Source organism: Anoplophora glabripennis, unplaced genomic scaffold (assembly GCF_000390285.2).
Source record: "Anoplophora glabripennis isolate ALB-LARVAE unplaced genomic scaffold, Agla_2.0 scaffold215, whole genome shotgun sequence".
Classification (NCBI taxonomy): Eukaryota; Metazoa; Arthropoda; class Insecta; order Coleoptera; family Cerambycidae; genus Anoplophora; species Anoplophora glabripennis.
Window position 1 is genome coordinate 201,394 of NW_019416309.1, and position 120,026 is coordinate 321,419.

At 33.2% G+C, this 120,026-nt stretch overlaps 1 protein-coding gene across 1 annotated transcript; it reads left to right on the plus strand.

The window, feature by feature from the left end:
• The first annotated feature begins 13,722 nt into the window (after positions 1–13,722).
• LOC108913740 (glutamate receptor ionotropic, kainate 2) lies at positions 13,723–103,860 on the plus strand. Its single transcript, XM_023454015.1, has 17 exons — positions 13,723–13,744; positions 13,825–13,986; positions 19,300–19,461; positions 46,461–46,712; positions 52,743–52,763; positions 61,442–61,617; positions 67,806–67,859; positions 71,125–71,289; positions 71,912–72,067; positions 74,987–75,190; positions 82,946–83,149; positions 84,229–84,333; positions 88,271–88,528; positions 96,374–96,571; positions 99,524–99,914; positions 102,340–102,593; positions 103,795–103,860. The coding sequence occupies exons 1-17, from the start codon at positions 13,723–13,725 to the stop codon at positions 103,858–103,860; spliced, it is 2,850 nt and encodes a 949-aa protein (XP_023309783.1).
• Positions 103,861–120,026: the final 16,166 nt, after the last annotated feature.

Here is a 120,026-nt window from a genome sequence, read left to right on the forward strand (position 1 = left end):
TACCGGCTAGAATTTGTTGAATCAATTGGTGCGATTATTTTTTCCACCGAAACCTGGAAAGAATAAAATAGCTGTTAAGGCATTTTTCTTGCTTGTTATCTTTGCTGTCTCTGCAACAACACACACAAAACAGACAAGAAGAACAGTTAAAAGTTATAATCCAGAAAAATAAATGATTTGTCTTAAACATGTGTTTGTTAACAATTTTGCTTAAAAACTACCAAAAACGGTACAAAAGCAGTCAGCGTGCTATTTGCGGCCAGAACTATTCACCTCTCTTTCGATTCCAGAGGTCCTTAATGTGTTTTCACATTTTTTTATTTTTTAGTTCCGACGGTTTTGAATAATGAAAATGCTTATTATGGATACATATTTACCATTAGAAATACCTGTATTCATTTTACAATGAGACTAACTAGTGTTAGTTTTAATAGTTCCACAATTTTCTATTCGTCATTTGTTGTTGCTCGTAACTCTTCGTGTTCATTAGTATTTGTATAGTTACAAAAATACGGTGATCCTCCTGCACTGGGATTTCATGATTTATGGAGATAGTTAGTCTAACTGTCGCGTATTTTGTTGATTAATTATATCATTTATAAAAATAGATAAAGCTTCGTTAAAAATGAACCATAAAAAATGAATGATGATAGCTGTACGTAGTAGCTCATTTTCCCGGGAAATATGTACATCGTGATTTCCCAAATGTCCCTTATAAAATGAGGTTGTTACGACAAAAAAATGTAATCTTTAACATTTGAATTGCTTTGACGTGAGAAATGTTTATTTTTCTTTGGAGAATTCAGAAGACGGTAACAATAAGAGAGCGAAAAGTAATAAGTTTTTGCTTTCTCGTCGTGTTCTTTTCAAATGTAGGCAAAATACACCAAAGCCTAATTGTATTGATATATTTATTCGTATTCTTCTCAGGATTCTTAAAGAATATAAAATACACAAACAAATAAAAGAAAATTTTATTTTAAAAAATATATTACTCAAAGCAAGACTATAAACAGTATACAGTACTACATATGACTTTACCCATGTTTTGTATTATATATTCCACAGTATCAATATACTTACAATTACGTTCTTAACGGTCAATGATTTAATGATTTTGTTACGTTCAGTCCAATGCAAAAGACATAGTTCTAACTGTAATTCACCAATTATGCCAATTTACTCAAAATAGTGATCATAACTGACGAAGCAATGACTGCTGAATCGCTGACAGAACAACGAATGATTAAAATATTGCCGTTAAAGTAATCTCCAAAACGGTACATAAATTTTTACTCCATCCTAACGTTTTCCTTTAAGATCAGCTATCACGTAGTAGACAGGAGACTGTAAGCCGCCAAAATCAATAAAATCTTGTCATAGTAAATTGTCCTCGAGGGACATAAAAAGGGTAGATAAATGAACAGCGTCTTAAATATACCCACTCGTTTGTCACGAATTTGTTACAAGGGATTTAATGGAAATTGTGATTATAAAACGACCGTACCAAGTATAAACGTTGAAATACACATAGAAAAATGTTGCGGATGAGATTTTAAAATAATTTTATTAAATTTACATTTACATGAATTTTATTAAAATTCATGTAAATGTACTATGTTAATGTTAATGTTAACGGGGTAAAATTTCCAGACCAGGGAATATATGTATACGCTTCATACGAATGAAAATACAGAGCAATCATTAAAGGTTTCTAATAATATTGACCGAAATTGACCGGTATTTTCAAAATTGCAAAAATGTTTAAAACATTTAAAAAAATGTCTATTTTATCTGAGTTTTTTACTTGGAATCTATGTATTTTGCAAGAATATTGAAGAGAAAAAAAGTTTTAGGATTGAATTTTGCAATATACTGTAAGTTAAAAATGATTAAATTTATTACCGATGATTCAAGTTTTTTGGATAATTTTTTAAAAATATTTTAATAGCTCTGAGAGCATTCTAATTTCGGTAGAAAAACTTTAGAGTATAATAAAACAACACACCAAATTTCATTAAAATCGGTTCAATAGTTTTCGCAAAATAATTTTTTGAAAAAAATGTTTAAAAATTTTTTTCGGATTTTCAAAATGTTGCACAGCCTCAAATGAAACATCTAGATATTTGAAAATTTTTTCACATAGAAAAGACCGCTCAATATTTCAAATGGTTTTTGAAAAATTGAAATCGGTTAATTAGGACTGTCACAGTTTTTTAATTAACTTTTATTTAAACAAATTATTATTTTTTTTATTTGGAAATTAATTTTTTTTTAAATACAGATATAATTAAGAAAAAGTAGTACTTTAAAATTATAATTTTTGAAATAACCTAAATTACAAATTGATCAATGTAATCTGATTGTTTAAAAATAAAGAAAATAGTGTTAACTTTAAAAATTTACTGTGGACGTCCTAATCAACCGATCTCAATTTTTCAAAAACCATTTGAAAGGTTGAGCCGTCTTTTCTATGTGAAAAAATTTTCAAGTATCTAGATGCTTTACTTGAGGCTGTGCAACATTTTGAAAATTCAAATTTTTTTTTTTCAAAAAATTATCTTGCGAAACTATCGAACCGATTTTAATGAAATTTGGTATGTTGTTTTATTATACTCTATTTTTACCAAAATTAGAATGTCCTCGGAGCAATTAAAATATTTTAAAAAAATTATCCAAAAGACTTGATTTTGCCTTTTTTTTTCATCAATTATTGCTATTTTGCAACATCGGTAATAAATTTAAACATTTTTAACTTACAGTATGTTGTGCAACATTCAATTCTAAAATTTTTTTCCTCTTCAATATTCTTCCAAGATATAAGTAAAAAACTCAGATAAAATAGGAATTTTTGCAATTTTGAAAATTTTCCGGACATCGTCCGGATCTAGAGATCGACACTTTTATTATGTGAGTTGTACTGAAGATATTCCAGCAAAAATTAGCGTGCCCCCTGTTACTTTCAAGAAGTGGGATATTTCGCCCTGGTCTAGTATATTATTCATTGTTTTCAGCAATGGAATGGAATAACCAGTATTCAACATTCTATTATTCCATTCTATAAATATCCAGAAAGAGTAGTTTCACCATAAAACTATATGTGATAACTCAGAAGGACTTCCAAACCAGTACATTATTTTAGGAAAATACGTTTAGAAAATGACAATTCCGTTTTTTATTACCCTTTCGTCCTTTTGACGAAATGCAAAAGTTTTTTTTTATGTAACTAATTGAGGGATTTTATTTCATCTTCCTTGACCTTGAGCAGCCGAGTCCTTCATTCAGCCTTTGTTGTCTATTTTTGTGGAAATACTTGGGCAAGCATAATAAAATAATAAAAATTTTATTTCTTGTTTGCCATATAGGAACTACTTCCTTTTATAGTCCGAATGAATCAAATATCTGGAGAATCCTTAATTTTCCTCATGAGCTTAATATCAGCTAGCTTGTTTTGTCGTGGGGAATTTTCTCTGGTATTCGCAACTGTAAATACTTTTATAGGATCTACTAAAAAAATGCTTACTCGGTAAATAAAAGCTAACAGTAGGTTCACCCGATTTTTGAACTTATTATGTCAGCACGTATGTATTTACGCATATCTTTTATTTCCAAGCAAAATGAAATGAAACTAATTGCAATACTTATACAATACAATACTGCACTTATACAATATTGCACTATTTAAGATTTGATAAGGTTTTTCCGACACTTGAAACCAGCTTGACAAAAACATTTACATGAAACTGATTTTGTAATATTCAGGATGATGCAGCTGAAAACTGAAGGATCAACTAGAAAACATGTCATACATGGTTTATCCTGAAAATACATTTTATCCTTACGTAGCGCAGGATTTAAAATGGAATTTTCACGGTAAACTATTAATCTTATCAACCGCACAAACTTAAAATGTCAGTTTAAAAGTTTCAATCCAAAGTTTTTCAGTGTGGGAATAGAAGCTCGCAACTCAAAACTACTTACAAAGTTTGAGGCGTTAAACCATAGGTAAGTTTAGATAAAAACGATTTAATTTTGTTTTTCATTTTATTCACTGCACTTTTTCAGGTGCTTGAAAAAACAGATCTAGGAAGTTTACTTTCAATAAAATAAATTTCTAACCAATGAACTTAACAACACCAAATTCTAATCTATGTAGCCAAGATTTTAGGAAAATAATTGCCTTCGCGTTTTCAGCTCTTGTAAACAAATACAGAAGACCATCCCAGTCATATTTCAAGTGACGCATGCAATAAAATCCTCCGAAATTGCCACAGAACAAGCATTTTACTCCGTTTAATTAAAATTAAATACCCCGGTTAAAACTATTCCAGAGTCACTATATCCTTAGTGGGATTACAAAAGGAGTAACTTTGAAACGTAACGACTTAGTGTAAAGTAAATGTTGATTTATTTTCGCGCGCTCTCCCTGTTACATGTAAATTGTATTTTCAAAGGCGTCGAGCAGTGGCAATGCTCTTTTAAAGATTGCCCGATTAGCTGACTGTTCGGAATCACAACGGAATAATTGCTTCCTCGTTCAAACTTAAATGACACCGGTATTACATTAACCTCTGCAAGAAAAGTTCAGCTGTATAACGGTCCTGTGCAAATGAGAAAAGGAATAAAATTAAAAAAGAAAATGTGAATGACCTTTTTCATACAACAACGAAATAAAGTAAAGGCATATAAAGGATGTCTCAAAAGTAACGGCGGATTGGAATTGAGCGCCATTTTCATTCCGAAGAGTTGGCAGCGTTGTGCTGGGTCACATGTTGTAGTAAACACACTGCGGTTAGACAAAATGGATCACTATAGGACGAAAGACCCGACCAATAATTTGCACAGTCTCAACTACACACTCTCATCGTATTTTGCCACCATGGAAACATAAGAATAAGTGAAATATATTCTTAGCAGAACGAGATAATCTATAAATTATGATAATAGGTGCTTTTGTAATTACAACTGAAGATTAAAAAAAAAAGACTTTATTGTAGCAGTCCAGTAGATATTTATATATAAAAATAAGTTATTTTGTTTTTGGCATCGATTTTGTCCTAGATCGCAATGTAAACACAGAAAGTAAACAACCGAGAGCATCTTTCATATATACTTTATTTCATTAAAAAGTTAATGTTTGTTTTATGTGATGGCATCGAAATATCGAAGGTATTGTCAGTAGATCAGTACCGTCAGTTTACTGGAGCAAAAAATTAAATGTATTTTTCGAGTTATTGGTGTTTGTACGGAGAAAACAAAAGATGTAGGTTAGTAGAAATTAATATAAATTGCGTTTCTTGATTAAACTACAGTAATAAAGATAATGGATATAATAAAAGTTCGAGGTTTACTGATTTTTGACATTGGTACTTCAGAACTAATCTGCAACACTATAAACATTTTTAACTCGATATCTTAACGCAAAATTTTAATTTAATTTACAAAGTCGTTTGCGTAGTACCCATACGCCAGCCTACTATTAATGATTGCTTGAAATAAACAGATCTGGAATTATTCTCTATCTATCTACTCTACAACCGATATTAGGTAACTTCTCATAACTCCGCATATATTGAACTTTGAAGCTATCCGTAGACAAAAGCAATATCAAAAACTAATATCGGACTGATCCCTTCTGCTCCCGGGTCTAATTATTTCAATTTACAGATGTTCTCTCGGACCCGTGACAAAACAGCGAATTACGGTGAGTTATACATTCACAAAGGGCATAGCAGATGGTCCCAGCACTCAGAAATTCGCGAGATGCAGGGGACGGCATTTACACTTCCAGCGACCGTAGTTATTGTTACAACAAACGGACGCCGGAAGAAAACCCAGGGAAACAACCCCCAGGAACGAGGATGCTGTAACATGCACCCATAAATAAATCCAGATGGTGGACTTGCTTCGCCCACGGACCCTATTAGATTTCACCGGAGTTGTGTTCCGTAAATCATAAGATAACTGTGTGAATAGGTGCTCTGGCACGAGATAAATGCATAGGGTCAGTGTTTTATATTACATGTACTATTAATCCGACAAAAAATGCAACGCGAATATTATTTTGTAACTCGTAGAGCTCCAGCAAACAAAATTCGTTCAGTTTCATTTTACGCCAATATTACAAACCAAAACTTATTCAGTATTACAAAATACTCTATTTCAATGCATGATTTGGGTTACTATTTGACTTGTCGGGATTATATTTGCTTAAATCGAGGTCCAGTTAACAATAATGGTCCTGCTAGATCCAAAATACCAGTTAGGTATGATTTCACCCAACAGTTTTAATTAAATGTTTCGTCGAGTCAACCAAGTTGAAACGAGTCAATCAATCATTGTTTTATTACCATTTTAAAGTACGTATTAGCCTCAGACTTCATACTATACCGCTCCAAACCAATGTCAGGAATTCATAAATAGCGACAAATATCGGTGGTTCTGGAGGATTAGAAACAAAAGTGGTAAATAAGATGTACACGATGATCACAAACTTAGACATTATTTTCTGGAATAACTCTCTTTTGCTATGTTATAAAACGTAAAGCAAAAAATGTAAAACATGGAACAAATACTAACGTTTCTTTCAACATATTGATGCATCTTAATAGATTTGTCGTAGCAGAACAAAACATTTTATTAAAAAATTGTTCTATTGATACATGTCAAGATCAAGCCTCTGTAAAACTATTACCCTCAATGGCGAAAAAAGGCGAATCACGATATGCATTCGATCACATTTTGCCAGTTTTCTCGAAAACTTTGTTTTTACGGAAAAAGTATCAAGATACAAAAAAAGTTCTAAATTCAGTGGCTTTCTAGCGGACTAATAATTTTTAAGAAATTCAATCAAATTTTTGCGCAAGAAACGAGATACGTGGCTTCGAAATGTATTGAAATATTTCCTCTGTATTTACATATAGCAAAAACAACTCCCTTGCTGCACCTCACTGTACACTACCTAGATTAATTATTATCTATGTTCGCAACTGTGTCCTAGCGGGAAATAGTTTCTTATCTCGTTTACCTGAAAGCCGTATCCTGTTCACAAGTCCGTAAATTTAGCGCCTCTACGTGATGTTATTTCTGTTGGAGATTAATGCGTAATTCATAAGTGACTGTAAGTCGCAAACATAAATTTCACGAGTATTTAGGGTTAGAATACAGAGGAGCAAACAGGAAGACATTGTCAAATGGCTCATAGAAATATTTCCATGACTCCGTGATCTCTCGAAATCTTTACCAACAATGTGCCCAATTTCAAATTACTTCACATACAAGTTTTTAAATTATTTAAAAAAAATTAAAAATATTTTCTGAAGTTTAACACACTGTATCTTTTTAACGAAACGTCCTAGATAAAAACTTTATAGGAAAAACTTTAAAATTCAGTAAAAAATACGAGGTGTCTTTTTTGATCACCATTTGTGAATCAACCTGTACAAAGATTAATGTAGGCATATGAGTAAAGTTGTTTTCAATTAAATAATAATGTTCTTTTCCATAAACCATCCTTCTAACATTAAAAAAATATATTATTAAAAAGACGCTACTAACTAAAACAAGATGCAATATGCTACTTCTAAGTAAATTCCACTGGCACCCAATTTTTTATTTTTTTTTTTTCTAAAAATATCCTCACACAAATATTTCACAATATGCCCAAATACAGGACACCTAATTGAATTCTCTTTTTCTGGGGCATATTGTACGGAAATTGACATCAGCATTATTTCGAAATTAAATTAGGCCTGAAAAACTGAAACACTCATTTCTCTTTCGAACCACTTCAACATCCAATATCGACTGTTTGGAAACATTAAAAATACGACCAGGGGAACGCGGAGAGATATTTTGGAACAAAATTTTAAATTTGTTTTTTTTTGTGTTCGAAGCCGCCTACCAAATTATTTTCCCGTGCTAAACTTTCATTATACCGAAGAAAATACAACACGTGATGGAAAATTTCAAATAAATTATAATACTTTTTAATGGAATAATGATATTTTATTAAATATGTTTCTTCTCTTACTTATATTATTGGTGAAATTGTAGTTTGGTAGATAAAATCATTTACATATCATTGAGATGATTGAGACAAATGCCTATTTATTCTGTATTACTGTGGTGTTCATAGTCCCCCTATTATCGTGATTTATTGTTTACTGAACCGATTTTATAAGTGTTCAAGTGTAAGTTATTAGTATGATTTCGTTAGTAAAAAGAAATAATGTTGCATTTTTTCTGCAAGATGAACCATATAAGATTATTATGGTCACAACATAATAACTACGTACATTTTTTATGTACGTGGAAGTACTCAGGATATCATTAAATAGAATTCCCATGGCCTGTCTTTAATCCGGAGCACTGCGTATTTTCCAACATTCTCAATCTCCTGCATAATTGGATACTCATTAGAATAGTAATATATCAAGGAAAGACGCATAAAAAGAAAACAATTGGATACTTAGGCCGACGAATACATTGAGAATATTAAACAGAAGATAGGGAATCTAGAGGAAATAGGAGCAGCTGGGTAACTTCACGGTTTGAATATTTTTCAGGAAAGGTAGAGAATGCCGAACTCAATAGGGAAGGAGGAAGTTAATTGAATCGATTAAATATTAAAAGTTTTCAGGCCGATCATTTATCAAAGAATGAGTGGTTTTTCTGGAATTCATCTCATGTAATATTTTAATGTGGTTATGAACTACAACAGCACCGAAATGAAAAAAAGTAATTGCCACCCAAAACTGCCCCATTCATTTTTATATAACTTTTTGGACGTCATTTGTTCTAACCAAAATACAAGGTCTGTTCAGAAAATAAACGGACTTTATTTTGTTAAACTTTATTATTACTATGTTTCGCACTGTATTAGCGACGTCTGTCCAAATTTGGTTAGTACAACTCTCTCGGTTTCGAAAATACAATATCTATGTATGTTTTCAGCCATGAAAATTTAATAATTCCAAATATTTCGAATTTTCACCGCCAAGAACGGCGGTGACAACATTTTTAGCATTAAGGCGATGTTTCGCATTGTATTAGCTATGTCATATCCATTCTCGGTTTCGAAATTAGGATACCTATGTCCTAAAATCCAAGATAAAAGATGTAAAATAAATTTAGTTAGGTAATATTAAATTGCGTTTATGAAAATATTTATATTAATATCACGATAGAATGAATTTAGTTACCTGCATTAAAATAAAGTCTCTATTTATTTTTATACAGCACCAACCCTCTGCAATAACACGCAATTAACTCAGGCAAATTAGAATAAATAGAGAGATACCTAATTTATACAGAAATTTTACTTAGGGTAGAAACTCTCTACAGGAATCCAGGGAAGTCCGAAGACCCCATGATTGACATTTGAGTGTTTAATCTGGCTTTGTTAAAGCATTCTCGAAATGAGCAGAAAATTGATGATTACTTACAGAAACACTTTAGGGAACATTTAAGTAAAATAGTGACATCCAATCGTAGTAGTCTGAAAAGTTACAAAAAAACGTTTTTATTTATTAGTATCAATTATATCGTAAATATAAAATTATTCTCACCATTTTATAAAAATTTACATATCTGTAGTACTTATGTATGGAATGATACCTAAACCGACTCCGCTTTCAAAACATTATACCTCACCCTAAGTATCTGATGCTATGTTTACGTAATAAAGTTTGGGATACAACTCACCCCACACTAACATTAACCAGACCTTCACTATGATCGTGGGAATCTATAAATATTCCATGACCGGTGTTGGAAAGACCTTCCAACACAAACACAGAACTAAATTGGTCCCTCGAAATAACCTCGAATAACTAATTCTGGTGAATCAATAAGATATGTCTAATAATAGGCACTACTATACGAGACGCATTTGATTTAATCTTGCACAAAAACCACCGTTGGTATTTTTTTTAAATATTAATATCTATCTATCTAATGGAGTGGATCATATTTCATTATCACCAACCATAGACCTGTCGTGGATTTCTATAATCTTAGAGTTCCTTATCTTCAGTCTTCTAATAGGTTCCACAAATCTGAGATTATCTTCCAAACAGTAGATAGCATTTCCTTGTTACACAAACGTTTTTAGAAGAGAACAAGTCAACGATTTTCTCGTATGTATCAATAGTTTATTTACTATAGTGGGAGCATATAAAATATGTTATTAATCGATAGGAGATCATGATATTGCACTGTACCTTATTTCAATAACAAGAACATAAATATCAAACAATTCAAAATATTGTAGTATTTAGTATTTTTATTAGCTTTTGTAGACGTAGTGTATATGTTTCAACAAATACAATAGAAGCTGTTTCTTCAACAATCGGTAGACGTGGTAAGTGAAGTGGAAAACGCTCTGGAGACCCCGAAAAGTAAAATCTCGGTTATAAATGTCTTTGTCACGAATTACCTACAGGAATAAAAGGGTCAAAGAAAGATGTAGCTAAAGATCTAATTCTATTCTAGGGTTCCTTGAGGGACAGGGTAAGTGCAAACGCTTGCTTAAAGAGACGACCGACATTATTGGGGTGTAGTTGATGAACTGTAGTTATCTTCCCGGTTTTACAGCATTTTTTCTTATAATGTACCGTTTTATATCTTGCCCTGAGGACGGAAATTTTTTTAAGATAGACTGATCCGTAGTTACTATACTCGGTTATTCAGAAATGAAGCGAAATTTTAAACTGTTGTTTCCATATGCTTGCTTGCGCATTGATAAAAGAAGAAAACTTTCTTTAAATTGAAACTAACTTACTTTTAAAGTTGAGTCTCTGGGCTCCTACAAATACGAGGAGGCAATTTCACGGCAGAAAAATATTCGTTTATTATTTAAATGATAAAATAAGTATGGAAATGAGCCTTTTTATATGTCGCTCGGGGAAGCTAATTCAACAGCGTCTCGCGTTAATATCTCGTTGGCGAATTCTTGAAATCTGCAGAACTATGAAAGTTCCAGGAGATTAAAGAGTGGACTAATTAAGGCAGATCCAAGTTATCAGCTCACGGTGTACAGCTGAATAAAAGTAAAGTAAAATAAAATTCTCAGTCGGTTGGTGCAGCGGAGCGCCGACTGCCATTAGCAGATAACATCGTTAGCAACAATTAACACAATTCCTACACCGAAACAATTTTAATTTGCAATTAAAATTCTGTTAACTCTCTTAATAGTGCTAACTGCATGGGAGCTGTTGAAAGAAAACGAAGACGATCAATATAAATTCGACAGGAATCGTGATTAAAATTATCTCCTTTGAACTGGACGTGACTAGGGTCTTTCTGAAGAAGAAGAACCATTAACTTTGTGTAAAAACTCAGCCTTTGACTAAATTTCAGTCATAGGACTTCAAACATTCTACGTTTAAATAGATGAGATGAGTGGCCTATATTGTCGATTTATTACAAATTGAGCGATTTTGGATACTTTTTTTAATAAAAAAACTCGCAATTTGGGCGATTTTTCAATCTACACCATAAAGAATCGAAATTAGGAACAATAAAAAATTGCATGACGCTATTAAAAATATTAAACAGGCTTTAACTTGATGAATGTTTCTTGTGAAATAATAGAAATATAGTGTTTGCAGAGAAAATTTATATTTTGTATAAAAAATTTTATCCGGCAGTGAAATTAAACATTAATGTCAAGTCTAGCTGCTGTGTAATATCATAACGTTTAAACTGCAGATTTAATTTTTGTAAACTAATTACTAATTGTGTATGTTGTACTTACTCAAATTAAAATATAAAGCAAATTCTCCACTTTAATTAACTTAAGATAACGAGAATTAGAATAAAACGGACATTTTTACAGCATTTTAAAACTGTTAAGCAACTTCAAAGATTAACACCAACCGTAAAATATTAATAAATGTATTTCTGTTTATAAGGTTTGCGGTATATACACGCGCCGTCATTTGTTTTCGAGTAATGACGTCATCGGCATTTTTTTAAATAGCAACCCCCTATTTTTTTTCTTGATTCTGAAAGATCATTTCATTGTCGATCCGACAGTATTAAATTGTTGTCATCTTACATGGGAGTTTTCGAGTAAATTACGATTGAATGTTAGAAAACCCAAATCAATTAAAATAAAGCAAAAACGTTATCAAATTTAGTTTTTCGAAATGCCTGAAGTTTTTTATGGATCACGTAGGTGTAGATCTTTACAAAGTGTCACTGTCATACCTACTTTCTAAGTGTTGTAAGCGATATAAAGATTATTGTTGAATTTAAAGTATTACGGCACATTTAACTGTCACACAAAGAATTGAAATTTTAATTCTTATCGGATGCGGGGATAAGACTAGAACGCAGCAGGAAGTTTGCGATTTATTTAATGAAAAACATCCAGATCGCCGTATCAGCCAATCAACCGTCAGTAAAATAGAATCTAAATTTAGAGAAACTGGCAATGTTGTAGATATTCCAAAACCTGGACGTCCAAGCGTTAATGAAAATCACAAACAGAACATTTTGTTAAGTATGGTAGATAATCCACATACTTAATACTCCACGATTGGTTGCATTAAACAGTGCTATCTATCCTGAGGCAGAAAAAATATCATCCCTACAAAATTCAACTTTCCTAAGAAAACATAATTAATTCAACTTAGTTTACCTTGTTCATAAAATATTCCGAATCATGTGCTTCCTTAAACAATTTAAAACATTGTTCATGAGTCAAACTTTTTGGGCAGGTAATTTACAGAATTTTGTTTAAAAAATGCTCGTACTTTATGAAAGGTATCAAAATTAATATTTTCCTTGACATTCGGACCATAGTATACCTGCATTTACAATCTTTGATCTTTCTGATCGACAAGCAAGTAGTACATTTTCTGTAAATTAAATATAAATATTACTTTCAGTCACATTTTTAGGGTCAATATGATTCATTTAAATGCTAGGCGAAAAATTTATATCAGTCCCTCCTGACCCTTTTGGAACAAATTTTTAAACTTTTGTGAACGATATTATTCAACACCATACTTAGTTAATTTTATCCTCGAGGATAAAACATGCCATATCAGGAGACATCCTTCCACGTCTCCCTTGACATATTCAAATGCGCTTTTATATGTCCCTAGGAAGAACTGCTGTGCTTTTGCTAGGAGGGATATTGAGGTGCAAGGTAGTAGAAAAATGTTGTACGATATAAAAGTGCACACGGTCGACGGTTAAAAACGTTTTCATGCGCGACGTCAAAGTGCTCTGGAAATTCCCGCATTTCACTTGCTTAGGACATCCACTTGCGTGCATTACTTTGCGTCAAGCGCATGGCTGCACCCGGAACTTCAAAACGGAAGTCTAAATTAAAAGTCCTTATTTGAAAAGAATATTAAAGAATAACAAAGTGGTTATAGATTTTTTTAGTTTTTGATGATTATTTTCAGAATTTAGTTCAAAAATTCGCTCCAGTTTCCAATGCAGTTCAAAAAGCTCAGTTTCGAAATTAAAATATTTGCAAATATTACGAAATTCGGATCAATCTAAGTAGATTACCAAATCAAAAAAAATTAAAATAAGCTGGTTTTTTCAGATCCTAATAATTTACTGATTACCAAAAACTGGGAACTTTATTTCTATTTATTTGTATATTTATGTATTAAATATAATAAAATACGGTTTTCAAACTTGACTTTATTCATATTTTTCATAAATTTTTATTGTGCTAAGATTTATATGCTTTGTCCTATGTCGGAAATATCTTCTCTTGGTAGAATTTCAAAATAAATCCGCAAACTCAGTTTTTTGTTTCGTTCGGCCGGATAAACTAAAATGTTTGTTTTATTTCAGGCGCTATTTTCACCGAGGACCAAAAGAATAGTAGCGTGGAGTTGGCTTTTAAGTATGCAGTATACAAAATAAACAAAGACAGAGATTTGTTACCTAATACGACGCTCGTCTACGATATCCAATATGTGCCAAGGGATGACAGCTTTAGGACGTCTAAAAAGGGTAAGTAAAATTTATCTTCAGTTTTCCCGTTGTTTGAGGCGGCAACCATAAACAAAGCCAAACTTGCACGCGTTGTGATTTAACAGCTGGACAAGGGAAGAACTGCGACATTTTTTACACGTACAGAATATACCAAATTTTATTTGAAGTGTTCAAATACTCAGAACAATTTCTTAACGAGTAGTAAGTGTATTATATACAGGGCAGTTTTTGTTGCAAGTGACAAAAGTTCTCGTCGGAAAATGTTCGTAACTTCAAGAAATGTGATTGCCTTAAGTATTTATTATGTCAGAATATTCTTGAGGAGTAGACGTTGCCATTGTTACATTTTTACATAAATGGTTTATTTAACATATTCACATTTGCTAGACGGGTTATTAACTGAACTAACTACAAATTAAATGGGATTGTCGAGTACACAGGGTGGTACAAAACTTATCAAAAAAAAAAAAATGGACGTACAGGGGACTCTTACAAATACAATTTTGTAAAGAAAAAAATCGAAAATGATTTAAAAATACACTTCTGCACGGCACTGGAAACTGGTCCATTGTAAAACCTAACCCCGCACAATGCGACCGGCATGGCGGCAAAGTGTGAAAAAAACTTTCGCAAGGAAATCCGAGTTGCTATACACGCAATCCATTTTTGACACTAACTACTAAAAAACTATTGCAAACACCACAGATAACAGGTAAACACTATCGCAACGACGATTGTAAAATCGGATTTCAGTATTCGGAGTCGCTGAGCCACGTGGCTCTCCACGTGTATTGCGAATGACGCTAGAGACTACAGTTGTCCAGCTATATACCTAATGATTGAATGTACTACAACTTCAATAATTTTTTTCTCGGAAACTATAAGGATTTTATAATTTTTATGATATTGACTGCATTTCTCATACCGCATCTATTCCCAAATATTTTTGGATAAGTTGTGAATCACCCTGTACACAATTGACGAGTGATTTTGGTTATCTTTCTTACCAAATTATCAAATAGTGCTTTACGTATCAGGAATTAGGATACAAAAAATAGAATTGATGAGCCAGAACCGTCCTGATCATCTGCCTAGGTATTTTCTTGAACTTGCCTCATTTTTAAAAAACAATTTATCATCTGTTATTTGCCAACAAAATTTAAAGTATTTTTTTTAAGATTCCACGAGATTTCTTTTTGATAAAATTCATATGCTATTTTCGCGAAAATAATTAGATTTTGATGGAAAAATAAAGTAGATAATTCCGAGCAGCTCCTTTATTTATGTTCTCGCGATTCTGATTACTTTTCCCATTAAGATTGTTTGGAAAGTATTTGACGAAATGTTCTGAAATCTTAGCGATAATTCCGAATAACTTTTTCGTTTTAGATAGATATTTTACAGTTACCATAAATTTAGTTGGATACTGAACAGAAGTATTTACATTCGAATTGGTAATCATCACGTAAAAACTTTTTTATGTTCTAAAAGTACACACGAAATTCACTGTGATTACGGTTAGTAAAATTTCACGAAATGGATAAGGCAATGGTTATATTGGAAGTGACAAAAATCAGTTCATACAAAATGGTATGAATTATTAACAAATTATTCGTACGAATAGCTAACGGAAATTAAAAAAAAAGTAAAGCAGTATAAACGCTTTCATGTATTTTTTTAATCTGTCATTTCTGTTCTATGCAGGATGTATACAAAATTTTAAGGAAATCTAGAAGAGCCTCACTGCAATTTCATGGTTAAAATGTACCCCAGAGAAAATAGTTATTAAACATATTTTCATAAGTTCTATTATACTGGTACCTCGAATAAATTACCTGACCTCAGGGAAACATTCTAATGTGTTTGTTCTACCAAAGGTGACCCAAATGAAATTATACTGGAGATAGTTAATAGTCGGGGAAGAGAGAATCCCGCCTCGCTTATTACGTTGCAGCAGTTCAGAACTTCACATGAGTCATGTACACGCCAGGAACTTAAGACTTTCTAATAACTTCTAATGCTAAATCTGCTGTGAGGACGGTATTCAATTAATCTGAAATAAATCAAAATAAGTTGAAAATTCAGCTTTGCAAGTATATTTTAAGTTGTACGACTATATTTTTTTTCAGATTCCTTAATGGAACACCCTGTATATTAAAAATGACACATTTTAAACAATACAGCCAACATAAATTTTAATTTCAATAAAATAGTTCGCTCTGTAAACCCATAGATTTAAACTTGGGACATTTTTAAGTGGTAACATTTTGCTCTCGCGTGGGTTGCCCCACTGTGTCGCTACAGTTGCAGTTCCTCATAAAACGCCCCGTTATTCAGCGAAGCTAAAAGTAAATTTAGTTCTGAGAGGAAGTGGGATTAGAAGCTGAAGTAAAGCTCCTTAGTACTGGCTTGTTCAAAGAACGAACGATTTTATTTTTTATTTTACAGCTCTTATGTACGAGTATAGGTAACAAACGGGTGCAAAGTAAAAAACCACTGAAAGGAGTATATTTCACTTCCCTGCTATAAGTTAGTAATCGGGACATAAAAAAGTTTACCCGCCTCTCGTCCCATAAAATTATTCTTTATCAAATGACTCGTAAACACACGCATCCGGAGATGAAATAAAACGTTCACGAGCTGAGAAACGCATACTTCAGGGGGTAGGGATGTGTGAAATTTAATAGAAACACCGGGATTGCTATAATCCCCGTATATCTGAAACAGACCTGATAACAGGAGGAACAAATTAAGTTCTGTATCCCGGAAAACGAAGGCTATAAACTAATGTCTAGGACATTTATTACGGGGGTGGCTTAGTTTTTTTTGTGGCAGCTGTTGAGAAGATTCAGTGCTAACTAGAAGGCTTTGGTGTTCCTCTTTGCGGATCTTCCACATTTCTCACGCCACCCCGTCGATTTAAATTCAGTTCAAAATGTGACGGGACGATATTTATTATTTCTTACTTAATTTAAAGAAGATCGCCCAACATAGCCATTCATTCTATTTCCACGAACATTCTAGCTTCATCGAAACTCAAAACATTTTACTCGAATTTCCAGTTGTCAAATAAGTATAGGCCCTTTCATGGATCAGTATTTACAGTATACTCCAGTACCGAAATAGTAGGCGGGGACTAAGATTCCATGAGCGTATCATTTTAGAGGGTTCCGAAAATTGTTAAACAGATATTTCTACTTCATTTGAAACTCAAATACATTTAAATATTTTCCTAATCCTATCAAATGAAATGAAACAATGTTATTCTATACAAAATATCTAGATACGCAAAAGATATCTAATCTCACAAACACGATTATTAACTGATGATGTAATGTATGACCTGTTTTTCCATATCATACATTACGGACGCCTAAATTTGACTGAATATCCTAATGGAATAACAAACAGCGTCACACGACACGCTCGGAGCATAAATTAATGAGAAATTTATGAAAAGCGACACTCTAACTAGCAGAGAGGTAAAGCAGAAATAAAAGCGGATGTGCGGGAACCTACTCCAATCCATGTGACCGTTGCATCGTGCTCCGTAGGGCACATAAAGTCATTGCTCCCTTTGGGTTAGTATGCCGTTTCACTAACTAGGCACTCGAAATAGGGTTACGGGTTATTATAAAAGCTGCAGGCACCCTCACCAGCAAAAGTCGCACTGAAAACCCTGATTTTCCAATGATTAAGTCAATAAAATTAATTTCCATTGCAATCAGAAGGGCACAGAAAGACAGTGGATTAGCATTTTCTTTATCTCAAATATGCCTTTGAAACGAAATATCGCAAACAAGGTTAGACCATAATGTTCATTAAAATTCAAAGATGGCTGTAAAAAATTCGTTTTCTTAGTGTTGTCGTCAAAATTATAACTAAAGCAGTGATTTCTTTGGGTCATAATAAACTCCTCATAGTCTGATGAGTTCGGAGATAAACGGCTTCTAACAGAACCGGACTGGAAATTCTGGAAATCCAATTTTCATCAACTTATTTTCACGTTTCCTGTGATATACAGGGTGTATATCACAGGAACACCAAAAAATGTAAGGGGCTATTCTACTAATAGGGATCTATGTTATAATTTTTTTTTAAAAAACTCTTCCTTGAAAAGTTACACCTCCAAAAATTAAAAAAAAAACAAATTTATCTTCCATGTATATCCAACTAAAGAAACCAAACTTGGTGAACATTATCTGTCAAAAAAACTAAACTTTTTGAAATTTTTGTAGTATTTTTATAAGGGTTTGAAATAATCAACATTATTTATAGACCAGAGCGGATCTGTTTTGAGGTGGATGTGAGAACGGGCAAGCAAATTTTTTCTGGATTACCTTCACATATTAAATGTGTAGATCCCTAGATCTGGGCGAGGTCCGGAACATTTTCAAAATTGCAAAAATGTTTAAAAATTTTTAAAAAATACCTATTTTATCTGAGTCTTGATCTGATCTTGGAATCTACGCATTTTGCAAGANATTTTTAAACTTTTGTGAACGATATTATTCAACACCATACTTAGTTAATTTTATCCTCAAGGATAAAACATGCCGTATCAGGAGACATCCTTCCACGTCTCCCTTGACATATTCAAATGCGCTTTTATATGTCCCTAGGAAGAACTGCTGTGCTTTTGCTAGGAGGGATATTGAGGTGCAAGGTAGTAGAAAAATGTTGTACGATATAAAAGTGCACACGGTCGACGGTTAAAAACGTTTTCATGCGCGACGTCAAAGTGCTCTGGAAATTCCCGCATTTCACTTGCTTAGGACATCCACTTGCGTGCATTACTTTGCGTCAAGCGCATGGCTGCACCCGGAACTTCAAAACGGAAGTCTAAATTAAAAGTCCTTATTTGAAAAGAATATTAAAGAATAACAAAGTGGTTATAGATTTTTTTAGTTTTTGATGATTATTTTCAGAATTTAGTTCAAAAATTCGCTCCAGTTTCCAATGCAGTTCAAAAAGCTCAGTTTCGAAATTAAAATATTTGCAAATATTACGAAATTCGGATCAATCTAAGTAGATTACCAAATCAAAAAAAATTAAAATAAGCTGGTTTTTTCAGATCCTAATAATTTACTGATTACCAAAAACTGGGAACTTTATTTCTATTTATTTGTATATTTATGTATTAAATATAATAAAATACGGTTTTCAAACTTGACTTTATTCATATTTTTCATAAATTTTTATTGTGCTAAGATTTATATGCTTTGTCCTATGTCGGAAATATCTTCTCTTGGTAGAATTTCAAAATAAATCCGCAAACTCAGTTTTTTGTTTCGTTCGGCCGGATAAACTAAAATGTTTGTTTTATTTCAGGCGCTATTTTCACCGAGGACCAAAAGAATAGTAGCGTGGAGTTGGCTTTTAAGTATGCAGTATACAAAATAAACAAAGACAGAGATTTGTTACCTAATACGACGCTCGTCTACGATATCCAATATGTGCCAAGGGATGACAGCTTTAGGACGTCTAAAAAGGGTAAGTAAAATTTATCTTCAGTTTTCCCGTTGTTTGAGGCGGCAACCATAAACAAAGCCAAACTTGCACGCGTTGTGATTTAACAGCTGGACAAGGGAAGAACTGCGACATTTTTTACACGTACAGAATATACCAAATTTTATTTGAAGTGTTCAAATACTCAGAACAATTTCTTAACGAGTAGTAAGTGTATTATATACAGGGCAGTTTTTGTTGCAAGTGACAAAAGTTCTCGTCGGAAAATGTTCGTAATTTCAAGAAATGTAATTGCCTTAAGTATTTATTATGTCAGAATATTCTTGAGGAGTAGACGTTGCCATTGTTACATTTTTACATAAATGGTTTATTTAACATATTCACATTTGCTAGACGGGTTATTAACTGAACTAACTACAAATTAAATGGGATTGTCGAGTACACAGGGTGGTACAAAACTTATCAAAAAAAAAAAAATGGACGTACAGGGGACTCTTACAAATACAATTTTGTAAAGAAAAAAATCGAAAATGATTTAAAAATACACTTCTGCACGGCACTGGAAACTGGTCCATTGTAAAACCTAACCCCGCACAATGCGACCGGCATGGCGGCAAAGTGTGAAAAAAACTTTCGCAAGGAAATCCGAGTTGCTATACACGCAATCCATTTTTGACACTAACTACTAAAAAACTATTGCAAACACCACAGATAACAGGTAAACACTATCGCAACGACGATTGTAAAATCGGATTTCAGTATTCGGAGTCGCTGAGCCACGTGGCTCTCCACGTGTATTGCGAATGACGCTAGAGACTACAGTTGTCCAGCTATATACCTAATGATTGAATGTACTACAACTTCAATAATTTTTTTCTCGGAAACTATAAGGATTTTATAATTTTTATGATATTGACTGCATTTCTCATACCGCATCTATTCCCAAATATTTTTGGATAAGTTGTGAATCACCCTGTACACAATTGACGAGTGATTTTGGTTATCTTTCTTACCAAATTATCAAATAGTGCTTTACGTATCAGGAATTAGGATACAAAAAATAGAATTGATGAGCCAGAACCGTCCTGATCATCTGCCTAGGTATTTTCTTGAACTTGCCTCATTTTTAAAAAACAATTTATCATCTGTTATTTGCCAACAAAATTTAAAGTATTTTTTTTAAGATTCCACGAGATTTCTTTTTGATAAAATTCATATGCTATTTTCGCGAAAATAATTAGATTTTGATGGAAAAATAAAGTAGATAATTCCGAGCAGCTCCTTTATTTATGTTCTCGCGATTCTGATTACTTTTCCCATTAAGATTGTTTGGAAAGTATTTGACGAAATGTTCTGAAATCTTAGCGATAATTCCGAATAACTTTTTCGTTTTAGATAGATATTTTACAGTTACCATAAATTTAGTTGGATACTGAACAGAAGTATTTACATTCGAATTGGTAATCATCACGTAAAAACTTTTTTATGTTCTAAAAGTACACACGAAATTCACTGTGATTACGGTTAGTAAAATTTCACGAAATGGATAAGGCAATGGTTATATTGGAAGTGACAAAAATCAGTTCATACAAAATGGTATGAATTATTAACAAATTATTCGTACGAATAGCTAACGGAAATTAAAAAAAAAGTAAAGCAGTATAAACGCTTTCATGTATTTTTTTAATCTGTCATTTCTGTTCTATGCAGGATGTATACAAAATTTTAAGGAAATCTAGAAGAGCCTCACTGCAATTTCATGGTTAAAATGTACCCCAGAGAAAATAGTTATTAAACATATTTTCATAAGTTCTATTATACTGGTACCTCGAATAAATTACCTGACCTCAGGGAAACATTCTAATGTGTTTGTTCTACCAAAGGTGACCCAAATGAAATTATACTGGAGATAGTTAATAGTCGGGGAAGAGAGAATCCCGCCTCGCTTATTACGTTGCAGCAGTTCAGAACTTCACATGAGTCATGTACACGCCAGGAACTTAAGACTTTCTAATAACTTCTAATGCTAAATCTGCTGTGAGGACGGTATTCAATTAATCTGAAATAAATCAAAATAAGTTGAAAATTCAGCTTTGCAAGTATATTTTAAGTTGTACGACTATATTTTTTTTCAGATTCCTTAATGGAACACCCTGTATATTAAAAATGACACATTTTAAACAATACAGCCAACATAAATTTTAATTTCAATAAAATAGTTCGCTCTGTAAACCCATAGATTTAAACTTGGGACATTTTTAAGTGGTAACATTTTGCTCTCGCCTGGGTTGCCCCACTGTACCGCTACAGTTGCAGTTCCTCATAAAACGCCCCGTTATTCAGCGAAGCTAAAAGTAAATTTAGTTCTGAGAGGAAGTGGGATTAGAAGCTGAAGTAAAGCTCCTTAGTACTGGCTTGTTCAAAGAACGAACGATTTTATTTTTTATTTTACAGCTCTTATGTACGAGTATAGGTAACAAACGGGTGCAAAGTAAAAAACCACTGAAAGGAGTATATTTCACTTCCCTGCTATAAGTTAGTAATCGGGACATAAAAAAGTTTACCCGCCTCTCGTCCCATAAAATTATTCTTTATCAAATGACTCGTAAACACACGCATCCGGAGATGAAATAAAACGTTCACGAGCTGAGAAACGCATACTTCAGGGGGTAGGGATGTGTGAAATTTAATAGAAACACCGGGATTGCTATAATCCCCGTATATCTGAAACAGACCTGATAACAGGAGGAACAAATTAAGTTCTGTATCCCGGAAAACGAAGGCTATAAACTAATGTCTAGGACATTTATTACGGGGGTGGCTTAGTTTTTTTTGTGGCAGCTGTTGAGAAGATTCAGTGCTAACTAGAAGGCTTTGGTGTTCCTCTTTGCGGATCTTCCACATTTCTCACGCCACCCCGTCGATTTAAATTCAGTTCAAAATGTGACGGGACGATATTTATTATTTCTTACTTAATTTAAAGAAGATCGCCCAACATAGCCATTCATTCTATTTCCACGAACATTCTAGCTTCATCGAAACTCAAAACATTTTACTCGAATTTCCAGTTGTCAAATAAGTATAGGCCCTTTCATGGATCAGTATTTACAGTATACTCCAGTACCGAAATAGTAGGCGGGGACTAAGATTCCATGAGCGTATCATTTTAGAGGGTTCCGAAAATTGTTAAACAGATATTTCTACTTCATTTGAAACTCAAATACATTTAAATATTTTCCTAATCCTATCAAATGAAATAAAACAATGTTATTCAATAAAAAAAATCTAGATACGTAAAAGATATCCAATCTCACAAACACGATTATTAACTGATGATGTAATGTATGACCTGTTTTTCCAAATCATACATTACGGACGCCTAAATTTGACTGAATATCCTAATGGAATAACAAACAGCGTCACACGACACGCTCGGAGCATAAATTAATGAGAAATTTATGAAAAGCGACACTCTAACTAGCAGAGAGGTAAAGCAGAAATAAAAGCGGATGTGCGGGAACCTACTCCAATCCATGTGACCGTTGCATCGTGCTCCGTAGGGCACATAAAGTCATTGCTCCCTTTGGGTTAGTATGCCGTTTCACTAACTAGGCACTCGAAATAGGATTACGGGTTATTATAAAAGCTGCAGGCACCCTCACCAGCAAAAGTCGCACTGAAAACCCTGATTTTCCAATGATTAAGTCAATAAAATTAATTTCCATTGCAATCAGAAGGGCACAGAAAGACAGTGGATTAGCATTTTCTTTATCTCAAATATGCCTTTGAAACGAAATATCGCAAACAAGGTTAGACCATAATGTTCATTAAAATTCAAAGATGGCTGTAAAAAATTCGTTTTCTTAGTGTTGTCGTCAAAATTATAACTAAAGCAGTGATTTCTTTGGGTCATAATAAACTCCTCATAGTCTGATGAGTTCGGAGATAAACGGCTTCTAACAGAACCGGACTGGAAATTCTGGAAATCCAATTTTCATCAACTTATTTTCACGTTTCCTGTGATATACAGGGTGTATATCACAGGAACACCAAAAAATGTAAGGGGCTATTCTACTAATAGGGATCTATGTTATAATTTTTTTTTAAAAAACTCTTCCTTGAAAAGTTACACCTCCAAAAATTAAAAAAAAAACAAATTTATCTTCCATGTATATCCAACTAAAGAAACCAAACTTGGTGAACATTATCTGTCAAAAAAACTAAACTTTTTGAAATTTTTGTAGTATTTTTATAAGGGTTTGAAATAATCAACATTATTTATAGACCAGAGCGGATCTGTTTTGAGGTGGATGTGAGAACGGGCAAGCAAATTTTTTCTGGATTACCTTCACATATTAAATGTGTAGATCCCTAGATCTGGGCGAGGTCCGGAACATTTTCAAAATTGCAAAAATGTTTAAAAAATTTTAAAAAATACCTATTTTATCTGAGTCTTAATCTGATCTTGGAATCTACGCATTTTGCAAGAATATTGAAGAGGAAAAAAGGTTTTAAAATTGAATTTTGCATGATATACTGTAAGTTAAAAATGCTTAAATTTCTTACCGATGTTGCAAAATAGCAATAATTGATGAAAAAAAGGTAAAATAATCAAGTTTTTTGGATATATTTTTTAATATTTTAATTGCTCCGAGAGCATGCTGATTTTGGTAAAAAAAAACTTTAATAGTATAATAAAACAACACCAAATTTCATTAAAATCGGTTCAATAGTTTGCGCAAAATAAATTTTTGAAAAAAATTTTGAAAACATTTTCGAATTTTCAAAATTTTGCACAGCTTCAAATAAAGCATCTAGATACTTGAACATTTTTTCACATAGAAAAGACCGCTCAACCTTTCAAATGGTTTTTGAAAAATTGAAATCGGTTGATCAGGATGGCTACAATAATATTTTTAAGTTAACAACCTTTTTTTATTTTTAAACAATTAGATTACATTTATCAATTTGCAATTTAGTTTTTTTCAAAAATGTCACAGGAGTCCTTACAAAAATACAACAAAAAAGTGTAGTTTTTTTGACAGATAATGTTCACCAATTTTAGTTTCTTTAGCTTGATATACATGGTAAATAAAAAAGTAAAACTATTTTTTTCTGAAATTTTTGAGATGTAACTTTTCAAAAAAAAAACGTACCTTACATTTTTTCGGTGTTATTTAGATACACCCCGTATATTCCACGCATTTGAGACTTATTTATGTAAATCAAAGATTTGACATAGCCCCATAGCAAAAAGTCCAAGTGGGTGAGATCAAATAATCTTGATGGCCAGGCCAGATATTAGCATTTTCGAAATAACCCGTCTGGGAAACTGTTGTTGCAAGAAATCAATTGCCTAATGAGAGTACCTTTCAGCTGCTGTAGATCCCAGCTAGCTTCAGTTCTTGAACAATTTGGACCCTATAAGTCTTTAGATTAATATCGTGATGCAAAATTGATCTGATTGTGAGAAAGATCAAGTTCTTTAGAACCAAATGTAATAGAGAAGTTCATGTCATTTCTTAGACTCTAGATTACAGCAACGATGTTCTCTGTGGTCGAGAAACCTGAAGATGTACAACTGTTGGTTTACCTGTAACTGAGCCGGTTTGTTGAAAATTTTCAACTAAACTATTTAAGAGACCGTTGCGTTGGATTGATCGATTTTATAAAACAAATATTGAACTGTGCGTATCCTGGTCCCGCAACTCACAAACATTTCAACTTTAATCATGGATATTAATTAACTTACTAGTAAAATTAATGGATATTAAATGAATTGGAATGCCTGGGAAATGCCACGTGTGGTAACACATTGGAGAGAACAATTCGCCATTTTACACAAATGCACATTTAATCAGTAGAAGCATATTGGGAACAAAACAATTTTTGCGGCATAATTACCGTTTTCGCTGTATATGTAGTATTAATTAATTTACGCTGTATTAAAAACAGCCACTGATACCTACCATATGCAAAATAAAGACACCCTTGCGGTACCCGAACACAACAAGACTGGAAATTAATCAAATTATGCATCAAATTTCATTTCCAACTTATACCGACTCTTATGTAAATGTAGGATCGCAGTACTACGACATTAAATTTTAATGTTATCATAGCGTTCATGTGATTTGATTCATGAAATTAGCGAAGCATTCAGTAAATCTACTTTAACCGGGAAACCTTGTTTCGCCCCGCTATATATTGGATAGAGAGGGTAGGAATTAAGCCACGTAAGGCTTTGCATACTTGTACGGTACGCGACAGCGTCGCTAATATTGAAAACTCTAAGCTACTTTGTGTTCTTTAATAAGTAAGGCACACGTGGAGAACAATAGATTCGTCTGCTACGACGAGGGATCTTCAAAGGACCGCGGATGTTCGTGACGTAAGGTAAAAAGATTACGATGACGTAAGGGATAATTCTGGAATTTGAGTGAAGCGGAGATAAAATTAAATCAGGCCCTCACGCAATCTCCAAAGGATCTCCCAGAGATAAAGCTTTTTATTCTTAGTATCGATATGCAAAGAAGCAAATATTTGAGTCTCTTCATTATTAAGTTACGAGGGTGTTTCAAAAAGCAACAGAAAGTCGACAAAATAATCACATGAAGATAAAAGAGAGGCAAGTAGTGCTTTTGGAAATTACGCGACTGTAGCTTCTGATGAGTTTAGGTCATTCGCTGCTTTATAGCCTAAAGGAACTCGTGTGGCATTGAATGGGCGAAAGATGAGACCCAAAAATAATGGCAAGGCAAGGCCAAACAGTTCTTAAGGTCTTCCCAAAGAAATTATGGAGCACATACTGAATAAAAGCCACATATCACCAAGAACTACAGTAGAACTACTAAATGATCATTGAAGACTAAGGAATATTGGCCTAAAAAACCACCTGTGTACATTCTACCGAGTATGAAAACTTTTCCACTGCTGGAAAAAGAAGAACCTGAAGCTAGAAACTATGTGAAAGAATCACTGTCAAACTGTGGAGCGTAATTAGAAGGATGAAAGTTAGATGAAATCTTAGGACCACGATAATTGACCACAATGGAATATGATATTTCGATGGCAGATATATCATATACTGGTGTCACACATTGTGCTCCAATCAAGAAATTTAAGTATACATCTTCCATTGGAGCGACCCTGTTCAGCTTCTCTTTCTCAGGACACTATCAGGAAAAAATAAAGCAAATGAATAGTGCTCCAGAAATAAATGTTTGAAGGGGATGTTAAAGTAATTGGAAGCTTTCCCTTAATGAAAACATACATCATCACATTGCTAAGCAGCACCTGCTTTATTTCCCTGAAATTTCGGACTAGTAGCACTCCTCCTGTCTTTCCAAAAAAATGGTAAATTCATCACTGAAAACACATGCATTTCTTTCTGATGTGATTGTTTATTTTTTTTAGTAATAAAGAAACTAAATATAATCGGAACATTTATTTGAAGACGTTTTTACAGATATAAACATTATAAGCATATCAATTGATAATAAAAGACCTTTCGTGACATAAGTAAATCTAGAAGTAAGCTTTTGTTAGATATCATCAATGTAGACATCTATATGTAACGAAAACTCCTCTCTCTGCATTTCTATATGAAATTCATACATAAGTTTTTCTTTCCCTGCAAATTTTAGGAATGTCGAGGCAATGATATGGTTATAGAGACGAAAGTTTTCCCCTGTCTCCCGGTTTCGGATTTCTGAAATGTTTTATTTTAGATATATGTTTGAAGAAGGAGTGAACAGAATATGAAAATAGGTGACAATATAAAAAAATATTACGCAATAGTCTTTGTCTTTCAGCTTCGATTTTCCAATTAAATATTGATACGTTTGTCTTAACCGCAATTTTGTGTAAAGATATATCAAGCGAATAAAAGAAAATATCCTTCAGACATCTCATAGTTATCCATTTATTGTTTCTAATCATAACTAAATAAGCAAAAAAGAAGGGATTTTGGGGTAAAAATTTGGAATATTCCACAGAAAGAGCTATAGCAAATGAATATAATACCGAGATGTCTGAACACGTCTAATAAGCGAAAATCTTTCTTCCGGAATGGAACACTGGCGGTCATAGAGGGAGGATGACAGGTCTATGATAAATTGCATTTAATCAAGGATATACCATGGCGATAATAACTTTATTTCACAACTGTTATCCTTACTGATTACTTATAGATTAGTAAGTAGGTACTGTAGATTTTTATTAACTGTAGTAACTGGACTGTTTCCTGTAACTAAAAAAGCAGATGCAGAAGCAGTGTGTTAAAAGAAAGAACCCGCTTCCAATTTTTGCACTTTTACCAGGAAAGAAATATTTATACTAGAATCGATTATCTGTATGATGTAATCTCAAACTGATATGTTTATTTTTTCCCCACATAATCGAAAATCGTAGCAAATATTCGTATTATAGGCAAATCTTCTGCAACAAAATTAAGAAAAGCATAACGATCCCATTGTGAAACAAGTTCATCAGTCGCACTTATTAGTACTTGGGCACTATATACGTGGAAAATCTTATCTGGCGCCGCATTTATCTAAATTCAAAGTTGTTATCCGGCTCGGAGTTCTGGATCTCGTACTTTTCGCGGGAAGTCTAGCGTGATAACCTATATTCTCTTTCCGGAATAATTCTGAACTTCCAGCAACTAATAAAACACTATTGGCCGGAAAAATTATAACAGACGAAGCAGAACTGTCGTCGAAACAAGTGTTAAGAAATTTACGGACGGATAACAATTAGCCCAAACAAGGGTGAGTGGAGGTAATCTGTCTATCTACTATACAAGCTAGTAAATGAAATTTTAAATGGATTAAATAAAGATAGAAATCGCATAGGAAATCACAAATCCGAAATATGGCAGAAACAATGGAAATGTACTTCAATAAATATAATTTATTATGAATTTAACAAATGCAGGCCGTTGGATAAAAACGAAATAATATAAATTATTTAAAATAAACATAGGTACTTCATGTTTATTTCATGTTACCAAATATGTAATTTTAGGCCTGCAATTAATCAGAATACTGTTAATATATAAAATATTTTACTTGAAATAAATAATTCTATAGTATGGGTCTACTGTGAGGATACAAAAAATTTAAATAAAATTTGGGACATGTGGTGTTAAATGGGATGATGTAAGCCGTCGCAAGGGGTCTTCAAAGGTATTTAAGGTTTTGCTCTCCCTTCTAAAGAAGCTTATTGATTCATTGCGAAAATGTAAGCCCTTAATCAGAGAATAAAAAGGAATAATTTCATCTTCCATATATTGAGAAATTCTTGCGAGTTTAAAAAAAATAAAACAGCAATTCATACATTGGTATCTGCAATATGTCTTCAAGCATTCATATATATTATCGATATATTTTTTAAAGAATATCTTTAAAACTGTAATATTACTTGGGAGCGCATTTAGAAATAAACTAAATATATCACTAGAGTGGAGCCATAAATATGTAAATCTTGAAATTTTGGTATTTATGTCATAGAATTATGCGAATAACGCGGTCTTATTTTATTACTACAAAATCACTTTCAATAAAATGTATGTTTTTACATAATTTTTACCGACATATTCTCGACATTTAAAGAAAATATCAATTTTTACAACAATATTACTTTATTCATTTCAGTTTTGAGACTGATACCTATACACTTTTGCATGGAATCGGAATTGACTGAAGATATTATTTTGTCTCCTGTAAATATTTCTAACTTGCTTAAAAGATCTTAACGATAAAAAACAGTGCGGGAAGCTACGTGAATAAAATATGGTTACCTTTCCTGACTTAATAACATTTCGATATTAAAATGCACATCTTTCTTAATAACATTACACAGAGAATTAAATTCACTTGTTATTCAAGACGGGTAACACGTTCATATAATCCTCCCTTCTGTTCGCTGTCGGAATTGATTACGCCCTTTTTAATTCTACCTCAAGGAAAATGAAAGCTCAAAGCATCAGTAATTTTTTGAAATCCAAAATTCAGTGAAGTTTTATATTTCATCTGGAGTAAGTTATTTCATTTATGTAAAATCCTATATGTAAACTTAATTAGAACGATGTGTGCAACTTCACAGTGAACTGATCACATAACTCTTCAATAATGAGGCGTCCGCAAACTTAGGTCATAAGGAAGTCGTATGGAAGTTCATTAAATTATTCAGAACCAGAAGTTCTCCCTCCCGAATAGGGAGATTATAACCGTAGACGTCGATATAAGAGGTACCTTATACAAAAAGGAAATAGGAAATTTGACGGTCCATTCTATAGGTATTCCATATCTTTCAAAAGGACGTTTGTTTCTCAGAACAAGCTAAAAATGACGTTGGTATTATCCTGTTAGACCATAGACACAGAGAGTTAGCTCTTAAGAATATCGTAGACTTTAGTTTGCAGGAAAATTTAAATTGTAAATGTAGAAGTATTACTTTTTTTTACTTTTTTTGATGTTAAAAGGTTTGACCGGTTATAACTCAATCAATATTAGTCAAAAAACTTTTGAAAACGCATCATTTTGAAGGGAATCTCATCTAGTTTTTTTGTACAGCAATTTTCTTTGCCTACTTCTACTAAAAAAAAATTACAGTCAAAAAAGTAAAAAAAGAAATTAAAAAATCTTATTTTTTACTTTTTTTAAAGTTGTTTATTAACGATTTTTTGCATATTTTTTTAAATTTTTTAAATAAGCCACTTCGATGGGAAATTAAATTCTCTACAAAATTTTTCCTATGAACTATACCGAAATTTTGCTTAGTTTTCGTGCTATATATAAAAAACTGCAAAAGTGGATTCACCCCTATCTTCAATTTCAACCCTCTAATTTAATAGCACCCGGCGGTTTTTTTTAATGACCCATCGAACAAGTCTTGTGATGAAAATCCTTGAACGAATCCTTTCTTTTTTTGCAAAAAATGAGAATTAAAACGTATAAGGATAAACGCGACGAAAATCCAAAAATTGGTTAAGTTTGAGCGGCCGTATATTACTCAATTCTCATCCAAAAATACTGTACAGCCTCTTTTTTTTAAGGAAATTTTATCTATTTCTTTTAATGAAGCAATGCCTATACCTATCCTTACTCAAAAAAAATCTAGAGGCAAAAAAGTAAAAAAAAAAAGAAAATCGAATTTTTTTACTTTTTTNAATTATGTGGTGGGGCACCATCTTGTTGTAGCCACAAATTTTGCCTTACATTCAGAGGAACATTCTCTAGTAGAATAGGCAAATCATTAATTAAAAAATGGTGATACATTTCTCCATTAAGTGTACCATTAAAGAAGTGGGGTCCAATCACCCTGTCTCCTAGTATCCCACCCCAAACATTTAATGTCCACCTATTTTGAAAGTTCCTTGGACGTGTTAAATGGGGATTACTATCTGCGTAGTGGTGGTTATTTCTTGAATTTGGAGACCCATTATTATGGAATGTAGATTCATCCGTAAAAAGTACGTTATTAAAAAAGTTCCTGTAAATGCCAATTTTATCCAGTGCCCATTGGCAGTACTCTGTTCGTAGAGCAAAATCTTCATTTGTTAGGTTCTGTACTTTTATAAAACGATAAGCGTGATATTTATAACGTTTAAGAACTCTCTGCAACGAAAATCGGCTCACTCCGACTGTCGTGCTTAATTCTCTTTGACCAATTTGAGGGTTTTCAAGTACAGACAACAAAATCTCGGTTTCTTTATTTTCATCCAATACATAATTTACCCTTGTGGGTTTCTTGTAGCAGACTGAAGAATTTTCAACAAACCTTTCCTTTACTCGGCGCAATGATCTAACTGCAGGTTGCCTTCTTTGCGGAAAACGTTGATTGTAAATTCTTGCAGCCAGAAGACAATTTCCATTGCTTTCGCCAATAACATAAGCCATATCCCTTAATTCGTCGTTGGAAAAATGCATCTTTTCAAAAAATACTGAAATACCACAGTACAGTAGAAGATTGACAGTGATGATAATTTAACTTGACATTTAGTTGCTAGGAAACGATATGAAAATACCAGCCACAATTATAAAAATTGAGAAAAAATGTGACTATCTTCAAAACCGTTTGAAATAGACCCTAACATACCTTAACAAAATCGAAAGGAAATTAAATTTTGAATCCACCTGAACAAAATCTGGTACATGGTTCCATTTGAAAAAATCAAGCTATCTGTGATTGAAAATTCAGAAATTTAGGCGCTCGTATTTGGCACATCCTTGGGCGGATATTAATGGAGGCTAATTAGTTCGATAGCTCTGGTCATGCTTAGAACAATGATAAAGATTTCGTTTATCTACGATTTTTAGTTTTCGAGATAAATAATTTTTTCCTAGTCGCTGCAAACGTCAATTTTTTAAGAAATCATCAATTAACATAGAAACGGTGCATAATAGACACCATAATTATTGATTACAGTGACATTAAAATTCATCGAGTAATTCAAAAATGCAAAAATATATAGGGTGTTGTATTTAAAAAAACAAAGTTGATTGGCGCTCAGGGGAACTGGGACATCCCGTATAATTCAAACTAATTTTAAAATGTGGAGAACTTGACTGGGAGCAACTTTTGTCTAAAATATTTTTTTCCTGGTGCTACCATAACCAACCTATTGGACTTTGACGCTGAAAAAAGCCACCCTGTATAAAAAACTGCAAAAGTGCATTCACCCCTATCTTCAATTTCAACCCTCTAATTTAATAGCACCCCGCGGTTTTTTTTAATGACCCTTCGAACAAGTCTTGTGATGAAAATCCTTCAAGGAATCCTTCCTTTTTTTGCAAAAAATGAGAATTAAAACGTATAAGGATAAACGCGACGAAAATCCAAAGATTGGTTAAGTTTGAGCGGCCATAAAAATTTTCATCCAAAAATTCTGTACATCCTTTTTTTTAAGGAAATTTTATCTATTTTTTTTTAATGAAGCAGTGCCTATACCTATCTTTACTTAAAAAAAAAACTAGAGCCAAAAAAGTAAAAAAAATTAAAAAAATCGAATGTTTTGCTTTTTTTTCAAATTGTTTATTAACGATTTTTTGCATCAAATTTCCATTTAAATTTTTTAAATAAGCCATTTCGATGGGAAATTTAATTCTCTAAATAATTTTTGCTATGAACTATAGCGAAATTTTGCTTCGTTTTCGAGCTACAATTACAAAAATAGAAAGGGGTGCATTTTCACCCCTATCTCCAATTTCCACCCTCTAATTTAATAGCACTCCGCAGTTTTTTTTCATCTAAAATGACCCTTTCAACGATTCATGCAATAAAATTGCTTGAACATCATAGGTCCTTTTAACCCTGTTTTTTTTTTGATATAATCAATAAGCTATTAGTAAGGCCATAAAAACAAGCTTCAATAAGAAGCTTACTTACTTTCAAAAGCCTTAGTAATTACCTGAATAAATTTCTCAATGGCAAGAGTTGTTATAAAGAAAACCGTATAGTTTTGGCGTCTAATGCAAAGGGTTTTCAAAATATTTGTATAAAGCAATTTTAAAGACTTTTCATAATTTTACCTAGCGAAGATACNACCATAGACACAGAGAGTTAGCTCTTAAGAATATCGTAGACTTTAGTTTGCAGGAAAATTTAAATTGTAAATGTAGAAGTATTACTTTTTTTTACTTTTTTTGATGTTAAAAGGTTTGACCGGTTATAACTCAATCAATATTAGTCAAAAAACTTTTGAAAACGCATCATTTTGAAGGGAATCTCATCTAGTTTTTTTGTACAGCAATTTTCTTTGCCTACTTCTACTAAAAAAAAATTACAGTCAAAAAAGTAAAAAAAGAAATTAAAAAATCTTATTTTTTACTTTTTTTAAAGTTGTTTATTAACGATTTTTTGCATATTTTTTTAAATTTTTTAAATAAGCCACTTCGATGGGAAATTAAATTCTCTACAAAATTTTTCCTATGAACTATACCGAAATTTTGCTTAGTTTTCGTGCTATATATAAAAAACTGCAAAAGTGGATTCACCCCTATCTTCAATTTCAACCCTCTAATTTAATAGCACCCGGCGGTTTTTTTTAATGACCCATCGAACAAGTCTTGTGATGAAAATCCTTGAACGAATCCTTTCTTTTTTTGCAAAAAATGAGAATTAAAACGTATAAGGATAAACGCGACGAAAATCCAAAAATTGGTTAAGTTTGAGCGGCCGTATATTACTCAATTCTCATCCAAAAATACTGTACAGCCTCTTTTTTTTAAGGAAATTTTATCTATTTCTTTTAATGAAGCAATGCCTATACCTATCCTTACTCAAAAAAAATCTAGAGGCAAAAAAGTAAAAAAAAAATCGAATTTTTTGCTTTTTTTCAAATTGTTTATTAACGATTTTTTGCATCAAATTTTCCATTTAAATTTTTTAAATAAGCCATTTCGATGGGAAATTCAATTCTCTAAACAATTTTTCCTATGAACTATAGCGAAATTACAATTACAAAAATAGAAAGGGGTGCATTTTCACCCCTATCTCCATTTTCCACCCTCTAATTTAATAGCACTCCGCGGTTTTTTTCATCTAAAGTGACCCTTTGAACGATTCATGCAATAAAATTGCTTGAACATCATAATTCCTATAAACCCTGTTTTTTCTTGGATATAATCAATAACCTATTAGTAAGCCCATGAAAACAGGCTTCAATAAAAAGATTACTTTCAAAAGCCTTAGTAATTACCTGAATAAATTTCTCAATGGCAAGAGTTGTTATAAAGAAAACCGTATAGTTTTGGCGTCTAATGCAAAGTATTTTCAAAATATTTGTATAAAGCAATTTTAAAGACTTTTGATAATTTTACCTAGCGAAGATACCAAAGAATTAGGACGCTAGCTTGTAATATCCTCAATTAAATATTTTTTAAGGATCAGTGTTCCCATTGCTGCCATTACAACTTTTGGATGCTTAATCCACGTAGGTATTTATTAATTTAGTTAATGGGTAGATAATTAAGTTTTGCAGAGTTTTGACAATTATTATGTTTTCAGAAATGGATCACTGCTTTTACTGTTCCTTAGTTTCCTCATTTACAAGACAATTACTTGATCTCTCCTCATTGAAAGTAACTTCACGGATGATAAATGTGCAGCACTACAATTGATATTAGCTATTAATAAAATCAATTCGAAAATTATCTGCCAAAAGGACATTATTCTTTGTTGCTGTGAAACATACATCCCTTAATTTTGCACATTAGTTTTTAAAATTTAAAATGTACCTATTTTGAAGGAAAAGTGCCAAAATATTCGATTAACGTAACTACCATACAATGTTTCTAAGATCGCATTAATCATATTTGTACAATTTGCTGAAAATGAATTATTGCGACAATCTACATTAATGCAATTACTTTGGCTTTGCCCACAGTCAAACCTGTCAATATCAATCTAACTGATCACGTAGCCCGTTATAGCATTGAATTAGTGTAAATTTATAGATCGCATTTTGGTATGTGACTTCAAAAAAAAACAAATGTCAGTACAGGTTACGACATGCTGAATATATTTTTAGGAATTAGGCTTCGTTAACTGGTGCATTAGAGCATGATGTAGAACAAATCCAGAAGCAACCATATATTCGTTTTTTTTTGGTTTATATGTGGCAAATACAGTTTAAGTTCGCGATTCCTCATCTTTCCAATGAACTGAAGGCTATTGTGCCGTTATTAATGCCCGTCTACAGGACATAGTCACTATTAACTTATAACTGAGCTGCACGAACAAGCAACTAATATTCTTCATTTTACACCTATTAATATAACAAGACACGTCATTAAGTTCAAGGCGTGAAGTCGAAGGCGTCTTGGAATTGATGTCTTAATGGACTTAACTTCATTGAGCCTGTAATCGGAGAATCTACGTACTAAGGATTTTACTTGTAATCCTAAACGGGTATATAAAGGGTCACAAACTCAGAATAAGTAGACACATCTCACGTGGATTCACTTGTGTTCGCTCTTTAGTCGATGTAACAATTATACACGTTTATGAAGTTTGTAAGGTAGTAATAGTACACTTTAGAGTTATATTACAAGTAGCAGTAAATTATTTTCAGTTACAAAATTAACAAGAGCCACTAAAGTTAAGTAAAAAGTACCTCGTTTTATTTCTCTAGAAAAAGGAGGTTGGAATCTAGTGATTTCAGAAAAACAAATGAAAATTGGTATACACGGAAGTCTACATTCTTTGGTCTTTGTCCTGCCTATTCAATAGATCACAGATTGTATTAATTCTGCTCCTTGGCATGCCTCAGGGCTCTCACTTGCGGTCAGTACTTTTTGTTATCTATTTCAACGACTCATGTTTGTTGTACTGTAATTTTTTAATGTTGCCGATGAAATAAAAATATTTTGACAGATCCATTGAGTATTGTTCAATGAATAAACTTTTTCTTAAGATAGTTCCTTTAATTGAAACACATATTAGGCGGAAGGACGATGTACAACAAAAATGAAACTAATTAAAGACCCATACAATACAAAAATATAAATTTTACATGAGATAAACGCTTATTTAAAATGGTAATTTTAATACGTGTATCGTTAAGTTGTAATGTATGATAACAAGATTAATTCTGCTCATCGAAATTATCAAAAATTCGCCAAAGAATTTAAATTCCATGAAACGATGAAGCGTGTTTCGGCAGTCCCGTGAAAATTAGGAAATATTCAGATTTGCCAGCCGAAAAATAATGTTCCATATCCTTATTTGCATGTTAAACACAAGTTTGGGGTGAAAAATACATAAATGCAAGTGCGAGTGAGGGGTTGGAAAGGGAATCCTGGAAAGGATAACGAGACCTGACTGCCGTAAGCACCTGTGTACCGCCCCGGATGTTAAGGGGTAAGCTGTTGCTACGAGGTTATCTCCGTTAGGCAAGAAAGCATCTTGTACACTTTGCAATTCGTTATTCCCATTCGAAAGAAAACAATTCCAGGACGTTAAATGCACCTCACGACCAAATAAAAGATTATGAAAGTTTTACGTACCTATACAACACATATCCTTTCTTTATTGAAATGACCCAACTACATATATGTATAAAACTACCGGGATCTTACCATATAAAACATAAAAAGTCATAAAAAAACGCACTGTGCTTGCCATCTCTAATTTTCTTCTCGGGTTCCATATATTTTACACAGTTTTTCGTGTAATATTTATAAAATGTCGTTCAGATGCAGATCAATTAACATTTGTAACAAAAGCCGGGACACCTAGTAATTTATTTATTAGTTCTCGGAACGGATGGTCCAAAAAGTAAAAAATTTCAGTCAACACTAATTATCGAAAGTTAAGAACTCTCAAGTAGGTTTGGCGTGGTCCTTCGGAGAAATTTAGCAATATTTTAAGTTCACTTAAACCGTCGGGGCCATGTGACAGTCATCTGTCGCGTCCGGAAGGCGCCAACCCATGCTGGGACAGAACAAAGAAACCCATATTTTTAATAACGCGCGAAACCACGAGAAGAGCGTAGAGGTTCCAAATTAGAATTGAATCAAATTGTTAAATTGATAATAATTGGAAAGGAAAGTAATAGATCAAATAGCTGGTTTTTAGGCGGATTTTTCAAGTTATATTAAATGAGATTGACTAATCCGTCCTGTATTGTTACACGGAGTCACTAGAGGAAGGCTAGGGTTACTTGTAAGTTCAGTTAGTCACAGAATTATTTATATAAATGTAAGTTCAGTCAATTAGGTAATTATTAACATAGTATAGTTATACCAAAGCGTCCCGACATTCAGGTTCCCGCCAATAAGATAAGATTTACGTATATGGTGCCACGTAAATGTCATTGTAAAATATTTTTTATACAGTTTTTTTTAACAAATTTAATTTTCCCGGTGATTTATGTTCCTATAAATGGGTCTTTCTACTACATTTTCTTTTTCTATTTTCTTGATACTTCATATTCTACTTGTAGTTGTTTTTCTATTCTCTGTTCCAAGTTAGTCGCCAGTTTAGGATCTTCAGTTCCACAATTGTTGGATACCTAACTCCACAAAAAGAAGCGGTGAACTTTGCCCGACCTTGCGACAACCTCCGTATTCAGATATTTCTAGAAATGAACCGGTATTGTCCACTTGGGGTAGGAATATTAGGATGTAACGAAGACGAAGAGGATCCAGTAAAAGTCGGCTCGCGTTTAACGAATGAGCGAAAAGAGCCTCCTGGATCCTGGAAGCCTCAAAATTTAATTCTCGGTACATGTACGCAGAAGACAAGGGTTGAACACGGTTAAGGCAAACTGTTTTGCTAAGTGAATTAATTAAAAATGATGAAATTACGAATATATTACGTGCTTGTTTGTACCTTGCCGAGATGTGGGCATATTCTTAAAACTTCCCACGTATACGCTCTGTCAAAGAGAAATTTAATACCCCTAATATTCACGTAATTATGAAACATCGCCCTTGGTGAGTAATTAAGTCAATTAAATAGTAATAAAGAGGACAGACGAACAAAATTGTTTAATTTTGTCAAGCATAAATCATTTTCTTATTCATTAAAATTAGGCTCGTCCCCAAAAATATGTGTAGTAAAAAAAATTGCCTGGAATAACTTCACAGTAAAAGGTGTTTAAAAACAGTAGTAGTTTGCAAATAGAATAATTGTTCGTTTAATACCTACTGACTTACCACACTGATACGATGAAAACTTTTTGGAACAACTGATTCCACCGATAGCTCTGTCGTACATTCTATCTTGGACTTAGACACTTACCTCTTTATTCTCACTTGCTAATACACACACCACAAGCACACTGTACTTTCAGAACAAGAAAACAGAAATAAATAAAGGGTCTAGAAAAATTTAACTTAACATTCCTTTGCAATATTTGTGACAACACGCCATTTACATCCACAACTATTCACCTCATTTTATGTAGTACGTAACTCGGGGACAATTCCAGATATTCTCAACAAGTTCTCAGCAAGGACATATATATCAACTATTTGAAAACACTGATCTATTGATGCTGAATCATCTCTTAATTTATTCAATATTCAACTATCGGGTTGTCAATAGAATAAACACTTTTTTCGTTTTTCTTCATTATTAAACAAACCAATATTCAACAGAATCTGTCTCAATATGTAATTAATACATTTGCACTGCACATACTATCTATCAACTCTTATTTTATTACACTATTTTAAAAGTGCTAAAGTAATTCAAAATTAAATAAACTTGATTTTCCCATAAAATTGAATGTGCTCACAGTCCCATACAATTCTGTCAGTTGCAATGTAACATTTATCCCTGCCTCCCATAAGTGGAATACCCAAAACCCTCACATCGCAGATTATCTGACACTTTACTCAATGAAGTAGAACATCTGGACGTTGAAGTTGTGCGTAGGTCCTTAGGAGGAATGACTTAGATAAGTTTGAAAAATTTCCCTGCGGAATTCATATTGCGATAGTGACCCTTCGCATTTTTTCTTATCTGTCAAAAGCGTCCGCTTCCCGGAAAGGGCAACACAGATATATTTATTCTGCATAGTACTGTGAAATCTTAAGGTTTATGTTTGAAGATGTAATTTACTTTACTTCTTCTACTTCTAATTGACTATTATAATGACAAGGGAATTTTTTGGGAGCTTACAATTTACTCTATATTCGGCGATGTTACGGAAGCTCACCTACATTGTGGATTTCTTGATTAAGTTCTTGAAAGTTTATCAATTTACCAATTTTTTTAAATTTTACTGGCCTATTTTATGGGCTAGCGATCAGACCTGGCTTATTTCTCGCATTGCAATAAAACCTTGATGGGCACCACATCACCATTTAAATTACGACTAGCCTGCAATGCGTCTACTAAAATTGATTATTAAAACTGAATATGCCCCGTCGCCATTACATTTAGATGATAAATTTAACATTAATACCCATTCACAACTGAACGGATCTGGATAAAATATAGTTTGGTATGCTTGAGGACCCTTGAAATGCTATGCATGAACCGTAAGCTCGAGCGATTTAATTGCGGATTTTAAGCAATAAATGCAGTTTTGCTTTGTTTGGGATTTGTGTTTAACGTTGGCAGGCAATAATCCAACCCAGTTGAAGGTGACGTGAGGTAACGATGTATGTTATTGGAAATTATACTGAAACATAACAAATTTGTATTATTTAAAAAAAAAATTGCCGGCAGTAATAAATGCGTGTTGTATAAAACAGAAGATTAAAAATTTTAATACATTTCTTTTTTTTACAAACAAATCTCTAAGTAAATTGATTAGAAATTATAAAGTTAAAGAAAAAGGTCTGGATGCACTATTGGCTGTTTATTGTTTAGAAAGTACATTCACTGCTAAAGTTATATTAGTTGTTTCTTAACTGTCATCCATCGAAAAGTCTCTTGCTTCTTCTTATTGTTACGAGAGTGATTATTGTTTTATTACTTCATACATACATTACACACTCCAAAATGGCCTTGGTTTTGGACTGGATTTACAATGTGGTGATTTTCAATGGACCAGTAGTGTTCGTTGCGCCTGTTTGGCAAACCATTACTGATAAACTGACTTTCGTTCGTGCAAAGAACGTACCAAAAATGGTTCTGATCAACACTTTCTATATTTACTACAATTTGAGCTATAAAATTAAGTCTGTTTTTAATGTGACGCTCAGGCAAATACTACAAATTGTGAATTTTGTAGTCATTGGTCTTTAAAATTCGTTGAACTGCTGATTTATCCAAATTCAATTCCCGGCTAGCCTGCTGTATAGAATTTCGTGGATTTTGTTCGAAATACTGAAACAGTCTAGCTGTATTAACGTTGTTTCTTACCCTTTGGTCAATTATTTGATTTTTCCGAACAGAAAATGCATCTTCATTTCGTCGCAAGGTCGCCTCCAATCTTGTAAAGGTGCTATGATCAGGAATGAGACGCTCTGGATACCTTTCTCGATATAACTCTACAGCTCTTCTTAATTTTTTTTGTGACCCGCCGTAAATTAGCAACGTATCCACTTTTTCTGAATGAGAAAACATTTTGTAAGTACAACAGATGTAGGTTTGACGTTCGTATTGAATAATGACAAGTATTTTGTGACGTTTATGTACTTTTCAATGACTTTAAACAACGAACATTCAATTATTTTCCAATGACTGCTTGATCTTTCCACCGCTAATGTGATTTTTAGGTCGTATTTCTTTGAAGTAATACAGAAAAATTTCTCTAATAGTTTAGTAGAAAAAAGAGAGCTTTTTAACAGAAAAAATATTTGGGGATGTTCTTGGAAAAAATATAATTGATTACGTCAGTAGTCATTTCTGTCAAATCCCAAAGATGGAAAATGGGGCTTATCTCATCCCAAATTTTATTTAAATTTGACAGTAAACCCATACTATCGAGTTTGATACACACCACAAACAATATTAGAGAATTTAATATTGTAAATTATATTGGGACGTGACTATTTTAGATTTTTATGAAACTTTCAAAACTGTATTATATCTTCAGAAAGTAGGACAAGTTATGGAAAACTATGGTGAAACAAAGTATACATAATCAAGCAGTTACAAGCATTTTGATGGATCACGGCGGCCTAGGAATATAAAAGAGCTCATTAACCTGTTGCGCAAATTGCCCATCTCGCCTGCGTTTAATGGTAATACCTAGCGATAACTGAAAATAGAATTGGGACTGCGGTCGGTTCACGGCATGTTAATGTTGCCAGATGATTCACACCTGCGTTTCCATCATCTTTAGGCGAAAGCTAGAGCAGGCTGAGACATTTCTTGTGTCTGAGTGGTGGGATATATTGCCGAGTAGTCAGAAGTGCCGTTTGCATAATACTGTCAATTAGCTTTCGTCATAATTCAACGTGAAATATTACAGTTGCACAAAGTTTGGCGAAATCGCATTAATATTAATAACTACAAGTGTTCCATGTTGCTTTGCTACTAAATTACAATCTAGTTAAGCACGTAGATTGTTATACTGTTAAAAAAAAGTTGTTGGCTGTCGAAAAACAAACATCTCAATTAGAAGAAAATATGTGTGTGTGTGTGAAATCATACATATTGTCAGATTGAAACTAAATGCATACTTTCGATCTATCAGAAAATTTACAAATTCTGTTACTCGTTATGTTCACTGACCTACTTTGATTCAATTTTTCTTTATTTCCTGTAGAAATAATTTCAATCTGAGCTACCAAGCCCGGCAAAACTATATACCCACGTTCGATGGTACTCAGATGACCCTCCGTATGAAGCCGACAAAATTTTTAACAAGGTTTCGAAAATGCTCCCAACCACCCCCAATCATCAAAGCAAACGACACCGATGCGAGGGTGACCGAAGCTATAGGGAGAGAGACCTCAGCTTTAAATATTAGGAAATAAAATTCCCCAAAATTATCCAGATTCAGTGTCAGGATACTGTAACTAACTAATAGTCCTCATCCTTTCTAAGGCATCCAAAGATGGGCAAAATTCAGAAAGGCCAAACCTATTCGGACTTCGCTACAGGAATTCTTCGGACACATCAAGGAAGGTGATCGAATTTTGACCCGGGTGCAGTACAGTTCACTAATTTGAATCGTAACCTGGCTAAAATGAGGGCAAAGTTGCGTAATCATGGGACCAACATAATGCCTCTAAAAAATCAAGGCTTACATGATTAGTTTTTGAAATATTTGAAAAAAACCGAAATTTTGGAAATCCGTTTTTGTTTCATTGCAGCCTTGTTTGAGGCGATATTGAAAAAAGAAGAACACTTTCTCATGGCCACTTTTTGTCCTCTATCGAATGGCATAACCATTTTTGATATATAACGTTTCGTCTCTCCAGGACCATCATCAACTTCATTCTTTAAATACGACCCTGGAAATTTTATTACATTTTTGCAAGCCTGTAAGCAAGCCGAATTTGTAACAGCCTGTAAACAAACAAATAACATAACGCTAAACTCATTTATTGTAAAGACAGTTTTTCAATAAATCCCAAATTTTTGCAATTCAAAACATTGTTAGAAATTTTTTATAGTTAACTATTTTCATAGACTTGCCGGTAAATCTACACTTAAAATATTCGTTTTTATTTGCAATTCCAATTAAGCTGAGAGTGAGGCGGAAGTGAGCTAAAAGTCGAATTAATCTCACTTTCAAAACACACTTAATAGAGGCCTTTAACGACACTCAAGTAGCTGGCTCTTAGGAATTAATTTTCAACGTTAATATACCTACATTCCTCACAGCTACACTTCCTCCCTAGTAATTTTTCTGTGCGGTAAAGAGGTGTGCTTCACTTAATATTCTGAGGGCAATCTAACTTTATAACTCGGTTAATTTCTTTGTAGGACCTCGGGGACCCGACCATTCCGTCGCTCCGGGCAAAAATGACAATTATCCACTGATTAGTCTGGTACCTATTGAAGGTCCTTGTCCGTTTCGTACCGAACAGGTTTTTATCTAATATTTGACTTTGAAATTTATTTAAATTTTATTTGATGCAAGATCCCACTAATAACTTCTTTCCAATCAATGGTACCTTCTTAAATATTGCTTGTTAAATGGTATCTGTATCAAAAAATAATAAATTAATTAAAACAAATGAATCTATCGCCTCAGCAGAGCTACTAGATGTAGTAAAGGACTTATACCCACACCCTCGAGTTACAAAAACCCATGTAGATAGTTAAACAACTCGTTAGTGCAAGGATTTGCTTCTTGAATGTTGATATGTCTACCTAAATAACTAGAGCCTACTTTCTTCGTTAGGATGTTTCTGGAAAGTTAAATAGAATAACTTCTTGAGTTGAAACAAATGTAGGATCTGTAATCCTTTGAGAATGACGGAAAAAATGTTTGATAAAATTGCTATTATTATTGTCCTTAAAAAATAACCCCGAATACTGTGAAAACTGTAACTGTGTAATAGCCTTTAAATCAATATTGTGTGAATCTTCTTCACGATGTCTTTTATACTTCTCTGTATATAGTGACCACTTAACCAGGTCAACAGTGACGGTAACTCGGGAATATAAAAGTTGTTTTTAAGGTTGTTTCTATTCCTTGTTTCCGTCCATATCAATCCAAAAGTTATAGGTAAAATATCCCAGGAGTAAGACTAAAATTCTAAAAGAATTTGTTCCTAAGAGAAAACTTCGTTCCGGAAAATTTAATTTTATTAGATCGTAACAGATTGTGACACAGCAAAGCTCCGTTCTATTTTGCAGTGCATCAACAATAATCCGCCCTCGAAAACGCACATAAACAGGTGTTAAACTTTATTAAAGTGGCTCTCATTGAAACTCCCTCGTTACAAATAAGTACTGGATGTTTAAGCCTGTATAGAATAAAATACCCCGTCTCCACAGTCGTTTGTTAAGTATCATCTAAAATATTATATCGTATTTTTAATAATTTCAATTATATTGAACCATTACCAAAGAACCTTACACCCGAATTTGTTTAGTAAAATGACCACACAATTTTTATGCACAATATAAGTTAATTTCCAGTCAATTGGATATTATAATCCTAGAATAATAAAAATTCGAAAATTCTGAAAATTATGTTACAAGTTTATCTGGTCTGTAAAAATTTTTACTGGTCTTGTACATAGAAATAGCTTGTGGCATGGCATCAGTTTAGTTATTTGCTGTTAGTGACAGCAGAGAGAACTATGTGTGATTAAAAGCCAGACTTGTTGAATAATAATATTTTACTAATACGAGGGTCATTACAATTTGATAATACTAACTTTTTGGAAAGAAAACTGAATAATCTTAATAACTTTTCCCTCCCATAGCAGCAACTGTTGAAGGTATTACAATAATTAGCAAAAGCGCAACTGTTATATCTGAACCATTTGGTTTACATCACTCACCGAACATATTCTTCCATGAGTTTCTGAGATCGTATCTCTAGAAGCTATTGCATCCTATCTGAAAATTATGGAAAGGATAAATAAGAGAAATACCAGAAGAAAAGGTCTTCCAAAAATTTTAACAGATACGTCGAATGTATTGGAGAGAAACTAGGAAGAAATCGAATAATTCCTACATGTACCTCTAACTAGTACGCAGTGGAAACATGGTATTTGCCAATAGTACAGTCATTGAAGCTAAAAATCCCTCCGAATTCTTTGAAACTGCATGGATTTGCATGAAAATTTAGAATAAGGCTCATCTTAGGCTCAAGTTCAAAAGTGACATAAACCCGATTGACGCTTTTTGTTGTTTAGGGGTAAAAACTACCACTAAGTGAAAAAAATTTAAAAAATTAAGTTTTAAGCATTTTATTGATAAAAATCTTGTTCAAGCACAAAGATTAAATAATGTTCCATGTTCTGGAACATGTTTTATGATATATTTGATCTTTTCGACCCTTTATTTAACCCTTAAAAACTACCCCTATGCAAAAAATAATGATAAAAAATTACTTTTTAAAGATTTGGAATGATTAAATCGTGCAATTATTTAAAATAAAAGTTACCTTATAGCTAATAAAAGAATTTTTCCCTTTCAACCCCTAAAAACCACCCCTGTATTGACAAAAATGATAAAAAATTACTTTTTAAAAGCTTGGAATGCTTTAACGGTGCAATTATTTAAAATAAAAATTCCCTCATTGCTTATGAAAGAATTTGTATCTCATAACACTTTTCAACCCTTATAAATCACCCCTGTGCTAAAAAAATGATAAAAAATTACGTTTTAAATCTTGGAATGCTATAATTGTGCAATAATTTAAAATAAAAATTCCCTTATATTGTTTATGAAAGAATATTTTACTTTTGCCATTTTCAACTCTTATAAACTACCCTTTTACCAATATTAATGTAAAATATTTTTATTATAATCGATTTTTAAATATAATCAATCATAAAAAAATTGCTACGCTGCATATAAATAATCACACTAAATTTTTTTACTTATTTTATTTGTATAATATAATTTATGTATAATATATAAAATGAGAAAGCCTACTTTGCTGCGAAAAAATGTCATTGTTTTTTTACCATAACTCGGTTAATTTTGAAGCTATAGTATCCTACAAAAAAAGCATTTTAAAAATAATTTCAAGAGTTGTAAGATCGTTTGCATATAAAACCTTTTAAGTCATTCGTTTTTTAAAGGGAAAGGATCGAAGGACTCGAGACAGGTCGTTTTTTCACTAAAATGGATATTCAAGCGGCGATATCTCCTTTATTTTTTATGCTATAGGAATAAAAAAAAGCAAAATATTTGTTGAAAAAAAAAGCTACATTTTTGTTGTCTATCATTTTTTACGTATCTTTCATAGTTTCAGAGTTATTATACTATAAATAAGACATTTTTTTTAATAATGAAAAAAACGTCTAAACCGGTCTAAATTCAGGATCGTATGAAAAACACTAAAACAAAACTAATTGTAAAGAGTCTACGATTAATTTTAATTCTGATTTACTGCTCATTTTTCCTTAAAAAATATGAGCAACCCATCTGTTTTTGGCGATAACTCCTTCAATTTTGCTCTAATTAACTTTTATAAATGCTCATTTTGAAGGTCTTTTTGAGAACTACAAAAAACTCCAAGAGCGTTATACACGTAAAATTAATCCTTTTTCCGTCATTTGACGTTGAATACATCGATTCGAGTATTCCCCCCAAAACAATTCCCCTTCCACTAACCATTTTTCGCTTTGTATAGGACATACAACACTTTCTAAAAAACGATTTTCTTTGTTTATTTATAAGCTACATTTTTGGTCATTACACTTTTTTAATAAAATGCGTAGTTTTCAATCTTGAATAACTAAAAAACTATTGATTTTTCGAAAAAATTCTTCGAATATTTTTTGCTCCTTGAAAATCTATCTCCCGCTATATACCAGGTTCCCCCACCCACTCAATTTTCGCGTACATCCGTTTATTCCAGCTATTTTATCGTCTACCAAATAAGAACAAAAAACAGCTTCTCATTCCCGTCACCACGAATTTAAATATTAAGCCGCAAAAAGTCGTGTCGACTCATCTCCGATAATTCATTTCAGCCTGTCGTCAGATGGAATTCGGCGTTCAAGCGATATTCGGCCCGTCGGATCCAATATTGGGCGCGCATATTCAGAGCATTTGCGAGGCCCTGGACGTGCCGCATCTCGAAGCCCGAGTAGATTTCGAACCGTTGTCCAAGGAGCTGTCGATCAACCTGCACCCCAGCCAGGAGCACATGAACAAAGCGTTCAAGGACCTGATGATGTTCCTCAACTGGACAAAGGTCGCCATTATCTACGAGGAAGACTACGGTGAGTCCAGTCGATATAGCAGTCAATATTGTTGTTCGGTGTATGATGTAGGTGAGGTACAAACAGTATTGTGAGCGAATGATGAATTGCGGTCTATATTTAGTGAGCTATAGAGCGTGTTTCATTAGGCTTAGACTTTTATCATATTATGTAGCTCCTTTTTGTTCACAGCGCGTAAACAGTTTGCAATACAAACGAAATTTTTTATTACCCACTGGGGTCAAAAAACTTAGGTAACTAGTCTAGTCAAGAGATATTGTTTCTAACTTGCTTAGATTTTCTAAAATGTTGGGTATAAACGTCTCCCTTAATAAATTCAGTAGGTTAGTAATTTTTACTAAGTTTTATACAGGATATCTGGCAATAATTACGTGTTTTTTTCATTTAAAATAGGAAAAAGCAAAGGCTTGCAATAACCCAGTCGTAATATCTTCACAACATTATCTTCTGTTAATAAAAACATCTTGATCTTAGTAATTTCATCGTTAAGAAAAAAAATCACTAGTACGAAGACACAAATTTTGTCATGTTTCCCTGCTGAAAACTTACCACCGTAGATCTGTAAACTAATCAGTGAACCGATTTTAATTAATTTAATTAAAACAAACAAACTAAGGCAATAAAATTACATCCAGTTTCAGGCAATATTTGAAAACATGTAGGCCGTTGTTAATTAATATCACACCAGCAAACTCATAACAAAACGTGGACAATATAAATGGGGTGTATATCCGGAAATGGAAAAGTATTTATTAACTTTAATAAAATCACATCTGCAGCGTGGTTTTGAGTTATTTCGGTGTTATCAGCTCGACATAGAAATATTTCCTTCTCTCGCAACCGATAAGAATTAAATATAATTTAATTTATAGTCACGGACGACTGTTGTTTTTTTTTTATATAAAATCGTCTTTCTTCCCAGTAGCGCTTGATTTAAATCCATGTTTATATTGTTGACTTTTTTTGCAGGAAGCTTTTTGCATATACAGGGTGGGCCATTTAACACCCCCGCTGCCAATAACTCCGAAACGAAGAAATTTATTTTAGTTCCGGAAACTGGGGTTCTTAGGTAACTCGAATAGCTTCAAATTGCAGTTAGAATTGTTAGTTCAAATCTTTGTACATAGATGGCGTGGCGATACTAAAAAAATTTTGATTCTTGGAACGTGGAAATATGGTCCATCTGAAAGACCGTTAAATTTTGAGTAATTTTTGTAGTATAAAGTTTTTCCAAATATTTACTTGTTTTCGAGATATGTCAACTTCAATATGGAATGTATGATGTAACAGGAAAGTCTATTATTTTATTTAAGTCACACTGACACAAAATATTCTTTTAAAATATTGTTATAATGGCTTTATGCACACCACATACTAACTAACAAACAATAAATTATAAAACAAACAAATGATCAACTACAGAGAAAAAAATTGTACAATTTTTTTTACAATTTTTGACTAAAATAAATTTCTTTATTTCGGAGATATTGGCAGCGGTAGTGTTAAATGGCACACCTTGTATATCATCAGTAATGTTAGCAAGTTATAGAACAGAACGAACATAATTTTCCAGATAGATATATGTATTTAGAATACATAGTTATATCAAAGTAAAAGTACAAAATCTAATATTAAAAAAGTACTATTAAAAGAAAACAATTTAATTAAAATGGCAGATCAATACATTAGACTTTTTAACTAATGACAGTGTGGGCAAAAATTACTTATACTTTCATAGCGCCTACAGATTAGCAGGCCACTCTCTGTCAGTAAGTAGGTATGAAGCAATGCGTTGTGCTAGTAAACACTGAGTAGTAGTGAAAGTTAAAATATGACATATTTTGTAGCCCATTTGAATAAATAAAAATACTAGTTGGTATTAAACTAGAATCTAAACAGATTGTCACATTTTTGACGTCGTTTCAAAATTTCACTTTTTATGTAATAATAATATTCAAATATCCAATTTTAAAAAGTATGTCACCCTGAGAATAATGTAGAATTAGGTCGGCTCATCTATTGTGTTTCATTACATGAGTTAATTTTTTTTTATTAATATTTGGATGGATTTTTTAGGTAGTTACTGATTACTAATTGAGAGATAACATTATTTACTAGATATTGTGTGTGTAACTCAATGCTGGACAGTGCTTTAGTCCGCAGAGTAGTTGTTACCCACGATATAATTAGTTATTAATGACTTTTATTATTTCTGCGGAAAAATCTAATTCACTAGAAATTAATTTCCAATAAAATAAAACGTCATCGTACACTAAAAACGATTCCCCTCATCTCTCGTGTCTCTGCAGGAAGTTAATTTATCGTCCCACTCAACTATCAGATATAGAAACGTTTTTACAGCGCTGCAAGGGATTAGATCGCTGATATGACGTTAAATATGGGAAAATTCGCAACTTCGATTGTGATAGAGCGAGATATTCAATGATTCCACTCGTTCCTTTCAAGCCCGGTACATTAACCAGTGCCGCAGCATTAAGTCCTTAAATAGCCAAAACCCTCCTGCTGCTCCCCTAATCCATCTTAGATTCCTTATCCTATAATGGAAAAGGCTGTCTTTTTCAGGTCAAACGTACAAACATGACGTATAATAGGCTTCGCCTGTAACATTCCGAACGTTTTCTTCCATATGTTTTTCATTCACAGTCTGACCTTTAACGATGTTAGTACGGGGTCTTTCCGAATGGTCTTTTTGTTGCGAATTTCTTGCTATTAAAACGTTTCAAGAGAGCAAGCTGTTGTTTACAGGGTGTGTCAGAAAATGTGTGACAGTTCAAGGGGAGATCCAAAAGTACGACAAAAAGTTTCGTTCCGTAAAGCAGCGTAGGCCACTGATGTGTATTGCAAAAGTCTTGGCGTTGTAGCATTTTGTATACATTTACCGTAAATCAGTAGTACATCCACCAAATTAGTGCAATTTTACATTTTACTCACAATAGTCTAATACTGATACACAAGAGTCTTGTGGATGCGGAATATTGACAGTTAAGAAGCAAGTAATTTTGAGACAAGCAACAGATACCTACTGTTAAAACAAAGAAACAGCCATTGAAACATTCTAACTTATTAATCTATGTTCATCATCAGATTTACTGGTGATTGCTACGAAAAAAAATCATCAGCATCCGACTTGTCCACTGATTTCTTTTAGTTTGAAAACATGCTTTGGTACTAATCACAATTCCCGATATCCCGTTGTCCAAAAAATAAGGTGAATTTGTTTCAAAAATAAAAAATTTACGTATGCTTCCAAATCAATTCCGTCGCCTTCAAAGTAATCCCCACCCGATAAAATGCACTTATGACAACGGTTTTTCTAACTCTTGAAACAGTCTGAAAAGCAGAATATTTATTCCGCAAACAAAATTTAATGTAAATTCTTTGCTCAACAAAATCAGACACAGTGAAAATCAATAATCTCATTTTCGTATGTTTAGAAAAACACGAGTAGCTTTGCAGCAATTGAATATATTGACTTGAAACTCTGCATAGATATCAAGGACAGTACTAACAACCTAGAAAAAATAATTGTGTACTTTCATAATACTCGCGAATTTCAGATAAGCAGTTTACCTTATTTTTTGGACACGTCCGATAAAACGTGCAACGGCAGTATTAGTTCTAGCCGACTACACATTATCTGTCTACTGAAGTAAAAAAGTACATGTCCATTTAATCCGAATTAAATCCACTCAGATTACACACTACACATTATTTAGTGTTTCCCAGTATTTGTTTTATTCGGCTCAGAGAACACAACCGAGAAGAAAATAAATTAGCGTGTTCCATGGGGCGAACGTGTTTTTATTTTCTGTCCGCAGATTCCTTTTGCCATTATCTAATGGCTTCCGTTAAGTAATTAATGGATGTCTGTGGTATCCTGTCTCTTTTAATATATACGAAATAATTGTAAACTCCTTTCAGGGCTTTTCAATCAATCGGTTGTTGACTGATGGAAAGCTGACTGATTAAAAAACTGTGCTTTCCGTCGCTCTAACTTTACGGAAAGTCAACATCTGACTTTTAATGTTTGTAATTTTTTTATGTGAGATATTTTAGAATCTCCTTGGCGATAATTCAACGCGATTCACATATCCCGAGCTGGTCCTAATTGAATACACGTATAATTTAACAGTTAGTCGAAGATTTCAGCTAGTCCCTCAACGTTCGAGGGCTGGCGTAGCGCTGACCGGCGTTCGGGGACGGTTATTTACGTACCAATTAAAATGATACGGAACATCAGATAAAGCGGCATCCCCAGCTGAGCACACATACATTAATGTGTTTAGTTCTAAATACCACAATGATGAAGGTCTATATATCATCCCAAGTAAAGCGCTGTTTGTTGTCTATTAGTGTATTGGGGAATGCCCCACTCGATAAATTACGGACAGCATCCTGAAAACTCGATACAGCGGCCGTAATCTTTGGCGTTGACTGTGAATCGACGTTCACAGTCGACCTTAATTATTGCATACTGATTATAATAGCGATCACGTTTGTCGGCAGTGCATCATCAACCGCCATTTATAAGTTGGACGCTGGTTCATTCCCCAATTCCATGGTGGGTGAGGGTGCCCGGAAACAAGTGGGCCATATTCTATGACTACGTGAACCAGGCACCTGATTTTTTAACATCCAATTTGTTTGTCAGTCTTGTAAGTTATGGTACGCAGTTGTGGGACCTTTAAAGAACCCATCCCTGATTTTCACAGTATTTTGAGTTATATTAAGTATACATCAAAGTTCAACAAACTACAAACGAACGCTACTACAAATAACTACAAAAGATTTTAGAGCCAGAGCTTAGAGAATAATGACCGTAACTGCAAATTAAATAAACGTTAATACAAACGATTTTAGACAACTATATTGGATTACACTGACTATACGTTAAATTTCAAGAAACTACAAATGATTTTAGAGCTAGATCTTCAAGAATAATGACGACCTTAGATGTGTAGAAACTACCAATGAAATAAGTGGTAATAATAACGATTTTAGTCTAATGATAACGATTTTAGTATTATATCGACTGTACGTCAAATTTCAATTAGCTACAAATGAAATAAACAGTACTACAAACAGCTACAAACGAAATAAATGCTACAATTGATTCTAGACACTTAGCTTGGATTATAGTGACTATGTAAAATCGAAAAACAAAAAAAAAAAAAACAACAACAAAAAAGACTAAAAAAGATTGTATAAAAATACAGTTTAAAGTATAGTAAAATTTCGAGAAATTGCAGAAGAAATAAAGCTCTAACATTTTTCTTGCTACTACAATCAACCACAAACGATTTTCCACTGAAATCACCGACGGATTTGGGGGTATATAGGGTGATTCGAAAATCGAAAAGGGCATTTTGATAACACTGGAAACTGGTCCACTGTAAATATGTATCACCGTGTATACAACTGTACTTTAAATTAATGTTCACAACTTCATATTATAATAAAAATGGAAAGCCCATATCGTCTTAAAGAAGTAAAATTGTAGTAAAGGATTTTGATTTAAATCTATCTGTATCCAAAGAAGCTACCCTTGAAAAATGGCTCGTTCATTTCCGGACACTTTGTACAAGTTAAGCTCTCCAATAAATTTTAATATTTTTTCAGAAAATAATCAAAACGCTGTACTAGATTAATTTGAAAAGAGTATTAAAACTTTCTTAGAAGTAAACAATTTTAGAAGTCTGGAAAACACGTTCCTTTTTTTCTTGCTTTCTAATTGGGAATCACTCCTTTACAGCCATATATTGAAATATCGTACTTTACAGCAAAGGTGCCACTATAATATATTTATGTTATATGAGAAGGAATTAGCCGGTTTAAATATAAATTCGAATTCATATTATTCGAACTTCAATACTGTTTGTACCTATACCAATTTCGAGGGTTCGTAAAGAAAATCGTATTTAAGATATTAAATAAAAAAAAAAATAATTAAAGATAAACATGTTCATTTTTTCTTTTCACAAAATGGAACGATGGATTTCTTTCTTCCAGTTCCACTTATAGGGGGAAAAGGTTAGAAGCCGTACAAGTTTTAAGCTGTTCTTAGTAATTTTATTAGTTATTTAGAGCTTAAGGCTTCCTAGTAATCTGTCTGTTTTCAGCTGCATGCCATTCACTTTTTCACCTTTGGAGCACGATCGGTCGTTGAGCTAAAGTCATTTTACAAAAAATAAATAATCCATGTTTTATATTTTCTTCGAAAAACTGTTACTGACTGTTTTTAAAAATACGTATTTTATAATTTTAATCAAAACAGTGATAAAATGATTTTATGATATGGAGAATTCCTCAAAATATTTTAGTTTCCTGTTAAACAGTTCTGTTCAGTTTATTTTCCAAGCCATCGGATAAAATAATTTTAAAGGTGACTGCAATAAAACACCTGTTGGATATGAGAGCGGAAGAGAAATCATAAATTTTAAATCTTAGGAATACTCTCCACACATAGATTACGCTCTAAGGTAAACTAAGTTTCATCAATATTTATTAACTCGGTACAGTCTTTCGAGTTTCGTTTGACATTTGACGGAAAACTCTTTGACTCTAAAGAAACAGCGGCTTGAAATATATTTGTAACAGTTTCCTCCATTTCAAGTCGAAGAATTGCTCGAAATACAGGTGGATAGATGATTGCCTAAAGAAAATTTGAAAAAACAAAATATTGATTTCGAGTAATAATAAATTAACACAAGTAATCATTATTATTAAAGCAACTACATCCTCTCAAATTTTCAAAATTGTCCTCTGAATTTTTATTATTACCACTTGAAAAAAAAAGACTTCCGACAGGTTTAATATGTTTACAAAAACACTGCTTTATATTCGAAGATATGCGATATTTTAAAAATGATCTCAGCTCAACTTTCAATCAATCTTACTATTTAATTCCGATTAAATATTTTTATTACCAAGTCATTAATTCTTTCTCATACATCCGCAGCATGAAACTTGTTATGCGCCTTTTTCAATATGCCTTTATAATGATTTGCTGTTTAAAAAATCCCAGTTCCACAATTACATAAAGTATACAACTCTTGCCCATAAATTAAATGCGTTTTATGAATTATCAACGACACTGTCACGAGAAAAGAATGGCAGAATCGAATTTCGACGGGATAGCTTTAAAAGAGAACCGACCGTAATCTAGAAGGTTTTATTTATTCTTCAAAAGGCTAAAGATTCATCGATTTTCGTTGGTAATGATGAATGGCTTCACTGTGTACACGACAGTTTACATTCTGAATATTAATGATGTGTACGAAAAACATTCTGGTATTATCCGTTCTCAAAATCTTTCAATGTAAGGCGTAAGAAGAGCGGTATGTCCTTCGATCCATCTCTGATTAGTTCAAGCGTGACTTATTTTTAGGTCAACTTTGACACACGGCTTGCGGATTACAACTTCCGGTCTTTATTTTAGATTAGAATATTCATATTATTATTTTTTTCTAACGAATCGTGAAATTATTCCTTTAAAACCTTCAATAAAACAAGAGTAGGTACATACGTCGCCTATTGGCTAAAATCATACGATGGTGCACCAGTCGGCCAATCAATTATTTTTCTTATACTTTAATCTGAATACATTTGTAGTGAGAGTTTCAAGGACACACAATCGATGGGCGGTTCCATGATGTACACCAATATCGATTAATACAAAACATTGAACTATTGATCTCGGGCTGGACTGAAATGTCACAGATAAAATCTTACATGGTTAACAAAGTAAGCTTCTCATATTCGCAGAAATTTTATTTTCGGAGCCATAAAGAAATGAATGAAATAAAATTATATTAAATCTCAGACGGACCTATTAAAGTCATTAGGAATTGTATTTTATATATTGTATGGGTGACTATAATATCCTGCTAAAGTTTATTATCTAAGAAGCAGCCACAGCTGCCTTAAAAGCAGCTATTATAACACTCTTTGAGATATTCTTAACATCTAACTGCCATCACTTTTGGGATATTACGACTAACAGTTGTTCGAATGATAAAACCATATTGATTTTCTTCCTCTCATGACTCCGTCCTTTCTATTTCATATTCCTTGAACACAAAAATCCATGTTGTTTTATTTTGGGTTATTTTTGTTACTTGTTTGAAAAAATGTATAGTTCTGTAACTGAACAATTTTGAATAAAGCTAAATCTTAATTTGAATAAATATCTTCATAATCCCAATCTGAGTTCGTGGTAAATTTGTAACTGATACTCATTGGTATTTTCCTTAGTTTCAGCCTCAAAATTAATGTGTGTATTTATTTCACCCTCCATAAATTTCGTAAAGGGTAATGTATTTAGCAAAAGACATTCTATAAATCGTATTTTGCCGATATTTAGAGCCACACTTCTTCTACATACTTGTATCGTGAAATATGGGTTTTAGTTAAGACTAAATTGTGATTCTATAGCATAAACCTCAGAAAATATGGAATGGTGCATTGAAACCTTTTGATAAATGAAAATTAATTCAGTTTATCCTTGTTCTCACTCATCTCTTGTCAGTAGTTCAATGTTCAATACTAAATATTACAACTGGTTTCGAGATACAGAGGATGGCAAAAGTGTAACTTCAATAACAAATAGTGATTATTAACGTCTATAATAGAGTCATTTTCTATACAGAGTGTTCAATCATCAGCAGCTTCTGCGATAAAGGTTAAGGTGGTTCAAATAGAATTTTATTGAAAAATATTTTGTTTCCGGGATACAGGGTGTTCAAGTTAAAGATATTTAAATTAATTAAAATATGATTATTTAGCCAAACAGGCCTTAACGGTTTGAAGACAATTTTCAGGCATTTATTTGGGTGAGTGAAAAAAATTGATGAAATGAACTCTTACACCAGAAGGATTAATTTCATATATCTTAATTTTCTTTTCACTGGTGGCAAAATTCCCAAATACTTAAATATAGGAAAATTAAACTATGCTAAAAATGAGGTGATGTTAATAAAGTACTCTACATAATAAAATTGTATTTATTTTCATAGCAAAAAATAAATTAGAAGTTATGCCATCAAAATTCAAAAAAGCTAATGGCATTATTTTTTTCCAAAACTATTTCAGTCCCAACTAGTACGCATGTTAATGGTTTAGCTGTCTACACCTTTGTAACGTTTAAATGTGTATTAATATAAAGATTTTTTGAAAAAATAAATTGAATTTTCCTATATGGGTCGAAATGTACATTTCTTCCAAAGATTAGACCTAAGTAATTTCAATCATTTCTCTTTAATTTCATAACTGTGCCACCTGATTGGAGTCAATCTCTTCATTTAATAAAATTTAAAATTTTACTGAAGACGTAATAAAACCGTATTATGCTTTTTTATTTAACTTAAACAAATTCAAACAAGGTTTGACACAGAATAGATGTTTCGGGCAATATCATCAATTTAGTTTTTGCATACCTAGATTTCTGTTTAACTTCATTTGTCGATTTCTGTTTAACTTCAATTGTTGGAACTTAATTGCATTTGTTGGAATTCTTGGAATTCTTTTGTTGGAAGCCTTAGAATTTGTTAAAGTTCTTGGAATTTGGAAATCTTGGAATTTAGAACTCTTGTAATTTGAAATTCTTGGAATTTGGAATCCTTGGAATTCTTGGAATTTGGAATTCTTGGAATTGGAATTTGTTGGAATTCTTGGAACTTCATTTGGAATTCTTAGATTAAATTTTGAATTTGTTTGATTAACATAATGCTTTTAAATAAAATAAAAAGCTGTTTTTTAAATAATATATCACGCTTGTTAAAATAGATATCGTGAATGGTTTATGAAATATTAAACGAAGATTATGATTACAAACGACTTGGTTGCCTAACAACTAACAATAGTTTTTTTTCTAACGTCTGCTTATGACACACATTTTGGATATATCTCTCTTACAATAATTAGCGATAGACCCATCGAATCGAACGCTATATTGTTGTAATCGCAAGAGGGGGATATATCCAAATAAGTAATAATATATCTGGAAAAATAACGGTCTTGCAACAATGCTATTGTGCCATCGGATTGGCATATTCTTTTACTACGTATGTGTATAAAAGGCTGTCTCCATAAAAGCACTGTGCTTTGTCTAAATGAGTAATCATTTTATTTTGTATTATAGTACAAAGCACCCTGTATGTAACAATTTTTTTTATTTTATTTTACAGACTTCTTTGGAGTTTTCGAAACATATTAATTAGACAACGAAGACGTAAGGTGTAATATGTTGCTAACCAGAACCAACAGAACAAATCGAGAAATGGCGGAAAGCCAGTGTGTGACATTCGTCCTGTATCTTTGAAGCATGAACAAACAGTCTAGTTATTAGGCAGCCCTTATATTATATCAGTTTTACAATGTACTAAATTGACAAAGAGATATTGTGAAAATATTTTTTAATAAATTTTGCTTTGGTTTCACTTCTGTTTTATTTAAAAAGTGAAATTTCATGAATTTTTGTTCATTGGTACAATAAAACTGAAACAGTAATGATTTATTAAAATCATAAAATTCAAATTAAACAATTTTGTTAAAAAAATATTCCTTCTTGGTCCAGCCTGGAATGTCAGGGAGTACATCCACAAAAAAATCAACAAAAAAACCCACTCTATTTTATTTGAAGTAATTTGCAATTTCTGATCCGGAGCGAGAGGAAATTTTTGGGCCTTTTTTTTGTTAAAAATTGACAAAAAATGGAACAAAAAATTCGGTAGGGAGGCGGAGGGGAAATTTTTTATAGCAAAAAATGGAGCAACAAAATCGGAGTAGGGGCGGGGGGGAAATTTTTTATAACAGAAAAGGGAGCAAAATATTCGGTGGAGGGGCGTGGGGGAAATTTTTTATAACAAAAAAGGGAGCAAAAAATTTAACAAAAAATGCTTGCTCTTTTCCTTAAAATTTAATTGAAAATTGTATTTTTGTTTTGTTAAAAATTGACAAAAATTGGAGCAAAAAATTCGGAAGGGGGGCGGAGGGGAAATTTTTTATAGCAAAAAAGGGAGCAAAAAAATCGGGGGGGGAGGCGGAGGGGAAATTTTTTATAACAAAAAATGGAGCAAAAAATTAACAAAAAAATCCCCTCTTCCTTAAAATTTAATTTAAACTAGTACTTTAATTTTTACTTAACCACAAAGTGCTCGCCAGTCTATAACGAAACCGGGAGAAAATTGCATTTCGCCAGTAGAAAAATGAATTTGGTTTCTTCGTACGAATTTGTGCGCTACGCTTCCTTGTAGCCACGTTGATCGAAGCAACATCAAAAATATACTCCCAGCTCCAGACGATTTACTCAACGTATAGGTACTGGGAACATACATCTTCGAATGCTGCTCCTTCTATCTGTTCGGCTTCCTGAGGAAATCCTCCTGAAAAAAAAATCAAAACATTTTTATACCAGGCTAAGCATATTGTCAACAATATGCCTTAGCGAAAAGCAAGTATCAGAAGTGAACTACACAGGCTTTGATTAGTTAAAGAGAATTTCGCTGAAATTTTGTAGAGGATCAAAAAACAAGTGATACGTATTTTTTATCGGGCGAAAAACGTTCTAAGAGGGAGAAAACCACCTTCAAAGTTCATCCCCAAAATCAGTTTTTTGAGAATATCTCAAGTACAATTTCATAATTTTTTATGAAACCGACTGGCAATTATTTTGTACTAAAATACGATATTTTGCGCAGTATTTTGATCCCTTAGTTTTTAGGGGTAAATAATAGGCTTTTTTATGTTTGTTCTGACCTGCGAAAAAAAACTCAAATAGTCCTCAATGATCAGTGAAGGATCTACCTCATTAAAAATTCCTGTTTACGTAGATTGGAGCTTTCTTTGATGAGTACTACTTGTACGCCTTCAATTTCCTCGTTATATATTTTTCAACGCCCTTATGATTCTATAGAACCCTTCATCTTCGTATACATTTAAAGAGCCATTTCAATAATTCCGATTTCAAACAGTAAAAGACGCGATGAAAAAGAAATTGGAACCCGACATCTATCTTGTGTATCCAACTTCAAATTCCCCACAATAAAATTGTCGCAGCGGAATATATTAAAGGAACGATCTAAGATATCCGCGACGGAACAAACAAACCACCTTATTAGAATATGGCCCCAGGTGTTTCAAAAGAAAGGAGCCGGGAATTGAAATAATTCGGAGAAAGTGAAATCCTATTTCGGCTTGAATGTAACGCGGAGAATAGACAGCAAATAACCAGTTCAACTTCCCTAAACAGAGTTATAAAGTTGTGACGTAGGATATGAAATTGAAATTAATTTATGGGCAAGAATAACAGATGATTTCCATTCCCATTAAACCCTGTATTCCGCGCGATTGTTATAATTTGACCGAGTTCTTGATTGCTATCCGAAACCCTTACAAATCTGAGTTTGCCACAACAACCATTTCTGTTTAAAAGTCATTTACGGGATAAGTAACGCTACTATAACTTTGCTCGGATTTAGATTGTTCGAAGAAACTTAATTACAGAATGCAAAGAATTGATCAAAGGGGGCTTACTTAGACAAATGCCAGGATACGTCCAAAAAGTCTGGAAACACCTAAATAATTTCCCAGGTAAATTATTTTTAAAAAATTTTAAGGTCATTCTTGTAGCAACATTTGGCGAGGAATTCAATGGTGACCTTGGATTTGACCTTGAAGGTTATTTCAAGGTCATCTCCATTTTTTAATGGAAACCCCCTTTTTCGACGTCAGCAATCGAAAGAGCGGAAAATTTTACGTCCAAAAACTCTAAGGTCATCAATCAGGGTTGACCTCATTCGAAGGTTATTTAAATTTGGGGGCTGGATATCTCCGAAAGACGCAGTTGATGAAAATAGTACAAAGCTCACTTTAGTTATTTTGTTTAACTGCAATTAGTGGTGACTCGACCTTCTTGGTGTCCTTCAAGGTCATTTCAAGGTCTTTCTTTTTACTGAAAATCTCATGTGACGTCGGAAATCAAAAGATCGGAAGTTTTCATACTTGGGTGCTTTATTATTATCGTGAGTCCCTTTGCCTCACGTTTGGGGTGCTAAGTTATCGTGAAAAAAAAAAATTTGACCTTCAAATGACCTTGAAGGACAAGATGATCGAGTTTGACGTCACCACTAATTGTAATTCAAAAAAGTAACTGAAGTGAGCTTTGTACTATTTTCATTAACTGCGTCCCTCGGAGATATCCAGCCCTCAAATTTAAATAACCATTTAATGACCTTGAAGATCAACTCTGATTAGAGTTTTTGGACGTAAAATTTCCGACTCTTTCGATTGCCGACGAAAAAGGGGGGTTTCCATTTAAAAAAATTGAGGTGACCTTGAAATAACCTTCAGTCATGATCAAGGTCAAACCCAAGGTCACCATTTAATTCCTCGTCAAAAGTTACTACAAGAATGACCTTAACATTTTTCAAAAATAATTTACCTGGAATATTCAGGTGTTTCCAAACTTGTTGGACACCCGGTATATATGTAAACTAAGAACTACAATAATTAATTCTACTACTTCCTCATGAAAATGCCAATAAATGTAAGTCCAGACTTTTACTTATTTCCAAAGCATGCTTATAAATTTAATAATAATAAATTTCTTAGATAAAGGGTCTGGCAGGATGAATAATTTATTTCCTCCTTCTTTCTCCGAGGTTATGCGGATAACTTTTCATAACAAGCAAAATTTTTATTCATCTAGAAGTGAAAGTTCAATGAAAACATCGAAATTATAATATTTGTAGGTATTATTATTATTAATAGCAGTATCTTCAGTGTGATTCAAAAAGGACATAAATTTTATCGAGAGCTTGGACGATATTTCTTTCACGACACAAAGTGGCTTTTAGCATGGATTAGTATCAAGCTAAGGGCACTCGCTGTCGCCTTTTGTATTTTTTTCATCTTTCTCTCCACAAAGGAAATCAAGATTTTATTCGACTATAAATAATTAGTATATAAATAAAACGATTCGCTATTAGTTTAGATAGCAGATATTTTTAAACATTTTATTTTCCTCATATTTCACAAGAAATTTAAAAGTTTCCAATACAAAAGCACAATATTTATTTTCCAATTTAATCGAATTAGTAACGTTAATAATTAAGTAAATATACATGCTGAGTAAAAGTCAAAATGCTTCTTTAAACAGAAAATTGAAAAATAGCCAGAATGTAAGGGCGCACCATTTTCCTACCACCACTGTAATCTGGGAATGGAGAAAAGTCCAACCTACACAACGACACCAAAATCACTCCGATCGAACGGCTTCTGTATCTTGTCAGAAAAACAAATTTTTGCTCCCGTAGCATATTTTTGTAACTTGAGAAAGGTTTTTCCAAAAACGCACATTTGCAGAACGGTACAATTTCATTCATTTAATTGACCAGATACGAATCCATACTGATCTGAACTGTAATCTAATAATAAATGGAAAAACCGGATAAAAGCGGACAGATGACAAACACAGTTAAAAACATAAAACAGGAAACGACGCTTCGACGAATAATTATACGAATCAACAGGTTCGATAACTTCAACAAAGGAAATACGGTTAAGAAAAGAATTTAATCCGCCCCATATATTTAAAGTCTGTATGCGAGGGGCGATGAAAGCAAATCATTATAAAGGTGTAAGAGGGTAGTTAGACAACAATAGAATAAGATATATCTGGCGGAAATTTCATTTGTTGAGGTATGTTTCAGGGCTGTTCAAGCTGCAGGAGTTGGTTAAGGCCCCTGCTGCGGCTCGGACTGAGATGTACATTCGACAGGCGAGTCCCGCCTCGTATCGACAGGTTCTAAGGGAGGTCAGGCAAAAGGAGATTTATAAACTCATCGTCGACACCAATCCCAGGAATATACAGCAGTTCTTTAGGGCGGTAAGTTAAAGAAATGCGAAATAACTGTGCCTCACTAATAAGAAATACTTAAGTTTACAGTGGCGGATGGTGCGGGGGGGCTCTCGGGCGGCGCCCCCCCTGAAAATTTTCAAATTTGTAAAGTGCAGTCAATTAACTCGACTTGCAAAATTCATTTGAAAAGCTCTGAATTCGTGGGCTCCGCGTAGCTCGCTCCTCATCATCTGTACATCTGTAAAGTGTTTACAGCGGTGGTCATGGTTACCGTCGCACACCAGTGGAAGAATCTGATTGAATTTCTAGCATTTTAATGTGTATTCGCAAAATAAATAATTTTCCTTTGCACATTAGATACGGTTGGAAGTTATGCATTTATCTCTACGTGTTTTTGGTGACAACACTTTTTTATGATTCTCTACAAACTACAGCTGTGCAAGATAAAACAACATTTTTATTGAAGTATACTTATGAAATTTTTGTTAACTAAAACTTAATGTTGCACTGCTTACCGTATGAATTTTGTTTAAAATAATCCAGCTACCATAAAAGAGGAATAAAAGAACATTTTCTCCGTCGAATAATAATTATCTAGAGTGCTGGTGAGAGAATGTAATTGGAAGCATAATGTTTGTTTCATACAAAGCAGAGCCCATGCCAAGAGGCAAATACAATCTTGGTAAATTAAAAAAAAAACGTAAAAGAACTGGAATGCCTAACCTATACATACATTTTGCGGGATAGCAGCGTACAAGAAAAACACCCTTTATTGCTCTGCTTTGATATCGCCAAAGTTGGAAGTAAAAAAAAAGTAGGACACCAACACAGGTTCATTGGTAGTTTAACGAAAGTTATCAACCGAGCTTTAAACAAAAGTAAATATAAAAATAAGTACGATAATAATAATTATTTATATTATGTCACATTTTCCTTCCGTCTCTAGTGTATTTTCGGAATTATCTAGATAAGACAGCTCAGGTAGCTAACAATATTCCCCTTTTGCACAAAGTTCTGTGTAAGTGTCGGAAACTTTATTTGCCAAGTTTTTGTAGTAAGACTCGTAGATATGAAGATGTTCACGGTTTGTACGGAAAATCAATACAGCCAGTTTGAATATAATTAGCATGTTTTTGATGGGCCCGGTTTATAAAAGTAAACTAAACTGAAATTAGCGGTGCATGTAATTTCAGCAACAGTGATAATTGCTATCTTGCACAGCAGATGATACATTGTCAGTTCACAAATTGGTGCAAACCAAATGTGACGTTAAAATATGTAAATTTGAGGTTTGGAAAATGAATTGGCCTTTCAATAGATTAAAATTATTATGTTAAAATTTTGTCACCGGTTGTTGAATACAAAATCTCAGTTGTATTTTATATTTTATGGATATTATACTTGAAATAATTTAAGATCAACTGACTTACCTTCTGACGAAGGTTAAGGGGTATCGAAGTTTCCAAACATTACAAACTTGCAGCTGCTTCGTTTCGAATTGATATAAACGTTAGGAGTTATATTCAGCTTCCCTGAGGCACCTTAAAACCCACCACATCCTGTAACAGATCCGTTATTACAGTTGATTTTAACGATGGATTTGTAAGTCTCAGATAAAACTGGAACTGAACTCATATCGAACTTTTTTACAAGATAATTGCTCCTGCAACTGTATTTCAATCTCATCTTTCAGATTACAGAAGCAAACTACTTATAAATGTTTAAAAATATCCATATTATACAGGGTTCTTCGCGGAAAGTGGCCTATTAAACGTTTCAGAGAAACCAAAGAGAAGTTATCAGATATGCTCTTAGACCAAGGCGGATCTGTTTTGAGGTGGATGTGAGAGGGGGCAAGCAAATTTTTTCTGGATTACCTTCAGTACAACTCACGTAATAAAAGTGTAGATCCCTAGATCTGGGCGAGGTCCGGAACATTTTCAAAATTGCAAAAATGTTTAAAAAAAATTTATAAGTACCTATTTTATCCGAGTTTTTTACCTATCTATCTATCTTATCTTGAAACGTATACATTTTAGAATAATATTGAAGAGGAAAAAAGTTTTAGAATTGAATTTTGCACAATATACTGCATGTTAAAAATGTTTAAATTTATTACCGATGTTGCAAAATGGCAATAATTGATGAAAAGAACGCAAAATAATCAAGATTTTTGGATAATTTTTGTAAAATATTTTAATTGATCCGGGGGCATTCTAATTTTGGTAAAAAGAAACTTTAGAGTATAGTAAAACAACACACCAAATTTCATTAAAATCGGTTAGATAGTTTTCGCAAAATAATTTTTTGAAAAAAATTTTGAAAAAATTTTTCCAATCTTCAAAATGTTGCACACCTTCAAATAAAGCATCTAGATAATTGAGAAATTTTTTCACATACAAAAGACCGCTCACCTTTCAAATGGTTTTTGAAAAATTGAAATCGGTTTATTAGGACGGCCTTTTATTTTTAAACAATTAGATTACATTTATCAATTAACAATTTAGTTTTTTTCAAAAATTATAATTTTAAAATACTTTTTTTCTTAATTTTATCTGTATTTAACAAAACAATTAATTTTTCCAAATAAAAAAATTTGTTTAGGTAATTTGTTTTAACAAAAAATATTTAAATAATTGTAATAATTATAACTAAATATTTTCATATTCAGTATTAAAATATATACGTAAACAAATTTTTTCATTGAAAAAATGTAATAGCATAGGGTAAAATATACAGTATATGTAATGCATAAATAATAAACTTTGTTTATAACAAAATATGTGCCAATTAGACAGTACAACAATATTTGTCTTTCAAAGCATTTGATGATATTTTTAATGTAATATTCTCGACAATGGAAGAAAACCGCAAATATCTGACAACGACGATCCTCTTACGTTTACTGGTGTAAATATTTCAGTTGAGGATTTAAGTAGAAATTTTTAATGAAAATGAAGGTCTTCCCCCACTTCCGTCACCCCTGGTTTTTAACTCAACTCTCGAGGTGAAACGTCCGTATAGTTCCACGAACAAGACCACTTATAATTGCCCCGCAGCTAATTGCTTCATTATCGACATTTATAATGCTAAGTTATATCGGTATTACACTGGCTTTGTCCAATTTGCCCCTGCTGGCACCCCTGCCCCGTTTACCCAATTAGCCCTTTATTAGCGTTTGTCGAGCCGGCTATTGTTAAGTGACAAGTAATCTTGTTTGGGGTAATAAATTTTTCTGTGACAGCGCGGACCTAATTCAGCAACAACCTCCGAAAACGCCCGTTTAAAAAATAGCCCGTAATAGGGAATTTCCGGTACACCGTACCCCCGATTTAGATTAATTTTCCACAGAAAAATGAAAATCAGATTAATGTACAAGGTACAAACAGATGGCAATTCTAGATAACTCTGCTATTAGTCTATGTTCATCTAGCGATTACACAAACTCTATTAGACAACAAAAATAAAATATTTTGGAAAATAAACTGTATTTCCAATAGGATGACGTAGCCTTTCACTTTACTGTAAAAAGTGTACGAGTAGATCTAGGAATCTACACTTTTATTATGTGAGTTGTACTGAAAGTAATCCAGAAAAAAATTGCTTGCCCCCTCTCACATCCACCTCAAAACAGGTCTGCCCTGGTCTACTAGAATTTAGGTCATAGTTCACGAACGCCAGTTGTATGATCTAGATGTGTTCGGGAATCTTGACACACATTTTGAAAAGGACTGTTTTTATGTATAGAAAGAACACCATAGTCAGTTTGAACAGTACATTCGATAATTTTGTGTAGCTCTCTTTCCACTTCTAGTGCCAAAAGCCAAATTCATCAGCAATCCATTAAGATGTGCCCCCCCCCCCCTTGAAACTAAGTATACTTTCAAAGTTAGTCTGGGTCGTTATGTTTGGTTGGAACACATCGTAATCTGATTGCCCTAAAGAGACTCATTCAATCGTCAGATCCTGTAGACATTTAACGTAATTAAAAAAGAGGAATCAATATTTTAAGGTAGTGAGAAACATGAATGCAATTAACTCTCTTTTTCTTCGACTGTTTTGCCACCTGTGAAAATATCCTTGCCCCAAAAGGAGTGGAGAATTGTTTTTATTATATTAATTTTGTAAAAAAATCTCGCACTGAGCGCTTTCTTTTATTGAACAATATGAGAGCTTTCGCAATTTTTTTATTTATCGCATTCCTGCTAACTTGTGTATTCAATCTGTTGTAACATTTATAGGTCTCCCTTAAATTTAAACACACGTCATGCATTGGCGTAATTAGGTAACGCTTTAGGGGTAATCAAGCCCTTACAGTGATTAATATTGATTGAGGTACATGGAGAGTATGAATATGGGTAAATCGTTTTCAAATTATGCACATTGAAATTCTGCTTGCAGCTTCTACTCACTGACCACGTACATGATTACCGTTGCCACATACATGGTGCTATAAAAAAAATGGTTTTAATAGAGAAGAAATTAACGTGGCTCAGTTTTAATAACCGCTTGGAAAATAGAAGCAAGCATATTTGTGTTAAACTGTTCAGTAAAAAATTGGTAGAGCCAAAAATAAAAGGGTATATCGCCTCAGGGGTTGCAACTTTTATATAAGGTATTTTTACTTCAATTCTCTTAAATTTGGCTGTACATTCACTGGTACCATTTTTACTACTTCAATTAAAAACACCCTGTATATTTTATGAAACTGTAGAAAATGGCGAATGCGCCAATGTCATTATTTATTTATTTATGGTGTCCTTAATCATTATTGCTACTTCATTTAAAAATGTTCATTCGCTCAACATATTCCAGCTTTATTTGTGTACTTACTTCGTTTCTTCATATTATGGGATTTCATTTTGAATGAACCAGTGGATCAATTTTGATTATTAACACTTATGTGAGCATAGTTTTGAGAAGGCAGCTACATATTTATGAGACAAAGAAAATCGTCTAACGTCTGACTCTGAATTCAGTGTTATCGTGTGGACAAAACAAATACTCTTAATGACATTTCAGTCACCTCAGCCGTATGTATATTTATGGTTTCCCTTTAGGGCTAGGCAAGGCTGCGAGAATGATGCGAATGTAAACTAAACTCTTATACAAACAGAAGTGGAAGGGCAACTAAACGTTAAAATTACGTCTTCGTACACTGGAATTTATTAAAATGTGTGCCTTACCTTGGCATAAAGGATTCTAAGGCAAATAGATATATCCTATTGCGCTGATACCTACAACACTTTTTATTTTTAGTGTGGAACCTCTAAGATGCCACGATCACGAACTGTGAATTCCATGAATTGGAAAATCCACCACTACGAGTCGATCCCAGCTGTAAAGTCGCCAATTTGTTGGCAGCAACCAAGTTCACAGAAATCCAGACCTTGGGCTTGTGCCTGTCGTTGACGGAAATCGTATCCGAACCAACTAAGGAGCTTCCCTATGTCAACGAACATCAAACGATGTTTTTTTCCGACGGAAAAAATAATTTACCAGGGACAGATTTAATAAACGAGTTTGTTCGGTCCTGGCTGGGAATGTCTTAATAGAAATGAGAAATGGGTTAGCGTTACTTAAACGCATTTCAGTGTCATGTATCGAATTTGCTATTTAATATTATACAAAACTAATAATTTATAACATTCACTTTTTAATAGGAATATGTATATGCATAAATATGTTATATAAGCCAATAACAACTAAAATATAAGAATGTATGTGTAACAGAATCAATTTCAATTTCTATAAGGGCCCAAATCTAATATCCGTATATCCATATCAGCTGTCAAACTTGAACCTCCAGTAGCGAACATAATTTTATTTTAGTGGCAACAAATTGTTCCAAAGGCCCAAATAAAAATATCTACTGCATATTTGTGTCAGACATTGGCAAGTGACATTCTTTTGTTGCTCGTTTGTAATTCAATTTCAGCATAAAATCAATCGTCGATAGATTCTCGCAAAATTTCAGCTTTTTCCTTTCAATTGAAAGCACAGACTCGCTCATAGTAGCAGGAAATTGTATTTATTTGGCACCATAGGCTCTTTTATAGAATTGTAGAGATGGAACTAGAGATATTAATAGATGCAATTTATATTACTCTCGCAGCCATCCAGCTGGAAATACTGATTAGCTTATTTAGAAAACAGCATTCTATTGGTATTCCCTGACGTGTCGTTAATATAGTTATTCTGTATTTTATTTTCAGATACTCCAGTTGCAAATGAACGACTACAGATACCATTATATGTTTACTACATTCGTAAGTATCTTTTAATCTTATTTGCACTGTAAATAATAATATACTTGTATAACACCGTTTGGAGATTGATGTTATAATAGTCTCAACGAAAACATATTAGAGGTATTGAACCAACACCAACATCGACTCAGTGATTTCACATAGTGACTTAAAATATAAAAAAAAATACGAAATCGATCTGAATTGAAATACAAGTGATAAGGCAGGCTAACCTCATTTTACAATGCGCCTATATTACAAAAATTTAAAAACAAAATTTTTTCTACAAGTATCGAATACTCATCAACAATTCCTAGTTACGATTTTCGTTAGGCGAATTATTTTCCATACACATAAAACATCGAGGTCGTTAATTAAAACCTAAATGACTATCCTCAGATTACGTCAGTTCGATCCGGTTTCAGGATAAATTAAAGGAGAAAAAACGGCAATATGTGCCAGTTATCATATAAAATTTACGGAATTAGCTTTGTTGACTGCATCAGGGTAATATTTAATTTAAGCTTTTCTCTTTGCTTAAATATGGTTTCTGCATATGCACAAAATCGAGTCGGATTTGTTTTCACAAAATTAATTTAGCAAATTCTACGAGCAAGTTTTATATTCTTTTACTTTTATGGTGCATTAATAATCGGTTTTCTTGAGTTCATTCTGATTAAGAGGCATTAACGGGTTTTCTTTCATCCTATTAAGGGAAGAAAAACTTAAAAGAGAGAAGTGTTTATAATTGCCAGGCTCCAACATTATGAAGGCTGTAACTTGAGAAATAAGCTGTTAAGTAAACGAAATGGCTGAACATGGTACTAAAAAACCATTGATGTAATATGGCGCTACTTTGCATAGCGAGAGTTAATAAAGACATCCATAAAATACGGAAATTTTTAAAATCTCATTTTTTCTGAAGTAAAGACAATTAAATTACAGAGCGCTAATAAATTTCAAAATACTGTTTAAGCTTGATGATTAGTAAAAGTATCAATGTTTACTTTATAACAGAATCTGAAGTAATTAAATTAATAAAAATTGATTAGTCTTTTATACTTGCAGCTATACTAAATGTAAATTAAGTTAAAGAAATAGTCGGCAGTTTCCTTAATTTAATGAAATGAATATTTTACGACTATGAAACTTGGAAGTTCAGAAGTTAAATACAAATGAAAAAGTACATTTATCCGCTTCTGAATTTCCTTTATCCTGATAGGACTACGTCAAGATAACACGTTCTTTTGTCACAATTTAATAAATACATTACTTTTGAAACAATTACTGATTTATTTTATACAAATTTATACCAAAAAATAATTCATCATTTCCTAGATACTGTTAGTGGTAACCCTTTAATACTTATTCTTGTCTGGATAGCATCCCTATTAAAATAAATTGATATAAATACACGTGCCATTAAACTTTGCTTCCAATTTTTCCACCAAACTCCATTATTCTAATATGCTCCTTATAAGCTCATCCATCACAACAGCTTATGTCGGGAAAATATTCCAGGGACCGAGTCAAGTGGTTTGTATACATTGGATCATCATCCACATGTAGGTAGGTACATAGCGGCAATTCCAAAGCTTATCATATAAACTTTAATGTTTGTTTTTAAATATAAAAATTTTACCAAATACTACTAAATACAAAGTAATCGCGGACATATTTTTAAACTTTTAAGGTTTTTACACTAGTATAACTTTTCTGAAAGAGGCCCTCCCTAGAATGTTTACTTTATATCTGCAGTGTCGGCAATGTTTGGCTTGTTTGTGTAGTAAAAGAGGATGAAATAAAAAACAACCTCTCTATACGCAAGTAATTATATTCCTGTTTACTTCGCCTGCTCCAATTTTACTACCAGTGAAATATCAAAGTATTATCCTCAGCAGGACTGAACTCAAAGAGAAAAATTGAAATGAGAATATTAAACGAACGAAATAGAATAGTACTATGGCGGGTAGCGAAACTGCTTCCTATACTCAATGTACAATGTCTTCATTTTTGGTACGTTGTTATTATTACCACCACTATTTCGATATGTATCTGCTTTAAAATACTGTTAAACAGTAAAGCTGCAAAAAAGTGTGGATGTTCTTAATTCCAGAAAAATTTAATGAACTTCCAAGCTTTGCCAAGCATTGAAAGTCACAATAGGTATCTACCTCATAGTTTGGGTTCTACGAAATCATAGCTTCAAAGGGAATACTCATTGTTCTAAGCCATACAAACTTCTATATTCAAATTAATCTCTGCATAATATCCCAGGATTGATTTTCACTTAATTACAGCAATACAATGCATCCGGAGTAGTTGAATCTAAAATGCAAGTAGGAGCAAAGTTAAAGGGATTGACTTTCATGATGTAACCACAGTTCATTGACTATGTTACGGAGAACAATTTGTGGCACGATTTTAGCAGAGATTATTTCAAGAGAAGTAACGAAATCAAATTGTTTTTAAATAAATGACTGAGGATTAAGTCGACAAACAACATAATATAAACACATTTTCAGTGAAGATTTATTTATTTACATTGTTTACAACTTTGATATTCTCAATTAATACAATTCAACTCAACTCAATTAATACCAATTTTCTCCACATAGCGTTAAGAAAAAGAAATAAACAATTATGATAATTTAAATTGAATGTAAGTTGTTTGATCTAGTATAATATTAGGTTTAAGACGAACGAAATCTACGAAATAACGTGAATTATTTACACTTTATTAATTTTACGACTTTAATTAGTTCTCCGCTAAGCAAAATGGTGTTTATTCATATTTCAGTAAATATTAATTATAGCTTTCAGGTTTCCCAATTCGTCAACTCAGTTTAAAGTAAGCAGGTAGCAGCATCCCACGAAAGTTAAATTTGTACGTAATTACTGCAAACGTAATTAAAGTTATTATTTAAAGTGTGTAATCCGAAAAGGTAATTTTCATGATCAAAAGCTGCAAGATTTCGTTGTTGCTGTTACATATCTGAACTTATTTTCTCTAAATAAAAGTATGTTACTGTTACCAAAGGATAATGTCCACTTTGTATGTCGCAGCAGTAAGAGGATGCAGTTTTGTTTGATAAAACAAAGATGGGGTTCAATTTTAAAGATTCATTCTGCCAATTTTAACTACTTATAAAGTCTTATAAAGTTATATGTAAAGGGAATACTTCCGCAAGTAATGTGGCTCCCATCTAAGCCACTTTGCTGATACAATGGGAGCACTTCTGAACGTCATAATGGGAAAATACTGGAATTCTTATTTCTGTTGCAGGATCTCGAAACATTTGACCTGGAAGATTTCAAATACAATTCCGTAAACATAACGGCTTTCAGGATTGTCGACGTTGATCACTACAAAGTAAGAGAGGCCCTAGAAGTTATGGAAAAGTTCCAGCCAATCGGCCACGCCATTTTAAACAGAAGCGGGATTATACAGGTTCGTAATTTCTTGTTCTAACTGAACTAGATCTTCTGGTTTCTGTTTCAACTGTTCTAGTCTTTCTGTTGCTTTCTACCATCTGACTCTTTTGGTAATTATTGATAACTCTTCGAAGAGGAAACATTGCTTTATCAAATGAATTATTATGCTTTACTTGATACAATTGGTTTTGTATAAGAAATATTAAATAGGAACAACACTATTGTCCTCGTTTTCTGCTCTAATACAGTGTGCAATGTATCCTTCTCTACATCTTTCTGCATGTTTGTTTTTTATCTGTTTCCAAGAATTACGGTAAAAATAAGCTCTATTTAATGCAAAAAGAGCGAATTCCCGAGCGACTTTTTCCTAAGACGGTGACAATTTGTTTATAACCTTTTATAATTTTTTTTTCTTTGAAACGTCTCTTTTGATCAATTAGAAAATAGAAGTCTACTCATAATTTTTTCAAGTTTTCTGGTTTTACGATCTAATTCGATTGGAGTAAAACAAATACACCGTACCACATACACAGTTCTTTTAGTTTAATCATAGCGGCAAACCGTTAGTAAACCGCTATTCGCACATAAATTAATGCTGCTTCCACATGAATTTATGGACCAAATACGTTTAATTTCAGGCGGAGCCAGCGCTAATGTTCGACTCCGTGTATGTATTTGCAAAGGGATTATCGGCCATGGACTCCGGTCACTCTATTAAACCAATGAATTTATCTTGTGACATCGAGAAGCCATGGGATGATGGATTATCCTTATACAACTACATTGATGCAGTGGTAAGTTGACAGGCGGCAAAAACGCATTGTTGCCACTATCGGGTCCCATCGGCCATTATTAATAGCTGATGAATATGAAAAATGGTTCCTAATGACGGCTCATTGTAGGCCTTCCATTAATTTGGCATTTATTAGGGGCAAAACGTCCAGTCGTTCAATTGCCGCCATTATTAGACATTCGCTGTAGGTGACAAAAAAATTTGTATACCTGATGACAGCCATCTTGCATAAAGCGCGGTTTTTGGGGTTACATATCATTCCCAGCAGAAGTAAAAAAAGATAAAACGTAAATTGAAACGGATACATACAGTATTTGTTTTAATAATCGATAAAACGCACTCTTAGTCAAAGTTTGGCTTCTAATATTTAGGGCTCATCATTTTAATAAAATTAATAGAATGTTTTATAATAATTATAATTTTCCATGCACATAAACGAATCGCAGGCACTTTGAAAACAAAAAACTGTGATTCAAGTTAAATTTTCCAGCGAAGGTTCCTAATCAATATATTTTCGTACACGATAAGTATAGTATAACTTAAGAAGCGTATTCGAGACGGAAATTTTTACAACGAACAAGGCAAGGCATACAGAAAATCTTAGAATCCTTTTTATCCCTGCCTCATTTACTGTCACGTTCTGAGAAAAAAAAAATAAAAGCAACCCTCTGTTACATTATACTAATATTGCAAGACTACAGGTGCTCTGAAAATCCTGGAGAAATGCCAAAACGGCATTTGCGTTACAGAAATTCATGAAAACTTACCAGAACAAGCTAATTTAAGGTAATTAAAATAAATTACTAAATATACATTGCCACACGGTGAAGAACATTACATTTAAAAAAGGGAAACGTTCGCAAAAAAAATACACAAATAAATAAGTAGCAACATGGGTAAGCGATTTTTAATTACAAATAAATTCTCATTGTGAGATATTTCTGGGTTAAGTGAAATTAAATTTATACAATCAACCATTTGACGAAAAAAGTATTAATATTAGTCAATACAGCTCCGCAGAAATATCCAATTAATTAAAAAAAGTTACAAATATTGTCCAAAAAATTGTTTTTAATTGTATATTAATTATTTCGGAATTATTTATGGAAACCGAGTTGAAAAGAATGTTGTGCTGCATTCATAAAAGGCCTGTAAAAGTTTCATTCGAAAATTGGAACAATGCTTTGGCTAAATAAATACGTATTAAATTTATATACATTTCAAATGGTATGCAAACATATTCGGCCTAGTAATGTATCATTTGTTTGTAATTAAATGAATTATTTATGATTTAACAAAATTATATTAATCATTCCAAGGCTAACCAACGCAAATTCGAGGCAAATAGTAATGTACAGGATTGATTACAGTAATTGCACCAGCAGTATTTATCCCCCGGGTGCACAAAATCGATGTGGGGTTTCGGAACTGTATGCAAATTAGAAATTTATGAGCTTGCACTGCATGAAGGGATGTTTCTCCAGTTTCTCATTGACCATCCGTACCATCGATTTCGGAGATTAATAACAAACAGTCCCCGATTATAAAAAGAGTCAACCATAATTGCTTCTAGAGTTTTTTAAGCGTAACCGATCTAGATGCTGGGTACTCATTGTTTTGAATTTTAGTGGAAAAGAGTGCTTTCGTCGTTAAAGTTTCCTCTGAAAGCAGTTATGAAACTCTCTGAAGTAAATTGTTTGGGATTAATTGGAAACTTTGTATTTCTAAGCAATATTCAAACAATAAATTCGTTGGAAAAGAACTAATAATCAATATCTGTTTTTTAATTTATCTTTTTCAATGCAAAAAATTTATAATAATTACCAAAAAATTAAATTGATATTTGAAAAAAGTATTATTTTAATTTTTTTATAAAAAAAAAAATTTAGAAAATTTTATAAAATGGATTACTAAAATAATTAAATGAGAAGTTAATTAAATCTTGTTAATCTTAATGACATTTGTTGATATTTTATTTTATTTGCTGTACTTATTGGATTCAACATGTATACCTATGGCATAATTGAAAAATAAAAAATTAATGTTGGCAAAACAAATGAATTGTACATGTGCGTACACATATTAAAAACTTTTGCATGGAAAAAAAATGCGGTTATATGCAAAAGTTTTTTTGGAACTTTGGGGCCTTTCTTCCCTTTAGTGCCACGATATTTATACGGCAATATTTTTTTAATTGTTAATTTTTAATGAATTCAAAAAGGGCACAAATGCTGTACAGGAACTTTTCACTAAAATATCCACCCCTTGAGCGGAAAATTCATTTCCTTACCTTATGTGCCATAAAAAATGTACGGAATAATGATTTGAGGTATAGTTTTATATAGCGCTTGCTAAATTTTTTAATTTTAGGGTGCCTCTAATCATTTTCCTTATTCTACGTAAAAGGTAAGGGTTGAGCAAGGGTTAAAAGCCCTTAGAGCCAGTGCATTCGCACGGCATAGTAAAATATAACTTTCAAATAAATATCTTTATTTAAAATCAGGCAGTTTTCTATAATTTTTACACTAGTAAAAATATTTGGAAAATTAACACTTTTTATTCTTTCCAGCACCGTTATTTTTGTACGGCATAAGGTTTTTATGTCTTACTTTTCAAATATCTGTCTTGGGTCGAAATGCCGTCAATTTATATTTACCCGGCCCAAAATTGGAAAGTTTGATTTTCCGCTGACAACCCCTGTGCCAGGAAGAATTGACGGCATAGTGCTCAAATGTTTTCTTATAGGTTGTAGTATTTAAGTCATAGACACTTACGGTGCCTAAAATGATTAGGAAAACGTTCCTATCCGGCTCTTATTGTTAGTCTATTCCTTTCCAAATCTCTGAAAGACGGAGGATTCCGCAGGAATCAAAGAACAAACCGCCCACCGAATGATTTAATTTCGGCATTTCATTTTCAGAGCGGACTGCACGGCCTGACGGGGAACATAGAATTCAACGAAGGCAAAAGGTCCAACTTCAAAGTGGACCTGCTGAAACTGAAGAAGGAGGAGATCCGCAAAGTGGGACAGTGGACTCCAGACGGCGGCATTAACATCACTGACCCCAACGCTTTCTACGAGAATCACGCCCCTAATATAACCCTCGTTGTTATGACAAGAGAGGTAAGTTCTATCCTTAGTCGCGCCATAAAGGTTATTGCCTGAAACTTCTCCAATAACGTAAAGAATAATTGAGGCCGGCCCCCTCCCGAATGGAATATTGAATAATTCAGGGGGAACGGTCCCGAGCAAGTTACAGATATTGATATTCGGCTGAATACGGATTAATGGTAAAAGGAAATGGCGTGCCGGCATGATTTCCTTGGGTAAAAAGCGATTGGATTACCAGAGTTTTATTTGATTACCCCGCACCACGGATATTGATGAGTTTTTTAATCATGTGCATCTGTTATTCCAATGTTGACAAGAGTAATTAAGCGGAGCTTTTTCCCACGTCATTTATCGACGTGTAACCGTTCTAATCCTGATTTAAATGTGAATACCCGATCACTTTCGAGAAAAAAATTGTTAATTTTTAATGATCATTCAAAACTAATCTCTCTTGGGAGAATTTCAACAGCACATGATACTATTTTATGTGGTAAATACCGAATTTTCATACAATTTGTTCCGATCAAGACTTTAGAAACAATTTTGTGAATATTCACGACAAAGTTTCCGTGCATAACCTTCTTACAGGGGGGTGTATTTTAACCCTCAAAGATCACACTTGGGATCACCTTAAAGGTTAAACTAGTGCGAAATGGGATTTTGCCAACTTTGAACCTTTATATATTTATTTGTTAACGAAAACAACGTATTTATATCAAAACTGGGATAAAATTTTCCGAGAAATCAAATGTTTGAAAAAAAAATTAATTTGATAATAAAAAATTCTATTGAAAAGAAAAAATTCGAAAAATGACTAAATTCGTATTTTTTATAAATACTAGAGAAAAAGGATTTTGAGATCAAAGTTTATATTTCTAAGAAAAAAGAGACCCCATATTGATAAAATGATATCGATTTTTTCCTCGAATATAGGCATTTTTTGAAGTTGGATCCTTTTTCTGTAAATTCATGTGTTCTTTTGTATAAAAATATTAATTTCAACAATATTATCCATAAATATTGACAAATACATGTTACAGTTAAACTATTAATGAGAAAAACATTTTAAAAAATTATTAACAATAACAAAATAAACTGAGAAATGCCAACTATAAAAAAAAAAAACGTTGGTGTAAATTCGCACTAGTGTGACCTTTGATCAAGCAGTGAAAGAGATACCAAGACCAAGAAGCATTGTCTCTGAAATTACCAGAATCGTATTACATAAATAAAACGTCACTCATAAAGTTGAATGAACTAAAAATATCTCTAAAATTATTCGATTCACATATATATATATAGGAATATTTATTCAAAGTTCCATTTGAGATTGAGATGCAGTGTAACCATCAAAAGTCCAAAAAAAAATACAAAAACATTTTAAATTTCTTAGCCATGATTTTTTATGCCAAGTTTCAATGAATATATTTTTAAAATGCGATGATTTATAGGGCTGCAGACTTCCTTAGTCTTAGCTAGGAAGCCTTGACTTGCCCTTGTTATTCTCGGGCTAAGTTCTGTAGGGCCGAATCCGCCATTACTATCCCTAACCCACGCTGGGACGTTCATTTCGGTTATTGTTGTTGGTTCTAAGGTCTCTACGGACGGAACCATTGTAGTGCTCTGATCCCCCCTAACATTTCGTTGTTCTTCACTATCGGCATTTTCACTGCTGAATCTAATCAAGATTAACCATCGTTAAAGTGACCAGTTTAATTTTACAATACTATATAAAATTTAAATTTACCAACGGTTTATGTCGCGAAAATGTTGTTTCTATTTTAATTTAAATGTTATTATTATCCGCATTTATTTTATTTGCTTTATATTAATTTCGTAATCTATTTTCTAGTATGTTATTTGAAACGTATTCAGCGCTTTTGAAATATAAAGTAAATAATATTATTTTATTACGTTATTGTTGAGTTATTTCCTTATTACGCCATCAAAACGAATGTGAAGTTTATAATATCGCTGTTCTTTCATCTCTGGCAAAAATATGTTTTAAAACTCAGAGTATAAAAAAGGAACACATTCAGTATACCTATTAGTTTTATAAAGAAAGCATTTGTAACATTTTATCAACCCATTTACCCGTAAAAACCCCCATGAATCAACTATCGAAAGCGTGACTCAACAGAATAAGTAAAATATACTGCAAGTTATTGAAGCTGATAAAAATAAATCGGCATGTAACACTGATGGAGATTTACGGCCAGGAGAAGCAGCACTATCACAATTCTTACTTTTACGGTAAAAAATTCATCTACGAGTATATATTCGCATTCCAGAACATCTGTACTCTCCAGAATTATTCGTGTATTCGTATTACACTTCTTGTAAATGAAGTTCTCAACTTTAACAACGTATCTGAAAAGTCAGAAATAAAACCAATCAAGTCCCCTGATATCACATGTTTATTTTGGTCCAATATCGAGTTTTTATTGACAAATTTGTGAATTTCTAGTTTAATTTTTGTTCACTCTTGTAACAATAAACTTATAGTGATCCGCAGATGTAAATCATTCCTAACAAAAAACATTAAGGTGAAATAAAAATGGTAAAGAGAAAAGCGGAGAGTTACAACAAATGTTGCAAATAAATTGGCCATAAAATGATCGAAAGTTTCGATATAAAATGGTTTATATTTGCCATAACCGTAAATAGAACTTAAAGTTTAATGATGAAAAATGGGGCTACATGTTTAGTATCACGAGGTAAGCAGCTGGTATTCAGCAGCTTGGATATTTTCAGAACTTGCAGCTTGATCAAACAAACGTAGGATATTTATTTTTGAAATGGTTATTAATAGCTAAAAAATTCAAAAAATAGCTTACAATTTAACTTAAAAATCCATATTTTATGACATGGTATTCAGATGATCAAAAACTAAAGCATTTGGCAACTTTAAAAACTGTGTTAAATTTTGTTATTGCTATTTTTTTGGAAAATATATGGCTAGTATTTTTTAAAATTATGTTTGCGAATGGCAAATAACTACTCTCATGTTAACCTTATCAACGTGTGTTGAATACATTACCCAAAAACCATAAAAATATCCTACAATACCTGCCTCTCCATAAACAGGATTTTATCAGCTTTTATGATACTGACCATCCGTTTATTTGGACCTAAAGCAACCTCCCACGTACATTATCTTTTATGAAATGAACGGATAGAACATATAAATAATACATTTCAAAGGGTCATATCCTTATTGCGGCATAAATATCCCCAGTTTAGAGCGTTGGGTAAAACTTAATTGCACTGCTTTTATTGCACATCGTATACATTTTTATTCAACTTTTATGGTCGGTCTTTTCTGCGGATAAACTCGCTTTGCCTTTTCATATAAATAAAATAGACTTTATGTAATTGTCATCTGCAGAAGACTGGAATCAAGTGGGTACCACAATCAGAGGTAAACCTGGTATGGATCTGGTCACTTTGGTGGCCATGATATTGGTTCAGTACAGCCTATTCACCTGTTTGGAAGTACATTATTTCTAGATAACATTATAAAATAAATTTTAAATTATTTTTTTTTAGTACCTACGAAAATTTCCATTAAAAAGTTTAACGTAACTTGCTTAATATGCTTTTCAGTTATTATAAAAACTACAATTGCAGTTTTCAGCAAGGATAAAGTGTATAGAGCAAACTTTTCCATATCCTAATTACAAATTACATATCCAACAATACCATTCATTTCAGTGTAAGCTTCAAGTTTTCGCGATGGAAATGAAGAAACCCGGTTTAATTTTCATCATTATTTACATTTGACGTAAAACTTTTTTATCTGGTTTTCAGGCAAAGGGACCATATTAAACCTAATTTAGAGGACAGCACAGAACAAGTTTTTAAATTAGTACAGACAAAAAAGCCGTGAAACGGGCAATTAATTAAGTCTGAGCCCCGGAGACTTCGCAGGTGCTTAATAGTATGACGGGAACAGCAGAACACGCTGCATAATAAACTATAGTTGGAGGTCTGAATGAAATATGGCGGCTAACGGTAGTATATGATGTGAAAATGCAGTGAATATTTGTTACGTTTGTCTGAAGGTATGTCGTTCAAACAGTCCTGATCTCGGTGTCGCAGATAAATGTTCGCACAAGAGTGTCATCTCTATATAAAAGTTTTATTAAGTACTGTTACGATTTCAGTTAACACAATCATTTTTTGCACTTGTTGCATAAATATTATAAATATTAATTGTGCTCGTCACAAATTCTACTTTACTATTCGAGCACAATTACAAACAGACTGTAGATTTCCCGGTTAACACCATTCATATTGTTATTGTTTCTCGTAGTGCTTAGATCCAAACTAAAACAATTGTGAATTGAATTCTCAAACGTAAAATAACGTTGAATTAATTCTAGTTTCAAACTTGCACCAAGTGGTTAGGAAGTAATTCAATAGTTGTATGGAAACTTGTACAACTATCAATAAGGAACAATGAATTTTGCCCAAGTTTTAATATTACAACTGTCAGTAAGATGTATTTTCCTGAAACCTATCCTAATTGCTTAGATAAACAAAAAGCAAAAGTAAGAATAACTTACCCCTTAAATTCTGCTAAACACGTACAAATTGAAATCTGCGATGGAGATTTTCTTTGGTGGAAGTGCTCAGAGCTGTGGAATATAAAATTATTGAATACTTGAAAAAGAAAGTGTCCTTAATTTTTAATACAGCTATAAAATCGAATAAATTAGATTAAATTGGCAATTAAGATATTATTACTCCAGGTGCGTAATAATGCGTTGGCTAAATATGCAGCGTAATTAAATGAGGGTGGCGTGAAATATTCCTAAAACAAAAACGAGAAGGGTCGGCGGACGATGTTGTCGGCAATTAATCAGAGAGTTAGGGTAATGTCAACTTTTATATTTGCATGAGAGGATTACTTTTTTACTAAGTTTCGGGAAATCAATTACATCACGTGGAGAGGAGAGAATTGTCCCTTTTTTTAATTACACCAACCGCAATCAGCGCACTGCTTTAAAATGTACCAGATAGAGTTAAATTATTTTTTTTTTCATGGCCATTAACGAAAACGGGCGATTCGAGTGGGATGTTATTTTTGTCCTTGTCTTGTACTATGAGGTTTTGATGAAGTTTGCTTGTCTTTTGTGAACGAACAAAATTCATCAGATCATCTTGATCTCGTCGATCAAGTGCATGAGGACCTTGTGAACCCTTGGAAAGCAATGCAATTGGGATGTTGAAACTTAAAGTTAAGGTCAAATTCAAGGTGACCATCATATTGACTTCTTGATATGCTACACTTCTATCTGAAACTTTTTTGATAGGACTCACTTTCTGTGTACAGTTAATCTTGGCATGTTGAAATGGTGAAAGTTCACTTGTAAATCACGTTGGGGCTTGGAGGACTAACTGACTAAGAAGTTAATAAATATCAGCCAAGTAATTTATACGCTCGATTCTATTCAGGCAAAAATAGTGTCATAAATCAGATTGTATGAGAACCTAATTATTGCCGACTTTATGAAATAACACTGATAAATTGTGTTCCAAGTCTTATTTTAAAGATGACTCTTTTTTACTCGTAAGTTATCAAGTTATTCTAATTCACTTCAGTATCATCTACACTAAGCAACCTTTCCCATTTTTTATTAATCGAAAATAAAAATTCTGATGACCTCTGATCACACTGACACAAACTCAATTATAAAAGGGTTCAATTTCTTTCTTGTTTTTGAAATACGGCCTAAAATACTTTGAGTTATAACTTAAAAGTGCGTAAGACGTATTGAACTGTAATTTATATTCCGACGCACTCCAGCATCGCTTTCATTCGGCCTTCCCTTTTAACCTTGTCCTTTTAAAATAATTGGAAAAAGCTTTCCAGCGTTCCATAATTAACTGGAAATTAACTTAATCCCTTTAATCGAATTCTTTTCACAATCGAAACTATTATAAGGGCAAGGGCCTATTGTTTCGAGTTCAACCAACGAATTTTGAGACCTCGGGCCTAATAAATGGCCTTTCCTTAGCGAACATTCGATGAATTATACGAGTTACCTAATTTTAAGTAACTGCTCAAAATTGCAATTGTAACTAACTTGCGTTGGTGATTTTTATTAACGCCATCTGTTGATAAGAAACGTTGTTTAGTATTTTCCCTCGAGGTTCCCCAAATTCGGCGCTTGTGCTTACAGTCAAGTTTCCAAAGAAGGCCCTTTTGTGTCTTCCCCCAGTTTCAATTATAAAACAACAGAAATCCCCTTTGATAAATTGTTATTCTATTTCATTTTACACCTCTTAACTCCCAAACAAAAATGCTTTAAGGAGAGATTGGGAACGTGGAAACAATCTCATAGTAAATATCCAAAGGTAATCTTTCTGCAAGCGTTGAATCCTGTATCATAAATTTCCCTCCTTATTTTATCCGCCGTAATTGAAAACGTTTCGTGTAAGCGCAGCTTCTTTGAGCTTCCCAGTTGCCACTGTACTTGACCTACACTTCTGGGGGATCGACTTCTTTGCGCTGTCGCTACGTATACCGGAGCTGAAAGTGTTAACTATGGGCTAGGTTTGCTTTGCAAAAGTCCAAAGGATAATCGACGATTTTCCAATATGCCTATTTTTCTAGACTACATTTTTCGATAGCTATCTTCCTTTTATTAGGAGATCATCGACAGTTTCTACACATATCAGCGACCCTCTATGTAATTAATATTTCATCTAACCAGTAAACAAAATTTTGCACGTCATATTTAATTATAATATTGTTATGTCACTGAAAGAATAAAAAATCCCGATTAAATTTGTAATTGATGTATGTTTCACAGTAACACAATGATAAAATAATATTTTGTATTAAAATACATGCGTATACCATTGAATTAAATTAATTGTCATTTGACAAAATATTATTGAAAGCTTCATAATAACTATCCAACTTGAAATTTAGAGTATTCTGAAAACTGAAATTTTGGGAAAAGTGTTTAAAACTCGATTTATTTTAATGCTACAATTTTTTATGTACGGACGTCCTTTAGACAATAGATTGCTGGATTAAGATTATTCATGTTTAGTCCTGCTCTATTGCTCTTTTTAAGGGACAGACTTAATTCTTCACATTCAACAGAAAATTTATTTAAAAAATTAATCAACATCTTTAGTTTATAATAGACACCATATGATCCTAAGTAAAATCATTCTCTTCATCTTCATCGGTAATACAAAATATTGCTTAAAATAATTAAGAGAAATTGACTGCGACACATTTTAATAAAATCGAAAGGAGATTAAATTTTGCCTGTGTCAAATTTTACAAAACTTTCTCCCAGAAAACAATAAACATCTCATAAAAAATTATATGTTCTGTTGTTAGCTCTGACACCCAGTATAGCATAAAATGTAAAAAAATAGATACTCTGTGGAAAAAATTTTGGTTTAAACTTCAACCGATCACCCTGTAAATTAAACGACTCACAAATCTGTACAGATGGACAAAAATTAATGTACTAGGTCCGGGTTACCCACCAATAAAACCCTGGTCCTTATGAACGAACCGTATTAGTCCTGTCCTGGCACCGTAACCTTAAAAACAAAGTGCCGAATTTATGGCAGTTCCACAGTTTTAATCAAGCTATATAAATGAGAAGGCGAACATTTGTAAGACCATGGACAGCGGTCCTAATAACGTGCGTAACCGAAGTCATTTATTAGCACTTCTTTCATTTGAGAGGGGGGGTAAAAGCCCATATACTAAATCGATTGCTTTAATTGCAGGAGCGTCCGTACGTAATGGTGAAAGATGAAAAGAATTTAACGGGGAATTCCAGATATGAAGGTTTCTGTATAGACCTATTAAAGTGGATAGCTGCACAGGTCGGTTTCCAATATACAATACGACTTGTTCCGGATCATATGTATGGCGTTTACAACCCCGAGACTAAGGAGTGGAATGGCATCGTTCGGGAGCTAAAGGAGAAGGTAAGTAATTGTGTAAAAAGAACATACAATATAAAGAAGGAGTGCCTCACCATCACATATAAAGAAATTAAAATATCTGCTAACACACTTGAATTAGTTTCAATTTACATATTCTTGCACCAGAGTATTTCTGTACACCAATATCAAATATTACTAAAGACTAATACACTGTTAAAACTACATATGATTCCAAAATTACACTGATCCCTCTGTATATTTACAAAATTTAATGAACTGAAACTTTGGCATATTAGACTACAAGTCCATCGGAAATTTTCAAGGGGTCATTTGACCCAGCATGAATTACTTATAACACACATAACAATAACTTTAGAAACTATGTTTTGGATATACTGTATGTAATAGATTTTATTTCCGTTCATTTATTCATTCATTTGTACACACCAGAACTACTAACAGCGTATTCAAATCCTTGAGAAAAATGTACCAATCGAGTCTCGGTCAAGGACAATAACAGAAAGGACTAGGAGCGGTTATTCCTTGCCGTTCCTTTTCCCAAATGACTAACGTTTTCCCCCCAACGGTCATCAGACCACAGTTGACTGCCTTAACAATATCAACACTGACAGGTAGAAAATCACCATAACACCAGTATGGAAACAGTTTGAATTTGTCGAGCAGGTTAAGGAATAAATCACGAAAGACGTATTATTTTCCTAAAACGAATAGGTACTGGTTTATATACAGTGTCCTCGGATAAGATACCCCACTCTTGCAAACCTTTTTTAGTTATTCTTGATAAAAGTTTTGTTTATATTGGGAAGCCATGGGCAGTAATCAAACATGTAATAAAACATACAGGACGTGCAAAAAATTTCAAAACGTGAAATTTTCCCCAAATTTTCAACACACTTTTTAATTTTAAAAAGCCCTTACTTTTCCTTCGCCGATGGAAACTAAATATTTTCGTCTATCAACGGCATTACCAGACTGTTAGTTTTAGTTAAAATCCCGAACAGCGTTTAAACCCCAAGTTTTTCCAACAATAAGTTAAGAGAGTAAATAAGCCCCAAGTGTTTGCATTGCTGGAAGTTGAAATTTCTGTTTTTGTCTTACAGAGAGCGGATCTGGCTGTGGCTTCCATGACCATAAATTATGCCCGGGAAAGTGTAATAGACTTCACGAAGCCATTCATGAACCTCGGCATAGGGATCTTGTTTAAGGTAAGAATATTAGTGTATTTAAATCAGAGTACAACAGTTACATAAAAAGTTCATTTTATCCGCAGGAATTTTCAAGAGATTTTATTGACCTTTAGACAAATAAATTAATCAAATACCTTTGGGATATAAACTGTCTTTATTTTTAAGAACCCATTATATAAATGAATATGGCCAGTCTCAGTTTTTGACCAGCATTATATTCTCCACCAAGATTTTTTAAATATATTTACTAGTTTTTACAGGATGCTCATTTTTCTTCAACGGTATCTAATCAGTTTTTCCTATTTCTGGAAATGAAAATCAGTCTTAAAGACAAACAGTATTATTATTTTGAGTTGACAAAGCTTATTAATATCATTTAAAAATATATAATATGTATCCTAACTGAAGCGAGAAGAGTTACACGACATGTTATAGAAAATTATATGATCACCAATAACCATGTACATACATTATTTAACTACATATATGTGAAACTTATTTCTAATTAGATAGTACATTTGGAGCAGTCGCGCGACAAAATGTCGCTTCGTGTAAAACAGGCCTAATATTCAAACAACTTGATCGTATGCTTTGATAGGTTGGTCCATTTGATACTGAGGTATATGAGGCATGGTAAAATTTCCATTTTTGTCTAAACCACACTGTAAGCAAATAGTTCGAAATGATGTATTATTTATGTGATTTTACAGATTAATCTTGTAGACTAGACTATAAATTATTTATTACAAGTTCGGGTGTAACAAAAATATCCAAAGAAATAAAAAAGGTAATAGAAAATGCAACAAATAAATAATTACAAAAAAGAAATTAACTCTATAGAAATGCTATACCTAATATCTAAACAAGATTTATAAATGACAAAAACTTAATCCGCAATAGCATGTTCCAAAAACACGTACAAGTAATACATGCCGATTTATTACGAAGAATGAACATTACAAATGCAAAACCGTTTTCAATTGATATTAATGGGTATTGCTACGATAATTGTTTTCTGTCGTAGTTTAAAATATGGGCACATATCCGTTCTATTTTGCCGCAATAGCATACTTTAAATTAACGCACATTTGTAAAAATATAGCAATTTATGATCTATTTATTTATGTTTAGTGATAATATTTTCTTTCCTTTAAAAATCGATACTGTAAGAAGTAAACCGGGTACAACTCTACGAACATTACAGCTAGATATTGCAAGCAATCTAATTATTCTTTATGCTCCATCATCGTGCATATTTCCAGTCGGATCTAACAATTTTTGATCAGTGCTTTATTCATGACAACTTTATTACCCATACTCTCGACAGCCGGGAAAAAACTGATATCGAATTCAAAGCTCGTGGATAACTGCAAAGTTTTACGATTTCCAGTTTAATTTGTTTATTTCCTTACGACGGGATGTTTTCTGGGAATACATGTCAATTTCAGAGCGACCCATCAATTACTTCCCTGTGACGAGATTGTGATGTAGTGTCTTGTATTGTCGTTAAACGTCATATTCCTCGCTTAAAAAAAGAAAGGTTTTTATAAAATTTTAATTTTTTTCACGAAGGCAAAAATGCGAATGTAATTCAAATAGTCAATTGAGGGTATACTTAAAAAAAAGACTAGAAGTAAACTTCGGGGATCTACGCCACAAATCGCAATGAATAATTTAGCAGCATCTCATGTGCAATCACACAATTCCCACCAGGTCAAATATACGAAGATTTGCCAAGGGATTTGCTAATAAAAACGGGAAAATTGGCTTAAAAGGTTTTATGGCCAAATAAATTTGCCACATAAATAAAAAACACACAACGTGTCCGGAAATTCCGTTCATATATTTAGCAGAGGTGATTCTACACGTGAAAAATGTTTATATGACATTTACTTTAGCTCAGAAGTAAAATTACTTATTATTATTATTAAATTCAATGTTTGGTATTACCTAGATGTACTTCTATTAATTTTTTAATGAAAAAATAGGCTCGAAGTGCTATTTTCACTAAATATAGGAAAAGATACATACTTTAATTTTAAAAACATATCTTTGGTCCCTTATAAACTCTATTTGCGCCAAGGGGGGAACAGCACACATGAAATATCTCTTAATAAATACGTACGTAAAAAAGTACAGCGAATAGCACGGGCTTTCCCCTGAATGATATAATTTCTAGCCCAGAGGACCGGACCGCCTGCGAAGATTTTGTTCACGTCATCTCTGATTAATACGCCTGCACTGGACAAATTTATGGATAGTGATTTTTTAATCCCAAAACGCTAATCCCCGTGAAATATATGATCATCCCGTCCTCTTTTGGGTAATTCCATTTCATACACGTGTACAACGCCCCCTACAGATTCCCAAAAAAAAATAAGTTTGTCTCCCATACACTTAATTTTGGATTAATTGTTACAGTGAAAAATTTCATTTAAATGCGGGGTACAGGTGGCAACCAAAAAAAAATAAAAGTATCTAAAGATATCTCCTACAATTCTTCAAAGATTAGTCTTAAAATACAGTTATAACTAACTACTTATGAACCATATATTCCAAGATATAGATTTCAAAGTGGTTTTTCCTCTATAAACCGTGAATTCTACAAAAAAAAAAAAAAACGCTGTCCGCTTCTTTTGTGTTTCAACGTTTGTCATTGCCCGCGATCGTAATAACACTTTTTCTATTCAACTATCTTTCGGAGAAGAAAAATAAAAGTAAATTAATCGGCAAAGTTCAACTGCATTCGTCTGCGATATGGTTCATTAGAAACAGACTTTGAAATCTTTGTAATAGTGCACCAGGGAATCTAGGCAAAGGGCAATATGTCATGAAGTCACGCTTCTCGACTTTTATTTTGTTTCACAGAATGTGAGAATAGCAGAGATCGTCATATTAAAATTGTTCTGTTAACAATAAAAACACAACTGTATTGTTATCTTTATTTCCAGATCGGTTCCTTAGCGAAAAAAAAAAAAAATAGAAACTCGAAAAAATTCTTATCCGCGATATTATTGTAAAATTGCCTAAAGAGACATAATACAAGACATCTCTCATCTCGTGAGTCAAAAAAATTTAATAACTAACTTTTCTATGTGAACAAGTGAGGAGAACAGTTTTTTCACTTTGCAGGGAAAAGCATCAATATTAGCGAAAGGTAAAATTGGTTAATAAACAGAAAAGTTATTGCAAAAAAACAAGAAAAGTGCCCATTTTTTAATTTGTTTGTAACTATCGCATTTATTGCTAAAATAAAACCTATGACAAGTTGAGGAATAAATGCGATAATTATAAACAAATTAAAAAATGGGCACTTTTCTTGTTTTTTTGCAATAACTTTTCTGTTTATTAACCGATTTTAATTTAACAAGTCTCATTTTGTAGATAATTGTATTCCCTACAAGTTGTCTGCGTGTCACTTTTCGCTAAAATTGATGGTTTTCCCTGCAAAGTGAAAAACCTGTTTTCCTCACTTATTTGTTTAAATAGAAAAGTGAGCTATTAAAATTTTTTGACTCACGAGATGAGAGATGTCTTGTATTATGTTCCTTTAGACAATTTTACAATAATCTCGCGGATAGGAATTTTTTCGAGTAAAAATTTTACTTGCCAGGTGTATCTGCCAAACTTTTGTTAAATTCGAGAGGTACTGGTTATATGTATAAATTATACATGGTGTTTCAAGAGACATGTGCCATCCCTTGTGGAAAAACTCCTGTCATGGTTAAATTTTCCCAAAAAATTATGGCATTTTTGAAATACATTTTTTTTTAAATTTTTAACTGTTTCAAGTGCAATTGAATAAAAATGAGCACCCCGTACAGAAAAAGCAAAAACTTAGATGGAATTATACTGCATGCTGAGATTCACATCCGTAACACGTAGTTGTAGCTGAATATCAGGACAGCAGATATTCTTTTATTGACCCAGAATACCGTCATCTGACCAATTCTAGGTCCCCACTAGCCAGCCCACGCGCCTATTCAGTTTTATGAACCCGTTAGCCGTGGAAATTTGGCTGTACGTCTTAGCGGCGTACATGCTGGTGTCGTTCACATTGTTCGTAATGGCTAGATTTTCCCCATACGAATGGAACAACCCGCATCCCTGTCACCAGGAGTCCGACATAGTCGAGAACCAGTTCTCCGTCTCCAACAGCTTCTGGTTTATAACAGGGACGTTTTTACGCCAAGGATCCGGACTGAATCCAAAGGTTTGAGGCACGAAATTATTCTGTGACTGAACAAGACGCCTTGCGGTTGGAAAACTAGTAATGCGCTATAAATATGCAGTGTACGGGAAAAATTCGGTGTTGTGTCAACTTGAACGTAAATTAAGTTTCCTGACGATCTCTGGATAAATCTGCTAGGAAATGCAGTGTGAGCGAGTTTTATTGCGACATGTATGCGTTTCCTGAAATTATCTGAAAAGAACAACATTGGCATTTTGAGCTCTATCTAGTGTATACAGGGTGGTTTATAATTTATGTTGCAAAGCATCCTATTATAAGAAAACCGAATATTAGTAAATTTTGGTGATCATTTGATCACCTGGTGTAGTGTTACGACGCGTGTGTACGGAATTGTGCCAGTTGTTCAGTAGGCACGCTTAGATTCATTTGTAGCGTAATAATATACCACAGTGTCTTAACTACTTAAATATAATGTTATAAATACATTGGTGGAAAAAATTAAAAGAACAAAAAATTTGTATGAATTTTTAGTGATTTTCGAAAGGCCGTATCTCAGTGAAAAATGGACATAACGAGATAAACAAAAAAGCATTTTGAAGCTTTAAGTCTCTAGTTTCAAGATCTTTAGACAAAAAATTTTTTTAGCTACTGTTATCGAGCAATCAAAGGAAATACTTGAATGGACTCAGGAAAATTTTTCAAACTCAGTCAATACCGAGGTCAATAAGCTTATTTATTAAGCTTCAATTTGATTTTTGAAAGATTATTGGTTGCCGAAATATTGTTGGTTGAATGAAATATAACACTTTTGTCTTTAATCATCTCTACAATAAATTATTACAGACCAAATCTAAGACCAGTTTTGAAAACCTAAATAAATTCTCTACAAGGACCTGTAACGGTTTTCGAAGAAAAAAATTTGTTTTCATCCTTGAGATCAATTTGAAAAAAGTTCTAAATAAAAACAAATTGGCAAATTTTTTCTCGAGGTATTTTAATTGCTCGATAACCGTAGCTCAAAAAATTTTGTCTAAAAATCTTGAAACTAGAGATTTAAAGCTTCAAAATGCTTTTTTATTTATCGTGAAACGATCATTTTTCACTGAGATACAGCCTTTTGAAAATTAGTAAAAAATTAATGAAAATTGTTTGTTCCTTTAATTTTTCCTGTGGTGTATACAGGCTGTTACAAATTCGCTTCTCACTACAGGGATCTCGGAAATGGTAAGAGATACGAAGTAGCTTAAATGGGGGCAAAAAAAAAATTAAGGCTAACATGATTACTTTACGAAATATTTGAAAAAAATCGAAATTTTGGAAATCCGCTTTTGTTTAATTTCAGTCTTGTTTGAGGTGATATTGAAAAAAGAATAACACTTTCTCATCGCCACCCTCTATCGAATGGCATAATCAATTTTGATATGTAACGTTTCGTCTTTCTAGGACCATCATCAACTTCATTTTTTTAAATACGACCATGGAAATTTTATTACATTTTTTGCAAGCCTTCATGACCCCCCAATACTGTACTGCCTCAGCCCGAACCAAATTTAGACGTTTTGTCTCGAAAAATTCATCTTCAGTGTATTCGTTCCAAATTTATCTAAATTTTTTTATTTAGATTTCTTTGTTTATTGAATTATCGTTCTCAAGAAGTGACCATTGCTCTCGAAATGATTCAAAGATTCCACCCAAAAATTCACGTAGACGCGAGAACTTTGTCATTCTAATCATTGTAGTCTCGTAGAGTATTATTTATTAGGATTTCTTCTTTTTTTTTTTCTAATATATGCATATTACTGTGGCGAATATTACATCACAATCAAATTATGGCCTGTTTTTCCGGTAATGCCGTTATGAACTAATTGTAAGAGTGTTCGCTACTACGGTTTCCTCCTTTGCAAAGAAGCACACATTTGTAGTAAAGATTTACCGCCTTGATTAAAATAGCCCGCTGAAATATTACCGTTTTCATTGGAGCAAAGTTATTTAAGCTATTCAGTTTAATTATTCTAATGTAGGCATGTATTATAATCTTCCTTGCAAATGCAGACTGTAATGTGATTCCGAGGTCCTTTGTCTAGACAATCTCTCACACAATTCGCGTTTTACATTCACCTAAATATTGCTTAAACCGTTTAAAGCCGCCATCCAACCTCCTCAAGTTGTATTCATCTGCAACGGTCATAATACGACCCAATTTATTACGCGAATAAAGACACAAAGTTCCCGGTGCAAGTAAATTCGAAAGTCTTTCACTGGGCGTACTAAATTTAGGAACATAAATTACTTCGATTGGTTCTTTAATTTCTTCCGTCTAATAGCGGTTTTACACAATTAAAGAAATTCATGAATTAATTAAGGTCACAGGCACTGTCCAACGTTTTTATTGTAATAGGCGACTTACTTGAAAATTTAACATATTTTAGAACTGCATAAATTTGTACTCGTATTGTGACGTCATTTAGTGCGACCGAGCGACACAACCTGCTTCTCGGCCGACTGCCGTTTGGTCTACAACCGGCTCATTCTGTGATACTTAATTTACAACTTGTTTTTATAATTTTCATAAGTATTTAACCCGCTAACTATATGGTGAAAAAATCAGATCGATAGGATTAATATTAATCGTGATAAACAATGTCTAATTCGTAAAAGTTTTATAGCCTCTATGACGTCACACTACCCGACTAGCTCGGTACTCAATTAACCAATATTTCAAGTTCTTTATATACAAGGTGTCCCAAAAGTGACGCTCGTATTTCTAGGATTTGATTGAGGAGACAAAAACGAATTGAAAATCAAGAGTGCAACATTTACTGATTGATTTTCTTCGTCGAGTTATTCAAAAAATTAATAAAAAAAATTGAACCCTCTGTAGTATCTCTTGGTTTATTAACGCGACAGCAGCGTGTGTTCACATACATTTTCTGGATTTACAACAGGTTCGTTGTGAATCTCTTCTTTTAAATAACCCCAAATGAAACTTCTAGGAGATTCAGATCTGGTGATCTAGGAGGCCATGCTATGAGTGCACCACTTCCAATCCACCTGTCTGAAAAGTTTTTATTCAGATAATTTTATACTCGTAAACCATAATGTCACGGAGCTCCATCATGTTGAGACCGATAATTTAGTGTAACTGCTAACGGAATGTCATCCAATAATGGCAATGGTAATTTTCAATTGAAAACATACAGCTGCAGTAAATACAGCTCTGAACTGCATAATTATTTAATAACCCAGCCCAAATGTTTATATTTATTTTTTTGAATAACTCAACAAAGAAAAACAATCGCAAAATTTTGCACTCTTGATTTTCGATTTGTTTTTGACCCCTTAATCAAAACCCAGAAGGACGGGCGTCACTTTTGAGACACCCTGTATAGTATAGTTTCAGTTTTTTATCTACATTTTGCTGTGTGAAAAAAAAAGAAATATTAATCAACAACTTTCCCAAATAAGTTTTCAATACTTTCTTATTTACCTAATCCTACATTTATCTGCATTCTCTGTACTTTTTTAGGTAAATGAATTCAAAAGAAGGTAACAATAAAAAAGATTTTTATTAATAACTCTGATGTTCTTTAAAATATTAAGTTGAAATGTTGAAAACGTTTTTATGCCAACACAACTTTTGTGCATTTTTGGTAAAAAAAAGGAAGCACAAACTGAGATAAATGATATTATCCCCCCCCCCTTCTCCCCCTTAATACAATAATAAATAGGTATGTATTAATGAAAAATGCGGCGAGACGTGCTTTTAAATCTTGAAAGGAGCATCTCACATAAAAATTTTTCATAAAACTGAAAATGACATTATGGAAGAGAGTCCGATATCTGTAAAATTTATTGTCATATGCATTTCGATCTCTACAAAATCAAACAGTTCACAAGTGGGTGAGCTGTTAAAAAGTCATACAGTGACGATATCTCAGAGAGGTAAGCACTCTCGGATGCGATGAAAGTTATTAATGCCACCTATATAAAATTTGAATTACGAAAAGTTCCATTTTACATCGATAATTTATTAATACAGAGGGTTAATTGTGGTAACATTGTTAGTAACTTGTTAATAGTTATTTGTTTAAGTAGGCAGTAAAGTATAAGATTTAATGCCGCAGCTGGTATTTAATAGACGAGGCGCAGCCGAGTCTATTAAAGCAGCCAAGACATTAAATATACTTTTCTGCCAACTTCAGCTACACTATTAATAAATTCAGAAGCTAATATTACAACTTTAAAAATGTTTCACTATAAATGTTTACAATAAATAAAATTACTTTGGTTAAAGAATAAATTTTAATTTTTAATTTAGCAATCAAAATTATTCTAATGCCTAGGCAGTAAATGTGACACTTTAGTGCCTAATAGCTGTCACTAAACTACGCATTTAATGTCGATTGGCGAAAAAACCTGTAAATGTTACTTATACCTTTTCTGTTTTATCGAATAAAAGAACGCACATCAGTGCCCCTCCCCAGAAATTAAACTTCCGAAATTGTGCAAGGTTTCAGAGCGCCCCCCAGCCAGACTGTTCGCTTTCCTGACTCCCCTGGCCATCGAGATATGGATTTACATGGCGGGCGCCTACATTCTGGTATCGATAGCGATGTGGATAGCGGCCCGCTTTTCGCCGCGAGAGTGGAAAGAGATGGAGCTGTGCGACGACTGCCTGTACAAAAAATACAGCGGGCTGTACGGCGGCGAGTGCGATCATCTATCCTGCGACGAGACGTCAGGAATCGGCAGCGAGGCGGGGGACGATTCTCCGGGACAACTGAATCTAGCCGACACCGACGCCGACGTCGAGGAAATCGAGTTTGCCAACGACGCATGTAGCGAACGCGAAATCGAATATGAGCGCGAACAATTGGGAGAGAACGGCTCGGATGTGCTGGAAAATGGTTTTACGATCGGCAACAGTTTCTGGTTCGCTATAGGGTCGCTCATGCAACAAGGATCCGAGCTCAATCCCAAGGTACAATATTTGTTTCTTAACGGCGCGTAGCATTTTATTATCGCTAGTTGATTTGGCGCGAGTAGCTTAGAAACAAGTATTGGCCCTTTCCATCGCATAGTTGATTCGTTTCTCTCGCGTCTTTTTGGCGTCCAGTGCCATTTCTTGAAACTCCTACTGCTTGGGCTAAGACTTTAAGCTCAAGACATATATTAGACAGCCACATAAAAAAAAATCCTGACCCAGAAACTAAAACCACCATTCTTTATGTATTTTGGTCTCCTGAATTGAATATCGTAAGCATAGACCACCTAGACTGGCTGTATCTAATTCCAATGCACGGGTACCAGTGATGGCAAATTGCGGGGAAGTGGGGTGTGTGAGGTAATCTGACCGCGAATTATGTGAACAGGTTCGGGTTAAACACTATTTTCACATTTAAGACAAATATTCATTTTTCAAGTTTGGAATTCAGAAAATAATATATTTTAATGAAAATAATGGCAGTTTGCTTATAAACGTATGTCCGCAAATGATTCGTTTTCCGAGATACGGGGTGTCAAAGTTTTTCTTAAAAACTGACGATTTAATTTATTGCTCTGAAACCGGTCGAGATGTGCAAATGAAATTTGGTGGGTTTTAAGAGGTAGTTATTGCGCATTTTTTGACACGCAATTAAGAATTTTATGTTCATCATTGGCGCGCGTACGGGTAATAATCTCAATTTTTTTAAAGAAAAAAATGGTACGCCACTGAGATATTACAAATTAAAAATCATTTTTGAATTCCTCGTTCAATTTGTGACAAAAAATCTCTCTTGCCTTTTCTTCGTATGGGGCGCCGTTTTGATGCAAAAAAATAAAACATCTTAACGCGTATTTTTTATTTCTTTAATACATTATCAAGAACTATCTAATACAATAACATTAAACCAGAACAATAACAGAAAATAACACTAATAAAATTTTGAAAAGGCGCAAAGCTACAACAAATGTTCAAAATGACCTCCCTCAGACGTGACACAAGATTCAACTCTTCGCCTCATTGATTGTCGTATTCGCGCAAATATTCCTGGTATATTTCTTATTGTCTCACAGCCGACTATAATTCGATTCCTCAGGTCATCAACATTTTCAACGGGAGTGGAATAAACTAATGACTTAAGAAAACCCCAAATGCAAAAATCAAGAGGATTTAAATCCGGCGATCGAGCAGGCCAATGTTCCGTACCTCCCCTACCTATCCAACGATTTGGATATACTGTGTCTAAGTGATTACGTACATTAATGCTAAAATGGGCTGGTGCACCATCATGCATGTACCATAGGTGTTGTCTCAGCTGTAGAGGAATTTCTTCAAGAAGAACAGGTAACTCTTCCTGTAGGAAATTAAGATAAGATTCGCCTGTTAGTCGTTGTGGGAGGAAATATGGACCGATTAAATGATCATCAATTACCCCAAGCCATACATTTACGGAAAACTGATGCTGAAAATGAGCTTCAAAGATTCCATGGGGGTTTTCCTCAGCCCATAAGTGATTGTTATGGAAATTTCGTATACACTGTCGTCCAAAAGTAGCCTCGTCAGTAAACAAAACGGCATTTAAAAAATTAGGAATTTGAGCGATTTGATGATTAATCCATTGGCAAAAAAATAGGCGCGGAAAAAAGTCTCTAGGTAGTAGAGCTTGCACACGTTCAATATGAAACGGATACAATTGCTGTTCTTTAAGAATTTTAAATACAGTGAAGTTGCTTACATTCAATATGTTGGCAATTTTTCGAGTACTTGTTTCAGGTGACTCCGCAATTAACTCGAGAACTGCTTCTTCTAGTTGCACAGTTCGTACTTCTCGAGGGCGCCCACAGTCAACCGTTTGTTTCTTAAATGAACCATTTTCGCGCAAACGTTGATGAAGACGAGCAAATATTGTGTGATGAGGTACCCTACGTCCTGGATACAACTCAGCATACAATCGTCGAGCTTGCCGACCATTTCCATTACTTCGACCATAGACAAAATGCATGTCTGACAATTCCGCATTTGTAAAATTTTCCATTCTTTTCGATAAAAGAAAAATTAATTACTTATTAACACTAATGTTATAGCAAACTAAAAGCTTAATAAATTAATAATGACGAAACGCTAATGTGACATTTCTTAAAAATATTCGTATTTAACAGACAAATGTTGACAGTAGCCTACTAGGTAATGTAGTAAAGAAATAAAAAATACGCGTCAAGATGTTTTATTTTTTTGCATAACAACGACGCCCCATACGAAGAAAAGGCAAGAGAGATTTTTTGTCACAAACTGAACGAGGAATTCAAAAATGATTTTTAATTTGTAATATCTCAGTGGCGTACCATTTTTTCCTTTAAAAATAATTGAGATTACCCGTACGGGCGGCAATGATGAACATAAAATTCTTAATTGCGTGTCAAAAAATGCGCAATAACAACCTCTTAAAACCCACCAAATTTCATTTGCACATCTCGACCGGTTTCAGAGCAATAAATTAAATCGTCAGTTTTTCAGAAAAGCTTTGACACCCCGTATCTCGGAAAACGAATCATTAGCGGACATACGTTTATAAGCAAATAAATATACACGACCTATTGTATCCAAATTTAATTTCATTTGAAGATTTCAGCAAACCAAATCGCATCCTTCTGGTCAAGAAATAAAAAAGTCACGGGTCGTTCGCCAGTTCCAACCCTAACCAAACCTGCTCTTGATTTCAGTTGCGCTGAACTATCCAATAAAATTTTTATATTTCATTATTGGTAGTCTTCCGCTTATTTTCCAACCGCAAGGTAATAACCACGTCACAGTTAATGTAGAGTCCCATATTTGGAAATTATGTGCCTGTTCCGACATAATATATCACCTTATCGCAATTCCAGGCAACCTCGACGCGGATAGTGGGAGGCATTTGGTGGTTTTTTACTCTCATAATAATATCATCGTACACTGCGAATTTGGCGGCCTTCCTAACGGTCGAACGCATGATTACCCCCATTGAGAACGCCCAAGACCTCGCCGAACAGACCGAAATCTCCTACGGAACACTCGAGGGAGGAAGTACTATGACCTTTTTTAGGGTAAGTCGTTTTATTTGTTTATTTAAAACCCTGCGTTGCGGTTATCTTTATCGTAGCACGTTTGCTTTTACGACAGGTTTTTCTAGGCGCAACGCTCAACTGGTTAAAAATTAATGGGGAACCCTTGAAAGGGCAAAACCGGGCATTTACAGCGGCGTAAAATTGATTATTGGCTTTAAACAAGCTAATTTGTTCAAAATCTACGTTTTTGTCTTTGCTTAACTTTTCATTGATTCTGTAAAACCTCACCGAGGTCCAATAAAACTAAACTTTTAACATTTTTTTTTATACAGGGTGTCCTACTTATGACATATTCCTGGTAATATCGATAATAGGAAAAAGTGTCGCAAAAAAGGTCACATCAGATCAGGTTCTCCATATTTTAAAATTATTTGCAATCATACGCTTTTATAGCTAATGATATTATTACAAACAACTATTCTGTGAGCTACAAGCCACGTGTAGCATTAAATTACACCTCCAATAACTAGTAAATAGCTAAGAATGGTAGTCAGGAGAATCACCAGACTTAGATCGCTTTCGAACTTATTCAACTTAACAACTATGTAAACATGAGAATAATATGAATTTCCTCCATCGGTCAAGCATGGGAAAAACTATCCTATTTTATTTTATATTTATACAGGGTGGTTTAGAACTTATCCAAAAAAAATTTTTTTGAAAATTAATTTGTGATTTTAATTTATAAAATTTGACATACCTGATATTACAACAACTATTCAAAATATTGTCCATCGATGTGTAAACACATCCATCCGTCTTACCCAGTTACTACGAACTAATACAAATGTTGTCTTGCTTCACCATAACACAAATGTTTCACCATAACACAAATGTTGTCTTTCCTCACCCTAAATTAAACCGATGTTGCTATACACCTAAGCCATTTTTGACACTTGAAAAACTAATGTAAACACTATCACAAAAACGTTAATACTAAAATCGGATTTCAGTAATCATAATCAACTGGGGCCACGTGGAGACAGCGCACAATCCCAGCGATGTAAGGGTTGTAAATACTACAACTTCGACTATTTTTTGACGCATCTATTCCCAAATTTGTTTGGATAAGTTGTGAATCACCCTGTATATTTTCTTCATACATGTCAGATATAGAAACAATATTTACGAGCGTTAGAGTTTCCAAGTTTTAAATCATGAATATCGTATTTTTTTTGGAACCCTTAATTAAATTATTAAATCTGACAAAACCAGATGGGAAATTTCATTTTCTTTAGATTTTAATTAGACATCTAAGATCTGTTCGTGAATTCCTGGCTCTTCATATTCTTTCTTGCCATTTCAGCCTTAAATAATGCAATTATTAAAGTGAAATATAGGGTTATAAATCTATCATCAAATTCTTGAGTTATTCTAACACGTGATTTGTCAATGTTAACTATCACTTTTTATTCCTTTGTAAAATAATCCTGAAATTTACGCTACACTTACCGGGTATTGAATAGAAACGTAAAGTCAAAGACGAATGGCCATTTACTTGGGATGCCTAGATTATAGTGCAATTTAGAGGATTGCTAGAGAAAAACGAATCTTTGCTTTAGGAAGACGAAAACAGGTGCTTAGTTTTTTGTTTTTTTATGTTAAGTCCGACATTGCACTATAAAAGATTCAGTGAACAAATTCAAATGGTTACGGTTGTTATCGACAATATCTGCTTTAATTTTTTTTTTAATTATCACACTGTGTACTGAAGTACGCCGTACTTTTTACTGAAATACTTCAAAGACAGTCAATTCCGAAGTAATAGCAACTAATTTACTTGATACTTTCTATTTACGTTCGATTAAACTTTTCGTCATTCACCAGAAATACTTCTCCTTATGTTAAATTTCAATGTAACGTTTTATTCACCTTCAGCTACAAGCACCATAGTAAAAGTTTATATAAACTATTCACTACCAACTCTGAAGCTAACATAATTTAAAAATATTACATGATAACTGTACTTTTAACAAAATATGACACCTTCAACAAATATTAATTACCTTTGACTGCTCCTAATAACGTATGCAAAACCTCACAAAGTGCCAAGTATACTGGTAAGTGTAATTTACTCATTTGGCTCCAAGAATCTCGACATTAAAACATGTTCGCTTTGATCTTCCCTGCGCTAACTTAAACACGATATTTTAATGAAAACCACAACTATTTTCACTTAAAATTAAAACTGGTGCTACACAGAAATTGAACAAACAAGTTTTATCACCTCGTTAGATGTATTTTTTTTTTCTTTACTTAATGGTTAATTTTCCATCTGTGATCAAAATTTAAAGTAATAAAACCTTTGCGCTAAAAGTATCAGTCAGAGGTTACTTTTTTTGGAAACAGATTTACTTCTCTGAAATCTGAACACTCAAAAAGCAGACAAATACACATTCAGATTTTTACTTACTTCATCTTTTAAATAGATGACCTATTACAATGTTACTTTAATTGTTTGCATTAGTTTAGTTAGGCCATACATTTCATTACTTTTGTTGTTTGTTTCTGCAACTCTGCATCTCTAGATCTTACTTACAAAAATAAATGCTCTTAACGCCTATTTACCGCAATTTTTCAGTAACTAGACACAAATTTATGTTAATTCCTGCTTATTCTTCCTTACTATTTAAGTAGTTTCAGCGTAATTGTAGGATTTATTTCATTCTTGAATTAACAAATGTAAATTTTATTTATTTTAATGCATCGTAAACATAAGGAGGCAATTAAAGGACTACAGAGATCTAAAAACTTTATTACTCCTAGATGTGCTGCAAGATTTACATACAAATGAATATTAAATTTCCTAAGCTTAGTTTATCCTTAGTTTAATGAGCAGAGATGATGTGTACATCTGTCACAAAATAAACGGAAATGTACATACAGAAGTGTTTGCGTTTTAGTCACAAAATATAATAATGTTTATTGCAGGACTCGAAGATAGGGATATACCAGAAGATGTGGCGCTTCATGGAGGGCAAGAAGCCGCCGGTATTTGTGGAAACCTACGAGGAGGGCGTTCAAAGAGTGCTCGAAGGAAATTATGCCTTTCTGATGGAGTCAACTATGCTGGACTATGCAGTTCAAAGGGACTGTAATTTGACGCAAATTGGTGGACTCCTGGACTCCAAAGGATATGGGATAGCGACGCCAAAGGGCAGTCCTTGGAGAGATAAAATATCTCTGGCTATCCTGGAGCTCCAGGAGAAAGGAGTGATTCAAATTCTGTATGACAAGTGGTGGAAAAACACCGGGGACGTTTGTAACAGAGATGATAAAAGTAAAGAGTCCAAAGCCAACGCCCTGGGGGTAGAAAATATCGGTGAGTAGAAAAAACAGTTTTATACTGAAACAATGTTACTGCTGCGGTCAAATTTATACGGGGACCTTTGTTTACTCTTCTTCAAGGATACAGAAATATAAAAATGGAAAATTAAACCTACAAACATTGTTCAATTCTAATTCAATTAAATGTTTCTAAAAAGTGTCAATAAGGGAAGAGACAAGAGTAGTTTTACAGATATAAATGTGTTTGTTTTTTCATTGAAACAAGAATCATTTCGTTAATCTTTAACTCAAAAGGCTTAATTCCTTAAAATTATATAAAATTCACTGATAAAACGAAAACATTTTATTCTTAAAAATCCTACGGAATTTTTTGCCGTTCCTAGAGATTTATCGGAGAGAATTCCTAAAAAAGTGACCTTATAAATCGTACCCCGTAGACAGCGCAAGGCCTCCCATTGATTTACCGAATTTTTGGAGTAATTTATTCAAGGTGATAAGTTGCGTAGAGCTGTCAGTTTTACCGAAAACTTTCCAACTCGTTCACCTCAGCTACCCCTAACTTCGTAATAAAGATGTCAGGAGGGCAGTTTCCTATTCAACAGGTAGCCCACCCTCGGATTCCGTACATAACTTTCCCTATTTACACCTCAGTTTCAAAGTAATATTTTCTCCTGTTTCACTTGTTTGCCCTGCCATATGGAATCCCATGAAGGATGCGAGAACCGGGGGGATTTGGGCATAGGTCTCTTTAAGTGAATAGTACGTACATCTGGCACAAATGAGGACAGTACGAAACTTGATGGACGATGATATCAAACTAATAGTCCAGCGGATAAAATAAGCGATCTTTTTTACTCTGATTGTGAGATTTTTGTGTATGTTTTGAGGTCATCAATTGAAACGTTATTTGCTGCAAAAATGTGAGAAAACTTCAAAAATTTTTGTTTCCTTTTTAATCATGATTATGAAGTGTTTTTTTTTTTCAAAAGACTGTTTGAAACAAACGGTTCGCTAGCTCGAGATGAAACTTCACAGGGTTCTTCTGGGTATATCGAACTGTAAAAGTCATGCTTAACATTAGTCATTTCATGAATATTTCTAATTTAGCCGTCAATTTTCCAAAAAACCATAAATTACCTTTTTTTCCTGTTTTTTAAAATTAGTATAAAAGATGAAAAAAAAAATTCCAAAAAGTTGCGACAGCATGTTATAGGAAATTTATTTCAGTTTTCGAAACTGTTCTTCAATTCTCTGTACGACCATTTTCTGCCGAGATATCGATGATTGAAGACAAATGAATGCTTTCAAGGGAAACATTTGGGGTAAAAGATACCCCCATACCTTTAGAGCTTTTAGAAAGAGCACTAGAATTTTACATTACTGCAAAGAAAACTGATATTTCATTTCCTTTTTTTTTTAAAGAAAATTGTAAGTAACTATATGTCGGTTATTCTACAGATATAAAACGGTAAATGTCTTCTTTATAAAATCTAGGTTTATGTTCTATAAAAAGCATTACGTATAGCTTTTATCTCATTTATTTACTTCTTTCAAGCACACATTTTTGGTTAGAAAAAGGTATAGCTCCACATTTATTTTAAAACAACAAAATAGTTAGTTATGTATCGAAGCCATGTATGAAAAATCATTTATTTATTAATTCTTGAAACATATTATTTTGTTTACATTATACAGGGTTATCCAAAAGTCCCGGTACGGCAGAAAAACTTTCGAGGAAAGCATTTTGGGAATAAATGTTTCAGACAAAAGTGTAAGGATTTTTCCCTGGCTATCTGATGGTGTCCTTGGATTTGACTCTGACTTTGACCTTCAAGGTCATGTGAAGGTCAAGTTAAATTTTTAAACGGGAACCCCTATTTTTTATTGCGGATTTGGAAAGAGCAGCAAATTTTACGTCCAAAGATGGTCTTGACCATAACTTTGACAATGACCTTCAAGGTAACTCCAAGGTCAAAGTTGTTTTTTCATTGGTAACCCCTATTTTTTATTACGGATTTGGAAAGAGCTGAAATTTAACCTTCAAGTGCGACCTTGACTACGACTTTGACAATGACCCCCAAGATTATGTCAGTCAGGTTAATTTGACATTGAAGGTCATGGTCAAGGAATTGGTCAAGGTCATAGTTAAACGTAAAATTTCCTGCTCTTTCCAAATCCACAATAAAAAATAGGAGTTCCTATTAAAAAAAATTAACTTGATCTTCAAGTGACCTTGAAGGTTAAAGTCAAGGTCAAATGTAAGGTCACCATTAACTTTTGTACTTTTTCGATACCTCAAAGGCGTAGAGCTAATTTAATTCAATTCTACAACTTTTTGTAAATCTATTTATGTTCCTAGATATAAAAGATCGAATTAAATTAATTTCGGCATTTTAAATATTGCTTTTTAAAATCTGAAATTACTCATTATTCTTAGTTTCTGTTACTGTTCCTTTCAGGAGGCGTTTTCGTGGTACTGCTGTGCGGCCTCGCTTTAGCGATTCTAGTCGCGATCCTCGAGTTCTGCTGGAACAGCAAGAAGAACGCGCAGACGGACCGACAGTCGCTGTGCTCGGAAATGGCGGAGGAGTTGCGGTTCGCGGTGCGATGTCACGGTTCGAGGCAGCGACCGGCTCTCCGGAGGTCGTGCACGAGGTGCAGTCCTGCCACCACGTACGTACCAGCGGCGCTGGACCTGCCGCACATCAACGGGGTATGTAATGGGAGTAATCAGCAAACTTACATAAAGTTCGTTGGTCAAGAAATTTTATATATAGCTTTGAATGTTAGCCAGCACCTTATGTTAAAATTACGTAATTTCTACATTTATTTAGGCTCATTTTTACTTATGGCTAAACCTAAATGACGTTAAATTTGTGTAAAAAAGGGAGGTGAGTGGGGACTGAGTCGACGTTCAATCACATCGTATGAATGTAACAGAAATATCAAAAACTGAAAAGGAACGTCACGTTAATACTCATTTACATTCAGACAGCCGACTAATTCTGTTATTCTCTGTGTGTATTTTACCCATTGCAGTCGTGCTGTAACAAATTTTAGCTTTCGCCACATTACCACAAAGTTCTTCTGGGATATCATTCCCAAACTTTTAAAAGTGACAAATTATTTCAGTTTTTGCGCTCCGCCTACCCCCAAACAAAATGTTCGAGTGTAATCTTTACATTACACATTCCACAATATAAACAACATCCGACAGAGTTTGCTTACTATTTGTCATTCATCTTTCTCACAATGCCCCCGCTGTGTAAATTTGTTTTACATCTGGTGTTTTTTATGACCTTACTTTTCGGTGATTTACGATCTGTCTTGTTATATTTATCATCGCAGCGCGCACTGCCGCCGCAGTTCCGAATTTTACGGGACTGGTGTAATTTGTGGATTGTTTTTGTGACGTTATTTAGAAAAATATCGCCGCACGAAGTTTGCATTGAATTTTCCAGTCGTCAATCATTAAAATTGAATTTTCTTGCAGTCACAACAAAACGTACAGCAGTAATCAAAACTTGGAGAACTTGTTTCGTATCGCTGAGTATTCTGGGTGATACACGATTAAGGAACATTCTGTTCTAAAGTTTTTACAAGCTTTTTCGTACAAAAAAAAAATAGAAAAAAGCTGCTTAAAAAAATGTATTTGAAAACTTTCACGAACTCTTTTTGTAACTGTAATCCCTCTGTACAGTAAAAACTGTAGCTATTTTAAAAGCTACAAAAGCACTCTTCGTCTTCGCCCATCTACTGTTTTTATCTAAATGTATCCCTTATATTTGGGTCTTATAAATATAAATGAGTAGTCTATTTCTTATTCGTGGTCCTATTGATATTTTTACAGTTTTTGTTCAATCACAGCTTCCAAATACCTCCCTTTCATATTGATGGTATTTTTTTGGTTGCAGGAGAGTGTTATCCTACCGATGATGGATATGAAAAAGTCACCAATCACATACGATGTGGACACCTAGCGACGACTACAAACTGGGGGGTACTCAACTTTTGCTTGCCCTTCCAACGCCATTAGAGACTGTTGCGGAGGGCCTTCCAGTTCGAGGTAAGCAAAAATACAAATACAAGGTAATTCGTCTATAAATAATGGTCGGATATCCCCACCGAGGAAAGTTACTTAATAAATGTGAAAAAGAAGACAATAAATAACATACCAGCGAGTGTATACGTGAGAGACTCTCACCGACTTAAAAATGACCGGTTACTTTTTGTTTAATTTATAACTAACTTTGTTACCGTTGATTAAATGAATAAATATCATGAAGGGAGAAATTGAAATCAGTGTTTACGTTATATTTTTCTTGTGACAATGTATAACTTTTTGGAATATTACATTCTCTCGAATATCCTAATATAATACCCTTAGAAGAGCAGAAAGGGATAAAACGAGATATTTATTCCCGACGTAGTGGTGACCTAGATGTTACTATTGTTGCAAAACTTCGGTCTTTGAACCTTACCCTCGATATTTATAGTTGAAGCTTCCACTGTTTACCACTAATTCTACAACAGCAAGAACATTGAAATAATTTTAATTTACGTTTTTTGCAGCATAAATTATGCGAATAATCATTATTTGAATTACAAAAAAACAATTATGAATTGGTCTACAACAAACATATCGTTTTATAAAAATGATACTCCATAATAACCTTGATCTTGAAGTCAAGGTCGAAAGAACATGTCAAGGTCATATCGGTTTTTGGAGCAGCGACCCCTTATTTCGACGTTAGAAATAAGAGTACGTAGAATTCTACATGTAATTATGGTCTTAAACGAGACTTTAAGATTAGTGGTCAAGGTCAGATGGAGGTCAAGTGATTATTCCGGCTGTCATTTTTTATTTTTGACGAGGGAATAGAAGGACTACTAAGGAGTACCATCAGGTATCTACTCAAAGACTGACACACCTGATTCCATAGTTAAAAATAAAAAATTACAGTAATAATCAACATTTGACCTTGAACTGACCTTGACCATTGACCTTGACGTCACGGTCAATGTCATATTCGGATGCAGAATGTTCAGCTCTTTCCATTTCCGGGGTCGAAAAGGGGGTCGCCATTTAAAAAACCGACTTGATCTTGATATGACCTTGAACTTTGTCCTCACCATTTATCCCAAAAATGCTTTCCCGCTGAGATTTTTGGCGGCCTCCTTACCTTTGACTAGCCCTGTATACTGTACACGTGCTGTACTTACAATTAGTGATATTCACTACTCGAAAGTTCAGAACGTATTAGACTCCGTCCCCCACCACTTGCCACCGCGCATCCTACCCTCACGGCTCAAATGAATCTAGTTTGCAAGTGCTATGTACTTATTGCAGGCCGCAGCGGGCGGCGACGCTCAACTACAAGACCTCGCCGCAGTGCCCCGACCTGGGAGCCAAGAGCGCCACCCTCGGCCGCTCGGAGCGCCGCGGCGTCGCCTGCGACGTGGTCCAGAGCGGGCTGCAGCACCAGCAGAACGTTCCGGACAAGATACTCTGGAAGTTCGATTGTGATATCGGTAGTCCGAACAGTCCGGATGTAGTGAACAGGACATTGCCAGACGCGATCGTAAGTAGGACCACCACCTTGTGATATACATGTAGACGTAGTTTGGTCGCTTAGGGCGGTTCTCGGGGATGAGCGGAATAAGCGGGCTAGAGATTTTAGTTCAATCACGCCTGCGCGCATTCAATGTTTTGTATCCATCAATTTTTGACCTAATAAGTTCGAGAAACTGTAATAAAGAAATGATCACAATTTCACAGTATTTGTATTTCGAAAAAATTAGCCCAATTTCATGACTATCAACTTTTAGAATAAAAATCATGATAACAGCAAACAACAAGTACATACTCGTACAATTTATGATAGGCTAACGTAATTGCAATATCAAACGTATATACAGGGTGTTCCCTACATAAATTTTGTCTCACACCGTTTGCCACGTGTGCAAAATATACTTTTCTTCTTGTATTAAGATCGACACCCAATATCTCAGAAGCAGAGTACTTTGAAGAAAGAATTGTCAAAATTGTAGAACGTAACTTAAATTGGTACAATTTAAATTCAAGTTAAAAGTTACTGAAATTCATTAAATTGTACAAAAAATTAGAACCATTATATTGGCCAATTTCTTGATCAATTTATTGAGTCAAAAATTGGAAAATATAAAACAAACAGGTTCATTTGATATTTTCCCAATGACATGTCATTTATAAGATACTGCGGTATGCCAAAAACTTAATCTAAAAGTCTTATAATACACGGGAGAGAAAAATTCAACGTATACCCAAATTTTTGGGGTCACTTGAAGGCCAACATTTGTCTTTTGAAGCTAATACCTCTGAATACCGTTACTGAAGTTAACAAAAATAATGCAATCTAAGTTTACAGACTCTTATACAGGGTGATTCAGAATTTATCCAAAAAAAAATTTTTGAATGTACAGGGTGTCCCAAAGTTCGCGTCTCGGGCCTATAACAGACAAACGGAAAACTCGCTAAGGTCCGTTTTGCACTGGAAATTTTTTTTTTTCAAAATTCGGAAAACAAAAAAAAATGACGTCAACTTTTCACAAACATACCCATTTTTTATGATAACTAAAATTCTGTCTATTTTTTAGGCACATTTTTTGTGCAGAAATTTTTTTCTCTATCTCTTCTCCTTAAAAAGGAACTAGTCATGACTTAATCAACACTGTGAAAAACAATCGCTGTAACTCCTGTCACAAATTTATTTACATACTAGTACCTATTCTTAAAGATCATTCCACGAAGAAAAATAGATCATTCCATAATAACGGTTAAATAGGATAACAAATATAGGAAATATTGAACAATCTTAATTGTAACTAATAACATACAAACCCATTAATTCCAATTCACTTAGTTCCGAAAGTATTTTTTTAAATAGTCTGTAACTATTTTAGTTTTATGTGGAGGAGCACCATCGGATCGTGTTGCAACCACATATTCAACATGAGCTGCATAAATTAAAACGATATCTATCAACGAGTTGCTATACTCGTAAGCCATTTATGACACTTGAAAAACTAATGTAAACACTATAGCAAAAACGTTAATACTGAAACCGGATTTCAGTATCCGGAATCGCCTGGGGAGGGAGAGCGCATTGATTACAGCGCACAACGCGAGTGACGCTAGAGACTACAGTAGCCCAACGATGTAAGGGTTGTAAATACTCCAACTGCAACAATTTTTTTCTCGGAAACTATAAGGATTTTACACAAGATTTTGTTACGAAATTCACTACATTTGCATAACACATCTATTCCCAAAAGTTGTGAATCACCCTGTATTATCTGTAACCTCAATTAAGGAAAAATAGTTTTCTCGTGGTACTTCTTAACTGAATTCAACATTTTCAACTATTCCCTTCATTCCACCACTAAAATTAAACCTTACAGTTTTTTTACTAATCATTTTAATAATCGAGGCCCGCTTCTTCGCATCGCTCATTTCACTTAAAAATTCCGCCCTAAGCGACCGTACTAGACTTTAGTTTATTAATGAACAAAATGAACTGACGTTTGTACCAACTGTATTTATATTAGTAGAGATACATTATTTGTGTTTCTAAGGAAAATGTGTTTCAGATTTTGCGTAGGCAGATATTTTTTTTATAAGAAAGTAAATATATGTTTGGAGTAAATATTTTCTCACGAACTAATTCCAGTTACATATAGTAAACAAAAGTAAGTCAACCCGTGTCTCATTTTTACACAAGATTAACTCTACCTACGCGATATGAAGTTTTACCTGCTTGTTATCGATTATAACTGCGTTGTCAGTACCTGTAACAGTAAAATCTACCATTACAGTTATGTAACAAATTTTATCAACACCCTATACATATGTTATTCATTTTTTATACACAAATACGTTGAGATATTAATCAATTCCAAATCTATTTTACTGTTCCGTTAAAAATATCTGTCTGCTTAAATTTATATATTTGGAAATATTTTGTAAAAAAAATTGTTGTACTACATACATTTCTTTCTGGACATTGTAAATATGCATCTATTACTTTTTGTCGTTTCCGTCCACTAAATTTTATTGATGTTGATTAAAATTTGTTTGGCCCTTTATGTAAAACTAAGCTTTACAATCAGTCTTCTTGTTACGATTTCTATATGTTATTGTTACACTTCTCAACGCGTCAATGTAAATTACCGATTTGTTTTGAGATATTATTGAAATCTTTAAACTGTTATTTATCACTGTTAACTTATTTCCACTGATTTTTTATAGTTGAAAGATGTTATGATGAATGTAACCAAGTATTACAATAAATTAATTATAAAAACCTCCGGCGGGTATTTTATTTTCCAATTTCAAACTTCATTTTCAGAAATAGCTATCCAATAATTTTATTTGAAGGATAACACATTTTAAAATTACTCCAGGTATATTGTCCAGCGATTCTGTAGGAACATAACCGGAAATATTGCATGACCATGACAATTTGCAACTCACCTACACTGAATTGGCCGAACCGCAGTAAAATTATTCAGTTGTCATGGTCACGCGCAAATCAAATAACTAATTACAAATTCGATTCGGTTATTTACATAGATTGTCCCAGTTCGTTAGGCCCATGACAGAAAGAGACAGCCACACGGGGAACCCTCGCAAGGTAGGTAGTGTACAAAATATGCAGTGATGCAAATTGATAAGTTTTGCACCTATTTTATAATTGAGACATACTGTATATCTACCATGTAATATAATGATTTATCCGATTTAAAATGAGCAAAGAGAAATAAAAAACAAATCAAATAACAACAAAAACAAACAGAGGGCCAACTTAATGGGTTCATGTCCAAAATTGCTTCAACTTTACTTCCGTTTTAATTTTGCAACGAAAATATTGACGCAAGACAAAAAAAAACATTCAATCGAAATAATAACGTAAATGCTACAAATCCAATATAACTTCCAATTAACTAGAATAAACAATATCCAATAAGAAAATTCATAAATGAAAATACAGTCAGTCAGTGTCATAATTCCCAAACCAATGCATTTGTTTTAAAGAAAATAAACACAGCAACAAAACTGCGAGTAATGTGAAAGGCACTGTCCTACTTTAAATTCCCATACTCAAGAAAAATTCAATTGACAATATTTCATTATCTAAATAGATACAGTGTGACCCATTTCAAATGGAAACATGCCTAGAAAAATGGTACCTATTTATTATCCGATTTATTTCGGGTTTTTTCTAAAAGATGAAGCGGTAAAAACTCAATTCTGGTTAACCAAATTTGGACAGACATAGCTAATACAATGCGAAACATCGCCTTAATGTTAAAAATGTTGTCACCGCCGTTCTTGGTGGTGAAAATTCGAAAATGTTTGGAATTATTCAATTTTCTTGGCTGAAAACATACATAAGTATTGAATTGTCGAAACCGGGAGAGTTGTGTTAACCAAATTCGAACAGAGACATAGCTAATGCAATGCGAAACATCGCCTTAATGTTAAAAATGTTGTCACCGCCGTTCTTGGTGGTGAAAATTCGAAAAATTTGGAATTATTCTATTTTCTTGGCTGAAAACATACATACAATATTCTCTGTAATCATAACGCCAGTCTCTTATGGAAATAAAATGGACCATTTAGGGATTTAACTGATATCAAGACCTCAGCTTATATGAAAATACACGGCATAGTGCAAATTTAGGATTAGTTTAACTCGGATAAATCCTGACATGTACCCTATTTATTATTTAAATGTTAACTTAACACAATGGCTTCAACATGAATCAGAAGTTTCCGGTTACGTATTCAGCTTAGATAGATAGGCTTTATGAATATTTAGTTTTGCTTTAATATGATTCATTGTCTGCAGCATAGGGGTACGTATGGTACATATTACATTCTGTAATATGAATAATAAAATTAAATTGTAAAATCTGAACGAGCGATCTCTTCAAAGCAAACTAGCAGTATATTCTATATCCCTTCAAATAATTACTCGAAAACGCCTATTTGTGCTAAATGAGGACGAATGCAAGAAGGTGAAACAAAGCATCCAGATTCATTTAATCTGGAAAAGTTGGATGATCTGATAGGGCTTCCAAAATTTACGACTGAATTTTTGGCTGCGAAACTAATGAGTTGAAGATTGGTAGTATCAGGAACGAAATTAGCTTTTTACAGGGATTAAGAAAAGGAGTTTCTAAAGTTCTTCAAAAAAGAAGACGATGGCTCTGGTGTACTGTACTACAGTTGTTCGTGATTTGATAAATAAATTGAGACCAAATGTTTACAAATCCAAAGAATGGAGACTGTTCATATGCTCTTCGAAACAGAGCTTAAACTACAGATTGAGATTTTATCCGGTCCAAATAATTTTTTATCGAAATATTGCTGATGCCCGTTAGTCGACATTTCCACGATTTTACTAGATTTTCAGCCATTTCTAGCGATTTACTCAGATCCTGTGGGTGCTGATCGTTTTATTTTATTTCTCTGATGCGTTCAAAGTAGAATATACCAACTTTTGTATTCGTTTGAAACAGCAACATTAATAATCTAAGTACATACGCCAGATTCAAGCCCCGTCATACATATCCCGAGAAGGTTTTAAAAGATCTTCATAATAAATACCCCATTTAAATACGAATATGACTTGTAAATCTAACCACTTATCTTCCTTAAAACCTTAAAGTCGCCAGACTATTTTTTAGAAAGAACAAATTTACAACGTACGTGTTTCGTAAGATAAAAGCACACTAAATCAACCACGGTAGCATTTCTTTGTCCCGATGTAAAAAATATATACGAAAGGGAATTATGTATAGCAGACGTACATTTGCAACAAATAAAAGCTGATGTGGAATATACGATATGCCGCATCAATAATTGTATGTGATATATAAAATGTATCATGAAGTTATAACAAAAAATTCCTACAGGATAGTAAGAAAAATTGTCTTCACTTCAAAACCATTGATTTTTTTAAGATTACCTAACAAAAAACAAAAAAAGTTCTGTACCAAAGATGATTTTGTGTAATCTTGATGCTGAATCCAATCCGCAACTCAAAAACCGATTTAACAGGTAAAAAATTATTCCTTTCATTACGACTTTTACGGACTCGACTGAACTTAGTAGAAGATTACCACCCTGTTCTCCTGGAAACTGTAAATAAACAAATATTACATACGTGTCTCCACTCTTAAGCATAAAGACGGTCCCCCAAGGACATATACGTGGCACTTTTTGGCTGGATTATTATGTGAATTCCGTGACCTGAATGTAGCGCCCTTTTCTTTTATTACGCATTATCTGGGGAGAAAGCGCTAAATAAATTACGGGATATAACGTCGGATATTTATTTGTTGTTCAAATAGCCCTGCTGAAAAATAAACAGCGATATTTTTCCCGGGGCAGGGTGGGTTTGCGAAATGTTTGGTTATGAACATCGATTAAAAACACGGGTTGCCCGTACGGAACGTTTGTAGAATAAATCATTTTAGCACATTTTTGCATAATGACGCTTCCAGGTACTCGGGAAAAAAATTAAATTAACAACATACGAAATTAAAAATAAAAAATGAGCACGGAAATAATAGATAGGTATGTATTAATATTATTACTAATTATTTTTCCCCATATAAATCCTAAAAAAAACTCTTGACAATTTGAATATCAATCTTAAATGTGAGAAAACTGTTAAATTTCTTGGGATTCACTTGGATGAATATCAATCAACTAGAAATATGATGTTTTATTATCTAAAATTCCTTCTTTAATTCAGTTCCCTCAAAATCTTATCAAATTTTTAAGCAAGACACAAAAATTAGACTTATACTATGCACTTAAACAGTCACTATCATAAAGTAAATACAAAATAAAATAACGTAGGACCTAAATTATTTAATTAACAACAAATTGTGCGACTGATTACGCGAAAACAGTAATTAAAAAGATGTTAAAAGAACTTCTAATACATTTAAACATTTCCAGTTTGAAAATTAAAGATAATATTGATGAAGTAAATCGATAAGAAATTATTTTATGCATAACATTTGGGTATACGGAAACATTAACAAACCCAACTTTAAGATGACTCCGAACTCCATTCTGTGTAAATTTATAACCCATCTGATCCTAAATCAACATACATAATTTAATATAACGTATATTTAACCGGACGTATCATATAAATTGCAAAACCACTGCTTATAAGTTAAATAATTTTTAACACTATACCGGGAACTGCGTCGATCGATATCTAGGAAAGTACTGCTCCGAAAAATTTGAAAATTTGGCAACATGGCAGTGTCCCTAGGGCAAGCACAACTAATATATCTAGAACTCTCCAGAACTTTCAGTTATACCGGAAGTCGACACCAACTTCGTTATTTTAAATGGAACACCCTATATATTATTGCGTTTTCGGATTCTACGTGAAATTTGAGGGTCACTTTATTAAATATTCCCTATACCTAGGAATTTTTAAAGAGAAAATTTGATGATGGCCCCTCGAAGACGAAACGTCGGATTGCAAAAAATGTTGACGTCATTTTATAGAGCGAAAAAAGTGGCATTGTAAATATGCGATTTATTTCAAAATTCGTTTTCAAATAAAATCAGAGAAACATTAAACAATTTTGCAAAATTTCGGGTTTTTCCGGTTACCTCCGGAACGGAATTTTACCACTTTCTAAACGGCATATTGTTAGGTATGAAAAAACACAACTTTTTTCTAATCTGAGCCACTCCGTATCTCTTACCGTTTCCTAGATCCTAATGCTATCCCATCCTTATCTTGGACACACTGTATATCTATGAATTCATCAAAATTTAAAAAAAATAAGTACACTAATCGATCCCACGGAAAAAAAATATTATTTATTTTATTTATTCACTATGTTTATAGCAATACTGTACAAAAATAAAGTTTTGGGTCAAACAATGAGACAGTTTTTTTTGTATTTTATCCGTACAATTAAATGGTGTAATCAGTTTTAAATTTAAACAAATTATCAACAATTGCTGACAGATTCATTGTAGCAAGTAATTTTTTTGCATTTTTGAGCATGTTTTTGAACTGTACCTAATTACAGATTTTTTATTTCACCAAAAAGTATATGTCAAAACGAAAATAATAATCACCGGCTGAACTCTGTATGATAATTTTTCTAAGTAGAATTTTTCTTGAGTGTTTCAGACCGGAAAAAATTAATATCTCGGAAACTTCTTGATTATTTATCTAAAAAAATTTGTGGTTATTTAAGACACAGAAAGGTATACTTTCACCTAGTTTCGTCAAAATTAAATTATTTTTGCGGAAATGTGAAATAAAAAACGAAAAATCAGATAAAACCTGTTTTTCGCATTTTTCTCGGAAATTTTGAGGTTATCTTAAAAAGTGACCTCTACAAAGGTTGTAGATTTTTGTATGATCTACAATTTTTGTCTTGGATACTTTTTTGTTTGACGTCAACTCAAAGAAATCCCAATGATACAATTTTTCACAACTTTTCAACCCCCCAAATCAACCCTCCGCCGCCCCTGCTCTCGTATTTATATTTTTTTTTCGTTTATTAAGCCCCTTTATCATTTCCACTTATAAAAATCCAGGTAACAATTTTCTATATTTTTCCCTTTAAATGAGTTATTTCGATCGGTCTAAATATTGTACGGACTTGGTAATCTAATATTCTATAAAATGGCGAATGCGCCAATATTAATAAATGGAATAAAAATACTAAACTTTATCTCACGAGTAAACCAAAAATATATTTTAATAATTTCTAAACTGAAGCAAAAAAATATTACGTAGACGTTCAGCATAAAACATTCAGATTCCGCACACGCCGACTAATATATCAGTTTCAATAAAGACGTATTTACGTAAATATATTATAACAAGATCGGTGTAAAAGCTCATTAATCAAAACGTAATTTGGACCTCATTGAAATTCGGAACGTATGAACTGGTACCTTCCCAGTGTGCGAAAAAGGCATAAATTTATGCCCCGCCTTTAATAACATGTCAATCTGGATGAAGGATATAGATAGAAACAAGATGAATGTGTTTGTATGAAATCGTTTATGGACAGCAAAGTATATCATGGCTAAATTTCCTCTCGAGATATTGGAAACGCTTCATTAAATTCCAGAAAAAAAAGATATTTGAAATTCACGTAGAATCTTAATAAAACTTCCTTAAATATATTACCTTTAACATTTTATATTTATATCTCTAAATCTGCAGTGATATTTTAGTTTTCGTGAGAGCTGTAAATTATTTTATATGGTCCAGAGGTTACCGTTAGGGTGATAACCTTTAAATAAAAGCTAGAGGGTTATATGGAACATTGTAGAGCTACAAATATAACTCTTAATGAACACCGATAGTCTCTATGGGACTTTCTCCCAATTCCGATAAATGCGTATCTATATAAACGGTTAATAATAATAAAAGCAACTGTTGACCCTAAAAGGACGAGCAAAACTGTTATGTGTGTTTGGATGGGCAGAATTTAATAGTAATAAGATAATAGGTATTCGTAAGTGGTTTAACCTTTAAAAATAAGCACGCTTTTGTAAAAATGAAATGCACTACTGGAAAAAATACTTACATGAATTTTTTAGTGATTTTCGATAGGCTACATCTCAGTGAAAAATGGTCTTATCGAGGTAGACGAAAGAGCATTTTGAAGTTCTAAGTCTTTAAGTCTCTAGTTTCAAGTTTCTGATCGTACACTTATTAGAAATAAGTGGCATATTCTCTCGGCAGAAAAGAATAACTAGATTTTGATGTTGAAGATAATACCTAAATAAAACAGAAAGAAGAGGCCGAACGTTGATTCCTTGAGGTATACTAGAAGTAGCTATGGAAGCATCAGATTTAAAACCATTGCATGAAGCTTACCTACAGTTTGTGAAAAACATTATCCAATTGCCACGTTTACTTCACCTCTATTATCGATAAAAAAAAGTAATAAACTCATGTTGATTTGGTGAAAGAAAATTATTTACTTTACTAAAAAAGAGTAGTGGGTACAGCCATATCAAATAAACCCACAAAGTTTGATAGAATGGCAATAGGACGATAATTTTCTTGTAGATACATCATCAATATAGTTACAAAACAAAAACATTTACAGACAAAATTACGAACAATGTGGATGTACTGCCAAATTGAATATAAATTGCGGAAAATGTTTGAAAGTAAATATCGTTGGGCAGAGTCAGACTAAATTTACATAACTTAATAATATGATACAATCTGTCAGGCCTAGGCCCTGCTACCGCATGATATGCAAATATCTAAAAATAACATATCCCTGTTTTTATTAAGTCCTTCTCTCTAGGAACACAACAAAACTACTTGTAATATTTTAAATATATTATTTTCATGTTGTTTTGCATATATTGAACGTTTTATTCACACGAGTTGCGAGTTTAGAATTTAATTTTTTTTGCTCTGCCACAAAACTAGTTCGTTATAAGCTACTTGATTAATATAATAGTTTGAGTTTGAACACAAGCTTTATTAAAGCGGCATAAATTTCAACTCAACGACATATTGTCCTTTTTAACTGTCGACTGAAATGATATTTAACAGCAACGGCCTCAAATGACGTTTTAAATAGTTCCAAACTTTTACTGTCTTATAAAAAGTTAACCTCAAATAAACTGAAAATGTTCTATTAAAGGTCTACCTAAAAACGAACTGAGGGCAAGCTTTCGGTAATGTTGACGCTAGGCAATGATTGATTCCTACATCGTGTATTGGGATGAGTAGTAATGGAGCACAGGTCACTTTTTTAAGACAGAGTATATAAAAAGTCACAAATAAAAAATTATTAACCATCATAAAAATTCACAAAAAGAAAGAAAGAGAAACTGACACATGGAGGATAAGCTAAAATAGAATAGCTTGTAGCAACAGAACATATAATCGGAATACTAAGCGAAATGAACAGTACATTAGTTTTCATTCAGAGAACACACAAAATTATTTTGTCGCAAGTAGTAAAAATTGTAGTTATATATTTTTATGACTGTACTGCCTACTTTTTTCGGCACTAAGTACGGTATATATTCGTTTTACTACAGAAAAAACAACTCGACAAAATCAACAACTTTTATAACTTGATATTCCCAAGTAAATACGTTTAAAAAACGTTCAGATAGGGACATGATCGCCCTGACTAAACTTCCGCTTGCCCATATCCATGTCAACTATTCATACTACCACTGCATTAAATGAGACGGAAACATAATACAGCCCTGCCAAACAAATTCCGGTCAGTAAATGCTATTTTGGCATAGGCTGTTGATCAACGCCATACAGGTGTACCTCGAAACCACCAATATACTACAATAGGTATTGTAAGTCGATTTTGTTGTAGGTCATAAAATAATTTACAAAATCGTATACGTTTCTAGCCGTGGTTGGATTGAAAACAGTGTAAAAAATCATAATTCATGTATAAAATCAATGTTTATGTATTTGATGTAATATTAATAATAATAATAATCCTGCTTTATATTGCTCTCGAAAGGAAACAAATATTTAGACATTATGTTGCACCATATTTCGATATTTCCAAAATCATCAAAAAAAACTAGAGGCAAAAAAGTAATTAATATTTTACATAAAATTTTCCTTTTCGCCATTTCGATGGGAAATTCAATTCAATTTTGCTTCGTTTTCGAGCTACAATAAAAAAACTGAAAGGGGTGCATTTTCACCCGTATCTCCAATTTCCACCCTCTAATTTATTTTTTATTTTAAATGTATCTAAAAATTATCATAATTCGCTGTCTTTAGAATTATAGACATTAGAGTGGCCCAAAAAAAAACGATTTTTTTTTTCGTGTCTTTCTGAAAATATTTAATTTATTATGTTTTAAGAGCCCCCTCAAAAAATCAGGTCAAAAAAAAATTTTTTAGAGGTCGCCCAAAATTTTTAAAAATTTCCAAAATCGTCAAAAATTGAATTTTTTTTTTCTCGTTATTTTATCATTTTCTAGGTTGAAAAAAATCTCGATTCTGAAAATTTCAAATCAATGTTTTAATTTCTAAAGGTCACTCATAATTATTTTAACTTTCCAAGTAATGTACCTGTTTTCGAGCAACCTCTACAAATAAATATCAACGAACTATTTTTTTATTGAATTTCATGAACAAAAGGATAGAAATAAATCACGAGACACTTAATTTTAAAAAATTAAAAAATTATAAATATTTGATACTCACAGAGCGGTAGTAAATTTTGCCTCGAGAAATTTTTTAAGTGTCTCGTGATTTATTTCTATTCTTTTGTTCATCAAATTCAATAAAAAAATTATTAGTTCGTTGATATTTATTTTTAGAGGTCGCTCGAAAACATTTTAGGTACACTACTTTTAAAATTAAAATAATTATGAGTGACCTTTAGGAATTAAAATATCGATTTGAAATTTTCAGAATCGAGATTTTTTTCAACCTAGGAAATGATAAAATAACGAGAAATTTTATTTTTTTTTAAATTCAATTTTTGATGATTTGGAATTTTTTTTGAGCTGATTTTTTGAGGGGGCTCTTAAAACATGATAAACTAAGATATTTTCACAAAAGACACGAACAAAAAAATATATTCGTTTTTTTTGGGCCACCCTAATAGACATACATATACAGGGTGTCGCATTTAATGTTTATTTAACTTTTTTGTGATGATACCTAAAAAACAGTAATTACTAAAGAAACCAAATTGAATATGTCTCGGGTGACGTTTAAAAATGACCTACAAACGATTTACCACAACCACCAGTGGCATGGTAAAGGGGTCGAGGGTCGTCAGTAGGTACCGCTTTTTTAAACATAAAAAAAAATTAAAAACAACCATAGGGGTAGAAATTCTATCTAAAAAGAGGTGCACTGACTGCCCGTGGTTGTAGTGAATCGTTTGTAGGTCGCTTTTTTAAGGACATTATGTCACAAAACATACCTAATTTGGTTCTGATACTAACGAGCGTTGAAATAAAAACGTGGTCGAAGTTGGCTCTGACACATTGGACGTAGGGAGTAGCTTATAGCGACCAACTTAACCTCATTTCTCAACGAGCTGTATAGCAGCTGTCAGTTTCAATAACGTTAATGACTATATAACTTTATTTTAAAGAATAATCGTGATAACAATAACAAACAATTAAAGGAGCTGCGGAAAGTGTCCCCCTCCTTGTTATAACAATAAATTAAAGCAGCTGCTGAAAGTGTCCCCCTCCTTGTTCCAAGCACTTTTCACACCTGTTCCTCAAAGAATTAAAGACATTTTCTAAGATGCTCGGGGTATTGTTAATTTCACGAATCTTGTCTATAAGTCGAGCCTGCAGATGGTTTAAATCAGGAATAGGCAGTTCAAAAATAGTGTTTTTAAGGTAAGGCCACAAAAAGAAATCACACGGCGTAATATCACATGACCTCGGTGGAAATTCATGTTCAGCATTGAGACTTATTAGTCGATTTTGGAAAACTTCCCTCAACATATTCATCGTCTCGCCTGCCGTATGTGCCCTTGCGCCATCTTGTTGAAAGTAAAAGTTTGTAATTTCGTTTTCTTCCAGCTGGTTAACAAAAGGAGCGATAATTTCTTCTCTATACCTTTGCGCAGTAAGAGTACCATTAAAAAAAATAGGTCCATAAATCCTCCTTCGATTGAGAGCACACCAAACTCCAATTTTTTGAGCGTGTAGAGGGCCCTCGACAAAAAAGTTATCTGGTTTTTCAGAAGACCACATTCTCATATTCTGTGAGTTTACGTAACCACTTAAATGAAACCAGGCTTCATCAGAAAAAAAGGTGATATTATGAAGTTCACCGTAGTTGTTTAAAAACCATTCACAAAATACAGCCCGTCGCGGAAAATCAACTTCATGAAGTTCTTGCTGACAAGTTAAACGATAGGAGAACAAACGCAAATCTTTTTTTAACACTGTGTGGCAGGTACCGACTGATACTCCCACCATTTGTGATAAAACACGTACAGAAGTTCTTGGCGCATTTTCCATTATTTGTTGGACATTTTCTTTTAATTCTTCAGTCCGCTTTTTAGGTCGGCCGCTTCCTTCTTTTCTTGTTACACTGCCCGTTTCACGAAAAACATTAACACAACGCTGAACTGCACTTTGAAAAATTTTGTACTCAACAACGCCGGGAAATTGATTTTGAAATTCTATGAAACATTCCTCAATAGAATACTTCCATATTCCATCAATCTTGCGTCCATTTCTAAAGTAGGACTCTATGATAAACACTTTTTGTTCTTGAGAAAACACCATTTTAAACGCTTTTTAAAACGAAAATATTCAAATTGATAGCGGCGATATAGCGCTTTGACAGATGACGTTTAAGTTCATTTGCTATACGCTACGCCCTACGTCCAAATTTTCAGAACCAACTTGACCACGTTTTTATTTGAACGCTCGTTACTTGATGCTTTTTAGATATCACGATAAAAAGGTAAAAAAATTAAATTCTACAAACCGTACCTAACGTTTAAATTAGAAAATTTTCATTGAGTTAATTAAAAACAAGTGAAACAGTAATGAAGCTTCCGTTTACGTAAAAAATAAAACTGTTTAACCCCCTTTTACCGTAGCGTCGGTATTAACTGGAAACTTACTTGCCGAAATAAAAGTAAATAACACACAACCCCGACTGGGAACACGGGCCATAAAATAGGAGGATAACAAATGGCACAGGATTAATTTACATTTCCACATATAAAATTCTATCTATACATTCGAACCCGGACGAGACGCGTGACGTCAGTCCTGTAGTTTCCGCTTCCGAGATGATTTATACGCGGAAGATCTCGGGTCTGGTTGCGGGCGGCTTTTAAAGTTACTGCCTCATACTTCTTGTAGCATTCCAGTAGCCATTTATAAAGTTTTTCGTGGCTTTTTCCCTAAAGTTTTCTTGCTTGACGAGGTTAGTGATTGACTGTTCTGTATACATAAATATTAAGTTTGCTCTCGAAATACCTACAAGGCGCGTCGTCGAAATTCAGGGGCACGTTAATGAAAAATGTTGAATAAACTTAACTAGATTAGCCGAGGTTGGAAAATGCTTTTATTTTGACAGGTACCTATGCGGTT

Bases quoted from the DNA above. Each gene is read 5' to 3' on its own strand.
- LOC108913740 (XM_023454015.1), top strand. From the start codon at position 13,723: ATGTCGGAAATATCTTCTCTTG. The intron at 52,764-61,441 runs GTTAGAAGCCGT...GGTATGTTTCAG, and splicing joins TCCACTTATAGGGGGAAAAG to GGCTGTTCAAGCTGCAGGAG. The intron at 88,529-96,373 runs GTTTGAGGCACG...TCGCAATTCCAG, and splicing joins GATCCGGACTGAATCCAAAG to GCAACCTCGACGCGGATAGT.